Here is a 144,179-nt window from a genome sequence, read left to right as displayed (position 1 = left end):
CTGGGGATGAAGCTGATCCTGAGTCTGGAGGTGCGGGCGAAGAAGGCCTTGTATCGTCTGCCCGATGGTAGAAGTTCGAACAGACTGTTGCAGGGGTGTGAAGAGTCTTTGTGGATGCTGGTGGCTTTTCTGAGGCATCGTGTGTTGTAGATGCCCTCCAAGGCTGGTAGCTGTGTTCCGATGGTCCTCTGAGCTCTATGGACTACCCGCTGAAGAGCTTTACTCTCTGCCTCCGTGCAGCTGAGGTACCACACAGGGATGCCATGTGTTAGAATGCTCTCTATGGTGCAGCGGTAGAATGTCATCAGCAGCTGTTGGGGTAGATCAGACTTCTTCAGTGATCTTAGGTAGAACAGTCGTTGCTGTGCCTGCTTGACCAGCACTGCAGTGATATTGGACCATGTTAGGTCCTCCGAAATGTGAGTGCCCAGAAACTTGAAGCTGGACACTCTCTCCACACTGTCCCCATTGATAAAGATCGGGGCGTATTCCCCGCTGTGTGACCTACGGAAGTTGATGATCAGCTCCTTGGACTTGGTGGTATTTAGGGACCTTCTTCAGACTCTTGTTTCTACATCTGTACTATTCCACGTTCTAATCCTTGCAGTCGGGTCTGAAACTGGGTCTGGAAGGGAGGTATAGTGGAGTGGTGTTGATGTACTTCACAGTTAATGGAAATGGACAAGAGGGAATTGCCGACTCTCGGATTCAATAATTAGTTACGCCAAAGAACCAAGAGATGGCGCCAGAGACCAAAGGCAGACAGTGGAATGATCAAACCAAAGGCAGTCTGAGACAAAATGTGAGACAATGCAAGACAATTGCAGATGCTGATCTATACCAAAGATATGGCCCATATCCCTCTCCATCTTCCCTATCCGTGTACCTGTCCAAATGTCTTTTAATTGCTGTAATAGCACCTAAGGGGCGACATGGTAGCGCAGCGGTAGAGTTGCTGCTTTACAGCGAATGCAGCGAATGCAGCGCCGGAGACTCAGGTTCGATCCTGACTACGGGTGCTGCACTGTAAGGAGTTTGTACGTTCTCCCCGTGACCTGCGTGGGTTTTCTCCGAGATCTTCGGTTTCCTCCCACACTCCAAAGACGTACAGGTATGTAGGTTAATTGGCTGGGTAAATGTAAAAATTGTCCCTAGTGGGTGCAGGATAGTGTTAATGTACGGGGATCACTGGGCGGCACGGACTTGGAGGGCCGAAAAGGCCTGTTTCCGGCTGTATATATATGATATGATATGATACCTCAACTACCTCCTCTGGCATGTAGAAACAAAGAACTACTGACGCTGATTTATATCAAAGATTGACACAAAGTGCTGGGGTAATAACTCAGCGGGTCAGGCCGCATCTTTGGAGAAAAGGGAATGTTGATGTTTCGGGTCGGGACCTTTCTTCCCAGCTCTTCACCCCTTCCCAACCCCTCCTGTCAGTCTAAAGATGGGTCCTGACCCATGAAACGTCACCCATTCCTTCTCTCCAGAGATGCTGCTGAATTACTCCAGCATTTTGTGTCTTATCTTTTTCTCCAGCGATGCTACCTGACCCGACGAGGTGCTCCAGCACTTTGTTCCTATCTTTGCAGTCTGACACAAGCTCACTTTATTCACATGTCCTTGCTCCCCCCATATCTACCAGTTTCAAATGATCTAATCCTTTCATTTCGGCTGAATTGAATGGATATTTTCGGAACCTCCACGTCCAAAGTTGCCCGGGATACTGTACAGTTCTCCACAGTTATTGACTGAAATTATATATTACTATGGAAGCGATTTGGTTTTCGTTTAGTTTAGAGATACAGCATGGAAACAGACCATTCGGCCCACCGAGACCACGTGACCAGCGATCACCCATACAATCCCCCGCACACTAGTTCTATGTTATCCCATCCGACACACTGGGAGCAATTTACAGAAGCCAACTATCCTACAAACCTCTACTTTTAGGCTGAAGAAGGGCCTCGACTCGAAACGTCACCTATTCCTATTCTCCAGAGATGCTGCCTGCCCCGCTGTGTCTATCTTCGGCATAAACCAGCACCTGCGGTTCTTTCCTGCACATTTAAGCTACAAAACTGCCCACGTCTTTGGAACGTGGGGGGAAACCGGAGCACCCGGTGAAAACCTGCACGGTCACAGGGACATTGCACAAACTCCACACACAGACAGCACCAGAGGTCAGCATCAAACCCGGGTCTCTGGCGCTGTGAGGCAGCAGGTCGACTGCCAGCTGCACCACTGCAATGCCCTGCAGTTCTGCATCTTACCACCAGGTGGTGGCCGTAAGCTTAATATTGGTCACAGAATTGGTGAAATTATTCTTTGCTATAAATAATACATTTATTGGGATTCCAAGTTTACTCACTTACTTTGGGCTGAACTTATGGAGGTGTATAAGAACATGATAGTGGAATTAAGAACCAGAGAACATACTGTAAGTCTATGTAAGAAAATAACTGCAGATGCTGGTACAAATCGAAGGTATTTATTCACAAAATGCTGGAGTAACTCAGCAGGTCAGGCAGCATCTCAGGAGAGAAGGAATGGGTGACGTTTGGGGTCGAGACCCTTCTTCAAACATCTGAAGAAGGGTCTCGACCCAAAACGTCACCCATTCCTTCTCTCCTGAGATGCTGACTGACCTGCTGAGTTACTCCAGCATTTTGTGAATAAATACTGTAAGTTTATGGTGAGAGGTGAAAGATTTAAAAGGATCTCGAGAGGTAACATTTTCACACAGTCGGTGGTGGGTCTATGGAACGAGCTATCAGAGGAGGTAGTAGCGGCAGTAACTATAACAACATTAAAAGACATTTAGACGGGTACACGGGTAGGAAAGGTTTAGAGGGATTTGGGCTAAACGCAGGCAGGTGGGAGTAGTGTAGATGGGGCATCTTGGTTGGCACAGGTAAGTTGGACCAAAGGGCCTGTTTCTGTGCTGTATGACTCTAAGTGCTGGAGAAACTCAGTGGGCCAGGCAGCAACTGGGGAGGGAGTGGACAGACGATGTTTTGGGTCGGTGCCCTTCTTTTTCTCTATATTCTATCAAAGTGCGCGCAAATGGCAGTTCATTAAATAGAGAACCCAACCACCGAGATTTCATTGCTTTCATTCTTCAAGTAGCAACACAATAAATCAGGAGTGGAGACATTTGTGCAAGCAAGCACTTGCTAGGTCCAGCACAGGCCTCTCGTACATCTTCTCAGCGGGTCTTTGTGCTTACTCTCTGAGGTTATGTCATCAATTTTACAGGAGGAAGAAGGCTTATCAATCAACCTTCCTAATTAATTAATTTTCTGGCCCTAGGACCTGGCCTCGAGCTGTTTACTATTGAGTCCAAACCATTAATTAGAACTGAAGTGCAGATGTACACTTCACGCTGCCTCTGCAAGGCCACCAGCACAATCAAGGACCAGTCACGCCCTCTTCTCCCCTCTCCCATCAGCCAAGAGGTACAGAAGTGTGAAAACGCACACCTCCAGATTCAGGGACAGTTTCTTCAGTTGTCGTCTGTTTAGTTTAGTTTTTAGTTTTTAGTTTGGAGTTACAGCGTGGAAACAGGCCCTTCGGCCCACCTTGACCAAACCGACCAGCGATCCCCATATTCTGCATTCGAGGGACAATTTACAATCTGAAGCCAAATTAACCTACAAACCCGTGCGTCTTTGGAGAGTGGGAGGAAACCCGGAGCACCTGGAGAAAGCCCACGCGGTCACAGGGAGAACGTATGAACTCCATACAAACAGTAGTCATGATCGAACTCGGGTCTCTGGCGCTGTAAGGCAGCAACTCTACTGCTGGGCCACTGTCCATTCCATCCATTCCCTCCGCAGATGCTACCTGACTCACTGAGTTCCTCCAGCACTTTGCATTTTTTTAAGATTTTGCATCACTGTAACAAACATCTGATCTGTTTGGCCCCTGTTACCTTCCAAGAACTTTGTGTTTTGCCTGAACTTTAGCCGCCATGTTTCCTGATCAACTCGATTGTAATCATGTATCGATCGTCTTTCCGCTGGCAGGTTAGCATGCAAAAAAAGTTTTTCATTGCACCTCGATACACGTGGCATTAAACTAAACTCAAACTCAAACTTTATTAGCTGAAACCACTTTGGAGGCTGGAACTTGTGAAAGGTGCTGTCCAAATGCAGTTGCTTCATTTTCTCTTAAGTAAAGATTTTAAGCCGTGCTGACTGTAATGGACTGGAACATCATTGTGTTTCAATGGACAGGAAAGTTCATAAGTTGTAGGAGCAGAATTAGGCCATTCGGCCCATCAAGTCTGCACCGCCATTCAATCATGGCCGATCTATCGCTCCCTCTCAACCCCACTCTTCTGCCTTCTCCCCACAGCCCCTGACAATCTTACTAATCAAGAATCTATCAATCTCTGCCTTAAATATACCCATTGACGTGGCCCCCACGGCCTTCTGGGGCAACGAATTCCACAGATTCACCTCCCTCTGACTAAAGAAATTCCTCCTCATCTCCTTCCTAAAAGTACATCCTTTTATTCTAAGGCTGTGCCCTCTGGTCCTAGACTCTCCCACTAGTGGAAATATCCTCTCCACATCCACTCTATCCAGGCCTTTCACTATTGAGCAGTTATTCAGTGTTCTGACAAAATATTCACTGTTCAGTTTGCAAAGTTCCACCACATTTGGCCAGATCAGGTACAAAGGCAACAGGCCGAACCCAATGATGCCACATCCAACATGTGTACAATGTGTAAACCGATTGGCTCGTTGTGTGTCATGTGCGGTGATGTGACCCAACTTGGTTGCTATAGTAACAGGCATTCCGAGTACCTGCACCGATGTGGGGAACAATTGCCAGGACTCGAGGGCCTGAGCTACAGGGAGAGTTGCACAGGCCGGCAACTCTACTCCCTGGAGCGCAGGAGGATATGGGGTGATCTTATAGAGGTGTATAAGATCATGAGAGGAATAGATCGGGTAAACGCACAGAGTCTCTTGCCCAGAGTAGGGGAATCGAGAACCAGAGGGCATAGGTTTAAGGTGAGGGGGGGAAAGATTTAATAGGAACCTGAGGGGTAACTCAACTATCAGTTTAGTTTTAATTTAGAGATAAATTAAACATGGAAACAAGCCCTTCGGCCCACCGAGTCCATGCCAACCAGCGATCACCCCGTACATTAGTTCTATCCTACATGCTAGGGGCAATTTACAGAAGCCAATTAACCTACAAACCCGCACTTCTTTGGAATGTAGGGGGAAACCGGAGCACCCGGAGGAAACCCATGTGGACAACCGAGAGAACGTGCAAACTCTGTACAGACAGTGCCGGTAGTCAGGATCAAACCCATGTCACTGGTGCTGTGAGGCAGCTGTTCTACGTTTGCAACACTGTGCCAACCTGTGCCGACTTGTACACTCATGACTAACCAGTACCCAACTCTGAGTTGGTGCGACAGAAGGTAGACACAAAGAGCTGGAGTAACTCAACGGGTCAGGCCGCATCTCTGGAGAGAAGGAATGGGTGACATTTCGAGTTGAGATCCTTCTTCAGACGTCACCTATTCCTTTTCTCCAGTGATGCTGCCTGACCCGCTGAGTTACTCCAGGTCTTTGTGTCTACCTTTGATTTAAACCAGCATCTGCAGTTCCTTCCTGCACATTTTGTCTGAGTTGATGCAAATCTATTTCAGCACGTTATTAGATACGCTAAATAACAAGTGAATTACTTGCATCTTTAACTGAATGCTCACGATGTTGAACTCACGCTGGGTATGAACGAGCGATGCTGGGTATGAACGAGCGATGCTGGGTATGAACTAACGCCTGGCTTACGCCAGGTAGAGGCGGCCACGCACTATTTTCCGTTCACATTTTGCATCTCACTCTGACTGCAATGGGTCTGCGGGCTAGATTGTTTTCAATTGCTCATACAGTCTAGACGGAGAGGAAGGCAGAGGTAATTAGTTCGTAATGCGTTCGTCGCTGTTCTTTCCACAGACTGTGGGCTGCTGTGTTACAAACAGTTTGAGATTACGCCCCTGCCAAGTGTCCCGTTTGTCGCACTTCATGTCCCTGAGTCAGGGATGTGGGTTCAAGCCTGACACCAGTAAAGGTCTAGGCTGACGCCCCTGTGTGAGACAGTGCTTCCGGTGTGGTCTTTTGGTTGAGAAGTGGCAATGAGATCCTGCCCATTCTTCAGACTTTTGAGATACAGCGTGGAAACAGGCCCTTTGGCCCACCAAGTCCGTGCCGACCAGCGGTCACCCCGGAAACTAGCGCTATCCTACACACTGGGGATAATTTAAAATTTACAAACCTGTATTTCTTTGGAGTGTGGGAGGAAATTAGAGTATCCGGAGATAACCCACGCGGTCACAGGGAGAATGTACAAGCTCTGTACAGGCAGCACCCGTAGTCAGGATCGAACGTGGGTCTTCGGCACTGTAAGGCAGCAACTCTACTGCCGCGCCACTGTGTAGCCTCCATCTCTCAGAAGGATGGTGCTGTTTCAAAAGAGGGCAGAGAGTGAGACCTCAATGAACAATGAACATGGTTCAGCTGGGAAACAGGCCCTTTGGCCCACAATGTCTGTTGCCGAACATGATGCTAAGATAAACTAATCCCATCTGCCTGCATGTGATCCATACCCCTCCATTCCCTACGTAACATAAATGCCATCGTTCGTTCGATCAGCCGAGAAGGTTGTTGGCTGCAACGTTCCCCCCATCGACGAACTGTACACTGCAAGGGCCAGGAAGGGAGCGGGTAAGATCATCTCTGACCCCTCTCACCCTGGCCACAAACTCTTTGAAGCACTTCCCTCTGCAAGGCGACTCCGGACTGTCAAAGCAGCCACAGCCAGACATCAAAACAGCCAAAAGTCTGTAGCCTCCTTTTGCTCTGGTATTTGATTTCATTCTTCACATGTTTAAATTATAATGTTTTATTCTTAATTGTCTACTGTATATAGTGTTGCAACTCACGAGCAAGGCATCAAGGCAAATTCCTTGTATGTATACATACCTGGCTAATAAAATATATTCAATTTGATTCAATTCATTCATTAGTATAAGACAATAACTGCCGAGGCTGGTACAAATCGAAGGTATTTATTCACAAAATGCTGGAATAACTCAGCAGGTCAAAGGCTCGGCGATCGCTTCGCTCAACACCTGCGCTCGGTCCGCGTTGGCCAAACTGGTCTCCCGGTGGCCGAGCACTTCAACTCCCCCTCCCATTCCCAGTCTGACCTTTCTGTCATGGGCCTCCTCCAGTGCCATAGTGAGGCCCACCGGAAATTGGAGGAACAGCACCTCATATTTCGCCTGGGCAGCTTGCAGCCCAGTGGTATGAACATCGACTTCTCCCACTTTAGATAGTTCCTCTATCCCTCTCTTCCCCTCCCCTTCCCAGATCTCCCTCTATCTTCCTGTCTCCACCTATATCCTTCCTTTGTCCCGCCCCCCTGACATCAGTCTGAAGAAGGGTCTCGACCCGAAATGTCACCCATTCCTTCTCTCCTGAGATGCTGCCTGACCTGCTGAGTTACTCCAGCATTTTGTGAATAAATACCTTCAATTCATTCATTGTATCTGCCTCCACCGCCACCCCTGGCAGCGCATTCCAGATACCCACCACCCTCTGTGTGAAAAACCTGCCCCACACATCTCCTTTAAACTTTCCCCCTCCGACCTTAAAGTTATGCCCTCTCGTCTTTGATATGTCCACCCTGGGTTTAAAGGTTCTAACTCTCTATATTTTATATACATCTACTGGGTCTCTCCTCAACCTCCGGTGTTCCAGGGAAAACAATCCAAGTTTGTTCACCTTCTACTTGTAGCTAATAACCTCTAAATCCAGGCAGCATTCTGGTAAACCCCCATCTGCACCTGGGTTCGATACCTATCTCAGGTGTTGTCTGTGTGGAGTTTGCATGTTCTCCCTGTGACCTCGTGGGTTTCCTCCGGGTGCTTCGGTTTCCCCCCCACACCCCAAAGACGGGCGGGTTTGCAGGTAAATTGGCCAAACGCCCCTATTGTGTCGGGGGTGGATGAGAAAGTGGGATAATCTAGAACTAGTGTGAACCGGTGATCGGTGGTCGGCGAAGCATTGGTGGGCCCAAGGGCCTGTTTTCAAGCTAAAGCAATAAACTATCAATAGGCCCAATAAACCATACCAGAACACTAAAACTTTACCGAACAGTTTAAATGTTACTGGGCACAAAACAGGAAAGGTTAGCATGCAGGTGCAGCCACAAGTTAGAAAAGGAAGTAGTGCATTGACCTTCTTTCACTTGGTGTTGAAGTTTAAAAATAGAGACGCTATTTTTTAGGATGTTGCCGAGACCACACCTGGAGTACCGTGCACAGAACTGGCCCCCTTCAGAAAGAAAGGGTAGATAGGCATTGGAGGCAGTCCAGAAGAGGTTCAATTCACTCTAATTCCTGGGCTGGGCACCTTGTCCCATCATGAACGGCTAAAAAAGTAAGAAAATAACTGGAGATGCTGGTACAAATCGAAGGTATTTATTCACAAAATGCTGGAGTAACTCAGCAGGTCAGGCAGCATCTCAGGGGAGAAGGGATGGGTCTCCACCCGAAACGTCACCCATTCCTTCTCTCCTGCGATGCTGCCTGACCTGCTGAGTTACTCCAGCATTTTGTGGCTAAAAAAGTAAAAGACACTTGGACAGGCACATGGAGAGGAAAGGCTTAGAGGGACATGGGCCAAACGGAATTGGGACAAGCTTAGGTATTGCATTGTGGTCCGCATGGATAGTCGGGGCAATGCTTAATAAACATTTAGACAGGTACATGGATAGGACAGGTTTAGAGGGATCTGGGCCAAATGCAGGCAGGTGGGACTAGAGTGGACGGGGCAAGTTGGGCCGAAGGGCACGTACTGCATAGAAAGGACGTCCAAAATGTAAAGTAGGCACTCGGGGAGTCAATGAGGGCGCCTGTGCACTCGCTTCAGGCAGTGTTGCTTTGTTGAAAGCTAATGGATCCACTGCAGTTTATCAGCATGCTGCAATGCCCCGTCAATGCCTCTTTGTGCCTTCATTCACTGCCCGATTCACAAAGCCAGATACCGTTCATTCACAAAATGCAGCTCCCACAGTCCGAATGCAGCTCACTGAAGCGTGTCTCCTGACCGAAGTACCCTTGCAAAATTCTGACAGTGAATGATTCACAGAAATAGCACAATGCTTAGCTGGATCTGCAAATGATCAAACCCAGCACTCAAACGCAACGACTGTAAACATAGAAACATAGGTGCATAGAAACATAGAAACATAGTTCCCATTGGAACCCTCGAGCCAGCACCGATATGATAATATAATAGTGAATGATAATATTATCATGGCAGATCATCTAAAATCAGTGCCCCGTTCCTGCTTTTTCCCCCATATCACTTGATTTCTTTAGCACTAAGAGCTAAATATAATTGACTGAGGCAATCTTTGTACAAGAGAGGGAGGGAGGAGAGAGGGAGAGAGGAGGGAGGGAGGAGAGAGGGAGAGAGGAGAGAGGGAGAGAGGAGAGAGGAGAGAAGAGAGGGAGAGAGAGGAGAGAGGAAGAGAGGAAGAGAGGGAGAGAGGGAGAGAGAGGAGAGAGAGAGATAGGGAGAGAGGAAAGAAGGGGAGAGGAGAGGAGAGAGAGAGAGAGAGAGGAGAGAGAGACTGTTGCCTTGGAGGCTGGTTTCGCCCATCCAGTGACCCCCTTACTGCATTTTGCTTTATCATTCCTGTCAGGGCAGTCTCCATTATTGCATGTCAGTGAGGAGGGACCCCTTGCAGATATAACTCAGGGGTCATGGCATGTTTCATGTTGAATAGGATGAGCGAGTGAATGAGAGAGAGAGAGAGAAAGAGAACGAGAGAGTGAGAGGGAGGAGAGAGAGATAGAGAGGGAGAGGGAGAGAGGAGACGGGGAGAAGAGAGTGGGAGAGAGGAGGGAGAGGGAGGGGAGGGGAGGGGAAGAGAGGAGTGGGAGAGAGGAGTGGGTAAGAGGGAGATGGAGAGAGGGAGAGGGGGAGGAGAAGGGGTTGAGAGGGAGAGAGGAGGGGGGGAGAGAAAGAAAGAGAGAAAGAAAGCATTAGAGGAAAGGAGAGAGAGTGGGGGAGAGAGAGAGAGAGAGAGAGAGAGAGGGAGGAGGAGAAGGGGTTGAGAGGAGAGGGAGAGAGGAGGGGGAAAGAAAGAAAGAGAGAAAGAAAGCATGAGAGGAGAGAAGAAAGAGAAAAAGAGAGAGAGAGCGAGAGAGCGAGAGAGAGAGAGAGAGAGAGAGAGCGAGAGTGCGAGAGAGAGAGAGAGAGAGAGAGAGAAAGCGAGAGAGAGAGAGACAGGCAGAGCTCCTGCAAGCAGCCAATCATGGGCGGCATGCTTGTCCATTCATGTACAAGTGCCTGGGCGAGCAGTGAATGGCGAGAGGTTTAGCCGGCATCCATTCATGGCAGGAGCCCACACTGTCACGTGGGAGGCTTTCTTCTTTCCATGACAGCAAAGGCTAAACATGAACCGTGTTTGCAGCAAATACTAATTGCTTTCTTGCACTGTGTTTATTTAAGCACACGCGCAGGAAACAAAGCTCTCGCTGGCTCATTCATGCTTCCACCGAGGCCGGGCAACAGAGGTGCATGAATGGCAAGGCGCCAAAATGCGAGCAGCCCTTTGTTCCGTTAATGATGCAGCAGCGTTTGAGGTTTCTTTGCCACTTCCCCTGACCCGCCACAGAGCGTCTTATTCAATGCAGGAGCCGTGTCATTAAAATGTTCATCAGCAAATCGCAGCGGTTGCCAGGAAATACTGCCACAGCTTGAGTTTCGTTTATTGTCACGTACAAAAGCACGTATATTGTCATGGTGAAAAGCGGAAAGACAATAGAAAGACAATAGAAAGTTCGGCATGTCCCCAAAACTCTCAGCAATTTCTACAGATGCGCCCTAGAATGCATTTTATCAGGAATGGTTTGGGAACAGCTCCATCCAAGACTGCAAGAAATTGCAGAGAAAATGGACGCAGCCCAGACTATCACACAAACCAAACCTCCCTTCCATTGACTCCATCTACACTTCACGCTGCCTCAGCAAGGCCACCAGCATAATCAAGGACCAGTCTCACCCCCGGTCACTCCCTCTTCTCCCCTCTCCCATCAAGAGGTACAGAAGTGTGAAAATGCACACCTCCAGATTCAGGGACAATTTCTTCCCAGCTGTTAACAGGCAACTGAACCATCCTCTCAACAACTAGAGACCAGACCTGGGCAGCTACATACCTCACTGGAGACCCTCAGACTATCTTAAATGGGACTCTACCAGACTTTATCTTGCACTAAACGTTTTTCCCTTTATCATGTATCTGTACACTGTGGACAGCTCGATTGTAAATGTATGTAAATGTGAGTGTCCCCCTCACCCCCCCTCTCCCCTCACTGTCCGCGACCTTTTGGCTAAGATCAAGTGTAGTATCTGTTCTGGCACAATCTAATGTTCTTATAAGAACAGGATAAGTATAAGAGCAGTATTTGCATTGGGTCATCGACGAGGAGCGGAGGTCAGGAGCACGTGTCTGGTTTAGGGGTGGATCCATGCTGGTTGGGTAACCAACCTAACACCCTTATCCAGGTGGGATGGCAGCAGCAAGTGGAGCTGGAGGGCAGGGTATTCGGAATACCCTGCGAGTATCGGTGAAGGACCTCAAGGAGGGGAACCCTTTCTCAAGGGATCTCTTCATCAAGAAGGTGCTGCTGGAGGCCTGTGGATTCAAGGCCGGGGACATCTTCTGCCTCCAGGACTTCCCAGGTAACGGATATTTCGACGTTACCTTCCAGAACCCGACGGGATGGCAGAAGTTACTGCAGGACTTCCGGGAGAAGGGGGATGAAGCCCCACTGTCGCTCCTGAAGGTGCAGCCGCTCTTCACCCTCCCCACCCAGAGGGAACGAATGATCACGGTGCACATGTTCAACCCACATGTGCCCGTCGTGGATGTCCTCACCTTCCTTGCGCGCTACGTCGAAGGGGCCGGGAACTGCGTGGACATAAAGGACTTGTTCGGGATCTGGACGAGCAAGAGGCAGGTAAAGGTGAAGCTGAGGGTGGACGGGAAGGGATTCATCGTCCACCCTCCCTCGGTGTTCGCTATCGGAGGGAACCGGGGTTACACGACATACGCGGGGCAGCCCAGGGTGTGCAGGAAATGCAACAAACCTGGGCACGTGGCGGCAGAATGCAGGACAGTCGTCTGCAGAAACTGCAAGTTAGAAGGCCACGAGACAAGGGATTGTAAAGAGAGTAAGAGCTGCAACCTGTGTGGGGAGGCAGGCCACCTTTACAGGGCCTGCCCTAAAAGAGCTAGCACTTATGCACAGGCGATAAGAGGGGCCGCTGCCAGCACCCCCAGGGTGGACGAGACGCCTCCTACCACTGAAAAAGCCCAAAAAGGAAAGGAGAGCAAGGGCGATGACAACGCGACCACCAGGAGCCCCCAACCGCAGGACAGAGCCCCCCAGGCCCCTGCCCACGAGGGTGAGTCGATGGAAGAGGGGGAACAGGAAGAGGAGAAATGGAAGGTGGTACAGTCGAGGAAAACATTGAAGGCGGTGCGCACGGAGAAAAAGGCGGAGGGGGCAAGCAAGTCCCAAAAAAGAGTCCTCTCCCAGGACGAGGCCAGCAGCCTCTCCGCATCGGAGGATGAGACGACCGGGAAGAGCCGACAACGGAGGCAGAGGAAGAAAACGGAGGAGGAGGAAGGTAAGAGAAAGAACGTGTCTGTTGCCCCCCAGCCTCAGGAGACTGGGAGCAGTGCCAATGGGCCCCAGCCCCAGGAGACCGTGAGCGGCACAACGGCCAATGGGCCCCTGCTCCGGGAGACCATGAGCGGCACAACGGCAAATGGGCCCCTGCTCCGGGAGACCGGGAGCGGCACAACGGCCAATGGGCCCCAGCTCCGGGAGACCGGGAGCAGTGCAGTGGCCAATGGGCCCCAGCTCCAGGAAACTGGGAGCAGCGCAGTGGCCTCGCCAGAAAATACACCCTGTGCGGAGGAAGCCACCAACCTGTACCACTACCTGTGCGACAAAAATGTGCAGGAACTGAGCCAGATGATTGGCATGCGGGAGGATCGCCTGGGACAATAAAGGACAATGGAGCTGAAACTGGCATCCTTAAACGTGCGCAGTGTGAAGAGCACTGCGCGATGTGTATCCGCCTTGCAGTACCTGGCCAAGGTAAAGGCGGATGTGACTTTTTTACAGGAGTGCGGGCTGCCACACCTTCGCTGCTATCGGAGGTGGTCGCGATGGTGGCCCCACGGACTGTCGGTATGGTCGGGGGGAAATGATTGTCGTGCGTCCGGTCTGGGGATCTTGCTGCGGGGAGGGGGCTTCACCATCACTGAGGTAAGGGAGGTGGTGGGGGGTCGTCTCTTGGTGGTGGATGTAATGTACCGTGGTTCTCCGCTCCGGCTGATTAATGTGTATGCCTCACCCAGGTGGAGCGAGCGGGTGGCCGTCCTCCAGCAGCTCCCACCGCTGCTGGCCACGTCTAGACCGCTCGTTCTGGCCGGTGACTTCAACTGCATCATCGATGCGGCTGGACGATCCGGCAGTGCCAACCACAGACTGGACGGCACCTCCAAACTCCTGGTGGAAACGGTCAAAGATGCAAAGCTGCGCGACGCCTTCAGGGACCCTGCAGGCGGAGCCCAGCCACGGTTCACCTGGTCAGGACCGAACGGTTCAGCCCAGTCCCGGATAGACTTCCTCTTCACATCGAGGGCCGTCACGGTCAGACACACCGACCTCGCGCCGGTGTTCTTCTCTGACCACTGCCTCCTTCAGGCCACCTGTCACCTACAGGAGGACCGGAAGGCGGGCAGAGGGACGTGGAAGCTAAACGTGGAGCTGTTGACCCCGGAGAACGTTAAGGAGCTAAAGAGGGACTACGCATGTTGGAGAACTGTGAGGCCCCTCTTTGACTCCCAGACACTCTGGTGGGAGACAACAAAGGAGAACATCAAGAAGTTCTTCGTCTCCAAAGGTGTTCAGAGAGCAAGACAGGGTAAGAGGGAACTGTGTCAACTCCAGACAGATTTGCAGCAGCTACTCCTTCTGCAGAGGAGAGGGGTGGATGTGAGGGAGGAACTGAGAGAGTTGAAGGGCCGGCAAGCTCGGCTCTTTACCTCTGAATCCTCCAAGATCATCTTCCGGTCCAGGGTCCGCCATGTTGAGCAGGATGAGACGTGCTCACGTTACTTCTTCCATAAGGTTCACAGGGGGAGCTCTGTGATCAAAAGCCTTAGGGAGGAGGACGGCTCGGTAACATCCTCGCAGACAGACATGCTCAAGATCTGCAGATCCTTTTATAAGGATCTGTACGATGTAAAGACCACAGACAGCACCGCCTCCCAGAACTTCCTGTCCTCCATCACGGAAGTCTTGGACGACAGCAAGCGGGAGAGTCTGGACCAACCACTGACCCTGGAGGAGCTGACTGGCTCCATCCGTTCCTTTGACTCGAGTAAAACTCCCGGAGGCGATGGCTTACCGGCAGAGTTGTACTCGGCTCTGTGGGACTGGGTGGGCCCGGACCTGCTGGAAGTGTACAACGATATACTTCTAGCCGGCAGCATGTCAGACTCTATGAGGAAGGGCAACATCACCCTGATCTACAAGCAGAAGGGGGAGATGAATGACTTAAGGAATTGGAGACCCATCACATTGTTGAATGTAGACTACAAGATCCTGTCTAAGGCCATCGCCAACCGGGTCAAGTCTGCTCTGGGACAGGTGATCCACCCGGACCAAACCTGTGCTGTACCTGGCAGGAAAATCTCAGACAGCCTGGTGCTGCTGAGAGATACCATTGCCTACGTGCAGGACAGACGGGTGGATGCCTGCCTGGTCAGCTTGGACCAGGAGAAGGCCTTCGACAGGATATCGCACACGTACATGAGGGACGTGCTCTCCAAAATGGGCTTTGGGGAGGGAATCAGGAAGTGGATACAACTGCTCTACTCCGATATCTGTAGTGCAGTCCAAATTAATGGGTGGGAATCAGACAGCTTCCCCGTCAGGTCTGGAGTCAGGCAGGGTTGCCCTCTCTCCCCTGTCTTGTTCGTCTGTTGCATTGAACCCTTTGCCGAATCCATCAGGAAGGATGCGAGCATAAGAGGAGTGACATTGCCAGGCAGTGGGGGCACTCAGGTCAAGGCCTCCCTGTACATGGACGATGTCGCCGTCTTCTGCTCGGACCCAGGGTCGGTCCGCAGACTGATCAGCGTCTGCGACCAGTTTGAGTTGGCCACGGGGGCCAGGGTAAACCGCAGGAAGAGCGAGGCCATGCTCTTTGGCAACTGGCCCGACCGATCTTCCATCCCCTTCACCATCAAGCCTGACTTCCTGAAGGTGCTGGGGATCTGGTTCGGGAAGGCTGAGGCATGTAACAAAAATTGGCTGGAGCGGATAGCCAAGGTGGGGAAGAAGCTGGAGCTGTGGAAGCAGCGCTCCCTCTCCATCACGGGGAAAAACCTGGTCATCAGGTGTGAGGTGCTCTCGGGGCTGCTGTACTTGGCGCAAGTGTGGCCCGTCCCTCCCTCCTACGCCACGGGGATCACCCGGGCCGTTTTCCGTTTCATCTGGGGGTCGGCGATGGACCGGGTGCGACGAGCCACAATGCACAAGTCGGCAGACAACGGGAGTAAAGACGTGCCCAACGTCGCCCTCATTCTGATGGCCACTTTCGTGTGTGGCTGCATCAGGCGGAGCATAGAGCCAAGGCACGTGGGCACCAAATGCCACTACCTGCTGAGGTTCTACCTGTCCCCGGTGTTGCGAAGGATGGGCCTGGCGCAGATGCCACGCAATGTGCCAGTCAGCTGGACATTGCCGAACCATCTGTCGTTTGTGGACAGGTTCTTCCGGACCAACACCTTTGACCACAAGTCCATCGGGCAGTGGTCAGCACGGAACGTCTTGCAGGCACTGCAGGGGAATGACTCCATGGATCCTGTGGCGTGGTTCCCAGAACAGACAGCCCAGCTTGTCTGGCAAAATGCCTCATCGCCAGTACTCACCAACAAGCACCAAGACCTGGCTTGGCTGGCGGTGAGGGGAGCCCTCCCAGTCAGATCCTTCCTGCACCGCCGGAACCTCACTACCAGCGCACGCTGCCCTCGGGACGGCTGCTACGGAGAGGAGACGGTGGCCCACCTCTTCAAAGAGTGTGGATTTGCCAGGAGAGTCTGGAGAGGTCTGCAGGGGTCCCTGTCACGATTCATTCCGAGCAGCTCCGTCACAGAGGACTCTGTGCTCTACGGACTGTTCCCAGGGACGCATTCCGCGACTGACATCGAGTGCTGCTGGAAGGTCATCAACTCGGTGAAAGACGCTCTTTGGTCTGCCCGATCCTTGTTGACCTCCCAGCGGAGCGAGCTGTCCGTCAAGGAATGTTGCCGACTGGCCCGCTGCAGACTGCAGGAGTACGTGCTGAGGGACGCTCTGAAGCTCGGTGCAGCCAACGCCAAGGCCCTGTGGGGGAGGACCACAGTCTAGGGTCCTTCCGCTGCTGGACATGGGGGGGCAGGGTGTGGTGGAGAGAGACGCCCCTCTAAATAAGGGATACTGGGTAAATGTATGTAAATGTAAGTAAATGTCTAAGTAAATGCCTGTATTGAATGTGTAACCTCCGGAAATGTCGGATGGGTTTGTTAAAAAAAGATGTTTTGTAAATGATATTTATTACTTGAATAAAGTATTTTTTGATATTAAAAAAAAAAAAAAAAAAAAAAAAAAAAAAAAAAAAAAAGTATGTAAATGTAAGTAAATGTCTAAGTAAATGCCTGTATTGAATGTGTAACCTCCAGAAATGTCGGATGGGTTTGTTTAAAAAAGATGTTTTGTAAATGATATTTATTACTTGAATAAAGTATTTTTTGATATATAAAAAAATAAAAAATAAATAAAAATCATGTTTAGACTTTCCACTGACTAGTTAGCACGTGACACAAGCTTTCCACTGTATCTCAGTACATGTGACAATAAAAATAACTACACTAAACTAACCATCTGTATTTATTTACTTATTCATACCACAGGCTTGGCCAGCATCACAAACCCAATTGATCAAGTTATTGATTTGGTGCTGGAGGATTGGCATTTGTTCATTAAGGATGAAAGGGACGTACCAAGTAATTACTGGCTGCAAATAGACACAAAATGCTGGAGTAACTCAGCGGGCCGGGCAGCATCTCTGGAGAGAAGGAATGGGTGATGTTTCGGGTCGAGACCCTTCTTCAGACTGAAACTTCACCCATTCCTTCTCTCCAGAGATGCTGCCTGTCCTGCTGAGTTTCTCCAGCATTTTGTGGCTATCTTCGGTTTGAACCAGCATCTGCAGTTCCTTCCTACGCATAACTACTGTCTGGTCTGGTAACAACCATTGGTGGGGAAATTCTCGGAGTGAATTCTGAGGAACAATATTGTTCAACATTTAACAAGGTTTCGGACGAGTGAAGGAATTATCAGCATGGATCTGCAATGTGAAGGTTGTGTTTGCCTGTCTGGATTGAACTTTATGCATTTAGCAAGAGGTGTCATTGAGGATAAGACATTTAGTGTTAACACAGTGGCGAAGCGGTAGAGTTGCTGCCTTACAGGGACCCGGGTTCGATCCCGACTACGGGCGCTGTCTGTACAGTTTGTACGTTCTCCCTGTGACCGTGTGGGTTTTCTCCGAGATCTTCGGTTTTCTCCCACATTCCAAAGATGTACAGGTTTGTAGGTTAATTGGCTTGGTATAAAATTCTGTCTGTACAGAGTTTGAACGTTCTCCCTGTGACCGCTTTGGTTTCCTCCGGGTGCTCCGGTTTCCTCCCACACTCCAAAGGTGTACAGGTTTGTAGGTTAATTGGCTTTGGTAAAAAAATTGTAAATTGTCCCTAGTGTGTAGGATAGCGCTAGTGTACGTGGGTGGTCGCTGATCGGCGCAGACCCGTATTTAAGATCAAACCCAGGTCTTTGGCTCTGTTAATGCAGCAGTACGCCACTGTGCACGGTAGCGCAGCGGTAGAGTTGCTGCTTTACAGCGAATGCAGCGCCGGAGACTCAGGTTCGATCCTGACTACGGGTGCTGCACTGTAAGGAGTTTGTACGTTCTCCCCGTGACCTGCGTGGGTTTTCTCCGAGATCTTCGGTTTCCTCCCACACTCCAAAGACGTACAGGTATGTAGGTTAATTGGCTGGGTAAATGTAAAAATTGTCCCTAGTGGGTGTAGGATAGTGTTAATGTACGGGGATCGCTGGGCGGCACGGACTTGGAGGGCCGAAAAGGCCTGTTTCCGGCTGTATATATATGATATGATATGATAATAACATCTCATATGAAAGGGTGTTCCTTCTGTATCTCATGTGAAAGGGTGTTCCTTTTGTACTGTCCCGTGAAAATCAAATTAGATTCCACATCCAAATCTGTCCATTAACATTTGAAAACCTTCTGACTCGGGCGATAAACTCACTCAGTTGTTTATTCAATGATTCAAAGGTACTTTATTGCGACATGCATGAAGGTACAGTGAAATGCTTTGTTGTTGGGTACAACCTGGTAAAATCATACAGTAGACCTCACCTGGGCAGGGCACAAGAGTCGTGAATGATCACTGTCGTCTTCTCGGGATAAGGGAGTTTAAAAGTAGAGGCCAAAGATTTAAAAGTGCCTGAGGAACACTTTTTCATACAGAGGGTGGTGAGTATATGGAATGAGCTGCCAGAGGAAGCTGTAAAAGTGAGTACAATCACAACATTTAAAAGACATTTAGACAGGTATATGGATAGGAAAGGTTTAGATGAGTGGAGGGTTCTAGCCAAATCAAAGGTAAATGGGACTGACTCTGTTGAGTTGCTGCCTCACAGCGCCAGAGACCCCGGTTCGATCCTGACTACGGGTGCTGTCTGTACAGAGTGTGCACGTTCTTCCTGTGACTGCGTGGGTTTGCTCCGGGTTTCCTCCGGTTTCCTCCCACAATTCCAAAGACGTGCAGGTTTGTAGGTTAATAGGCTTCTGTAAATTGCCCCGAATGTGTGGGATAGAACTAGTGTACAGGCGATCATTGGTCAGCGTGGACTTGGTGGGCCGGTTTCTGTGCTTCATCTCTAATCTAAACTAAACATCTTTGGTCAGCATGCACTGAATGGGCCGAAGGGCCAGTTGCCATGCGATGTAACTCTATGACACTATGGCATCAGTGGCTTTGTACTGAGACACCATGGCGCTGTAATTTATTTTCCCCCTTGGTTAGATTCCAATCTTTTGTACTTTTTTTGTAATTCAAATGACAGGATTACTCCAATTCTGTCAGCTGCCTTTATAGTCATAATGCAGTACTAAAGCTCCCACGAGCAGCTGTGAAGATGTGAGTCAGACTATTGCAGAGAACAGCTGAGACGTGTGACAGATTGCAGGTGAAAGTCTATGTTCTGCTCTTCAAGATCCTTTAGCTGTAGTTTAGATTCAGACTAACCCCAGAGGAGTGATACACAACAGAGCATGCCCTACCTCATCTGTTTACCTTAGTTTACAGATACACCGAAGAAATAGGTCCTTCGGCCCACTGAGTCTGTGCCGACCAACGGTTAGATTGATAGATTCTTGATTAGTGTGAGTGTCAGGGGTTATGGGGGGAAGGCAGGAGAATGGGTTTGAGAGAGAAAGATAGATCAGCCGTGATTGAATGGCAGAATAGACTTGATGGGCCAAATTGCCTAATTCTGCTCCTATAACTTTTGAACTTATGAACCTGTACACTAATTATATCCTACACACAAGGGAAAATCTACAGCGGCCAATTAACCTACAAACCTGCAAATCTTTGGAGCGTGGGTGAAAAACCGGAGCTCCCAGAGAAAACCCACGCGATCACAGGGAGAACATAGAGACTCAGCACACAGACAGCGCCAGAAGTCAGGATCAAACCCAATTCTCTGGTGCTGTGAGGCAGCAACTCTATCGCTGCACCACTGTGCCGCATAATGTTTTCCCGACACAATATACACAGTCAGATCCCTGCTTCTCTCCTCCTTCATTACCCAATCAAAAAAGAGTCAGCAACAGGCGTTTATTCAAAGTGCTGCTTACGTAATTCAAAGTGCTGCATTTTGTTATAAAAATACATTTGACTCGGCGACCGTCTCGCCGAACACTTGCCCTCGGTCCGCCAAGGCCTACTGCATCTCCTGGTTGCCAACCATTTCAACTCCCCTTCCCGTTCCCACACTGACCGTTCTGTCCTGGGACTCCACCATTGCCAGAGTGAGGCCACACACAAACTGGAGGAACGGTACCTCATATTCCACTTGGGTAGCTTGGCGGCACGGTGGCGCAGCGGCAGAGTTGCTGCCTTACACCGAATGCCGCGCCGGAGACTCAGGTTCGATCCTGACTACGGGCGCCGTCTGTAAGGGAGTTTGTACGTTCTCCCCGTGACCTGCGTGGGTTTTCTCCGAGATCTTCGGTTTCCTCCCACACTCCAAAGACGTACAGGTATGTAGGTTAATTGGCTGGGCAAATGTAAAAATTGTCCCTAGTGGGTGTAGGGTAGTGTTAGTGTGCGGGGATCGCTGGGCGGCGCGGACCCGGTGGGCCGAAGGGCCTGTTTCTGCGCTGTATCTCTAAATCTAAAATTCAAAAAGCACAGGGGTACGAACATTGAATTCTCCAATCTTAGATTGTCCCTACTGCTCCCACCATCCCTTCTCCCCAACCCTGCTTCCTTCCGTCCATCCCACCTCCCCCATGCCTCACTTCCACTCGCACCCATTCCTTCCCTCTGCCTACGTTCCTTCCTCCAGCTTCACAATTCACAACTCTTCAATCCTATCTCACACCTTCTGTTTAAATCTCCGGCCTTTGTTCCAACCATCTGCCTATCAAAACCAACCACCTGTGTTCACCTATTACCTGCCACACTTTGTCCTGCCCCTCCTCTCTCACAGCTTTCTCCCCGCCCACCCCCCCCTCTTACAATCAGTCCGAAGAAGCATCATGTATAAGAAACATCACATATCCATGTCCTCCAGAGATGCTGCCTGACCCATTAATTTACTCCAGCACTTTGTGTCTTTTTTTTAGTAAAGGAACACCTTCTGAAGAAGGGTCTCGACCCGAAACATCACCTATTCCTTCTCTCCAGAGGTGCTGCCTGTCCCGCTGAGTTATTCCACCATTTTGTGTCCATCTGCAGTTCCTTGTTTCTACACTAAAACTCTAAATTCCCCAGTTACGATGAAGCCTTTGTCTTGAGACAGTAAAAAAAAAGACACAAAGTGCTGGCCTATGTTTTATTGCCAATCTCAAACTATGCTGTAAATGCTGGATACACTCAGCAGATCAGGCAGGCCTACACAGTACAGTACCGTAGTTTAATTTATTGTCTTGTGTACTAAAGTACAGTGAAGGGCTTTCATTGCGTGCTAACCAGTCACTGGAAAGACAATGCATGATTACAATTGAAGCAGTCCACCGATACATGATAATTGGAATAATAGGAATAACATTTCATGCAAGATCAAGTCCAGTAAGGTCTGATCAAAGATAGTCCGAGGGTCTCCAGTGAGGTAGATGGGAGGTCAGGACTGCTCTCTAGTTGTTGGTAGGATGGTTCAGTTGCCTTGTAACAGCTGGGAAGAAGCTGTCCCTGAATCTGGAGGTGTGCATTTTCAGAATTCTGTATCTCTTGCCTGATGGGAGAGGGGGGAATAGGGAATGACTGGGGTTAGACGTACTGGATTAAGCTGCTGGCTTTGGTGGAGAAAGGGGGTGTTAAAGGTTACTTAAAATTGGAGAATTCATTCTTCATACTGTTGGGTTAGACAATAGACAATAGGTGCAGGAGGAGGCCATTCGGCCCTTCGAGCCAGCACCGCCATTCAATGTGATCATGGCTGATCATTCTCAATCAGTACCCCGTTCCTGCCTTCTCCCCATACCCCCTGACTCCGCTATCCTTAAGAGCTCTATCCAGCTCTCTCTTGAATGCATTCATAGAATTGGCCTCCACTGCCTTCTGAGGCAGAGAATTCCACAGATTCACAACTCTCTGACTGAAAAAGTTTTTCCTCATCTCAGTTCTAAATGGCCTACCCCTTATTCTTAAAATGTAAGCTACCCAAGCGGAATATGAGGTGCTGTTCCTCCAGTTTGCGTGTAAACTAGTAAGTTATCTGAAGAAGGATCCCAACCCAAAATGTTGCATATCAATTTCCTCCACAGATACTGCATGGCCCGCTGAGTTGCTCCATCACTTTGCTAAATAAATTTGTGGGGTGATGGTGGGTGGGTGAATTCTAAATTCTCTTTGCTAAATCACCATTACTGTATTTTATATTAGAAACATATATATTTTCAGGATTGCTTATTTGGAATTTTTATTTGATTTTTTTGACATTTTCTGCAATTAGTTTGTGGTCTTTATGTTTTGAGAATTGTAGTGAAGTGTAGATGGGTCAGGCAGCATCTCAGGAAAGAAGGAATGGGTAACGTTTCGGGTCGAGTTACTCCAGCATTTTGTGAATAAATACCTTCGATTTGTACCAGCATCTGCAGTTATTTTCTTATACGAAGTGTAGATGGGAGTCAATGGAAGGGGAGGTCAGTCCTGTTTTTAACATGCTGTTGTTTTTGTTTACACAGATTTCCAGCATATGCAGTTCTTTTTTTCTCTTCTACGTGCCGCGTACAGAGCCGACTGCACAAGCAGTTTAAAAAAAAAACATGCCTTCTGATCCAAGACCTCCCACAATAATTAAAACACACGGGAAAGGTGCAAAGGATTTGGAGCGGAAGAGTTTTGCTCCCTGCTGACCTGGGCTGGACCATGTCGCAATTGCTTTGGTCACGTGGCCCTGATTGGATACTTTTTTTATCAATGAAGCCCCGGGTGTGCGTGAGGTTGCAGCGCCCCGGAGAACGCTGATTGGACAGTTCGCGCCCATTGATGAGGCTCGGTGTTGGCGGGAAGGAGTCACAAATACTATCCAGCAGTCCTTCCTAATGATGCATTAAAGAGCAATAATACAATTTCAAATATATATATTTTTAAAAGGGCAATGTCAATTCTGATCACAAATATAAACCAGTTGTATTTTTAAAAGAGGTGGAGAATGAATAAATTTCAGAAATCAGATTTTTTTTTTCCCCATTGGAGACACAGTGTTGGCCCTTCGGCCCATCTTCGCCACACCGACCAACATGCCCCAGCTACACTAGCCGGCGTTTTCCCACATCCCTGGAAACCTGTCCTATCCATTTACCTGTCTAATTGAGATTGTCCCCGCCTCAACTACCTCCCCAGACACCAATTCCTTCTCTCCTGAGATGCTGCCTGACCTGCTGAGTTACTCCAGCATTTTGTGAATAAATATCTTCGATTTGTACCAGCTTCTGCAGTTATTGTCTTATATTATACCTCCCCCGACAGCTCGTTCCATTTGTGTGAAAATGCTACCCCTTCAGATAAAATCTCCCCACCCCCTTCACCTTAAACCTATGCCCACTGGTTCTCCATTACCCTACTCAGGGCAAGAGACTCTGTGCGTCTAATGACCAAGTTAAAAATGCAGAAGAGCGGTTCTCGGTGAAGCATTGGTCCTGATACTCACAGCACGTATTCTGCCCAGCAACAACTGCGCTCTCGCTTTCTCAGCCATTCATAAACACCTCCCCGTCGCTCTGAATGAAACAATCTGCCTCAAAGGCAAGGTTGCCCGGGACTTACTACAGTACCCAGCATTTCCTAGGAGGCAGGAGAGACTCGTTCATAAATCCTACAATGCTTCACGTTGTTATCTTGCGTGGGCGATTCAGCTTAATTAGTGCACCCCGATCAAACGCGGTTGCCGTGCGGAAATTGCCAATATTTCACAAGCCTTATCCGCCGGGCGTTTTCCAGAAATAAATATTCCACGGTCGCAGCGAGCTGACAGCAAAAGTCACATCCTGGATTTTAATCAACTGGCTTCTGTGCAAAAATTCGTGCATGAGTCACACGCAAAATAAAAAACATATTCCTTTTGTATTCAGGGCTATTTTAAAGCAGCCCGTTGCTCTTCTGCACTCGCCAGTATTTTACTAGTTCAGCTCCATCTGCTTCTCACGATTTGATTGACTCGTTTTTGTTCGCCTGGTTGGTAATTGCCATCAGCGAAAACCATAATCCAAAGTGGGAAATAATTTAATGCTGTCATATGCATCATCATCCATAAAATTAATAGGAGCTTTGCTTTTTAAAACTTGTTTTTTTTCTCTTTAGGGCCCACCGCCATTTGCAGCGTTGGCCATAATTCTGCTGTGTAGCTTGACTTAGGGTGGTGCACATTAGAGTTGCTGCCTTACAGCGTTAGAAACACGGGTTCGATCCTGACTACGGGTACTGTCTGTATGGAGTTTGTACATTCTCCCTGTGACTGTATAGGTTTTCTCTGGGTGCTCGGGTTGCCCCCCACTCTCCATAGATGTAAGGGTTTGCAGGTTAATTGGCCTCGGTAAAATTGTACATTGGTGGGCGCCGGCTCGGTGGGCCACAGGGCCTATTTCCCCACTGTCTCTCCAAAGTCTAAATCAGTCCAGCTAGATTTTAGAGATACAGTGCGGAAACAGGCCCTTCGGCCCCCCCGAGTCCACGCCGACCAGTGATCATCCCGTACTATCCTACACACTAAGGACAATGTTCAAACAATTCTACCAAAGCCAATTAACCTACAAACCTGTACGTCTTTGGAATGTGGGAGGAAACCTCCCCACCCCCTTCACCTTAAACCTATGCCCACTGGTTCTCCATTAGCCTACTCAGGGCAAGGGTAGGATAATGAGTAGGGTAGGGTAACCTACGCACGAAGAACCACCGGGAGAAAACCCACGGTCACAGGGAGAACGAACAAACTCCGTACAGACAGCATCCGTGATCCTGATCGAATCCATGTCTCTGGTGCTGTGAGGTAGCAACTCCACCGCTGCGCCACTCACAAACTGTTGTGATGTCCATCGCAACTCAGGTGACCATTTATCTCGTGGAGTCAAGGGTATTCATCGCAAATAGGATCCCTTGTTATTGCCACAGAGTTAGGGTAGAGTTCATTATTGTCATGTGTACTGAGGTTCAATGAAAAGCTATCCAATCAGATCAGATATGCTATACATAAATACAATCAAGTCAAACTCAAGTGCAATAGGTAGAGCAAAGGGGAAGATGCAGAGTGCAGAATATAGTATTCGGCATTGTAGTGCATCAGGTACTTCGGCAAAGTCTGATGTCTTGGGTACATAGAACGAACTGCCAGTGGAGGTAACTGAGGCATAAACTATAACAACAGTTAAAATAAATTTGGACAGGTACATTGGTAGGAAAGGTTTGGAGGGATACGGGCCAAACATGGCCAGGTACGACTAGTGTAGATGCGGCATCTTGGTCAGCATGGGGAAGATGGGCCGAAGGGCCCGTCTCCGTGCTGTATGACTCTGTAAGCGACTGCTCCTTGCGCCTCTTTCCACCATTCTATAGGGTCATGGCTAAACACCAACTCTACTCCATCTGTCCACCTTAGCTTGTCCTAATCGCTCATGAGAAGAGCCATCTTCATGAACCACAGCAGACCTTCTGGTGGAAGTGCTCTCACAATGTTGCTGGATATGAAGGTCCAGAATTTCATCTCTGCAGAATTTCAGGACATTGTAAGTTTAGACGCTCCGTGAGCAGAGAGGAACCTACAAGTCAAGGTGCTCCAGCTCCCCTTGCTGTTCTTGATGATGGGGCTCATGAGTTTGGAACAGGCTAGTCTGTAGGAAGTTCTGCATGCACTCTCTACGTGGGGCACAAAAGCAGTCACACTATCCCAGTATTGGAGAAACTGCAGTTGCTGGAACCTGCCTCATTGCAGACTTCAATGTGGGAGGAAGCACCCGGAGAAAACCCATGTGGTCACGGGGAGAACATGCAAACTCCGCACAGTCAGCACCCATAGATGGGATTGAACCCGGCTCTCTAGCACTGTAAGGCTGCAGCTCTACCGCTGCACCACCATGCTGCCCCATTTTTGGAAACATCCTCTCCACATCCACTCTATCTATCTATCTAAACCACAAACTATGAACTTCTAGTTTGCACTGGAGGCCGCAAACTTTTACTTTGCATTAGTATTGTTTTTCTAATTTATTGAACTTTTTGTTTGTTGTGTTGTACATGGGTTATGCTGCTGCTAGTTAGATTTCCATTGTAGATAGACACAAAATGTCTGAGTAACTCAGCGGGGCAGGCAGCATCTCTGGAGGGAAGAAATGGGTGATGTTTCAGGTCGAGACGGGTGGGGTGTCGATCCGAAACGTCACCCATTCCTTCTCTCCAGAGATGCCGCCTGTCCCGCTGAGTTACTCCAGCATTTTGTGTCTACCTTATAGGATGGTTTCACTGGATAGCATGCAAACAAAAGCTTTTCACTGTATCTCAAAACATGTGACATTAGTAAACCATTATCAATGCCATTCATTTCAGTGAGTTCTGAAACCGACCACTCTCTGGATGAAAATGTTCCACTCAGCTGCCCTCTAATCTATCAACCAATTGCCTTACGTCCAAGATTTATAAGAATTGAAAGATTAGTATTACCCACAAGGTGGCAAATATTTCCATTCTTTGAGTCTGTTTGATGATATATATTTGACAAAACGCTGACACTGCACATCGTGTATGTGACAAATAAATTTGACTTGACTTGACTTGACTTGAAAAGACAATGTGTACACAGTCAGAACCTTTCTCCCAGGATGGAATTGCAAAGACAAGAGTACACAACTTTAAGGTGAGAGGGGCAAAGTTTATGGGAGATGTGCGGGGCAGGTTTTTCTACACAGAGTGTTGTGTGTGCCTGGAACACACTGCCAGGGGAGGTGGTGGAGGCAGATGCATAGGTGGCCTTTGGGCGGCACAGTGCTGCAGCGGTAGAATTGCTGCCTTACAGCGCCAGAGACCCGGGTTTGATCCTGACCACGGGTGCTGTCTGTACAGAGTTTGCACATTCTCCCTGTGACCGCGTGGGTTTTCTCCGGGTGCTCCAGTTTTCTCCCACACTCCAAAGACGTACAGTTTGTAGGTTAATTGGCTTTGTGCATATTGTAAATTGTCCCTAGTGCGTAGGATGATGCTAGTGTCTGGGGTTAATCATTGGTCATCGCAGACCTGGTGGGCCGAAGGGCCTGTTTCTGCTGTGGATCATTAAAGCCTGAAACCTAAAGTCTAGAGCCATTTGGATAGGCAGATGGATATGCAGGGAATGGAGGGAAACGAATCACATGCAGATAGAGGAGATTAGTTTAACTTGGCATTTTATTGGGGAAATAGACAATGTGGGTTGAAGGGCCTGTTCCTGTGCAGTATTGTACTGTGTGCTATGTGTAATGCACGAAGCATCAAAGACATTGTGGGCTGAAGGGATCTGTTCCTGCACCGTACTGTTCTATTAGATTGGAATCTCCGTACATGAATGTAGCTGAGAAATATGCACTCGTTTCACTGCACAAGAATAAATCGTGCGTTGGTGTTCAGTGTCAGTCACGATCCATTCTTTATTTATGGTGCAGCTTCAGTTTTGCGACCTTTCTATTTCCAGACAGTGAACAAAAAATAAATTGAATTCTGGCAGTGAGACAGTTACAGTAGGTGAGGGGGAGGAAAATGAATCTGTAGGCTGACTCATAACGCAACCAGAATGTGATCTCTGCTGCATTAGGTGACACCTTCGAGATGTGGATGAAAGGGAAGGTTTTAATTAGCTATGTAAATCTATGTTGATTGGCTGAACAGGCAAAGGAGTTTGATTTAATTCTGTGCTAATTTCTGCAGTTCAGTTCCGTTCCGTTCACCTGCTCTGGAATACACTCCCTATGAGATAACTTCTACACAGATGAGTCACGGGGATAACTGTGGGCTTTGCGATCTGCCACGTAAGATAACTTGGCTCGCCATCCTGAAGTCACCTACCTCCTGTCTATATGAGAGGAACCTGAAACGTCACCCATCCGTATTCTCCAGAGATGCTGCCTGACCAGTTGAATTACTCCAGCATGTCCATCCTCAAAAATATATGAACTGTTCATTCACCTTTTGATGGTGGTGGGATCATGCCCACGAACAAATTATCCGCTGTAGTGGGTGCGGTCACCGCGGTAATCATGCCAGACGCCAGGTGAGTAGTTAATATACTTTATTACCTAAGGCACCAAACACCGCACTCAAGAACTCGTGAGTCGACACACCCAAAACCTTTTATAGTCCCAGACCACCTGACCCAAGGGAACTGACCCAGGAAGTGACCTAATCCCTCCCGTCCACTGAGTGCCGAGTGGAATGACCAAGGGAGTGGCCTAGCCCCCGGGCGCCGCCACACCGCCCTGTTATCCCGACACATATCTCCGTCAACTCTCCTTTAGATCTTTTATTTTGTCCCATTAATTTAAATTATATGGTAATTTACGGTGATCAATGCAGGAGAGCGGGGGAGGGGGGGGAAACCAAGAGAGGGTAGAAGGCTGCACCAGAGACCCGGGTTCGATCCTGACCTCGGGTGCTGTCTGTGTGGAGTTTGTACTCTCTCCCTGGGCGGCACGGTGGCGCAGCGGTAGAGTTGCTGCCTTACAGCGAATGCAGCGCCGGAGACTCAGGTTCGATCCTGACTCCGGGCGCCGTCTGTAAGGAGTTTGTACGTTCTCCCCGTGACCTGCGTGGGTTTTCTCCGAGATCTTCGGTTTCCTCCCACACTCTAAAGACGTACAGGTTTGTAGGTTAATTGGCTGGGCAAATGTAAAAATTGTCCCTCGTGGGTGTAGGATAGTGTTAATGTGCGGGGATCGCTGGGCGGCGCGGACCCGGTGGGCCGAAGGGCCTGTTTCTGCGCTGTATCTCTAAATCTAAAAATCCCTGTTGTGAGTTCTCCTTGTGACAGCCCGTGTTCCCTCCCACATCCCCAAATCACGCACACTTCACTCTACCTTTTGTACTTGAGTTCACGAATCAAGGGTGTTTAATTGTCATATGTACCAAAACGGATCATTGAAATTCTTACTTGTCGGTCTGTAAGCACAGCAGGTCTGTAAGCACAGTACTCGATAGATAATATAATAAACAAAGATAAGAAAGGTTCAATAAATAAATAAATAAAACAATATTGTGCAAAAAGCACAACAAAGCCCGAAGTCTCTGGTGGGACTCAGGCAGTTGGTAGTTTATAGTATTGTTGGAGTTCGTAGTGTTTAATAGCCTGATGGTAATACGGAAGAAGCTGCTCCTGAACCTGGACGTTACAGTTTGCAGCCTCCTATATCTTCTGCCCGATGGCAGGGGTAAAGTGAGAGCGTGACCAGGTGACCAGGGTGGTGTGGGTCTCTGATGATACTGGCTGCCTTTTTTGACACAACACCTCCTATGGATCCCTTTGATGGTGGGGAGGTCAGGAGCCATGATGGACCAGGCGTGACTGTATCCATGTAGAATATGATTCGATTGAATAGCACGCAAACAACTATCCTCAGTGCACGTGAGAATAATAAGTTTAAACCTTAACTTAAAGTGTGTGGGGCGGCAGAGTTGCTGCCTTACAGCACCAGTGACCCAGGTTCGATCCTGGCTACAGGTGCTGTCCAAATGGAGTTTACACGTTCTCCCTGTGACCGCGTGGGTTTTCTCCGGGTGCTCCAGTTCCCTCCTACATCCCAAAGACATGTGGGTTAATTGGCTTCTGTACGTTACCACTAGTGTGTGTGGGATGCGAAACTCGCATAGCATAGACCAATGTACGGGCGATCGTTGATCAGCACGGACTCGGTGGGCCAAAGGGCCTGTTTCCACGCTGTATCTCCAAACTAAAACTAACCAATTAAACTAACCAAAAATCTGTACCAAATGGAATTTTTTTTTTAAAGAATAAGATCTTATAAGCTAGCTGTGATCATAAAGAAACGTGTATTACCTTTGGCACTGACTAGGTGAATTAACGTCTGCATTTATATAATGTGCCACATTAAACTACATTACAATTGCACTTTATAAAGCAAATCATTAGCTGTCAAGTGTCGGAAAGATCCTGAGTGACTTGGTCAGTCTCCACATAAATACAAGCACTTTCAGAAGCTTGATGTCTGACATAAAAGTTTGCTGATTAAAAACGAATTGCCAATTTCATGGAAGCTGTTTTCATAAATGCATCACTGTTTGTTGTACAAATCGCCCCCTACCCTATTCAGTGTTAGCTACACATGTACGATGTATAATGCCTGTAGGAACAGCACTTCACATGATCATTGTATCAAATTGCTTTATTGAATGAGGTATGACAATAGTTTTAGTACTGGCTATAAATAACAGACCTATTTACAACTCTTCTCTCCTAATAGAGTGATATCTAGCAAGAGTTATCAATAGCACAACGCATTAGATGTTGACATATATTGACATTTACTGAAAACACACATTGCTGTGGTAAATCTCTGTGAATGAAGACTCAATTGAAAGCGTATCAGAGATTTTCTGCACTGTGTTGTCAGTAGGTTTTGAGTTGTAGAGTTAGACAGTGGAAACAGGCCTTGAGGTCTAACTTGCCCATACTGTCCAACATGTCCCATCTACTCTACTCCCACCTGCCTGTATTTGACCCATATCCCTCTAAACCTGTCAAAATAGGCCCTCACCTCTCCTCCACCATTACACTGAGCACCGGCTCACCACAGGGCTGTGTGTTGAGCCCCATCCTTTACTCCCTCTACACTCACGATTGCGCCCCCACCCATCCCACCAACACCATCATCAAGTTCGCGGATGACACGACTGTGGTTGGACTCATCTCAGGAGGAGATGAGACAGCCTACAGGGATGAAATCCAAAGGCTGGCAGCATGGTGTTCAGTGAACAATCTTGTCCTGAACTCCTCCAAAACAAAGGAACTTATAATAGACTTCAGGAAAACCAGTGCAGAATACGACCCACTCTACATCAATGGGGTCTGTGTGGAAAGGGTACCCGCTTTCAGGTTCCTGGGTACGCACATCGCAGAGGATCTTACCTGGTCTACCAACACCATCACCACAGTGAAGAAGGCACAGCAGAGACTCCACTTCCTGAGGATCCTCAGGAAAACCAACCTGCAGGAGAAGCTCATGATGTCCTTCTATCGCTGCTCCATCGAGAGTGTGCTGGCATACTGTATAACCACATGGTATGCCAGCTGCTCAGAAAAGGACAGGAAGGCCCTTCAGAGGGTCATCACGACGGCCCAGAAGATCATCGGCTGCTCACTGCCCTCCCTGGAGCACCTGTTCAGCCTACGCTGCCTCAGTAGAGCAGGCAAAATAATAAAAGATCCATCCCACCCCGGCCACCGTCTGTTTGTTCATCTGCCCTCTGGTCGACGTTTCAGGTCGATCAAATCCCGAACAAACAGACTTAAGAACAGTTTTTACCCCAGGGCCATACGAGAACTGAACACTACCTTCTGCACTAGGCAACACTGTTAAAACTTTTGTACTTAATATAATTGTATTTATTTGTTTTTGCATTTATTGCATATATGTTTTTACGCACCGTCAGGATTGGCTATTTTTTAATTTCGTTGTACTCGTTGCAATGACAATAAATGAATATTATTATTATCAATGTATGTTTCGAAAATGTTTCTTAAATGTTGCGATAATACCTGCCTCAGCCACCTCCTCTGGCAGCTCGCTCCATACACCCACCACTCTTTGTGTGGAAAAAGTTACCCCTCAGGTTCCTATTAAATCTTCCCCCCCACCCCCCTCACCTTAAACCTATGTCTTCTGGTTCTTCATTCCCCTACTCTCGGCAAGAGACTGTGCATCTACCCGATCTATTCCTCTCATGATTTTGTGCACCTCTATAAGATCACCCCTCATCCTCCTCGCTCCAAGGAATAAAGTCCTACCCTACTCAACCTCTCCCTGTAGCTCAGGCCCTCGAGTCCTGGCAACATCCTTGTAAATCTTCTCTGCGCCCTTTGCAGCTTAACAACATCTTTCCTATAACATGGTGCCAGAGCTGAACACAATACTCTAAATGCGGCCTCACCAACGTCTTACAGTATACGACTGCAACGTAACCTCCCAACTTCTATATTCAATACTCTGACTGATGAAGGCTGTTGAGGGTTAAACAAAGGTTTTTGAGAGATGAGGAACACAGGACATCGAGAACACAGCACAGGAACAGGCCCTTCAGCCATGCCGAACATGATACCTGCAGACCGATGCAAGGTCCTGAACTGAAATGAAGCCTATCCTTGTTCTCCAGAGACACTGCCTGACATGTTGAGTTACTCCAGCACTGTGTTTTGCTCAGGATTCCAGCAACTGCAGTTACTTGTGTCTGCAAAGTTATTCCAATCTCCTCTGCCTGCCTGTGATCTAATTCTCTTCATTCACTGCATATCTCAAATTCTCGATGGCTCAATTGTAACCATGTATTGTCTTTCTGCTGGCTGGTTAGCACGCAACAAAAGCTTTTCACTGTACCTCGGTACACATGACGAGAAACTAAACTCAAGCTCAATTCTCTTTCAGCTTTAAGAGTTTTGTCTGCCAACTCAATCGGTGAAGTGAAGGGAGGAAAATTTTAGTTTTACTTTTGGCTCTTAGTGACCTCAGCATCGTCCAACACACTCCACAGCCAGCGTATTTTTAAAAGTGTGGTCACTGTTGTAGGCGAGTGAACGCAGTGAATTTGGAAATGGTAGGACCTCACAAACCTGTGGACGCAACCCAGACCATCACGCAAACCAACCTCCCTTCCATCGACTCCTCAGCAAGGCCACCAGCATAATCAAAGACCAGTTTCTCCCTGGTCACTCCTCCCCTCTCCCATCAGGCAAGAGATACACGCACGTGTGTGAAAACGCACACCTCCAGATTCAGGGACAGTTTCTTCCCAGCTGTTATCAGACAACTGAACCATCCTACCACCAACTAGAGAGTGGTCCTGACCTCCCATCTACCTCATTGGAGGGACTCCAGGGACTACTATTAATCAGACTTTACTGGAATTTATCTTGCACTAAACATTATTCCCTTCATTCTGTAACTGTGCACTGTGGACAGCTTGATTGTAATCATGTATAGTCTTTTCACTGACTGGATAACACACAACACAAAAGATTTTTGCTGTACCTCGGTACACGGGACAGTCATAAACTAAACTTAAACCTCAATGCAACAAAAAACAGAGAGCTTGTGATGTTGATTGAGAGTCACACAGAGGATAATCCTGGTGTTCTTCTTCCAAAATGTGCCAAAAATGTGTCTTGGTTGAGCAACTCATCTGGAAAGTGGTGTTTGGGTTGGACAGGCTAAGACTTTATTCTTTGGAGTGCAGGAGGCTGAGGGGTGGTCTAATAAAGATGTTTCTTCTGATAAGTGAAGCTAACGCTAGAGCCCATAGTCTCAGAATAAAGAGTGATTTAGCACAGGGGAGGAACACCCTCAGAGGTCTATGAATCCTAGGCATTCTCATTCTCAAGCCCATTCTTGCCCCTCCTTCAACCTATACCGCAGCACAGTGGTGCGGCAGTAGAGTTGCTGCCTCACAGTGCCAGAGACCCTGGTTTGATCCTGACTACGGGTGCCGTCTGTGCAGTGTTTGCACGTTCTCCCTGTGACCGCGTGGGTTTCTCCGGGTGCTCCGGTTTCTTCCCACACTCCAAAGACGTGCAGGTGTGCAGGTTATTTGTCTTCGGTAAAATTGTCCCAAGTGGGGTAGGATAGAACTAGTGAATGGGTGATTGCTGGTTGGCATGGACTCAGTGGGCCAAAGGGCCTGTTTCCACGCAGTACCTCTAACATCTACAGCCTAAGTTTAAAACTATATGCAGTACGCCATTCATGGTCTCACCAACACCCCTTAATGTTGAATCAAGATTGCTTCCGTCTACCCTCCACGCAATGAAGACTAATGTTTCATTTGCCATTTTAATTACTTGCAAACAAGAACACATAGTTCTACCTACACACCAACGCATACTGCTTAATTAATACTCTGCTTATTTATATTTCCTATTACAGCATAATCTCTCACATTTCCCCTCGTAATACACGATTTGAAATCTTTCTGCCCACTCATTTGAATGTAATGCTTCCTTTTGCAAGCATTCTGCATTCCTTTTGCAACTTACGTTCCCACCAAAAGGTGCGCACCAACTCAGCAGGTGAGGCAGCATCTCTGGAGAACGTGGATTGGTGACATTTCGGATTGGGACCCTTGGGTCACCTATCTCCTTACAATCTCCTTGTATATTTTTGCAGGCTTATACACACCATATTTTTCCTTCTTTGTCTGATCATCTTTGACTGTTTCTGAAGCTTTGAATTATCAAACTATTCCTGTTCTTTGCAATCTTCCTTTAATTTTTAATCTACCTTAACTTCCTAAATTTCATAGATGAATCACTTTTCCAGTGTTGTATGTTTCTCAGTACTAAGTGTACTCTTAAAGATCTACCTTATCAACTATCAATATAGTGATACAGTAGATATGAATGAATGATTGAATGAATGCTATTTCATTATCACATGTAACATGCCACAGTGAAATTCTTTGTTTTGGGCACCACACACACGTATGTAAAGAGTTGCCACGTAACGGGCGCCAACAAAGTAACAACGTGTTCAATGTAGTCTCAATGGTCACTCTTTGTTCTCACCGCCCTCCCTCCCACGCCGGGACCCTTTGTTCTCTCGACAGCACTTCCTCCACCGACCTCCAGCACCCTAATAACTGTTTTACCTAATCTACATTAAGCAACCCATCTCTCAATTGATGTGCAAATAAATAGAGGCACCCCACCCCCACCCCCCAGGGCATGAAGGGTGGAGGTGGCCGGGCGAGGAGAGGGACAACGGTCGGTCGGAGACGACAGCTGCAACGGGCCTTTACGGCCGGCTGTAGCTGGGACTGTGGAAATGGTGCCACAACCTGGCGACTCTTCTACATGGACTCAGTCGGCTGTTTCTACACATTCTGAACTTAATCTGGGATTGCACCTATTTACGGCAATAAACTTACTGACCTGCCCGCAACAGAGAATTCCACTGTAAACGGACACAAAACGTTGGTGTAACTCAGCGGGACAGGCAGAATCTCTGGAGAGATGGAATGGGTGACGTTTCGGCTCGAGACCCTTCTTCAGACTAGTTCGAAGAAGGGCCTCGACCCAAAAGGTCACCCATTCCCTCTCTCCAGAGATGCTGCCTGTCCTGCTGAGTTACTCCAACGTTTTGTACCTATTTTCAGTTTAAGCCAGCATCTGCAGTTCCTTCCAATACAAATAAATTTACTGTACCTTGGTACACGTGATAATAAAAGAACCATTGAACCATTGAAATGTCTTTAATTAAATTTAGGATTTATTTTTGGATTAAACCTTGTCAATCTCAAAGTGAGTGCAAAACTCTGACACGTTATGATCATGTTTCCCACAAATGACACTAAACTAATAATCACTTCTGATCTAAACTACATAATCAGATGTAAAATGATTGAGTTGGGTGCACAATGTTTGAACTAGTGAACCATTTTGACGAATTCTAGCATTATCGAGGGATGGTTGGGTTCTTTCCCAGTGATAATCCATCATTGTGCCTTCACTGTCTTTCAATAGCCAGTGTTTCACACACTTGTAGGGCTCGACATCCACCAGAGTGTGGAAAAGATCGTGCAGGAATCACCCTGTGTTAATGAGTCAAGGGTTCCCACGGGTAATGGAGTTCCTCAGATGTGCGACAAACCGCCAAATGGAAGCATTTGGAGCCGATCCTCATTAAACCAATAAAACACCCCTTGAATTCATAGCACCTGGAGAAATCCAGGCTTCTCCAAATGGCACCAGAAGCTACCATGCTTATCTAAGATGTAACTATGGTGCTTATGTAGAGTGAAACTTGTACTGAACTCTGTACAAAAGTGAATTTCAATGTACCTCGGTACATGTGACAGTAAAGTATCATTGAACCATTTGGGCCGGCCCAGTGGCCCAGCGGCCCAGCGGCCCAGCGGTCACGTGTACCGAGATACAGTAGAAAGATTTTCTTTGCTTACTATCCAATCATTGAAACAAATAACCCTATACATGAATACAATCAGGTCATACATAAGTACAACAGGAAGAGGGAAGAGAAAAATACCAGAGAGCAGAATATAATTCGCAGCATGGTAGCATAATGCTTCCAGAGAATGGTTCCAGTGTACAAAATCATGAGAGGAAAAGATCAGGTAAATGCACAGAGTCTTTTGCCCAGAGTTGGGGAATCAAGAACCAGAGGACATAGGTTTAAGGTGAGCAGGGAAAGATTTAATGGGAATCTGAGGGGTAACTTTTTCACACAAAGGGTGATGGGTGTATGGAATGAGCTGCCGGAGGAGGTAGTTGAGGCAGGTACTATCGCAATGTTTAAGAAACAGTTAAGCAGGTACATGGCTAGGACAGGTTTAGAGGGATATGGGCCAAACGCAGGCAGGTGGGACAAGTGTAGATGGGAATGTTGACCGGTGTGGGCAAGTTGGGCCGAAAGGCTTGTTTCCATCCTGGGAGATATGAGGTTGGGTCGCCTGGGCAAGGGTGTCTAATGTTGTGAGGCCCGAAACACCCGATGACCCCAGGTCACATCACTGAGGATGCGTCCCAGCGCATCCAGAACATGTACCTTTCACATTGAAGTCTGGCTCAGCCAGTGGCACCTCGGAATAGACTGGGTGACAACCAAGAATAGTTTGGTGACTACCGGAGAGACAGTTGACGGCACGGAAAGACGGCACCCGGGACTGGATGGGTTGGCACCCCAGTCTGTGTCTTTCGTGAGAAAGAAACCCAATAAGCTACGGAAAGGCCTAATGCCATCAGGCAAGAATGAAATGCTCGGAGAAGGAGAAAGAGGTGCAGCGCTCCTGGTGAGACGCAGGAGGAGCCCGGCCAGGACTTACCCCATAGAGCCCAGTCCCTCCACGCACCAGAGTCCCCAACCCCTGCGGAGCAGTGATTAAGAGGGCTGATCCGTGGGCAGTTGCTGCTGGGACGCAAGTCGGGGCCTGATCAACCCCGGTTGGGTCGCCTGGGCGAGGGTGTCTGATGTTGTGAGACACGAAACACCTCATGACCCCAGGTCACATCACTGAGGATGCGTCCCAGCGCATCCAGAAGATGTATCTTTCACAGTGAACAAAATCATGAGAGGAATAGATCGGGTAAATGCACAGAGTCTTTTGCCCAGAGTGGGGGAATCAAGAACCAGAGGACATTGGTTTAAGGTGAGCAGGGAAAGATTTAATAGGAATCTGAGGGGTAACTTTATCGCACAAAGGGTGATGGGTGTATGGATCAAGCTGCTGGAGGAGGTAGTTGAGGCAGGGACTATCGCAGTGTTTAAGAAACAGTTAAACAGATACATGGCTAGGACAGGTTTAGAGGGATATGGGCCAAACGCAGGCAAGCGGGACAAGTGTAGATGGGAATGTTGACCGGTGTGGGCAAGTTGGGCCGAAAGGCCTGTTTCCATCCTGGGAGATGTGAGGTTTTGGAAGGAAATGTGGACCTTTTGTTTCTCCATTTTTTTTAACCTTTTAATCGATATCATGTTTAGAACATTTTAATGCAAATTTAATTTCTTCCCAGACTAACTGTGTTAAAAAGCATACCAGAAGTGGTGTGGCACGGTGGTGCAATGGTAGAGTTGCTGCCTTACAGCACCAGAGACCTGGATTTGATCCTGACTACGGGTGCTGTCCGTACAGAGTCTGCACGTTCTTCCTGTGACTGCGTGGGCTTTCTCCGGATAGTCTTGTTGCTTCAGTTTCTTCCCACATTCCAAAGACCTGGAGGTTTGGCTTCGGTAAAGGTTGTAAATTGCCTGTAATGTGTAGGATAGTAGCAGTGTACGAGGTGTCGGCAAGGACTCAGTGGGAGGAAGGGCCTGTTTCCATGCTGCGTATCTAAATTAAACCTTCTACAGTTGTACAGGGCCCTAGTGAGACCGCACCTGGAGTACTGTGTGCAGTTTTGGTCTCCAAATTTGAGGAAGGATATTCTTGCTATTGAGGGCGTGCAGCGTAGGTTCACTAGGTTAATTCCCGGAATGGCGGGACTGTCATATGTTGAAAGACTGGAGCGACTAGGCTTGTATACACTGGAATTTAGAAGGATGAGAGGGGATCTTATTGAAACGTATAAGATTATTAAGGGGTTGGACACGTTAGAGGCAGGAAACATGTTCCCAATGTTGGGGGAGTCCAGAACAAGGGGCCACAGTTTAAGAATAAGGGGTAGGCCATTTAGAACGGAGATGAGGAAAAATCTTTTCAGTCAGAGAGTTGTGAATCTGTGGAATTCTCTGCCTCAGAAGGCAGTGGAGGCCAATTCTCTGAATGCATTCAAGAGAGAGCTAGATAGAGCTCTTAAGGATAGCGGAGTCAGGGGGTATGGGGAGAAGGCAGGAATGGGGTACTGATTGAGAATGATCAGCCATGATCACATTGAATGGCGGTGCTGGCTCGAAGGGCCGAATAGCCTACTCCTGCACCTATTGTCTATTGTCTATTGTCTATTATATTGACAGTACATGAGAGAGATAAAAAAGAGAGGCCACAGATGTAATTAACCCATCCACTTTACACATATGACAATTTAAGCTAAACATTTTTTTTCTGGGCATCAATAATAACATATTGTTTTATGCCATGCCAAGATCGGAAATGACTTACTATTTTGGTGAGGTTTCAAAAAAATCTCCTTTCATTTCGTTACTGATTTCTTCCTGTCACTGTTTATTCATCTCACAGACCCTTGCTCTGCAATAGCACCCTCAAGTCAATATAAGCTTGTGGTTAACACCGCACTGCAATCCCAGCAGGACACTGGTGGGCGAAATGACGGATGAAAGCTTGAGGTTAATTCCGTGGATGTATTCGGAACGTTGATTAATGCACAAAGTATTTCAGACTCATGTGATGGTTTCACGACTTTCCAGGTTTGCCCCGGGATGATGCATCACCTGCTAATTGTGCCATCTCTGGAATGTCATCACACATGCAGAACATCAATGTTCAGTGAGCAATGACATCCCACGAGGGTCCTTGATGTCTAACAATAAACCATGACTTCCAGAGTGGCACCATCTACCACGGTGAATCAGAGGGAACAGTTGTGTCATTGTTAATCCTCAGATTTATCTCTCTGTTAAGTTTATTAGCAGCTTATTATCTGAGCTGTAGGGAGAGGTCGGGCAGGCTAGGACTCTATTCCTTGGATAAATGCCTAGAATTTTTTTACCCAGAGTAGGGGAATCAATAACCAGAAGATAAGGGTTTAAGATGAGAGAGGAAAGATTTAATAGAAATCTGAGGGGCAACTTTTTAACACAGAGGGTGGTGGGTATATGGAACGAGCTGCCAGAGGAGGTAGTTGAACCAGGTACAATAACATTTAAAAGCTATTTGAACAGGTACATGGATAGGAAAGGTGTAGAAGGATATGGGTAAAATGCAGACGGGTTGGACTAGTGTAGATGGGGCATCTTGGTGGGCCTCTGGCATGTCATCTTTCTCCCCATGTTCTCCAGAAAGATTTGGGTTGCACGGTGATGCAGCGGTAGAGTTGCTGCCTTACAGTGTCAGAGATCCGTGTTCCATCCTGACTACGGGTGCTGCCTGCACGGAACTTTCGCAATCTCCCTGTGACCACGTGGGTTTTCTCCTGGTGCGTCGGTTTCCTCCCACACTCCAAACTAAACCAAACGTAGATTGGACATTCGTTTCATTGAACACCTTCACTCAGTCCACCTGGGCCAACGTGATCTCCCAGTTGCTAAACACCTTAACTCCCCTTCCCATTCCCATACTGAACTTTCTGTCTTGGGCCTCCTCCATTGACAGAGTGAGGCCAAATGCTAATTGGAGCAACGCCACCTCATATTTTATTTGGGCAGCTAATAACCAATGTATGAACATTGATTTCTCTAACTTCAAGTAACCCTTGCATCCCCTCTCTCTCTGTCACTCCCCGCCCTAGTTGCTGTACAGGTTTCACTGTTGTCCTGGTGAATTGCAAGCTTGTGTAACACGTTTTCACCTAGCCCACAGCTAACAATGGCCTATTTCCTTTGTCAGCGTTACTTTTTTTGCATATCTTTCATTCATTTGTTCTATATCTCCCTATATCACAGTCTATATCTCTCATTTCCCTTTTAGAAACATAGATAGAAACATAGAAAATAGGTGCAGGAGGAGGCCATTCGGCCCTTCGAGCCAGCACCGCCATTCATTGTGATCATGGCTGATCGTCCACAATCAATAACCCGTGCCTGCCTTCTCCCCATATCCCTTGAATCCACTAGCTCCTAGAGCTTCTGACTCTCAGACTGAAGATGGGTCTCGATCCGAAACATCACCTAGTCCTTCTCTCCAGATTTCTCCTTACATGGATTGGAAAGGTTTCGAGGGATGTGAGCCAAACACGGGCAGGTGGGACTAGTGTAGATGGAGCACCTTGGTCGGCATGGGGATGTTGGGCCGAAGGGCCTGTTTCCATGCTGTGTGAGTCTGTGACCCTATCTATGATGCTATAAGTTAGAGGGATATAATTGACACCCGCCGTAACATATGACACCAAGACTGAACAGAAGAAGAGTTAGAAAGAAGAAAGAACAAAAGAACAAAGTCCTGCCGGAGGTCAGCGGGTCAGGCAGCATCTCTGGAGGGATAGGACAGGTTCTGTTCCAGATCGGGAAAGGACATAATGTGCTGGAGTAGGTCAGCCGGTCAGGCAGCATCTCTGAAGAACAGGGACACGTGACGTTTCGGGTCGGGACCCTCCTTCAGACTGATTGTGGTGGCGGCAGTGGGAAGAAAGCTGGAGAGAGGTGGGGTGGGATAAAGCTTGGCAAGTCAGAGGAATAGATTGGTTAGAGCCTCTTCTCCAGAGTAGGGGAATCAAGAACCAGAGGACACAGGTTTAAGGTGAGGGGGAAAGGTTTAATAGGATCCTGAGGGGTAACTTTTTCACACAAAGTGTGGAGGGTGTATGGAACAAGCTGCCGGAGGAGGTAGTAGAGGCAGGTACTGTTGCGACGTTTATGAAACATTTAGACAGATACATGGATAGGAAAGGTTTAGAGGGATATGAGCCGAATGCAAGCAGGTGGAACTAGTGTAGATGGGACGTTGGTCAGTGTGGGTATGTTGGGCTGAAGGGACCTGTCTTCAAGCAGCATGACTCTGTGGCTCTATGGGTTATACAACGGAAATAGGATTGAATAAACGTAATGTTCTCCATTCCAGAAATGTCAACCCTCAAAGCTTCACAAATGGCACAGATCTTGCTGAGAGGAGCTTTGAAATCCATGGGTGTCCTATCCTGAAGCATTAAAAGTCTCTTGCTGTGAAGGTCATTATTTCAGGCGCCCGTGTCATTGTGACCATTTGCCATGTCAGGGACTTCTTCTCATTAAGACTTGAAGCCTCGTTGAATTTACGGATGCAAGCTGGATCATTAGTGGTTCAGTTTGAAACTACTGGTATCCTTTGGCTGGAAACCACAGGGAGTGGATTCAGTGGGGAGAAAGGGGGGAAAGGGTTTGGCATTCACCTCAGGTGACATCAACAGGATCTGAGGCTGTCCAAGTGTTTCAAATGTCAAGGAAGTTCTTATAGTGTAAATGTGACGCTGTTCTGTTTTATTTTAAGTCGGATTTACTCACAAAGGCAGCCAGCATCACCAGAGACCCTCACCACCCAGGCCACGCTCTCGTTTCACTCCTGCCCTCAAAAAGAAGGTACAGGAACCAGTAACGTCCAGGTTCAGGAACAACTTAATCCCTACAGCCATCAGGCTATTAAACACTACAACCTGTGATTAACCTCCGAAGTACATAGACTTGGGGGCATTATATCTGTCTTTGCGCTGTTAATGTTTGTTTATTTGCTTGTTCGTTCTCTCTCGCTGCTCTGGAAGGTTATACAGCATGGATCCGGGGAGAACTAGCCGACTGGAGAGAAAATTGACTTTTAGACCTTAGACAGGGCCTTCGGCCCATCGAACATTGTGCCAGCCAGCGATCGCCCTGCACACTTGCTGGTTGTTCGGCCCATCGAACATTATGCCAGCCAGCGATCGCCCTGCACACTTGCTGGTTGTTCGGCCCATCGAACATTATGCCAGCCAGCGATCGCCCTGCACACTTGCACCATCCTACACACTAGGGACCATTTACAATTTCACCGAAGCCAATTAACCTTTGGTGTGCTGGAGGAAACCGGAGCACCCGGAGAAGACCCACAAGGTCACAGGGAGAACGTACAAGCTCCGTACGGACAGCACCCGTAGTCAGAATTGAACCCGGGTCTCTGGCGCTGCGAGGCAGCAACTCTACCCTTGCACCACTGTGCCACCCTGGTGAGTATTTGTACTGAGCTGCCAGAGGAGGTAGTTGAGGCAGATATTACAACAACATTTAAAAAGGCAAAAAAAGCTCTGGCGCTGTAAGGCAGCAACTCTACCCCTGCGCCACTGTGCCGCCCACGCTTGACGTTATTGACTCTTGAATATATTACTTTAAAAACACCCATGGCAAGGGCTGAGAGTCAAAGAAAGCCTTACTCTTATTAACCAAATTTCACAGACACATCATTTGTTGTTGAGCAAACTAAGTGTTTTTAACATCATGGAGACACATCCTTCCTGCCCCTCTCTCTTTCCTCTCCCCCACCCCCCCCCCCCCCCCCCAACCCCATTGCAAGCACATTTCTCCCACTATCCCACCCCTCCTTCCCCCTCTATGTAACTCAGGGTAGAAGCCAATATTCACACAGCAAGATCCAACAGACAGCAAAACCCGATGGTGCATGCATTAATAAAGCTGCAAGTTGCTGGGCAGTTTTACAGTGGATTGCTGACTGATATTGGGCCCTACATACAATACAATACAATACAATACAATACAATACAATACAATATATCTTTATTGTCATTGTACAGGGGTACAACGAGATTGGGAATGCGCCTGTGATGGCTATTACAATCGGAGGCAGTGTTGCAGTAGTAATTACGTTTTAATGTCCGCTTAATTGAAATGAAAATAATTTTCTAAGAGCCATCAATTCAATCAGTCCAGATGAAGTCATTGTGGATAATATTTACTGGGACATGGGTTCGAAAAGATTTTCAAAGTTGCTTCAGAATGCGAGTACAATATTAATTCCTTTTTAGTTTTAGACCAGTGTTAGATTTTACACTGAGGTGTTCCATCAAAGGTAAACACCAGATGTGATTTGAGACTTGACAGTAAAAATCGTTGATGCCTCCTTACATGCACCTAAGAACTTGACAGCCCCTTCCAATGTTCTCGACAAGACTTCACAAGACTTCACATTTATAATCAAACATTACGCATCCTAAAACAATGCTCCCCACGCGCTTGGAAGGAGCGTTCAGAGATGTGCTTTGTTGCAGTAGTTAGCTGTGGCTTACTGAGTAACACGTTCATGCAGTGTCATGGGGTGCTGGGGTTTAAATTCAGCCCCAGAAACTTAGATTAAAACAAACCTGGGCTTCAATGTGCAGGAAGGAACTGCCAACCGAAGATAGATCCATAATGCTGGAGTCACTCAGCAGGCCAGGCAGCAGACATACACAGAAAGCTGGAGTAACTCAGCTGGACAGGATGTGTAGGAAGGAACTGCCGATGCTGGTTTAAACCGAAGATGGGCACAAAAAGCTGGTCAGGCAGCATCTCTGGAGAAAAGAAAGGTCTCGACCCGAAACCATCTTTAATTTGACATCAATGTTATATGTTGCACTAAACGTTATTCACTTTGTCCTGTGACTGTACTCTATGGACGGCTCGATTGTAATCATGTACTAGACCAAGTGGACCCGTTGGGCCCAAACCTCTCCTGCAGCACCCTCTCCTCTCCCTCCCCCTCCCCCCTCCCCACTCCCCTCCTCCCCCTCCACTCTCATTGCCCCCTTCCCCTCCCCTCCCCCTCCCTTCTCCCCTCCCCGCTCCCCTCCCCCTCCCCCTCCCTCCCCCCTCTCCCCCCTCCCCCTCCCCTCCCCCCTTCCCCTCCCCCTCAACCCCCCTCATTGAAGCTAGAGGAAAGAATGTAGGTGGAAGGAGAGGGAGTGGGGAGAAATAGGTACAAGTCCAGGTGAGGCACAGGAGAAGGAGGGGGTAAAGGGAAAGGTTCAGGAGGGGAGATGAAGGGGCAGGGTTTGGTAGTTACCTAAAATTGGAGAAATTAATGTTCATACCGTTGGGTTTAGTTTAGAGATACAGCATGGAAACAGAACCTTCAGCCCACTGAATCCAGGCCAAACTGTGATCCCCATACAGTAGCACTATCCTACATACTAGGAACAATTTACAATTTTCACCAAAACCAATTAACCTACAAATCTGGAGTGTGGGAGGAAACTGAAGCAACCCTAGAAAACATTGAATGGCGGTGCTGGTTCGAAGGGCTGAATGGCCTATTCCTGCACCTATTGTCTATTGTCTAAAACCGCGAGCACCCATAGTCAGGATCGAACCCGGGTCTCTGGCGTTGTAAGGCAGCGGCTCCACTGCTGTGCCACAGGGCAACGCTAGGGGTTGTAAGCTGCCCAAGCAAAATATGAGGTGCTGTTCCTCCAGTTTGCGTGTGGCCTCACTCTGGCAGTGGAGGAGGCCCAGGACAGAAAGGTCAGTGTGGGAATGGGAAGGGGAGTTGAGATGGCTGGCAACCGGGTGATCCGGTAGGCCTTGGCGGACCGAGCACAAGTGATGTAGGGAGAGAGTATCACCCTGTTGATAGTGCGTTCTTGAGAATGAAGTGTTAAATGGAAGCTACAAACATCTCTTCTCCCAGATGGTATTTTTGGTTTACTGCAGACTTTGCGATCTTGAACCACAGAAGGAACTGCAACTATACATTTCTTATATATAGCCTCGAAGGCACAGGAACTTTAACAATCTGTTTCATGAGAGGTTGACGTGCTGGCAATGTACAAAGAGGGAAGTGTGATCAACTTGTAGGAAATGACATGAGTTAACTTTCTCAAATTAGAATAAGCCAAACAGTCTTTTTCACCAGAATGTGCTGTAACTGTTGTGAGGCACATTTTACAAATGTGGTTTAGAAAATAATTCTCATTCTCATTTTCCAATTGCTCACCAATATTGCCTCCTGTTAGTTATAGTTTAGAGATACAGCGTGGAACCACCTCCTCAGTTGGATCACAGAGTCCCCGCTGACCTGCGATCACCCCGTACACTAGCATTATCCTACACACTAGGGACAATTTACATTCTTTTTTAACCAAAGCTAAATTAACCTACAAACCTGTACATCATTAGAGTGTGGGAGGAAACCAAAGCACACGGAGAAAAACCTCGCGGTCACAGGGAGAACGTGCAAACTCCGCACAGACAGCACCCATAGTCAGGATCGAACCCTTGCCTCTGGCACTGTGAGGCAGCAGCTCTATCGCTGCGCCCCTGGTTGAACAATATTCGACTTTAAATTGTTGTTGTTGTCTCATGACCTGGTGCCAAGACAACAACCTTTCCCTCCCATGTCAGCAAGACAAAGGAGATTGTGATCGACTTCAGGAAGCGAAGTGGTACACATACCCCGATGTACATTGACGGCGCCAAGGTAGAGATGGTTGAAAGCTTCAAGTTCTTAGGAATAAATATCACCAGCAATTTGCCCTGGGCCAGCCATATTAAAGCAATTGGCCTAGAAAGCACACCAACGCCTCTACTTCTTTAGAAGGCTGAGGACGTTAGGCATATCCCCAGCAACCCTCACCAACTTCTACAGATGCGCCGTGGAAAGCATTTTATCGGGATGCATCACAGCATGGTACAACAGTGCACCCCTAGTCAGGATCGAACCCGGGTCTCCGGCGCTGTGAGGCAGCAACGCTAACGCTGTGCCACCGTGCCGCCCTTCAGACTAAGTTTCATCCAGCACAGTTCAGAAGCACGGCATTGGGTCTCATTCAAGGGAAAGGAAGAGTTTTTTTGCATCAGTAGTGTCTGTTTGACAGTGAGTTCTTTGATAACATTCCACCAGTATTTTAGCGCTTTAAGAACACTTCCCAGTGAGGTTTGATATGAATTATTATCCTCCACTTCTGTAAAATACTACGTAAAATAAACTAATGTTTTGACATCGAAACAATTTGTCTGCAAAGTGGGATTATTTTTCGATATGCCAACTGTTTTGTGGAAGCTTATTTTTAAACTTTAGTTTTCAAATGGCTTATTTAGAGTGTGAATTAGATTCATTAGAGCTGGAAGTCATCAGTACTTGTGAAAAGAACTTACAAGCAAACTGCTCCAGCAGCTTAAAATAAAAAGATGCCCTCTGCAACATGACAATTTGGATATCCTGCATTATCTAACCCCACAGCAAAGAAACAGCAGATAGATACAAAAAGCTGGAGCAACTGAGAGGGACAGGCAGCATCACTGGATGGAAGGAATGGGTGAGGTTTCGGGTCGAGACCCTTCTTCAGACTGAAGAAGGTTTCTTTCCAGACAAAGAAACGGCAGTAGTTTGTACAGCAGTAATATTCCCTCTTCTCCCCTCTCCCATCGGGCAAGAGGTACAGAAGTGTGAAAACACACACTTCCAGATTCATGGGACAGTTTCTTCACAGCTGTTATCAGGCAACTGAATGGTCCTCTCATCAGCTAGAGAGTGGTCTGCAACTTCCCATCTACCTCATTGAACTTTCTTTAATCGGACTTTATCTTGAACTAAATATTACGCCATTTATCAATTATCTGTGCATTGTGGACGACTTGATCGTAAGCATATATAATCTTTATTTGACTGGCTAGCATGCAAACTAAAGCTTTCCACTGTACCGCGGTACATGTGACAATAGTAAACTAAACTACACTAAAATAAACTAAACCAAACTAAAGTAAAATAAAATAAAATAAAATAAAATAAATTAGACTGGACTAAACTAAACTATCAGTCTGCAGAAGGGTCCCAGCCCAACGTGTCACCTGTTCATTCCCTCTGTCGATGCCGCCCTGATCCGTTGAGTTCCTCCAGCACTTTATAAAGGGTCTGAGTATATGAGAAAATAACAGATGCTAACACATAAATCTGTCTCGGAAAATATTGCTACAATCAGGAAATTATTCACATTCTTGAGTGGCGCAGCAGTAGAGTTGCTGTCTTGCGGCGCCAAAGACAAAGGTTCGATCCTGACTATGGGTGCTGTCTGTACGCAGTTTGTACGTTCTCCCCCTGACAGCGTGGGTTTTCCTGGGGTGCTCCAGTTGACTCCCACACTCCAGGTTTGTAGGTTAAATTGGCTTGGGCAAAAATTGTAAATTGTCCCCAGTGTGTGCAGGATAGTGCTCGTGTGCGGGGCGATCACTGGTTGGCATTGACTTGGTGGGCTGAAGGGCCTGTTTCTGCACTGTATCTCTAAACCACACTAAACTAAACTACACTCTTTATCCATTCAATTTCCAGCCAAAAGTGAATGATTTAACTTAACTAAAATGAGTGTAGAAAGATTAACTCAACCCACAGCCTTGGCTAAGCGTTCACTCTCTTTTAGGTTTGTTTACACGGATGACTCATGCATTGTGTTTCTTGGATGGCATCGTGTTCGAGAGCTATTTTAGTTTCCCAGTGTTAGTCATTTGACACTTTAGAGTCAGCCTACGAGTGTGTACATTCTGTCAATGCATTAGAATTCTTCCTGCATAACACTTTAAGCCAAGTTGAAATCCAAGCGTTCAATGTTTGAATGTGGAAAGGATGTTTTCACTAGTGGGAGAGTCTAGTACCAGTGGGTGCAGCCTCATTATAAAAGGACGCACCTTCAAATCGAAGGTTCAAAATGGAGGTGAGGATGAATTTCTTTAGTCAGAGCGTGGTTAATCTGTGGAATTCATTGCCACAGATGGCTGTGGAGGCAACGTCAATGTTTTTAAGGCAGAGATTGATATGTTCTTGATTAAGAAGGCCGTGAAGGGTTATGGGGAGAAGGCAGGAGAGGGAAAGATAGATCAGGCATGATTGAATGGCAGAGTAGACTCAATGAGCTGAATGGCCTTATTCTGCTCCTATATCTGATGGTCTTATGGTCTTGTGTTAGAGAGTAAGGTAGTTGGGTTTAATAAGTGGAAGGGAAATCCTCCTTAAAAGGAACAAAAGGAACAATAGAGCCGCTGCCTCACAGCGCCAGAGACCCGGGTTCGATCCTGACCTCGGGTGCTGTCTGTGTGGAGTTTGCATGTTCTCCCTGTGACCGTGTGGGTTTCCCTCAGGTGCCTTGGTTTATTTCCAAGTCCCAAAGACGTGGAGGTTTGCAAGTTAATTGGCCTCTGTAAATTGCCGGGTAGTGTGTAGGAAGCAGGTGTGTAGGGATGAGAAATCGAAGCATCCAGGGAAAACCACGCGGTCATGGAGCGAAACATACAAACTCTGCACAGACAGCACCCTTAGTCGGGATTGAACCCGGGTCTCTGGCGCTGTAAAGTAGCAACTCTACCGCTGTGCCACCATGCCACCCCTTACTGTTCTTTGTTCTATGTTCTAAAACTAGCCCAGAATGCAAACTTGGTCGGTAGGGACAATGTTGTGCCAGTCAGAAGAAGGGTCTTGACCCGAAACGTCACCCATTCCTTTTCTCCAGAGATGCCGCCTGGCCCGCTGAGTTACTCCAGCACTTTGTGTCCATCTTTGGGCCATCAGACTTGTTTTCAGGTGGTGTAGCTCTATGACTATCACTAGATGACCCAGTGATGCTACGCCGGCCTATCTGGGACATGTGGTTTACTGCCCCCCTGGGCCAGAGGATATGATGAGAGACAAGTGGAAAAAGGTCTGGAGACGGACCATTAAAAAGGCGTTTGAACTTTGGGACGGATTCGGATATGTGAAGGTTATTAAAGTGGAAAATGGCCCCGTGTTACTCATTAACACTTAACTGTTTGCTTTAGTTCACTGGGCAACCAACCCTGTGTGGCGCCTGACTATTTGAAGAGCTAGACAAATAGAAAAATATTTGACAGTTACGTTTGAAGCCAAGCTGTTTAGGACTTTGTATGTTAATTAAATTTCTGCTGACATGGCAGAGGAAGGAATTATTTTAGCCTGAGTTGCCACACTAAGTGTCAAGGTGCAGAGTGAAGGATTTATTCCAAACCGTTACGAATACAGCTCTTGCCTCATGGTACTGTGTAACTATCTGGTGCCGTCTGCACTGGGTTCAGGGTTGCTCCAAAATGCCTCGTGGCATGTCAAAGAGGATCTGACATGGGCAACGCACGCACATTGCCGCACTGGTGGGTAAGGCAAAGCAGCGCCTTTACCACCTTAGACAGCTGAGGAAATTCAGAGTGTCTCTGAGGATCCTTCATTGCTTCTACTCTGGGGCTGTAGAGAGCATCCTGTCCGGCAACATTACAGTCTGGTTTGGGAACAGTTCTGCCCAGGACAGGATGGCCCTGCAGAGAGTAGTGCGTTCGGCAGAACGCACCATGGGAACTACACTAGCCCCCCTGCAGGACCTATACATCAGGAGGTGCAGATCGAGAGCAAGCAAGATTATGAGGGACCCCTGCCACCCCAGCAACGGACTGTTCCAGATGCTACGGTCAGGCAAACGCCTCCGCTGTCACGTTGTGAAAACGGAGAGGATGAGACGGAGTTTCTTCCCACAGGCCATCAGGACTGTTAACTTTTATAACTCCAGGGACTAAATTTTGTCTTCTCTGTATTAACTGTATTAACTTTATTTATATGCTGTAACTGTAATTCTTTTTTGTGCACAATCCGCAGGCATTGCCACTTTCATTTCACTGCACATCGTGTATGTGTATGTGACAAATAAACTTGACTTGACTTGACTTGTGACGGGAAAATGATCACCTTTACTCTCAGAGATTTTGAATTGCAATAGACAATGGAACTCTTGATACCAAGATGTAGAAACACAGAACTGCGGATGCTGGTTTACAGCGAAGATAGACACAAAGTGCTGGAGTAACTCGGCAGGTCAGGCAGCATCTCTGGAGAGAAAGCAAGGGTGACGTTCTCCTGCAGACGAAGAGCTCCCGACCCGAAACGTCACCCATCCTTTTTCTCCAGAGATGCTGCCTGGCCCGTTGAGTTGCTTCAGCATTTTGTGTCTATCCTGATACAGGGAACAGCATTCATTTCGTAGAAATAAAGAACTGCAGATGCTGGCCAATACACCTGCCTCACAACTTGGTTTGGGAACAGCTCCATCCAAGACCGCCAGAAATTGCAGAGAAATGAGGACACAGCCCAGATCATCACGCAAACCAACCTCCCGTCCATTGACTCCATCTACGCTTCACGCTGCCTCGGCAAGGCCACCAGCGTAAGCCAGGACCAGTCTCACCTCAGTCACTCCCTCTTCTCCCCTCTCCCATCTGACTTGGCCTCCACGGCCGCCTGTGGCAATGAATTCCACAGTTTCACCACCATCTGGCTAAAGAAATCCATTGGTATCCCCTTTCTAAAGGTATGTCCTTTTATTCTAAGGCTATGGGTCCTAGACTCTCCCACAAGTGCCTGTACAAACAAGGCTGGACTACAATAATGGAGAAGACTTGCATTTCTATTATGACTTCCACAAATTCAGGGCACCCCAATTAAGTGCTTCACAAGTGCAGGCAATGTTAAGCTGTAGGTACTGGGGCACCCAATACTACATAATGTCAATGATGTGGTCAGGATGAAGTGGTGACTTTGGGCCTACATTTCGAATGGTTCCCAAGCATGAAAACAGGCCTTTCGGCCCATCGAGTCCACGCCAACCGCCGATCACCTGCTAGGGGATGAAATATGTTGTTCATTGATTGAATTGAACTGAATTCATTTAATTGAAAGATCCAGCATGGAATCAGGCCCTTCAGCCCACTGAATCCATGGCGACCAGTGATCACCCATTCACACCAGTTCTATGTTATCCCACTTTCTCATCTACTTCCTACACACCAGGGTCAATTTACAGAGAGCCAATCAACCTGTAATCCCGCACGTCTTTGGGATGTGGGAGGAAACTGGAGCACCCGGAGAAAACCCCACATGGTCTCAGGGAGAACGTGCAAACCCCACACACAGACAGCAGCTGAAGTCAGTATCGAACCCGGGTCTCTGGCGCTGTGAGGCAGCGGCACTGCCCGCTGCGTTACTGTGCCGCGCTCATTTGCAGTCTTTCTCCATTTGGATAATAATCCACCTGTTGATTCCTCTCACCGAGCTGCTCGAGCTGACCCTTTCCCTCATTAAAGTCCGGTTGCCCATTCGTCCACCCTGCCTTTAACCTGTAGATAGACACAAAATGCTGGAGTAACTCAGCTGGACACGCAGCTTGTAACCTTTAACCTGTGACATCACTGTGGTACACCCTCCTGATCACAGGACTGTGGAGAAATCGAGGCGTAGTGAAGACCACAATTTAGATCAGCCGAGATCTTACCGGTTTACTCCAAAGGTTGAACATCCTACAGGTTTCACTTGGACAGGTTACAAACCAGTGGCACCAATATTGATTTCTCTAACTTCAAGTAACCCTTGCATTCCCTCTCCCTCCGTCCCTCCCCCACCCTAGTCATCCTACTAGTTTCATTGTTGTCCGGCTTAGTTTCACTGTTTGTATCCACTCGTTTCCATCTTTTCCACAGCCAACAATGGACCATTGTGGGCTCCACCTTTCCTTGATCATCGTTGCTGGCTTTGATTTGTTCTTTTCATACCTTTCATTCATTCGTTCTTTGTACCTTGCCATCGCCCCAGAATAAAAGGACGTACCTTTAGAATGGAGATGAGGAGGAATTTCTGTCATCAGAGGGTGGTGTATCTGTGGAATTCATTGCCACAGAAGGCTGTGGAGGCCAAGCCAATGGATATTTTTAAGGTGGAGATTGATATATTCTTGATTAGTATTATTCTTATTGGGTGTCAGGGGTTATGGAAAGAAGAGGTTTGAGAGGGAAAGATAGATCAGCCGTGTGTGAATGGCGGAGTAGACTTGATGGGCCGAATAACTTGTGAACTTGTGAACCTTTTCACATCTCTAGTTTCCCTCGTCCCTGAGTCTCATTCTGAGGAAGGGTCTCGACCCGAAACATCACCTATTCCTTCTATCCAGAGATGCTGCCTGACCCGCAGAGTTACTCCAGCGTTTTGCGCCTATCTTTCGCCTATAATGAAATTCGTAAATGCTCTGTCTTCCGCTCATTTACTCTAACAATATCCCTTTGCCACTTTCTGCTCTCTGCACTCACTCTTTGTATCATCTCCTTGATCTAAGCTAATGACAAGCACAGTGAAAAACCTTGGCTCCAGTACAGTTCCCTGGGGCGTGTGGAGTCACATCTGGAGCATCCAGTCTGCAGAGCAACTCCCTGTGTTGTTATTGCCACTCAGAGAAGATGACCCTCTCCCCTGTTAAGGTCAGGGGTGAGCGCGGAGACTGGGACCACCCCAGAGTAAAGTTCCCAACAGATTCCGAGACCAAACTATTTCCCCCCCCCCCCCCCCCCCCCCTTCTTAACAAAGAGCTTTTATTACACATTCACAGTTTACAAAGTACTGCATTAATCAAAACAGCTATTCAGGCAGTTTGCAAAACATCAACCATCAAGTGGCAACATTGTCAGAACCGAACCTTTTCTTTTCCTCAACAAGGAGCTTTTATTCAAATAATCACAGTTACACGTACTGGAAAGATCAAGAGCGTTTTATGGTCATATGTCCCAAACAGAACAATTACATTCTTCTTGCAGCAGCAGATTATGTAAACATCGTCTCTGTAAACAGATATAATAAAGATGAGAACAAAACTTCAGTATATACTGAACTTTCTTTTCTTCTTTATTATATTGTTTACATACTATGTGGAATACATATATATATATATAAAGTTCAGAGCCGTGTCCATGGGGAATCTGGAGGCCTTCCGTGAACGCCGGTCACCATGGGGGGGCTGAGTATATATATATATATATAGGTGTGTGTGTGTGTGTGTGTGTGTGTGTGTGTGTGTGTGTGTGTGTGTGTGTGTGTGTGTGTGTGTGTGTGTGTGTATATATATATATATATATATATATACGGTATATACACTGAACTTTTTCGACATGAAACGTCACCCATTCCTTCTCTCCAGAGATGCTGTCTGTCCCGCTGAGTTACTCCAGCATTTTGTGTCTACCTTCCGTTTAAGTCAGCATCTGCAGTTCCTTCCTACACACACACACACACACATATATATATACATACATATACATATACACATACATATACATATACACATACATATACATATGCATATACATACACATACACACACACACACACACACCTATATATATATATATATATATACTCAGCCCCCCATGGTGACCGGCGTTCACGGAAGGCCTCCAGATTCCCCATGGACACGGCATGTTCCCTCCCCAGGGATCCACGGGCACGGACGTAGGGCCGGAAGAGGTGCCCTCTGCCCGCTGCCTGGACCCGTGAATGGCTATCTTTGCCATGCCCAAGGAGCAAACCGATCACCCCCCACCGCCACAGACCGACCCTCCCCCCCTCCGTCCCGGGTGACTAAAGATCAGGAGCGTGGGCCTGTGATGCAGCCAAACCAGCCCGAACCTCAGCATCAGTCACTCGTTTCTTAGCAGGCAAGTAATTCCTAAAGGTGCAGGTTGCTGTGTTTTCTGGCTGCCTGTTCACGCTGCACATTATGCTGATGATTTGCACAGACGTTAAATATTTGCACTGGCTAATCACTTATTTACTTGCCACTGGGTCCCTTTGGAAGGGAAATGAAACCTGTGATTCGAGGAGGGACTGTTGGCAATAATTTGGCTGTTGCGAAACTTTCTGAGTTCCTTGTCATGTTGTCCAGAGACTAGGGCAGTGTTATTGTAACCTGTCAGCAGGCAGGAAGTGCAGGGGATGGGGGAGTATTGCCTGTGTACGGTCTGCGTAATCTCACACCCTGCTGATTGTAGCAAATCAGTGGTCTAAGCCAGTGTGACTCCTGATATTGTCAGAGACAGGCTAGCCATATACCTTTCATCTTGTTTTTTTGTAAAAATAAACTTTATTCATAATAAAAAATATATATAAAACAAAAACCATGAAAAACTCATCGCGTCTGTTTATTCAATAGTGTCATACTCAGTAGTGTTTGGATTTTAGTTTAGTTTAGCTTAGCTTAGTATAGAGATACAGCGTGGAAACAGACCATTCGGCCCATCGAGCCCATGCCAACCCTCCATTAGTAATGATGTCAGGGGTTAGTTATGTGGAGAAGGCAGGAGAATGGGGTTGAGAGGGAAAGATCGATCAGCCATGACTGAATGGCGGAATAGACTCAATGGGCCGAATGGCCTAATTCTGCTCCAATAACTTATGAACATGATTAGCCTTTCACATTAGTTCTATCCTGCACACTGGGGACAATTTATGGAAGCTAATTAACCTACAAAGCTGCACATCTTTGGAATGTAGGAGGAAACCGGAGCGCCTGGAGAAAACCCACGGGGTCACAGTGAGTCTGTAGAAGGGTCTCGACCTGAAATGTCACCCATTCCCTCACTCCAGAGATGCTGCCTGCCCTGCTGAGTTACTTCAGCATTTTGTGTCCATCTTCATGGTAGATCCTGGTGGTGAGAATGTAGGGATAAATAAAATGCTAGAGTGTAGCTTCAGTTTAAATTGCAGCTTGATGGCTGGCACAGGTTCGATGGGCCAAAGGGCCTGTTTCTGTGCTGTCTGACTCTCTGATTCTCTATTGTCGATCTACATTGACAGTACAGCACTGGAAGTTCCCTGCAGTCTACCCAGGAAGCCAGCCCCATGGTTGACAAGGCCTCCTCTGAGGCATCTGGCGACACTATTTTTAGAGTTCAGCAGGGGAGCCAAGAGATAAAAGCCTCTTGCAATGTAGCATTTAGCTGATAGCGAGCACTGATTCTTTTGTTGAAACCCAAGCACTCAGCCCCTCTCGCGCTGTGATCAGACACGGTTAGAGGAGTTATTTCTATTATGTTCTCCAGCTGAGAGCTGTGTATCTAAGGAAGGGCGATACCAACTCAAGCCATTAACAAATCACTCCATAGGTGGCACGGTGGCGCAGCGGTAGAGTTGCTGCCTTACAGCGCCAGAGACCCGTGTTCGATCCTGACTACGGGTGCTGTCTGCACGGAGCTTGTACATTCTCCCTGTGGGTTTTCTCCGGGTACTCCGGTTTCCTCCCACACTCCAAAGATGTACAGGTCTGTAGGTTAATTGGCTTGGTGAAAATTGTAAATTGTCCCTAGTGTGTGTAGGATAGTGTTTTTTAAAATGTATAGTGCCTTTCAGAATCTCAGCTCATTTCAAACCCCTCCACAGCCAATTAAACATCTTGTAGGATATTAGTTTTGTTTAGTTTAGTTTATTATTGTCACATGTACCTAGCTACAATGAAAAGCTTTCGTTTGCGTGCTATCCAGTCAGAGAAAAGACTATACATGAACGCAAAAAACTGTCCATAGCACACAGATAAAGGACAGAGGGTACAACATTCAGTCCAAGATATAACATTGAAGTCCAATAAAGTTCAATTAAAGATAGTTCATAAGTTTCCAATGAGGTAGATGGGAGGTCAGGACCACACTCTAGCTGATGAGAGGACGGTTCAGTTATCTGATAACAGCTGGAGAATTGGCTCCATTTTCCATAGAATCATTGTAATCTTCATGGGAATTTTTTGTTACAGTCAAATGATTTTCATTCATTGAAGCCCATATCAAGTATTGCCTTGAGCTTTATAGACAATAGACAATAGACAATAGGTGCAGGAGGAGGCCATCCGGCCCTTCGAGCCAGCACCGCCATTCAATGTGATCATGGCTGATCATTCTCAATCAGTACCCCGTTCCTGCCTTCTCCCCATAACCCCTGACTCCGCTATCCTTAAGAGCTCTATCCAGCTCTCTCTTGAATGCATTCAGAGAATTGGCCTCCGCTGCCTTCTGAGGCAGAGAATCACAGATTCACATTCTCTCTGACTGGAAAAGTTTTTCCTCATCTCAGTTCTAAATGGCCTACCGATAATTCTTAAACTGTGGCCCCTGGTTCTGGAATTATGCCTCCACTGCCTTCTGGTATTATGTCCGTTTTTGGTCTTCAGCAGGGAAGAGTGCGGATGGAGAAACACGAGGACTTATCCCATTTGGTTTGTAGAAATATATAACAAGGATTTGTGGGCCTTTTTGTGAAATATTACATTTGAGCACTTCATCGCTGCCATTTCATACCAGTTCAGGTGAGTAGAAATGGCAAGCAAGCTGTTTCAGATTTCACATTTCCAATACTAAATATATCATTTTCCTAAATTAGTTGTTAAATCATTTTTATTTTGTAATTAAGTACAATAGACAATAGACAATAGACAATAGGTGCAGGAGTAGGCCATTCAGCCCTTCGAGCCAGCACCGCCATTCAATGCGATCATGGCTGATCACTCTCAATCAGTACCCCGTTCCTGCCTTCTCCCCATACCCCCTCACTCCGCTATCCTTAAGAGCTCTATCCAGCTCTCTCTTGAAAGCATCCAACGAACTGGCCTCCACTGCCTTCTGAGGCAGAGAATTCCACACCTTCACCACCCTCTGACTGAAAAAGTTCTTCCTCATCTCCGTTCTAAATGGCCTACCCCTTATTCTTAAACTGTGGCCCCTTGTTCTGGACTCCCCCAACATTGGGAACATGTTTCCTGCCTCTAATGTGTCCAATCCCCTAATTATCTTATATGTTTCAATAAGATCCCCCCTCATCCTTCTAAATTCCAGTGTATACAAGCCCAATCGCTCCAGCCTTTAGACTGTAGAGATACAGTGCAGGAACAGGCCCTTCAGCCCACCGAGTCCACGTCAGCCCGTAAACTAGCACTATCCTCCACATTAGGGATAATTTACAATTTTTTTACCGAAGCCGATTAGCCTACTAAACTGTAGTGTGGGAGGAAACCGGTGCACCTGGAGAAAACCCACATGGTCACGGGGAGAACGTGCAAACTCCGTGCAGACGGCACCCGTAGTTAGGATTGTGCCCGGGTCTCTGGCGACTCTACCGCTGCGCCACTGTGCCACTCTGATCACTTCATTTCAATAAGGATGCACTAAAGAAAGGTACTGACCTGAAACATCGCCTGTCCATTCCCTCCACTGATGCTGCATGACTCACTGAGTTCCTCCAACACTTTGCATTTAGATCAAGAGTCCAGCACCTGCAGTTCCTTGTGTCTCCACGATGCGTTGGCCTGGGTTTGTAGTGTGGGATGGTGTAAACCTTTCAGAATGTACCAGGGACTGAAGCATTAAGTGTGAGAGCAGGTTACACAAACCAGACGTGTGTTTCCTGGGCTGTGGAAGATTATGGGTAATCTAAATGAGATGTTTACGCGATTGAAGGATTTCAAGTGTTGATGGAGATTAACTACATCCGCTGGCGGGTGAGTTCAGAGTGAAAGGACATTACCTTAAGACTGGAATCAGGCTATTCAAGGATGATGTAGATCTAAGCAAATGGGCTGCACGGTGGCGCAGCGGTAGAGTTGCTGCCTTGCAGAGCCAGAGACCCGGGTTCGACCCTGACTACAGGTGCTGTCTGTATGGAGTTTGCACGTTCTCCCTGTGACCTGCGTGGGTTTTCTCCGGGTGCTCCGGTTTTCTCCTACACTCCAAAGACGTACAGGTTTGTAGGCTAATTGGCCTGGTAAAATTGTAAATTGTCCCAAGATAGTGTTAGTGTGTGGGGATCACTGGTCGGCGGAGATTTGGTGGCCTGTTTCTGCACTATAGCACTAAACTAAACTAAACTAAACTGCAGATGCTGGTTTACAAACATAAGAAACAAAGTGCTGGAGTAACTCAGCGGGTCCGGCAGGATCTCGGGAGAACATGGTGACATTTCAGCTGGGGACCCACTTTTAGTTTAGTTGAGTTTAGTTTAGAGCTACAGTGCGGAAGCAGGCCCTTCGGCCCACCGAGTCCACACCAACCATCAATCACCTGTTCACACCAGCTCTATGTCATCCCTCTTTCTCATCCACTCCCTACACACTAGGGGTCAATTTACAGAGGGACAATTAACCTACAAACCCACACATCTTTGGGATGTGGGAGGAAACAGGAGCACCCGGAGGAAACCCACGTGGTCACAGAGACGAAATGCAAACTCCACACAGACAGCAGTCGTAGTCAGGATCTAGCATATGTCTCTGGCGCTGTGAGGCAGCAACTCTACCTTTTCTCTTCAGACTCATAGGTGACATTTTAGTCTGAAGGAGGGACCTGAAGCGCCACCTATCCATGTGCTCCAGTTACTGCCTGAGTTACTCCAGCACTTTGTTCATGAGTTCTCGGAGCAGAATTAGGCCATTCGGCCCATCAAGTCTACTCCGCCATTCAATCATGGCTGATCGATCTATCTCTCCCTCTCAACACCAATCTCCTGCCTTCTCTCCATAACCCCTGACACCCATATTAATCAAGAATCTATCAATATCTGCTTTAAAAATATCCATTGACGGCCTCCACAGCCTTCTGTGCCAAAGAATTCCACAGATTCACCACCCTCTGGATAAATAAATTCCTCCTCTTCTCCTTCCTAAAGGAACGTCCTTTTATTCTGAGGTTGTGCCCTCTGATCCGAGACTCTCCCACTAGTAGAACCATCCTCTCCACTTCCACTCTATCCAAGCCTTTCACTATTTGGCACCTTTCAATGAGGCCCCCCTTCATCCTTCTAAACTCCAATGAGTACAGACCCAGTGTCAACAAACGCTCAACATATGTTAACCCAATCATTCCTGGGATCATTCTCGTAAACCTCCTCTGGATCCTCTCCAATGCCAGCACATCCTTCCTCAGACATGGGGCCCCAATGCCTCCCACAATACTCTAAATGCGATCTGACCCGCACCTTATAAAGCCTCAGCATATCATCCCTGATTTATATTCTACTCCTCTCGAAATATATGCTGGCATTGTGTTTGCTTTCCTTACTACCGATTCGACTTGCAAATTAACTTTTTAGGAATAGAGCACCAGCACTCCCAAGTCCCTTTGCACCTCCGATTTCTGATTCCTCTCCCCATTTGGAAAACACTGTCCTTTTTAAATTCAAGGGTGCTGTCAGGAAGTACTTCTTCACAGAAAGGGCAGTGAATCTCTCCTCAAAATGCCGTTGCTACAGCAAAGGGAGTTAACTCAGAAGCATTTATGGGCAGCACTATATCGCCCCAGTAAATGATTGTAAACATTGATAGATTCATTCCCAGTCTGAAGAAGGGTCTCGACCCGAAACGTCATCCATTCCTTCAGTCTGAAGAAGAGTCTCGACCCGAAACGTCACCCATTCCTTCAGTCTGAAGAAGGGTCTCAACCCGAATCGTCACCCATTCCTTCTCTCTGGAGACCTGCTGAGTTACTCCGGCATTTTTTGTGTCTATCTTTGATAGATTCACACAATGTGGGAAGAGACCCTTCTTGCCAATATGTGACAATGTGCTGCACTGGATCGTTTCCCTGCAATCTCCCCAGCAATCATAGGAAATGCGGGATTAGGCGGGATTATGATTTTGAGGCGTTCGGTGGCAATCCTGCATGGCAGCTTCATACCATTGGCCAAACACCAAATTTCGGAACCAGTGGGCCTGCTGGGACTGAACAGGTTTACTGGGGTTTTTTCCAAAAGTAAACTGTGTTCAGATTTAAAGGAACAGAGCAAAACCTCTTCCCACATTCCCAGCATTTACCCATTCATTGGCGTTACATTCGGTAGAGTTCGCCAACTATTCTGATACCCAGCACCCTTGCCACTCCTGTGGCCCCTGGGGTGATCTCCCTTCCCTTGTTTGAGGGGCGTCTCCACCACATTCTGCCCCTCAATGTCCAGCAGCGGAAGGACCCTAGACTGTGGTCCTCCCCCGCAGAGCCTTGGCGTGCATTCTGGAGCGGGCCAGTCGGCAACATGCCCCGACGGACATCCCGCTCTGCTGGGAGACCAACAGGTTTCGGGAAGACCAAAGAGCTTCTTTTACAGTGACGTGAAGGAAAAATCTGCTGCCTCACAACTCTGGTGACTCAGGGATGATCCTGGCCAGAAATCACAGCTTTAAATGCAGCAGCCCAAAAGTCCGTCGTAGATTGACACAAAATGCTGGAGTAACTCAGCAGGACAGGCAGCATCACTGGATAGAAGGAGTGGGTGACGTTTCAGGTGGAGACCCTTCTTCATATCTCACTTGTCCCGAGCATTATTTACATTGAACAAAGGAGGAACTTGCTTTATCTCAAGGAATCCCATTGAATGGATTAAGAAGTAGATTAAATGAATGAGGTAAGACAGAACAGGACACAGTTCCTTTCAAATGAGATTGTTGAGTGGTGACCAAATGAAGGATTTAAAATTAAAAGCAGAGAAAATCAATGGTTCAAAGGTGCTTTTATTGTCACATGTGCAAAGTGCTAACGGAGTGAAATTCTTTTTCATACAAACAGTCCAGTAGAGTACTGCCATACTCCTGATCCTCGATTAGTAAGTGTACAGAAACAGTCTACTGGGCCCGCATGCAAGAAGCGTCATGTTTTGGTGCCATTTTCAAAGTCCGCGCGCTCTAGTTCTCACGAGCAGAGCCAGTTCCAGGTGAGCCCCAGGCTGCTGCAGGGCCTCTAGGTAGCCATCGCCTACCTTGGACGCCACGTCCCTCCCCTCGCCCGTCCACCTTTGTTCACCGGGGGGGTGCCACCCACAGCCGACCTCGCCGGCACGGTCGGCCAGACCCCGGTTGTCTCTTCCCTCCTACCGGCCTCACCCCTCACCCATCACGCCCAACATCACCACCGGCTCCATCCCCCCCCCCCCCCCCCCCCCCCCCGTTCTCCTCCACTTTCCACTCTTGGTGAATCCAAAACTAGGAAGTGTAATTATAAACCAACCCTTGGTTAAAAATCAACGAGTGATTCAGAAGAAATGAACGTAAAGTAATTAAGAGACTAACTCACTCACCCCCCCCCCCCAAACTGCTCCCCTTTCTCTCTCCCCTGTGTCACAACCCTCAAATTGGTGTGAGCCAGGAAGAAGTCAGCTGGCTTGGTGAATTAGTGCCAACTCTTTGGGAACATTACCCAATCAACCACAGTCCTCTACTTTTTCATCCCGACCTGTGACAATCTCCCTTTGTATAAGAAGATAACTGCAGATGCTGGTACAAACCGAAGGTATTTATTCACAAAATGCTGGAGTAACTCGGCAGGTCAGGCAGCATCTCGGGAGAGAAGGAATGGGTGACGTTTCGGGTTGAGACCCTTCTTCAGACTGATGAAGAATCTCCCATTGTACTGTCTCCCATTGTACTGTCCGTATGGAGTTTGGAACTTCTCCCTGTGACCACGTGGGTTTTCTCCGGGTGCTCCGGTTTCCCCCCACACTCCAAAGACAATACGATACGACAGAACTTTATATTTTCCCAGCAGGGAAATTGATCTGCCAACAGTCATAAAACACAAGACACATGAAATTAAAGTGACGAATGGAAAGGATTGGGGATGTGCAAAGACTTGAAGGTGTGTAGGTTAAATGGCTTTGGTAAAATTGTGAATTAGACAATAGACAATAGGTGCAGGAGTAGGCCATTCAGCCCTTCGAGCCAGCACCGCCATTCAATGCGATCATGGCTGATCACTCTCAATCAGTACCCCGTTCCTGCCTTCTCCCCATACCCCCTCACTCCGCTATCCTTAAGAGCTCTATCCAGCTCTCTCTTGAAAGCATCCAACGAACTGGCCTCCACTGCCTTCTGAGGCAGAGAATTCCATACCTTCACCACTCTCTGACTGAAAAAGTTCTTCCTCATCTCCGTTCTAAATGGCCTACCCCTTATTCTTAAACTGTGGCCCCTTGTTCTGGACTCCCCCAACATTGGGAACATGTTTCCTGCCTCTAATGTGTCCAATCCCCTAATTATCTTATATGTTTCAATAAGATCCCTAGTGTGTAGGAATGTGCTAGTGTACTGGGTGATCGCTGGTTGGCGTGGACTCGGTGGGCTGAAGGGCTTGTTTTCACATTGTATCTCAGTCCAAAGTCTGAAGTCACTTAGTAATAGCAACAACTTTCCTTCATTAAAAAATAGGACAACATAAAGTCTCCAGTGAAGGCAGCCACACCCCGGGGCACAGGGGAAAAGGTCTGTTTCCTTGCATTGAAAGTGAGAGCTAATGTCGGAGTAACATTGCTGAGTCTGGGCACTTGTCCAGAGGATTAGACCCAGGGCAAAACAATTACAATTTTCACCTTCCAACCCTGCAGTGCCTTACATCAGAAAGTTCCTTGGAGCTCTGGGGAATCTAAATGATGCTTATATTAAAACGGAGCTTCCAGCCCAGTGTCTTAGCACAGAGATAGATAGAGACATGAAATCGTACCATATGGATTCGGCCCAACTTGTTCATGCTGACTACGGTGTCCCACTAGGGCCATCTTGGACGGCACGGTGGCACAACAACAGAGCTGATGCTTCACAGCACCAGAGACCAGGTTCGATCCTGACTACACGGAGTTTGTACGTTCTCCCCGTGACCGCGTGGGTTTTCTCCGAATGCTCTGGTTTCCTCCCACATCCCAAAGATGTGTGGGTTTGTAGGTTAATTGGCTTCAGAAAAAAAAATTGTAAATTGTCCCTGGTGTGCAGGATAGTGTTAGTGTGTGGGGATCGCTGGTCGGCGCAGACACGGTGGGCCGAAGGAACTGTTTCTGTGCGGTGTCTCTAAACTCTCCCACTTGTTATCCCATTTTCTCATCCACACCCTACATACTAGAGGGATTTATTGAAATATACAGCAGGGAAGCAGGCCCCTTCGGCCCATCGAGACCTCGCCAACCATCGATCACCCGTTCACATTAGTTCCGTGTTATCCCACTTTCCCATCCACGCCAGGGATAATTTTGCAGAGGGCCAATTAACTTACAAACCCACCACCTTTGGGATGTGGGAGGAAACCAGAGCACCTGGAGGAAACCCACGCGGTCGCTGGGAGAACTTGCAAACTCCCCACAGACAGCACCCTGGATCAGGATCGAACCCAGCTGTAAATTGGCAGAGCTGGTAAATGTTCCATCTAAGATGTTTTAATAAAGGAATTGAGGAAAACGGAACTGCAGATGCTGGAATCGTGGACAAAACACAAGGTAGGAACTCAGCGGGACAGGCAGCATCTGTGGAGGGAATGATCAGGTGCCATTTTGAGTTGAACCTGGGTCTCTGGCGCTCTGAGGCAGCAGCTCTACCAGCTGCACCACTGTGCCGCCCACTGTGGTGTTCTTGTACACCACTTCACAGATGCCCCCTCCACCAATATGGAGCACTATAGTGCATTTTGTTTCATCGCTAGTTGGGAATATTGCATTCATTTTCCAAATTGGTTTTAAAATGTTATCCATTAAATGACCTGTCAGTAATGATTAGCGCTCTGCCATTTTGTAATGACTGATGGCCTCGTATAACCTCTGCAGCTTTGGCAGCTCAAAGTGGAGACAGCCTCCATTTGCCCACCACTTACAAAGTTATGGGTTGATGGAGCCAGGCTCTTGTACGCGGTCGACCTCGGGCTAAAGTCAGTCTGGCTACACCCTTGGTGTCTGAAGCTGTAACTCTTGAAACTACCGGACAACAAACGGCAATTAAGGACGGGTTCACTCACCCTCTCCTCCGGCCTGCAAAGTCATTAAACAGCTTGGAGCAATTGGGGAATGGGCTTTAATGGTTTTGAGGCAGTTAACTAGAGAATTAGAGTGGGTAGGGGTGGGGGAAAGGGCATCGGTGGGTCAGAAGCAATTGAATAGCAGCGGCTAAGGAGCAGTGAGATTGAAGGGGCATTTTCAGGATAATCATTTAAGGTTGTCAGTTTGAAGTATTCGGCGTAATTTGTCACTTTATAATGATTGCAGTCTGCCTCCATCCTTAAAAGCCCTCTTCAGACAAGACTGCCCTCTGTTTCACACTTTGAACAGTCACTGAATGGGAGAGAAATAGTCTGAGGCCTCTTTGGTCGGCCTGAAACTTGTTGACCTCCCAGCGGAGTGAGATGTCCGTGGGGGAATGTTGCCGACTGGCCCGCTCCGGACTGCGGGAGTACGTGCTGAGGGATGCACTGACGCTCGGTGCAGCCAACGCCAGGGCTCTGTGGGGGAGGACCACAGACTAGGGTTCTTCCGCTGCTGGACATTGGGGGGCAGGGTGTGGTGGGGGACCCCCCTCAAACAAGGGAAGGGATATCACCCCAGCGAGCCACATCAGTGGCAAGGGTGCCGGGTATAATGATATTTCTGTGAGCCCTACAAAATACAACGCTAATGAATGTATGTATAGCCGCATTGTTCTGAATAAAGTTTAGTTTAATGTAGTTTAGTTTACAGTTGCAGCACAGAAGCAGGCCATTCGGCCCACCGAGCCCGTGCCGACCAGCGATCTCCGCACACTAACACTATCCTACATGCACTAGGGACAATTTACAATTTACAATTTTACTGAGCCAATTAACCTACAAACTTGCACGTTTTTGGAGTGTGGGAGAAAACCGGAGCACCCGGGGAAAACCCACGCAGTCAGGGGGAGAACGTGCAAACTCCTTACAGACAGCACCCATTGTCAGGATCGAACCAGGGTCTTTGGAGCTGTAAGGCAGCAATTTTACCACTGCCCCACCGTGCCGCTCTGATTATTTTGCTGAAAAATTAATAAATAGTCTGAGACCTTTGGAAGGAACGACACCCGAGAGTTACCATAAATACACTGTAAGATGTCACAGCTTCAGCATGTAGATGGAATCAAGGACGGGTTTTCAGTACACGCTGTTGCCAGTGTGGGTCTTCTTTCTTTTGCAAAAGTACACTGCGCATACTCACACAAAGGCAGTTCCAAAACACAAGCATGACAAGACAGGGAAAAGGCCTTCACAGCAAAGTTCTGGGTAAAACACAGATAGGTGCTGTCGATGCAACGGTCAACACAAAGCAAATAAGTGCCAGTTCAAGGATTCTGCGTGCTACAACTGTCAAAGGAAAGGCCATATTGCATCAGCATGTTGAGCACCATCACAGGACAAAGCAAAACAAAAGGCTCGACAAAACCAAATGCAAGGGATTCACAACCTCGAAGAACAGTCAGAGAGTAATGAACTTGGAGTGTACGGCATCTATACTACAAACGGTGGGTCTGGGAAAGGAAGACTTTCAGACAAAGGTCAAAGTGAACAATTAATACATTACTATGTGTATTGATACTGCTGCTGATTGCACAATTATAAGCAAAAACACCCATGAATCCAAGTTTAGCAATATGCCTATCACAGAAACAAACGTTCAGCTGAAAACATACTCTGGAGAAGTATTGGAGACGTGTAAAGAGATAGTTTGCGATGTACACCACAAAGGCAAGACTTTGAAGTTGCCAATAGTTGTCGTGAGGTATGTCGATAGGCCAACGTTGATGGGCAAAGATTGTCTCCACTTACTGAAACTGGAATGGAAATCTGCATTCCAAGTCGAAGTGCAAACACAACTGGATCAGTGGTTGCAGAAACATCCTGCTATGTTCAATGACAGCTACGATGGCATAAAGGGTGAGCAAGTACACATCAGGGTTTGACCCGGTGTGGAACCTGTCCACTGTAGACTGCGACCAGTACCATATTCGCTGAAAAGTAAAGTGGAAGCTGAAATCAAAAAGTTGGAACAAAACGGTGTACTGGTTAAATCAGATTGCAGTGATTGGGCTACTCCAATAGTAGTGGTTGGGCTACTCCAATAGTAGTGGTTCGGAAAGCAGACAACACTGAGATTGTGTGGAGACTACAAAGTGACCATCAACCAGGCAGTAGATGATGAACAGTATCCACTACCAACCTCACAAGATTTATACGCTGAATTTGCTGGTTCCAAGGTATTCTCTAAGCTAGATCTGTCACATGCATATGCTCAGCTAAATGGTGATCGTAAGAGCCAGCAGTACCTCACGATAAACGCACACACGGGGCTGTATTCCTGCACAAAACTACCCTCTGGTGTGAAGTCAGCACCAAAAAATTTCCAAGCTACAATGTGGAAGATTCTGCCAGGAACATCACATTGTTTGATCAATCAAGATGACTTGCTGATTGCAACTGTTACTGAGGACGAGAATCTGGAGAAACTCAGTGAAACGGCTTGATGATCACAATATAAAGTTGAAAAGAAGCAAATGTGCATTCTTACAGACCGAAGTAGTGCATCTTGGTTTGAAAGTGGATCAACATGGACTACAAGCTGTGAAGGAAAAGCAAACGCACCAACACCACAGAATGTGTCTCAACTCCGCTCCTTCCTGGGTATGGTACAGTATTACTCGCGCTCCTTACCCGGGTTAGCAAGAAAGCTAGCTCCCCTTCACAAGTTGTTGAACAAGGATAAAAAAAGGGAATGGTCCAAAGAGCAACAAAATGCTTATGATGCATGTAGGAAGAGCTTGAGCAGTGATGCATTACTTGTTTACTACGATGCAAATCGCGAGTTATAGTTAGCTTGTGATGCGTCTAGTTGTGGGGCAGGAGCTGCGTTTTCACATGTAATGGAACATGGACAAGAGAAGCCTATTAAGCATTTGCATCGCGCACACTCACCAAGAGTGAGCGTAATGATGCACAAATCGAGAAAGAAGCCCTTTGGTGTCATTTTTGGGATCAAGAAATTCCATCAGTATCTGTTGGGCAGGAAATTCCCCCTGGTTACTGATCATAAGCCACTTCTCGCTTTTCATGGTCCTCGGTCAGCAATACCTACAATGGCAGCCGCGAGGATGCAGCGCTGGGCAGTTCTCCCGTCACAGTGTGACTACAGCACTGAGTACCGCAGCTCTCCTGTCACAGTGTGACTACAGCACTGAGTACCGCAGCTCAAAAGAAAACGCTACCACTGATGCATTGTCGCGTTTGCCTCGTGAAGAATCAGATGTGGGCACTGAACGAGCGATCTACGTCACAGAAGCAGTGGACAATGACTTTCCGGTCACAGCAGCTGAAATTGCAAACTCGCACATATTCATGAGACGGATAAGATATAGAATATAATCACGTAACACAAATCATACTCAGTTCTTAAAGTTACAGTTACCATTCCATACACCACATACACGATGAGAGATTGTTACGGATCAGGGGGAAAAGACATTTTGGGACATTTTGAGATTATGAAAAGCACCACAAAATGTAAATGATTTCCCCTGTTTCTCATTGATGTGTATGACTGCATATGCGTGCACATTTCGAGAATCAATTCGAAAGAATAACTTCAAACCTGGGCGACCATGTGCTGGCGTAGGTCAGTGGGTCGGGCAGCATGGAGAGGTGATGTTTCTGGTTGTGGCCAGGTCTCTATCCAGGGGCCAGCGACAGCACGGTGGAGCAGCGGTAGAGTTGCCGCCTTACAGCACTGCCGCCAGAGACCAGGGTACGATCCTGACTACGGGTGCTGTCTGTAGGGAGTTTGCACGATCTCCGTGGGTTTCCCCTGGGTGCTCCAGTTTCCTGCCAAAGAAGTACAGGCTTGTAGGTTAATTGGCCTTGGTAAAGATTGTAAAGTGCTCCTAGTGTGTAAGATGGTGCTAGTGCAATGGGGTGACCGCCGGTCGGCACGGACCCGGTGAGCCGAAGGGCCTGTTTCCACACTGTATCTCTAAACTGAAGTACACTCTGCGGAGATGCTGCTTGATTCTCTGAGTTACTCCAGCACTTAGTGCCCATTTTTGTATTAACAGGCAACTGCAGGTCCTTGTTTCCACTTGGGCTTCAAATTGGGCTCTGTTTAATCTCTAACTTTAATCACTCTAATTTCTGCACTGCCATCAGCTGCCAAAGGCTTAATTTCTGCAATTTCCTCTCTAAACCTTCACGGTTCTCTTTCCCCTGTTAAGATTCCTCTTAAAACCTACCACTCACACTAAGCTGCCGGCCAGTTGGTCTAATATCTTGTCATGTGGCACGCCATCAAAGTTTCTTTCATATAACTCCCGTGACAAGCCTTGGAATCCTTTTGCTTGACTTAAAGGTGCGATATAAATGCAGAACGTTGTGTTACGGAGCGCAATGTGTTAACCCATGTAAAGGGACCTCCCTTGTTCTCCTGTTACCTGAAGGACCATCTTCTCTATTTCAAGAATGTAATTGAAAATGCCAACGCAGATACTTTTACACAAGTGTAAACAGCAGGAAATCACACTTTGGGTGGATTGTTAGAGCTTGTTAGCAGCACAGTGACGCAGCGGTAGAGTTGCTGCCTCACAGCGCCAGAGACCCGGGTTCGATCCTGACTAAGGGTGCTGTCTGTACGGAGTTTGCACGTTCTCCTTGTGACCGCATGGGTTTTCTCTGGGTGCTCCGGTTTCCTCCCACACTCCAAAGCCGTGCAGGTTTGTAGGTTAATTGGCTTTGGTAATAATTGTAAATTGTCCCTCGTGTGCAGGATAGTGCTAGTGTACAGGGTGATCACTGGTCAGCACGGATTCAGTGGAACTAAAGACCTGTTTACGTGCTTTATCTCTAAAGTAAACTAAACTCGCAGAGTGGCGGTGGTATATTAGAAGAGCTGAATGTGTTTATTGTGGCCTGTCCCTTTAAGGTTACTGCATTAAACTGGATGAAGGCATTTCATAAAGTGCTGATGTCATGTCATTGGAAACCTGTAGACACTTGTAAGTCTGAACCTCCAGATCAACCAGTGGCCTTGTTTAACCGCTGGTGGATGATGCATGGGTGTGATGAATGCACCGGAGAGCTAAGACCTTAAAGTACAGAGAGATGGCATCATATACTCATCATACATTGGCTTTTGTTGGTTAGTTTACATCCTGTGTTTGTGCATGTGTCTCATGACCACGAGTGCCAAGGTGTATACTTGTGTCTCAGTCAGTCTCTTTTTGTGCATCTATGTGTGTTTGTATTTGTGCGTGTAATGAAGATAGACACAAAATGCTGGAATAATTCAGCGGGCCAGGCAGCATCTCTGGAGAAAAACAATAGGTGACTTTTTGGGTCAGAATCTTTCTTCAGACTGAAAGTAGAGGGAGGGGGCAAAAAATGTGTGTATTGTCCGTGTATCTATGTGTGCGTTTATGTGTATGTGTGTGTGTTTATGTGTATATGTGTGTGTGTGTGAGTGAAGGAGTGTGTCTGTGTGTGTCTATGTGTGCATGTGTCTCTGTGTGTCCATGTATCTGTGTGTGTGTATATCTCAGTGTGACTTTGTGTGTGGGGTGTGTGTGCCTCTGTGTGTAAGTGTGTATGTCTGCATGTGGGGTGTGTGTGCCCGTGTGTATGTGTCTGTGTGCGCGTGCCTCTGTGTGTATGTATGTGGGGTGTGTGTACCTATGTGTAACTGTGTATGTGTCTGTATGTGGGGTGTGTGTGTCTGTATGTACGTGTGTCTGCCTCTGTGTGTAAGTGTGTATGTATCTGTTTGTGGGGTGTGTGTGTGCGCATGTGTCTGTATATGGGGTGTGTCTGTGTGCGTATGTGGGGTGTGTCTGTGTAATTGTGTATGTATGTGGGATGTGTGTGTCTGTGTGTACATGTGTCTGTATGTAGGGTGTGTCTGTGTGTATGTGCCTGTATGTGGGGTGTGTGCGTGTGTTTGTCTGTATGTGGGGTGTGTGTTTGTGTAATTGTGTATGTGTCTGTATGTGGGTGTGTCTGTGTGTGTCTGTGTGTGTATGTGGGTGTGTCTGTGTATATGTCTGTATGTGGGGTGTGTGCGTATATGTGTGTGTGTATGTGGGGTGTGTCTGTGTGTGTATGTGTCTGCATGTGGGATGTGTGTCTGTGTGCATGTGTGTGTATGTGGGGTGTGCGTGTGTGTATGTATGTGGGGTGTGTGTCTGCATGTGGGGTGTGTGTCTGTGTAATTGTGTATGTGTCGGTATGTGGGGTGTGTGTCTGTATGTGGGGTGTGTGTCTGTATGTGGGGTGTGTGTCTATGTGGGGTGTGTGTCTGTATGTGGGGTGTGTGTCTGTATGTGGGGTGTGTGTCTGCATGTGGGGTGTGTGTCTGTGTAATTGTGTATGTGTCGGTATGTGGGGTGTGTGTCTGTATGTGGGGTGTGTGTCTGTATGTGGGGTGTGTGTCTGTGTGTGTTGGTATATCTGCAAGCATTTGTGCGCGTGGCCACATGACTGTGTTGGTCTGTGTATTGGCGTGTTTGCATATGTCTATCATCTGGTCATATGCCTATCATCATGTGTCAACTGGTGCAAGGACTGCGTGTGTGCATGTGCGAATATGCATGCACGAGTCTCCATTTGTGAGCATGCACGTGTGTGAGTCGGCATGCACGACTGCAGGCTTAAATGAGTTACCGTACAGATTCAGCCCAACTTGTCCGTGCTGACGACAACGTCCCACTAGGGGCATCTTGGATGACACGGTGGCGCAGCAACAGAGTTGATGCCTCACAGCGGCAGAGACAGAGACCCAGGTTCAATCCTGACGACGTGTACTGTCTGTGTGGAGTTTGTACGTTCTCCCCATGACTGCATGAGTTTTCTCCGGGTGCTCCAGCTTCGTCCCACACCCCAAAGACGTGCAGGTTTGTAGGTTAAATGGCCTCTGCAAATTGTCCCTAGTGTGTAGGATACAGCTAGTGCATGGGCAGTCGCTGGTTGGCAGATTTGGTGGGACAAAGGGCCAGTTTCCAATCTATATCTAAACTAAACTACAAAAGAGCGGCGAGACAAATTGGATGGACTGGAGGATTATATTCAGTGCTGTACAGTTCTCCGACTCTGCCTGACGTTTAGTTTTATTGTCACGGTGAAGATCTTTTTCTCGTGTGCTATCCAGTCAGCGGAAAGACTGTACATGATTGCAATCGAGCCGTCCAGTGTACAGATATAGGTTAATGGGAATAACGTTTAGTGTGTGGCGGCTCCCAAGGGTCGGGCCATACCACTACCGACCCCTCGGCACGGGAATGGACCAGTCCAGGGGGGGCGGTCCGGTACTAGAGATATAAGGACAAGGTTTTGGGCGCGAAGCCATTCCGGCAGACTCGACCCGTCTGATAACCGACTATTAAAACCTTAACGCCCCCAAAATACCTGGCTCCTTGCCTTTATTTCGGGCCTCTACCGACACGCCACAAGTGCAGGATAAAGTCCGCTGTGAGAATCTTGGTCGTCGTCTCGTCTCACCCAGGCCCTTGTCTTCCTCTTTCATTTGCAATCCCTAGTTTAAAAATAGGAGCCACTTCCTCAAACAGGGGCCTGCACAAGAACGTGTGGCAGTGGAAGCTGACACATGCCACATCGTACGAGCCAGCCCACATCCACTTCCCCAAACCCGTCACGGAGGTTTTAGGCAAGACGTGCTTTCTGAAACAAGTTGCCAGTTACTGCTGATAGACACAAAGTGCTGGAGTAACTCAGTGTGTCAGGCAGCATCTCTGGAGAACATGGATAGGTGATGTTTTGGGTCGGGACCCTTCTTCAGACTTTACTGTTACTGCTGTTAGTTTCTAACCATTGATGCTTCCTTATACTTGTGCAATTTCACATATTCCTGGAGATACATCAATAGTTATACAGTACAGAAACAGGCCCTTTGGCCCAACCTGCCCATATCGACCAAGATGCCCCATCCAAGCTGCTTGCATTTGGCCCACATTCCTCTAAACATTTCCTATCCATGCATCTGCCCTGGACCACAGTCTAGGGTCCTTCAGCTGCTGGACATTGAGTGCATTGGGGACACCCCTCTCACAAGGGAAGGGATTTCACCCCAAGGGGGCCACATGAGGGGGTCCTCAACGCTGGTGCTCCAGAGAAGGCCGTTTCCTCAGCCCCCCCCTTCTTTACTCCTTGCACACCCACGACTGTGCAGCCATGTACAAATCTAATTCAATTTACAAATTCGCAGACGGCACCACCTTTGTGGGCCGGATATCAAATAATGATGAGATGGAATACAGGAAACCTCATGACCTGGTGTCGGAACAACCACCTTTTTTTTTTCAATGTCAGCAAGACACAGAAGATAGTGATCGACCTCAGGAAGCAAAGCAGCACACATACCCCAGTTTACATTGACCCTTTTCAGTCTGTTTTAAAAAAATAAAATTGGATATAGAGTTGGGGGGTAGGGCGACGTACGGCTGGAACAGGGACAGTCTGAAGGATTCAAACCCAAAATGTCACCTTTCCCTTTTCTCCAGAGATGGTGCCTGGTCTGCTGAGTTGCTTCAACATTTTGTGTCCAACTTGGTTTAAGCATAGTTGTGAACCCTACTGAATATGTCACTAAAGAATGTATAGACACGGAGAACGTCTGAAGAGTTTTTCCACTGTTCTTGTTTTGTATATTTTTTTTATTCTGAATAAAGTTTAGTTTTGGGATTTTAAAAAAAAAAAAGAGTCTTTTAAATGCTGTTGTACTGCCTCAACTACCTCCTCTGCAGCTCGCTCCATACACCCACCATGTATATCCCTGGAGACAGCTCATCAAATAATGGCCAAGACTGGTGTGAGTTTCTATATAGGCAAAATAGTTATTTATTAATAACTTAGTATAATAATACAATCATTCTTAGAATAAATCCCCATTTCACATTAAGCCTCTCGACAATGAAATAGGTGACAGTTTCTCATTGGCTACCGAACTACAGCAAGTGCATTGTGTACATACAGTATTGGCTTTCCAGTTTTAAATACAGACTCAAGGAAAAAAAATCCATTGCATTCACGATTAATTTCCCTGAACAGTCTGCACAGAGGTAACGCACTGTATGACTTGCGCATTGTCCAAGTTACAAATTAAAATCCCAAGTAATACTCTGCCCTCACCCCCGTAACCAAAGAACAGTCTATTCATTCGGAAGCAAGAAAACACCAACACTATGTACACACACACACACACACACACACACACACACACACACACACACACACACACACACACATAACCAAGGCCCTCAGTTTAGAATAGACAAAATATAAGGGGCTTAAATCAAGATGCAGCTTTAAATTACACTCTCACGTAGATAGATAGAGCAATATCAATGCAGAACAGTCATAAAGAAAATGTTTTTTTGGCATATACTGTCCTAGTGATCAGTCAAAACATAACATTGGTATACATAGTTACACACTTCGGTGTTCCAGTCCACTAGTCAGCATGTGAAATGGATTCAATTCAACCAGATACCTCACAAGGAAGGAAGTCTCTCTAATAACACTCCATCCTAAATCAGAACTGCAGCCGACATTCGGTTGCGAAACTGGATTTGTATACAGACAATATATACAGAAACATGCTGTGAGATACTCGATAGGGTCACGAGTACACAAAGAAAAACAAAGAGTGTGGCCAGTTTCAGAACTCCCCAAAAGCTTTTAAAAAAAAAACTTTTATCCTACCAGCTTGAATCAACAAAGCCTTCACTGAAGACATATATCTAGCTGTGGGTAGGACGGGAGAAGAGGGCAGGGGTCAGGGCCACAAGGGCGACACCTGACTTGCCCTTTTGTCCTCTCGTAAGACTGCAAAGCTTTCAGCCACTGCACTTTTTCAACCAACTTTGTGAACCATCGGCGGCCTCAAAGTCAAATGTCTCTTTCACAACAGGCCATTTGGTCAAGATCAGTTGGTCTTTTCCAGAGCCAGTCAGATCCCTTCATGTGTCAGTGATCTGACCTTTAAAAATTTCCCTGCCCGGTTTCACCCAGGGGCGTTTAGCTGCTGGGTCAAGTGGATTGCAGTGCGTCAAGCTGGAAGACATTGTGGTTGGTGGGAGTGCTGAAGTAGAGGGGCTGAGCGGTCATCCGGTTGTCACAGGGGCTGCTGAGGCCCAGGGTTCGTTCAAAGTCCAGCAGCTGCCCCATGAAGTTGAAGTTGGGGGAGATGTTGGACTTCTTCATCTTCACGATGTCATAGGCGTCGTTCATGGACAGGTTGAGCTTCTGCATCAGGTAAGCCACGGTTACGGTGACCGAGCGGCTGATGCCAGCCAGGCAGTGCACCAACACTCCGCAGCTCTGGTTACGAGCTTCATCTGAGGAAGAAGAATCAACGAGAAACACAAAGGCAAGGTCAGTGGCAGTCACAGCATAGACCACCCCGACGGGTCCAACAAAGCTCAAAGACCTTCACTTCATTAGACGTTATACTTCAAAGATACCGCGCGGATACAGGCCCTTCAGCCCATCGAGTAGGTGCCAACCAGCGATCAAACCTTGTACACTAACACCATCCTACACACTCGGGGCAATTTACAGAAGCCAATTAACCCTCAAACCTGAACGTCTTGAGTGTGGGAGGAAACCGGAGCACCCGGAACAAACCCCACATGGTCACATGGAGAACGTACAAACTCCGTACAGGCAGCAACTGCAGACAGGTTAGAACCTGGGTCTTTAGCGCTGTAGGCCAGTGGCACTACTGCTACGTCACTGTACCACCCGTGCAAAACTAATCACGTTAATGATTATGATAACGCGACACAGTGGCGCAGCGGGTAGAGCCATTGCCTCAGCACCCCAGAGGCCCAGGCTCGATCTCGGCCTGGAGTGCTGGCTATGTGCGGAGTTTGCACATTTTCCCTGTGCCAACGGGGTTTCCACCAAGCACTCTGGTTTCTTTCCACGTCCAATAGACGTCCCGATCCCGAAAAGTCACCTATCTATTTTCTCCAGAGATGCTGCCTGACCCACTGAGTTACTCCAGCATTTTGTGTCTATCCGCAAAAAAAGATCATATATGATTACAATCAAGCTGCCCACAGGGTACAGAAACAGGATAAAGGGAGAAAGGTTTAGAGCAATATAAAGACCAATCAAGTCCAATGAAAGATTATCTGAGGGTCTGCAATGAGGTGGTTGTAACTCTGGATTTTAGCCCACCAACAGCATAATTTATGGGTTTGAAGACGGGTCATCTCTTCCTTTTCTCCAGAGAAGCTTCCGGACTCCAGCACTTTGTGTCTATCTTCGGCATAATTTACGTTCAGATTGGTTAGGAAAAGTCTTGCGAAAATAAAATAATTTCAGAAACAGTGAAATGTGAAGAAGCACTGCTTTGGAAAGCCAGTGACTGCAAAGGTCGCACTGCCGCTTTGAAAAATGTGTGTGGAATCCTCTTGCGGTTTTGTGTGGGTTAAGGCCGACAAAAAAAAAAAAGTGCATTTATTTTCTACTGCTCAGATGTCTGTGCGCGAGCCTTTCAATAGAAAGTTTGCAAGATGGCAGTGAATGTCTTCTGTGTCGAGCCTCTCTGGCTCTCGAGTTTATTAACTTATTCTCCCAACAGTTGTGCCTGTCCTCACAATAGAGGCATTCAGACGCTCCAGGAGAAAGGGAGTCACAGGGGACAAGGCCCATTAACAGGAACAGGATGTCAACATTGCCTGAAAATGGTTTCCTTTGTCGGAGGAAATGCATTACAATGCCTTTAGATTAGTTTCTCTGTGGCTTCGAGCCGAAATTCCTTCCGCCCTGACTCAAATTAGCCCTAAACGGCAGGACGCGCCTCGGGGATTGTAATTACATTGGTTCTGGTTAAAACTATAACTATGCTGTCTGCACATTAAACTGCGGAGATCCTTTTAGAATTTGTTTAATGCTATCGATTGCAAACCATTTGGTCTGCCAGCCATATTTTTGTAAAACAAAATTGCTCAAGAACTCACCATTCAAATTGGGTGGCACTGTGGTAAGGGTTTGATCCCGACTATGGGTTATGACCGTGCAGAGGCTGTACATTCTCCCCGTGACCTGCGTGGGTTTTCCCTCGGGTTCTCTGGTTTCCTCCCACACTCCCAAAGATTTACAGGTTCGTAGCTTAATTGGCTTCGGTAAGATTGTAAATTGTCCCTAGTGTGCCAGGGATCGCTGGTCTGCCAGGACTTGGTGGGCCGAAGGGCCTGCTTCCTTGCTGTACATCTAAACTAAACACTCAGAACATGGTACATCTGAGCTGTGAAATTAAACGCAAGCTCATTTATTTTCTGGCCTGGTATATGCCACTGTGGATGATATATTTTTATGTCTGAAAATTGGGTCACAATAACCGAAGATATCACTGAGATATATTGATATATTAAAACGCAAGTTTTAAGTTGTGGGCCAAGTTTCAAGTTTATGTGGTGACCACCACAGTAGCACACAGTGGAGTCTTTAGTATCTCCCAAGTCCACAAATATGGACGGCACAGTGGTGCAGCGGTAGAGTTGCTGCCTCACAGCGCCAGAGACCTGTGTTCGATCCTGACTACGGGTGTTGTCTGTACGGAGTTTGTACACTCTCCCCGTGATCTGCGTGGGTTTTCCTCGCAGTGGATGCTCCAGTTTCCTCCCACACCCCAAAGACGTGCGGGTTTGTAGGTCAATTGGCTTCGGTAAAAATAAAGGTAAATTGTCCCTAGTTTGGGATAATGCCAGAGCACAGGGTGACCGCTGGGGTCAGCACAGCTCGGTGGGCTAAAGGGCCTGTTTCCGCGCTGTATCTCTAAACTAAACTAAGGTCCCACAGTTTGTGCAGATACACTCAAGGGATGTCCAGTCACTGCATGCCAAATGGGAACATTTCGACACAACATAAAGGATATGCTACACCCTTCCCAGAATCCGGTACAAGCTTATTCCAATTTCCCTTTTCTTTAGTAATGACAAAAGTTGTGGAAAATCAAACGTGTTTTGCTTGGGTTAGCAAAGGGTCACTTGTTCTTATTGCAAACTGTGAATTGTTGTCAATTGTTAGTATGGCCCAACAATATCAACATCTAAGTTGGACATAAAAAGCTGGAGTAACTCAGCGGGTCAGGCAGCATCTCTGGAGAAAAAGGTGATGTTTTGGGGTCGAGACCCTTCTTCAGACTGAGAGTCAGGAGAGAGGGAAGCGAGTTATACAAACAGTGAAACTCAACAGGATGGCAGTGAAACTAGCCGACGACTAGGGTGGGAAAAGAAAGAGAGGGGGAATGCAAGGGTTATTTGAAGTTAGAGAAATCAATATTGTACTTCTGAGGTTGTAAGCTGTCCAAGCAAAAAAATGAGGTGCTGTTCCTCCAATTTGCATTTGGCCTCACTCTAACAGCGGAGGAGGCCCAGGACAGAAAGGTCAGCATGCAATTTGATTTATTCACAAAATGCTGGAGTAACTCAGCAGGTCAGGCAGCATCTCGGGAGAGAAGGAATGGGTGACGTTTCCGGTCGAGACCCTGCTTCAGACTGATGTCTTCACATCAGTCTGAAGAATGGTCTCGACCCGAAACGTCACCCATTCCTTCTCTCCCGAGATGCTGCCTGACCTACTGAGTTACTCCAGCATTTTGTGAATAAATCGATTTGTACCAGCATCTGCAGTTATTTTCTTAAGGTCAGCATGCAAACGGGAAGGCGAGTTAAAGCTTCTGGCAACTGGGAGATCGCCTAGTTACATCTACATGTATCCACTGTACAAGCTCCAAACACTGCGACCCTATTGCTGTACCGAAATTAAATTATAAACCATCCTTAAACAAAATGAAAATCAAAACAAAATTTGCTGATGCTGTATATCTTAAGTAAGAACACTAAACGGTGAAAACATATAGCAGGCCAGGCGTTATCAGTGGAAAAAGAAACAGGGTCCAGACTCGAAACATTGGCTCTCTGTGTTCTCCAGAGATGCTGCCAGACTCGCCGAGTTACTCCAGCATTTTGTGTCTATCTTCGGTGCAAACTACCATTGCAGTCCCTTCCCACGCATACAACATTGACAACCGCGGAAAAAGCAACTGGTTGGAGAGATTTCTAACAGGATTTCTTACCTATGAAGGCAATTGCTTCTGGGAAGAATTGGGCCAGGTTCTGACTCCAGTGGTCTGAGATGGGGATTTGTTTGTATTTAAATTCACCTGCGTTCTCAAACAGGTTGGGAAGGTTGGGGGTGACGTTGAGGATATACTTGATCCCGTGTTCCTCCAGAGCATCGAGGTTGGTAGAGTCCTTGGCACAGCCCAGGTACAGATAGGGCAAGATCTCGACCGGGAAGGGAGGCTGGTGATTGTTGGACAGAGGACTGCCCTCGCACTCGGTGGCGCTGCTCGGCGCGTCCGACTCGATGTCGGAGGAGTCGGAGCTGATGCGGAGGCCGCCGAGGCCTAGGACGGGCACGGTGGGGGAGATACTGCAACACAGGCTCTCCAGGTTGGTCTCACAATGTGCTGGATACTCCGCCTGGAACTTACTGAATCCACCTGTGGACACAAACAACACATAGCAACAGCCGCGTTACAACCAGCCCACTGCCTTAGAACTGCTCAGCAGAGAATGCACGGCACACACACACATTTGAGGCCATTCGCCCCATTTCTGCCACACTAGCCCCTTCATGTTCCATTTTCTGATGTTTTCTTTACCATATGTATCCAATAATTAAGCACTTTGAGGCCATTTGTCCTCTACCTGACATAGTAGCCCCGTCCACTTGCGAATGTCTTCTTTACAATAGGTATTCTATAATCAAGCACTCCGAGGCAATCCACCCTCTTCCTGCCATACTAGCCCCCTCCACTCTCCACGTGATAATGTATCCAGTGTAGACCGGATTTGGAAAATGGCAGCAAACATGTCACCTCTTGCATGCGGGCTCAGTAGACTATTGCTGTACACTTGCTAATCGGGGTGGTATGGTGATACTCTACTGGACTGTAAGAAATTAATTTCACTGTGCGTTTCCACACCACACATGTGACAATAAAGCACCATTGATGAACCATTGAATGTGAAGCACTGCGGCCATTCGCCCTCGTCCTACTGGAATAGCCCCTTCCACTCTCCACTTGATAGTGCTTTATTTACAATATGTATCCAATTCCCTGTTAAAAAGTTGCTGTGCCCTTTAAAAAAAACCAAAAAACAATCAAAGCTCTACTAATTTGTAGAAACAATCTACTCCCTCCCCTCCCTCCAGTACATTTTATTGCCTTGTATGTCACATGGACAATAGGTTCAGGAGTAGGCCATTCGGCCCTTCGAGCCATCACCATCATTCCTGCCTTCTCCCCATCCATACCCCTTGATTCCGCTACCTCTGAGCCCCATCTAACTCTCAATACACCAAAAAAATCCCGTTTCGGGGAATTAATACACAATTTCATCTATTTGGGGCAAGGACATAATCAGGATTTGCATGTTACAGTAAACACAGATTCACTCACAACTTGTAAAGTGCGTTAATCTACAAGGTCGTCAAGTGCCTGGAAAATTAGCCCAAATTTCTCTCTTTTGAGAGGGCCAAGTTTTCAGAGCTCAAAACGGCTATAATGGTTCTATTTTTTAAAATAAATAGCATTCTCTTTTTTTCAGCTATTAAATAAAGCAAAATTATATTCCAGCGTACGGTTGGTGCAGAGGAGGTTTTTTTTACCTTCCAAGCAGAACACTTTGCAACCTTCGTCCCTTAACTTTCTCAGTAGGAGGCCGAGCACGGAGGTGGTGTAGAGGTTTTCGTTCCACTCGGCCGAGCTCTCGTCGTACAGGAGAATGATGTCGGTCTTGCAGCGGCGAGCGAAGCGTTCCTTGTCTTCGTGGTTGGAGATGAGGGACTTGACGGGGAAGTTCCCCTTCCTCAGCCTTCTCAGCATCAGGCCCGGGATGGCCACGCTGATGGCCGCTTCGATGTGAGAGGATTCGTACAGCTCATGGGCACGGCAGTCCATCAGCAGTAGGCTATCGCTGCCCCGCACCAGCTGGTCGTGGAGCCAGCCAGCCGCCTTGCAGATCGCCATTTCCGGGCAGCAGGGAAATTTCTCTAACATGGGGGCAGAAATCACTGAACGACCATCAGCTGAAACAAAACAGCCGCCGCCAACCTGTCGACTTTTATCAATGGGATATAACTGGACACCTCCCCTACCACCCAAAAAAAATCTCCCTCCCCACTTTGTAAATAAAACCTAAATTGTAAAATGTTCCCACTTTGCAAACGAAACCCTAAATTGCTAAAAATGAGTCCAATTCCCTATTTTGCAAATAAACCCAAAATTGTAAAGAAAAATTCTACTTTGCAAATTAAAACAACGAAAAAAAGGTTAAATCAATTTTTCAGCTGCACAAAAAATCGTCTTTAAAATAATTGCGAAATGAGTCCAATTCACTACTTTGCAAATAAGACCTAAATTGCAAAAAAAAGATGTTCTGCTTCAAAGCAAAGAAAATTTAATTATCAGCTGGACAAAAATCGTCCTTAAAAAATAATTGCAGAATTAGTCTGCTTCCCTACTTTGCAAATGAAACCTAAATTGTAGAAATGTTCTACTTAAAAGCAAATTGATTTTCAGCTGCAAAAAAAAAAATCGCCTTTAAAAGAAAATTGTATTTCCCTCAAGAAAGAGCGAAAGGCGGGTTGCATCTGTGGGCTGCGAGATGTGAATGGTGGGGCGCTGCTGGCTGCCTGTGTTTTTGTCAATGACCCTGGCTGGCGCCTCTCCGCCCGGCCCAGCCCCGCCCCCCCCACAGCAGCCGCGCCGCGCCGCCTCGCCCCGCCCACCGCAGATGGATACACTGCAGCGGCCAATCAGCCCTCCCCTTGTCCTCTGTCGTCACCGCGTTGCCGGGGCGACGACCCGGATTGGAGTGTGTGTATGCAAACGAGCTGTGGAAATGCCATTCACAAAGGAGAGAGAGAGAGAGAGAGAGAGAGGGAGGGAGGGAGGGAGAGAGAGGAGGGAGGGAGAGAGAGGGAGGGAGGGAGAGAGAGGGAGGGAGGGGGAGAGAGAGAGAGAGGGGGAGAGAGAGAGGGATGGGGGAGTGAGAGAGAGGGAGGGAGGGAGGGAGGGAGGGAGAGGGAGGGAGGAGGGAGGGGGGAGAGGAGGGGGGAGAGGGAGGGAGGGGGGGGGGAGAGGGAGGGAGGGTGGGGGAGAGGGAGGGAGGGAGGGAGGGGGAGGGGGAGAGAGAGGGAGGGAGGGAGGGGGAGAGAGAGGGAGGGAGGGGGTGGGGGAGGGAGAGGATTTGTTTTCCCTAATCGGATGCTGGCATTTCCGCTCTCTCGGTCCCCTGCTCTCAAAAAGCCCCGCTCACTCAGGTGGGGAGGGTACGGAGGTGAGAGAGAGAGAGAGAGAGAGAGAGAGAGAGGGAGGGCAAAAGAGGGAGCAAAAATGTAGACAACATTTAAGCAAAATGTTCAACTTTCTATCCTTGTGCGAAATGCTGTCCCCTTTATCTGTTCACTGTTGACAAGATTCTTGTCAAGTGAGGGTGTCCAGGGTTATGGGGAGAAGGCAAGGGAATGGGGTAGAGAGGGAGAGATAGACCAGCCATTATTGAATGGTGGGGTGGACTCGATGGGCCGAATGGCCTAATTCTTTTGTAGGGTTTATGAATTTATGGGCGGCTTGATTTCATTCATGTAGGGGGAAAAAAGAACTGCAGGTGCTGGTTAATGCAGAAAAAGAGAGTGCAGGAGTAACTCAGCGGGTCAGGCAGCATCCCTGGAAGGAAAGGATAAGTGATGTTTCAGGTCGGGACCCTTTTTCAGACCGTGTTTTCTTTGTTTCTTCAGACTGTTTCTACAAGGGACTGCGGATGCTGGTCCACACACAAAAGAACTCAACGTGCTGGAGTAACTCACCGGGTCAGGCAGCATCTCTGGAGAAGGGTCCCGACCCGAAACGTCACCCATTCCTTCTCTCCAGAGATGCTGCCTGACCTGCTGAGTTACTCCAGCATTTAGTGAATAAGTACCTTCGATTTGTACCAGCATCTGCAGTTATTTTCTTATATCTCTGGAGAAGGGTCTGGACCCGAAACGTCACCTATGTTCTCCAGAGATGCTGCCTGACCTGCTGAGTTATTCCATCACTTTGTGCCCTTTTGATTGTATTCATGTATAGTCTTTTATTTGACCGTATAGCGCGCAAACAAAAGATTTTCACTGTACCTCGGTACATGTGACAATAATGAACAGAACTAAAAAAATATATAAATTAGCACATTGATTTAAAAAAATCTCATTCAATTACTCTAATGATACAAATAACATCGTATCTCACCCGGGGGGGGGGACTTCCTCGCTGTTAATTACATAACTGCGGACTTCACGATCATGATCAATGCAGATTAATTGACGGCGGTTAAGAGCTTTAGCCCACGGTGGTGCCTGCGATACTGTTTTGACAGGAAACGCCAGCGCGCTTCCTTCTCCTGAATGCACACGGCGTCCTTTTTTTGAATGGGGATCTTTAAAAAAAACCCATTGAAGGATTTCGCTGCATTGGGCTCCCGTTGCACCGACCCCTCCCCCACACATGTATAAACCACTATTTATATTCCAAAATGCGAGAATCTTATTATTTATAAACGTAGCCCTAAATATTTGGAAAATGAACCTTCATTGTTTTTTATACGCCCGGGAGGTGATGTTTATAGTTCTCCATTTCATTGTTAAGAGTTCGATTCGATTCCAAAGGCGGAATATAATCGAAAAAACACGCCGATTCAGTTTTTAAATCGCTGCTGTGGGATGCATTGAAACTGTTTTCGTGCATTAAACGTTGGTGTAAAAATATATTTGAGACACACTGAATTGTCATACATGAAGTGTCATTCGGACCTGCTAATCACTTTAGTGCAGCGAGCGTGTGGGGGCTGGAGGAATACGCACTGGTTTTCTAGGTAGGTTCTTGACCAGAACGAAGTTTTCTTTTCCAAATGCAATTTTTAAAATATCTTATATTTAACAATGACCATGCACGGCGCTTTAAAAAAAAATGACATTAAAGGGAGTTGTTGGACGGTATCATATTTCCTGATCCTTGCGGTGAAATTCTCAGCGTAATTCTGAATGACAAGCTTGTTTTGTCTGGTTTATTGGCGTTGTGTGGAAAGCAAGTGGTTCCCCTTGCGTCCCTTGTATCCGACAGCCTTTAGTCCACATAACCCGAGATATGTTACAAGCAAATAACAATTAATCGTGGACTCTAAATAAAACCCTTAGAAATGTTGGGACCTCCGAGTGACAGTAGCTTGATATATTTTTCTCCATTGTGAGGAATCCTAGCAAATCCGTGGATTCTCAGCGTCTGTGTGTGCGTGTGTGTATGTGCATGTGTGTGTGCATGTGTGTGCGTGTGCATGTGTGTGTGTATGTGCGTGTGTGTGTGTGTGTGTGTGTGTGCGTGCGTGTGCATGTGTGTGTGTATGTGCGTGTGTATGTGTGTGTGTGTGTGTGTGCATGCGTGTGCATGTGTGTCTGTGTGTGTGGTTCCGTGTGGCATGTAATGGTGTAGTATTATATTATTAACTCAGAGGTTAAAAAAACATAAAGAATAATCCCAACGATAATCCTCTACTGAAACTAGGAAGATTTATTTTACTCGTCCTTATCAAGTCAGTTGGAAATACACATCTTCGCGACTTGAAGAAAAGGCAGCAATTACATTGGCATTTTAAGATATTCGGGAAGACATTATCAATGGGTTGTGATAAATGGAAGCTTCAGACAGCTTCTTGGTCTCAGTGGAGTTGGAGGGTGTGGCTTCACAGGGATGGGATTACAGCAAGGAAGTTAAGGCCGGATGCCTACGCGATCTCCCGGTTGCCAAACATTTGAACTCCCCTTTCCCATTCCCACACTGACCTTTCTGTCCTGGGCCTCCTCCGCTGTCAGAGTGAGTGAGGCCACACGCGAATTGGAGGAACAGCACCTCATATTTCACTTGGGCAGCTTACAACCCAGCGGTTGAATTATCTCATTTTAAGTAACGCCTGCATTCCCTCTCTCCACCCCCTCCTCCACCGCCAACGTCCTACTAGTTCCACTGTTCGCATCATTGTATCCCTTCGTTATCACCTCTTTCGCAGACAACAATAGACCATTATGGGCTCCACCTTTCCTTGGTCATCGGTGCCCGGCTCTGATTTTTTCTGAATCTTTTCCTACCTCTAGTTTCCCTCTTCCCTGTCTCTCAGTTGGAAAAAAGGTTTCGATCCGAAACGTCACCCATTCCCTTTCTCCACAGATGCTGCGTTACTCCAGCATTTTGTGTCTATCTTCGGTGTAAACCAGCATCTGCAGCTCCTTCCTACACATATTGTTTGCACCAACTTTTAGTCGGTTTGATTCTGGGCAACTGTAACTTTTCGCTTTCTGTCACCTTACAGTTTAGAATTCAATTGCACACAGATTGAGTGAGTGTGTGAGTGAGTGTGTGTGTGTGAGTGAGTGTGTGTGTGTGTGTGTGTGAGTGAGTGTGTGTGTGTGAGTGAGAGTAAGTGTGTGCGTGAGTGAGTGTGTGTGTGTGAGAGTGAGTGTGTGTGAGTGTGAGTGTGTGTGTGAGAGAGTGAGTGTGTGTGAGTGAGTGTGTGAGAGAGTGAGTGTGTGTGTGTGAGTGAGTGTGTGTGTGTGTGAATGAGTGTGTGTGTGTGTGAGTGAAAGTGTGTGTGCGTGAGTGTGTGTGTGCGAGTGTGTGTGTGTGTGAGTGAGTGTGTGTGTGTGAGTGTGTGTGTGTGTGTGAGTGAGTGTGTATCCGGTGTAGCAGATCTTAATTTTGCATCTGTAACCTCGCAATACTAACTAATATTGTCCGAGGAAATGCCTCGCCAGAGCCAGTTCCGTAGGATACATGTCCACGTCTGTAAGTTTAACCTCAATTTAATGCAGGCAAGTGGGACTAGGGTAGCCGGGACATTGTTGGCCGGTATGGGCGAGTTGGGCCGAAGGGCCTGTTTCCACACTGCATCACTCTATGATTGCATAATTATACAACAACCGGCGAACATCCAATGCTTCCCATCTGGGACACAGTGTATCGCTGTTAACGTATAGTTCTAGGAAACTCGTTTGTTGTGTACATTTGTTTTCAGTTCGCTTAATGCTGTTGAATCCTGCAGCAGATCTAATCGAAGGCTGGGACAAAATGGACTCTGATCGCACACTAGTTAGTTTTACCAAATTGTCTTTTCATCTTCGATATCCAAAGGCTCTCGTCAAAACTCTATTAAAGCGAACAACACACGTTCGATTGGAGATGGAGTTCTTGATTCCAAGCGAGAGCCCATGTTTCCACAAACTCGATACTAGCTCCGAGGGAGAACTATTTTACTTTGGGAGGATAAGGTTGGGTTTTCTTTAACGAACACACAAGCTGCGCCACTCCCCGCTGCGGGGTGTGGTTCAATGAGGTAAGGAAGCAGAGAGAGGGAAAGACAAGGGACCTCATCATTCGACTGGGTAGAAACAAAGAAGTGCAGATGCTGGTTTAAGCCGAAGCAAGAAGCAAAGTGCTGGAGTAACTCAGCGGGTCAGACAGCAGCATCTCCGGAGAAAGTGGGTGGGTGACGTTTCGGATCAGAACCATTGCTTCCAAGAGTCAGGATTGTGTTAGGGGGAGGGATCTGTGTGTAAAGACGTTCAAACGAAACTTCTCAGGGAATCATCTTTCAGGCGGATTAAAGCACAGGAAGTTCAACCTGTGCGTCCTGTCGCGTCCCTGGAGGTGTTTGTATTTACGCCCAGCAAAACAATCGGCAATTTCTTCTGTGGATGCAACGAACTGGGGGCGACACAGTGGCGCAGTGGCTGCCTGACAGCTCCAGACACCCGGGTTCGATCCTGACGACGGGTGCTGTCTGCACGGAGTTTGTACGTTCTCCCTGTGACCGCGTGGGTTTTCTTCGGGAGTCTCCTCCTCCGTGTCTCCCAAAGATTTTCGGGTTTGTAAGTTAATTGACTTCGGAAAATGCCCCCCAGCGTTTTGGGCGATCGATGGTCGGCGTGGACTCGGTGGGCCAAAGGGCCTATTTCCACACTATCACTAAAGTAAATAGAAAATAAGGTACTGTCGCAACGTTTAAGAAACATTTAGACAGGTACATGGATAGGACAGATTTAGAGAGGGTATAAATGGGCCAATCGCAGGCAGGTGGGGCTAGTGTAGATGGGGCATGTTGACCGGTGTGGGCAAATTGGGCCGAATGGCTCGCTTCTACGCTGTAAGATTCTATGACTCTACTAATCTCAGCTCCACAACTCTGGGGCAGAGAAATCCAAGGATTTATTCTCCCTCACAGGAAGACATTTCTGTGTACCTCAGTTTTTAATAATGCCCCCTTTATCTTGAAACTATGAACCCCATGTTCAAGGTTCCTTCACTGGAGAAGACATATCCACCCACCCTTCACTGGTGAAAACATGTCCACCTAGACATGCTCCCTTAGTCAAGTCAAGTCAACTTTATTTGTCACATGCATACACAAGATGTGCAGTGAAATGAAAGTGTCCTTACACCTCTCAGTAAGATCAACCAGTGGATGAAATGCCATGTGCAGGAAGGAACTGCAGATGCTGGTTTATACCAAAGATAGTCACAGAATGCTGGAGAAACTCAGCGGGTCAGGCAGCATCCCCGCAGAACATGGACAGGTGATGTGTTGGATCGGAACCCTTCCGCAGACTGAAAGTGGAGGGGGGGGGATGGAATAAACTGGAGGTGAAGAAAGGCCGGAACAAATCAGGCCGACAACAGATTGTGGGTGGATCCCATAATGGCCGATTGTTGGGTGGGCAAGTTGTGATAACAAGAGGGATGCAAGGATGGGACCAGTGGTAATGGTAAGGGTGGGGAGAGGGGAGAGCAGTTTAGTTTAGTTTACAGATACAGCGTGGAAACAGACTCTTCGGCTCACCGAGGCCACACCGACCATCGACCACCTGTTCACACTAGTCCCATGTTATCCCACTTTCTCATCCACTTCCTGCACTCTAAGGAAAATTTACAGAAGCCAATTAACCTACAAACCCGCACATCTATGGGATGTGAGGGGGGGGGGGGGGGGGGAGCGGAGAACCCAGAGGAAACACATGCGGTCACAGGGTGAACGTGCAAACTCCGCACAGACAGCACTCAAGGTCAGGATCGAACCCTGGTCTCTGGCGTCATGAGGCAGCAGCTCCACCAGCTTCACCACCGTGCTGCCCTGATGCTGAAACTATGCCCTGCCTTTGGCAGCTCTAGATTTGACCATTCCAGTGTTCCCCCAATTGGCTCTTATGATTTTCATTCAATAAATATTCAACATGACCCAGGATGCAGCCATTCAACCCATCTAGTTGGTGTTGGTTCTCAGAACATTTGCATTCATACGATCAGACTGGAGTAGAGAGTTCCAGGGTTTTACTGCTTTTGCAGGAGGAGGTTCCTGAGCACCTCAATATCCAGCCTGGAATCATGTTATTATGTCCCCACCTTCAAGACTCCCACGAGTGGAAACATCAGTCTCGACCCAAAATGTCACCCATTCCTTCTCTCCAGAGATGCTGCCTGTCCCGCTGAGTTACGCCAGCTTATTGTGTCTATCTTCAATAGCTAGGGGACACAAGGAACCGCAGATGCAGGTTTACAAAAAACAAAGTGCTGGAGAAACTCAGCGGATCAGGCAGTATTTGTGGAGGGAATGGACTGACCATGTTTTGATTCAGGTAGTATAAGAAAATAACTGCAGATGCTGGTACAAATCGAAGGTATTTATTCACAAAATGCTGGAGTAACTCAGCAGGTCAGGCAGCATCTCGGGAGAGAAGGAATGGGTGACGTTTCGGGTCGAGACGCTTCTTCAGGCTGATGTCAGGGGGGCGGGACAAAGGAAGGATATAGGTGGAGACAGGAAGATAGAGGGAGATCTGGGAAGGAGGAGGGGAAGAGAGGGACAGAAGAACTATCTAAAGTTGGAGAAGTCGATGTTCATACAACTGGGCTGCAGGCTGCCCAGGCGAAATATGAGGTGCTGTTCCTCCAATTTCTGGTGGGCCTCACTATGGCACAGGAGGAGGCCCATGACAGAAGGGTCAGACTGGGAATCGGAGGGGGAGTTGAAGTGCTCGGCCACCGGGAGACCAGTTTGGCCAACACGGACCGAGCGCAGGTGTTGAGCGAAGCGATCACTGAGCCTGCGCTTGGTTTCGCCGATGTAAATAAGTTGACATCTGGAGCAGCGGATGCAATAGATGAGGTTGGAGGAGGTGCAGGTGAACCTCTGTCTCACCTGGAAAGACTTTTGATTCATGATCCTTCTTCAGACTCTGGTATAAACCAGCATCTGCACAAGAACCAGAGCGCATTAATTTAAATGGGACTATCTTAGAGGGTTGGCATGGATGAGATGGGCCGAAGGGTCTGTTTCCGTGCTGCATGACTTCATGACTCGAAATGTTTCATCCCCATTTTCCACCCCAACCTGCATTAAGTTCAAGTGCCGTGTTTGCAAATGCACCATAGAACAGGCGGGAGAGACTGAGGGAAAGGTTTGAATTAAATTGTTCAACTGCAATCAGGAAACAGAAAACAGGTTCTGCTGATCAAAGAGCTGGGAAACCATTGTTGGTGAAATAACCACAGAATATTTTGGATTCCTGACAAGATGAAGGAGATAGAGAAAGGTTCTTCCATTCACATAGAGCACTCGCTTTGAAGAGTCCCAGGTACCCTTTGATGTTGTGCCTCTCCTGTTTAAATGAAAGCAGGGTTATATTCTTTGAGGTATACATCGACCTCAGGTCCATTGTACTTGGGAATTTTTCACTGAGTACCGGAACATGCTGCCAGAGGAGGTGGTGGAATCAGATACAATCATCTTGTTTAAGGGGCGTTTGTGTTGCAACATAAATAGACAAGGTACAGTCTAGTTTACTTCAGTGTGGAAAAAGGCCCTTCAGCCCGCCGAGTCCACGCCCGACTATCAATCGCCCGCACACTAGATCCTATGTTATCCCACTTTCCCATCCACCCTCTACACACTAGGGGCAATTTCCAGAAGCCAATTAATCTACAAACCCACACGTCTTTGGTATGTGGCGGGGGAAACCAAGTAAACACCCGGAGAAAACCCACGCAGTCACGGAGAATGTACAAACTCCGTACAGACAGCGCCCGAGGTCAGGATCGAACCCAGATCTCTGGCGCTGTAAGGCAGCAACTCTACTGCTGCGCCAATGTAGGCAAATGTAGTTGGTGTAAATGGGCTAAATGGTTGGCATGGGCTTGGTGGGCTGAAGGGAAACGGGCCCCTCGGCACACCGAGTCTGTGCCGATCAGCGGTCCCAATACACTAACACTATCCTACACATTAGGGACAATTTACAATTTTATCAAGCCAATTAGCCCTCAAACTTGTACGTCATTGTAGTACATCGGGAGCAAACCAGAGTACCTGGAGAGAAAAAACCCATGCAGGTCACAGGGAGAACGTACAAACTCCAGACAGGCAGCAGCCTTAGTCAGGATCAGATTTACTTTGTTATTGATTGATGAACCAGTCTGTGTGCAGATAATTGTTACATTTACCTGTGCCATAAAAAAGTGACCATACATCAAGAGGTAATTCCTCACTACAGAACTTATGAGGAAAGAATTACAGGACACTGTATGAATTTAAATTATTTTTCTCTAAGTCTGCCTACTTTAACTCAATGGTGAGACTGCCCTCATATCAATTACATGCCCCAGTTCCACGCAGTGCTCTTGCCTGTCTTCCTGTGCACACCTTAAACATTCCATCACTGCCGCACCCTGCCTTGTGTGTGTCCTTTTACGGAGTGCAGTAGGTTTGTACAACTCGGACAGCACCTCGCAAACCCGCAGTCATGGCATCTCAAGGACAACGGGGCAGCAAGCACTCCTGAATGCCTGAATCTCCAGCATGGAGGGGGTGAAGGTGGGACACAGTGGGGGGGGGGGGGGGGGGGGAGGGGGCGACGAGGACGAAGGGGGGGGGGGGGCCCGGCAGAGGGGCTGCCGAAAATGAAGGGGGGGGCCTGTTGGGGGGCCGCCGAGAACAAAGGGGGGACTTGGCGGAGGGGCCACCTGTGGCCATGTATGGCAACAGGTCTGGATGGCAGCATCGAGCAGCAGATAAATCTGTTCGATGAACCTTCTGTAACTTTGTCGGCGCCAGATATGTGACGACTTTTTGTTGTACTGTACGAATAGTGAAAGGCTTGGATGGAGTGGATGTGGAGAGGATGTTTCCACTAGCTGGAATCTAGGACCAGAGGGCACAGCCTCAGAATAAAAAGAAGTACCTTCAGAAAGGCGATGAGGAGGAATTTCTTTACTAAGAGGGTGGTGAATCTGTGGGATTCATTGCCACAGACGGCTGTGGAGGCCGTCATTGGGTATTTTTATGACACAGATTGACAGACTTTTACTTTAGTAAAGGTATCAGGCGTTATGTGGAGAAGGCAGGGGAACAAAGTTGAGAGAGAAAGATAGATCAGCCATGAATGAATGGCAGAGAAGACTTGATGGGCTGAATGGCCTAATTTGGTCCAAGAACTTATGAACTATTTTACCGGATAATATGCAAAACAATGCATTTAACTGTACCTGGGTACATGTGACAATAAAGTATCATTGAATCTTTGAATCCACAGGCGGCACGGTGGCACAGCGGTAGAGTTGCTGCCTTACAGCGAATGCAGCGCCGGAGACTCAGGTTCGATCCTGACTACGGGCGCCATCTGTACGGAGTTTGTATGTTCTCCCCGTGACCTGCGTGGGTTTTCTCCGAGATCTTCGGTTTCCTCCCACACTCCAAAGACGTACAGGTATGTAGGTTAATTGGCTGGGCAAATGTTTAAAAAAATGGTCCCTTGTGGGTGTAGTAGTGTTAATGTGCGGGGATCGCTGGGCAGCGCGGACCCGGTGGGCCGAAGGGCCTGTTTCTGCGCTGTATCTCTAAATCTAAATCCTGACCTCGGATCATATTGGTGTTGCTGCATCAATATGCTGACACTCCACAGCCGACAAGGTGCTAACTTCACCTAAAGAACTGCAGCGGGTTAAAGGAAAGTTGCAGGAGGATGATAGAATCTGGATGACAATTAAACTAATACCTCTGCAACCGCAGGAGATACACCACCTGTCCTTATACCTCCTCCAGGGACCCCGACAGTCTTTTCATGTGTGACAGAGGATCACGTGCACCTCCTCTAACTTCATCTACTCATCCGGTGTTCCCGAGGTGGGCTCCTGTCCATCAGCAAGACCAAGCGTAGACTCGGCGACCGTTTCGCCGAACACTTGCGCTCGGTCCGTCAAGGCCCAGTGGATCTCCCGGTTGCTAAACATTTTAACTCCCATTCCCATATTGACCTTTCTTTCCTGGGCCTCCTCATTTGTCAGAGTGAGGCCACACGCAAATTGGGAGGAATAGCACCTCATATTTCGCTTGGGCAGCTTACAATCTAGTGGTATGAACGTTGAATTCAGTGTGATCAGCCATGATCACATTGAATGGCGGTGCTGGCTCGAAGGGCCGAATGGCCTACTGCTGCGCCTATTGTCTATTGTGAAGAAGAGTCCCGACCCGAAACATCACTGACCCTTTTTCTCCAGAGATGCTACCTGACCCACTGAGTTACTCCAGCATTTTGCATCTGTCAACTTCAAAAGATGTTTTGGATAAATTTATCATTGAAAAGTATACTTTAGGTCCAATGGAACTACACAAAAATCAACGGACCTCAATTTATTACTTCGGAGCACTAATTATGATCAGATTTTATGCATCCTTTAAGACCAGAAACTTCGAACCAATAATGTGCAAGCTAAGCTTCCGTGTTAATGAATAGCAGTGAGTTTTATTCACGGCTCCCTAGCCTGGTCATGAGTTCAGATTGTCACATGAAGTCATTGGACTATCAGTCTGAGTTCAAGATGTGGTGGAAGTGTGCGCCTTAACAACAGCTACTTTCCACTCTAAATAAATTTAGAAAAGGCCCCACTAACATTACTGGTCCACCACTGATTTTCCAGCACCCCTTGGTTCCAGAGCCTTGCTGGATTATCAGTTTTGCTTGACCAACAGAGACCACATAATAATAGGTATTCAACGATGCACCTCTGACCCAATAATTATAACCCTTCCATGTCTCTAAAGCACCATGGACTGCTCCAAACTTAAATAATTAACAATTAACAAAGAAGTAACCAATTAACTCTTTCAATATGCAGGCACACGTCCTGAAAGAGCGCACACCACACGCAATGCTCTCATAATGTTGTCCAGATTAGAGGAGGTGCCGGACCAACTGTAGTCAGAAAATCAGTGATGGACTGTAGTTTACTTTAGTTTCATTTTAGTTAAGTTTAGTTTATTGTCACATGTACCGAGGTTTTGTTATGTGCTAACCAGTCAGCGGACACACGACACATGGTTACATGCATACTGTTGTTAGAGCGGACGTTTAAAAGACTGGAGCGATTAAAATGAATGATTGCAGATCCGCTTCTGGGACCAGCGCCCAGAGTCGCCTGGATTGGGCGCCGTCTCTGCAGATAGACACAAACTGCTGGAGTAACTCAGCGGGACAGGCAGCATCTCTGGAGAGAAGGAATGGGTGATGGGTTATGGGTGAACATCACCCATTCCTTCTCTCCAGAGATGCTGCCTGAGCCGCTGAGTTACTCCAGCATTTTGTGTTTCCCTTCTTCGGAATGTTCTCTGAAGAATTGGATGACTTTCTTCAGAATTCCTAATGTTCCTAGTATTAATTGGGCCTTTCCTGAATTTCAACGGGTGAAGTTTTAGTTTAGAGATACAGCATGGAAGCAGGTTCTTCGGCCCACTGAGTCCACGCCGACCATCGATCGATCACTCCTTCACACTAGTTTTATGTTATCCCACTTTCTCATCCACTTCCTACCGACTAGGGGACAAATGACAGTGTTCAATTAAACTACAACACACGCACGTTTTTGAGATGTGGGAGGAAACAGGAGCACCCGGAGGAAACCCACGCGGTAGCAGGGTGGATATGCAAACTCCACACAGAGAGTACCAGAGGGTCTCTGGCGTTGTGAGGCAGCGGCTCTACCAGCTGCACCACTGTGCAGCCATGACCTCCAAAGATGATTTGCAACCATAGGATGCTCGATGTGTCCCCTTGGTTAACAGTGTAGTCACTTGTGTGACAGAGGGGTGTGGATTTGAGAAAATCTCTCCACAAAAATCTCTCCATGAGTGTGGTGGACTGTAGTTGACAGTGCAGTGCCCAGTTGGGGTACTAGATGTCAAATGAGTTTAAAACAAATGCTAAGGATCCGGTGGAACAATTTCATGTTCAGAGGTCTCATTTTAACATTCCGTCTTGAACTAAATACAATTTAAATGTCACAAACCAGCCTCCCATTCCCCCAATGGCTCCATCTACACTCCACGCTTCTACGGGAAAGCAGCCAACATAATCAAGGACCATTTTCACCCTGGTCATTCCCTCTTCTCCCCTCTCCCGTCAGGCAGAAGATACAAAAGTTTGAAAGCAAGTACCACAAAATTCAAGAGCAGCTTATTCCCCGCTGTTATCAGATTAATGAAAATTTCTCCCATAAACTATGTTACAGTCCTAATCTTCCAATCTACCTCATTGCGGCCTTAGAACTTTTTAAATGTGTATTTTCTCTGAAACCGTAATGCAACAATGCTTAGTTTAGTTCAGAGATACAGCGTGGAAACAGGCCCTTCAGCACACCGAGTCCGCACCGACCAACTATCACCCGTACAGTTTACACAATAGGGACAATTTACAAAAGCCAATTATCCTACAAACCTGCACGTCTTTGGAATGTGTGAGGAAACGGGAGCACCTGGAGAAAACCCACACGGTCACAGGGAGAACGTGCAAACTCCACACAGACAGCATCTGAGGTCAGAAACAAATCCAGGTCTCTGGCGCTGTTGGGCAGTGGCTCTACCAGCTGTGCCACTGTAACGCCGGCTAAGACAGGAAATTAAATTAATTGAACTCTCTATCCCATTTTCCCAATCCACAATTCTGCAATTTCCTGGACCACTTCTTTCAGTGGGTGGAAATGCACAAGCTGGGGAAAGGAAATTCCTGCCCTTCGTGTTCTAACACGCAGAGATGGGTTTAGAAACAAAATGTCACCCATTCCTTTTCTCCAGAGATGCTGTCTGACCCGCTGAGTTACTCCAGCATTTTGTGTCTATCATGGGTTTAGAAAGCTGATGGGTTCGAGCCCGCATTACAGTCAGGCATCAAACGAGTGTGCACATTACAGGAGTTTAAGTTTTCTGGGTCTTGACATTACAAATTAGATTTGACATTACAACATCAGCACATTTACTGGGTCAATATACTGGGACGTTTTAGTTATGGATTGCAATGCTTGATGCAAAACTAGGAATTGTAAAATTATTTCCCTAGACTCCTTTTACTGCCGTTATCATATCAGTGTTGACTTGTTGCAAGCATTATTTGCATTTGTGTGTCAATTTTTCCATTGTAACATGACATGGGGAATTACTGTTGAAGCAGATTGTGGTTTATACAGTTAACGATCAGAGCACGTTAGGACAGTGGCTACTGAGAACCAACACCCAAACCGTTCACTCACCTCCTCCTGCTGAGAGCAGCTAATTGTTTTAGCTATTTTCTGAATTTTGTTTCAGATTTTCAACTTCTGCCCCTATCTTGGCAGCTGTGTTCAGTAAAACCCATTTGTGTGAAATAGAACATAAACCAGTACTGGCCCTTTGGCCCACAATGTCTGTACCGAACATGATGCCAAGGCTAACTCTTATCTGCCTGTACATGATCCAAATATCTGTGTGTCTATCTGGGGCAGCACAGTGGAGCAGCGGTAGAGTTGCTGCCTTACAGCGTCAGAGACCCAGGTTTAATTCTAACTATGGGTGCTGTCTGCACGGAGTAGTTACGTTCTCCTTGTGACCGCATGGGTTTTCTCCAGGTACTCCGATTCCCTCTCACACTCCAAAGACGTGCAGGTTTATAGGTTAATTACTCCTAGTGTGTAGGATGCAAAAATGTGATAACATAGAACTAGTGTACAGGTGATTGATGGTTGGCGTGGATTCGGTGAGCCGAAGGGCTTGTTTCCACGCTGTATCTCTAAAACGAAAGCCAATGTGTTCTTTCTTTCCCCATTGCTCTACAATAAGATAAGTAATTAATCATCATTTGTTTTCGCTGAGGGATAACAGTTGCCAAGCACATTTGCAATCACTCTGAGGCAGCAGATGAATCGCCAGATATCTGAAGAAGGGGCCCGACCTGAAACGTCGCCCATCCTTTTTCTCGAGATGCTGCCTGACTCCAGCACTTTGTGTCTATCTTCAATATATACCAGCATCGGCAACTCCTTTCTACGCATATCTAACATCTGGGATGTTAGACTGGACTTCTGTGTACTGATGATCAGAGTATGACAGGAACTCACAATCTTTAGCCTCGAGAATAAAAAAAAGTGCAATGCAACCAATGAACTTATGCCAATTAACAGCAATTCAAACACCAGTGAAAAATTCCCCCAAAAAACCTCTGCTTCTCTGGAAATTTATTTCACGATAGCACATTTTTATTATAAAAGTCGCATAAAAAGGAAGTGTTTTACGGAAACACCACTAGCTTATGACACTTAATACAAAATCTTTCATTAATTTGAATCTTACAAATCAATACATAAAATTTCAGTGAATATTTCAAGTAGTTGAGTAGAAACACATGGAAAATTATTTACACTCAGGTGCACTTTAGATTTCTCCTTGATTATGTGCATCAGAATATAGTCTTGTGTGCATCATATGAGGCAAAGAAGTCTTGTACCCTCCATATGGAGGAGGTGATCAGTACTGAGAAGGAAAAGTCATGATTGAGAAGCACTCAAGTCTCCAATTCACTCCATATATTCCGTTTAAATCAAAGTTACGAAGCATTATGTTCACAGATATCAAACAGGATAATCAATTAGTATAAAGATTTGGTAAAAGCTGTTTCAGTGCCAGGATCCAAATCACCCACGTGGAATCCACATAAGTATGGAAAACCTACCTTGATGTTGAAGTCTTACTTAAAATAGAAAATCAGGCTTAAATAGATGCGGCTCAAAATGTAGATGGCTTGAAACTTTGTACTTTAACTATGGTGGCCTTTCTTGCAGCGTAGTCTTTTGGTTATCTAGACACTCCTGGAGTTTGTCTTCAGTCAATGTTAGACGCTGTTCTAAGATCGATACAGTCTGGAAACAAAGTGTAATAATTAATTATTTGCACAGTTTAGCGTAGAAGAGGATAAGGGATAGAGTGGTGCCTACTTTGGGTGCGAGAAAGGCAGGGAATTTATATCATCCAATTTTAGAAGTAATTTATTCAGAGTTTAGATTTTAGAGATACACCACGGAAACAGGCCCTTCGGCACACCGAGTCCGCTCTGACCAGCGATCACCCCGTACACTAGCACTATCCTATATACTTTACAATTTTACCAAAGCCAATTAACATAAAAATCTATATGTCTTTGGAGTTTCGGAGGAAACTGGAGCACCCGGAAAAACCCCACACGGTCACAGGGAGAACGTACAAACTCTGTACAAACAGCACCCGTGGTCAGGCAATGCAGCAACTCTATTGCTGCGCCACTGTGCTGCCCGAGTTCCTCAAGTGCTTACGTAAAGATGAAAACAAAATCCGTGTAACAAGAGACCTTGAGCCAAACACAAAGTGCTGGAGGAACTCAGTGGGTCAGGCAGCATCTGTAGAGGGAGATGGACAGCACAGATGCTGTCTGACCTGCTGAGGTGCTCCGGCACTTTGTGTTTTGCTCAGGATTCCAGCCACTGCAGTTCTGTGTGTCACTGTATAACAATGGAACATTCTTAATTAGATTTTCACCGTAACTTATTTTAGTCCCTTTATTGAAATGCGTCTTCGGGGACCAGGGAGTTTAAATTCAAGACAGATTAATGAAATGAAAGTTACTGCCGTTAAAAATGCACCAGATTGTAGAGACGACAAGATCAAAGAAAGAGAGGGGTAAGAGTTACGAAGCATAATGAAAGCTAGCATGCAGTACAACTTCATGGATAGATCAGTGGCAGCAGGATACACTGAGATGTGGCGTCACCACTACCTTCACAATCATCCTCACCAACCAGAGTTTTTGGAAATTCAGCTGTGTTCTAGCTTGCCGTATCCCATCCATTTATCACTCCTATGTGTCATACGGTCATACAGCACAAAATCAGGCCCTTCGGCCCAATTTCCCCACGCCGACGAGGCTGAGCAAGACTGGTCCCTTCTATTGGGTGGTTACATTTTAGAGATACAGCGTGCAAACAGATCCTTGCCCCCCCCCCCCCCCCCTACAAGTGCGCGCCGACCAATGATCACACTCGCACTATCCTATACATTAGGGACAATTTAACCAAAGCCAATTAATGTAAAGACCTGTAGTTCTTTGGAGTTTAAGAGGAAACTGGAGCATCCGTAGAAAACCCACGTGGTCACGAGGAGAACAGACAAACGAGAAGGTACAGACAGCACTCGTAGTCAAGATCAAACCCGGGTCTCTGCCTCTGTAAGGCAGCCACTCTACTGTTGCGCCACCGTCCATGCCGCCCAATGGCTCAGTGGAAGTTTTCTTAACTTTCCCTTTCCAAATACCATGGAATATTCCCTATGTCAACACATGCCTTAATAAGGTCATAGGAGCAGAATTAGGCCATTCAGCCCATTAAGTCTACTCCGTCATTCAATCATTGCTGACCTATCTTTCCTTCCTAACCCCATTCTTCTGCCTTCTCCCCACAACCCCTGACACCCATACTAATCAAGAATCTATCTATCTCTGCCTTAAAAATATCCATAGACGGCTTCCACAGCCTTCTGTGGCAAAGAATTCCACAGATTAACCACCCTCAGACTAAAGAAATCCCTCCTCAACTCCTTCCTAAAGGAACGTCCTTTAACTCTGAGGCTATGACCTCTAGTCATAGACTCTCCCACTAGTGGAAAAATCCTCTCCACATCCACTCTATCCAAGCCTTTCACTATTCGGTACGTTTCAATGAGGTCACCCCTCCTCCCCCCCCCCCCCCCCATTCTTCTAAACTCAATAAGCTTAATATTCGGCAATATGTTTTGCCACAAAGGTTTCTCAGTCATACCTTGGTGGTCTAATTAAGCATTTAATGAAAGCCAGGAATCTTGAGATCATAGGTAAAATTGGCAATTTGATTGGAGCTACATTCTAATTACCAGTGCTGACAAGTTCAGGAATCCTTGAACAAGGCATGCTGGTTATTTCATTGTCACTCCATTGGTTCTCTTGACCTGAGTAATGTGGACAAAATATTGCAGCTGCCTCTTCATGGCTTGACTCAATAACTCGAAAGGAAAGTTAAAGCCACAGTATTGTGTTCTGACCAGGAGTGTTTTCAGCAGCGTTGTGAGCGTATACTCTGAGAAATAAACCCTGCAACGTAATAGTCCTAAAATCTTTGACAGATGTTGAACACTAGATAGTCCAAGTACAGCCACCTACTTTGTCTTTAAAGCAGATAAAAGTTTCAATGAGTCAGCGGCAAAGGATATTTCATTCAATCCTAGGTTGCCACACCCACACGTCCTGCCTCTTTGATGCAAGTTAATGCTTCCCACTCCTCTCTCTCAACAGAAGAGAAAGAATGAAATTGTCTCCCTTCAAATGTTGATTTAATTCTCTTATGCAAGTTATTATTGAAGCTGCTTTCATCACTCTTTCAGGCAGAGTATTCATCTTGCTGTGTAAAAACAAATGTTTCCTTATGCTGGCTTTGACTCTTTTATGAATTACCTTCATGTTATCCTCTCTGATGATCGAGTTTCCTGTCGATTGGAATAGTTTCTCTCTTTTTCTCCATCTGAACCATTTGTGATTTTTAAACTCCTTCATCCAGTTTTCACCTGCTCTTTTTCACTCCAGGTAATTTAACTCCTAAATAATTTAACTCATTCAAACCTGGTCCACCAGAGAAGACCTATTCTACAAACCCTTAAAGTATTGTTTGGCATCTTTCCAAAAATTAAATGCTGAAAACTAAATATAACAATCTAGATTTCAACTGAATGGGGAAAAAATAGTGCCTTGTATTATAATGCTATTTCTTTGTTTTATTTTAGTTAGTAGATATGCAAGACATTGGTGAGACCAAACTTGGTGTGTTGTGCACAATTCTGATCACCTAGCTACAGGAAGGATGTCATTCAGATGGAAAGGGCGCAGAAATGATTTACCAGGGTGATCAGTTTTAGTTTAGTTTATTGTCACCGAGACAATTGTAGTGATAAGTTTTTTGTTGCGTGTTATCCAGTCAGCAGAAAGGCTATGATTACAATCGAGCCGCCCACAGTGTACAGATACAGGATAAAGGGAATAACGTATTGTGCAAGATAAAGTCCAGTAAAGTTCGATTAAAGATAGTCTGAGCATCTCTGATGAGGTATATGGAAGCTCAAGACTTCTCTCGCGTTGTTGATGGGATTAGCTGCTACAGTTACACTGACCACCAGAATTTTTGATAAGTTCCTCTGAAATACATTTAAGGAACAAAAACCAGAGCAGTGGAAGAACTATATCAGGAAGGAACTGCAGACGGAGGTTTATACCAAAGATAGACACAAAGAGCTGTAGTAACTCAGCGGGTCAGGCAGCATCCCTGGAGAAAAGGAATAGGTAGACACAAAATGCTGGAGTAACTCAGCGGGTCAGGCAGCATATCGGGAGAGAAGGAATGGGTGACGTTTCGGGTCGAGACCCTTCTTCAGAGTGATGTCAGGGGATGGGGCGGAACAAAAATAAAATATAGTCGGAGACAGGAAGACTAGTGGGAGAACTGGGAAAGGGGAAGGGATAGAGAGGGAAAGCAGGGACTATCTGAAGTTAGAGAAGCCAGAACAACACAGGGCCAGCAACAGATGACTTCAACTAATGACAGGGCCTACTAGTTCCACTGTTCGCATCCTAGTATCCCTGTCATTAGCACACCTTCCCCCCCCCGCCAACAATGGGGCGTTATGGACTCCACCCTTCCTGAGGGCCGGCCCTGTTTTATTCTGGTCTTTTCCCATCTCTAGTTCCCCCCCCCCCCCCCCCCACCCCGGTCTGTCTTTCAGTCTGAAGAAGGGTGACCCGAAATGTCACCTATTCCTTTGCTCCAGAGATGCTGCCTGACCCACTGAGTTACTCCAGCACTTTGTGTCTATCTAATGTTCCTTATGCTTTACTAATCACATCTTTGGTGGGAGGAAAAAAATCCATCTAACTTGTGCAATGGTACAACAGAAGCTGGAAACCACACACTTGAATTTTCACGATGATATTTTCTGATGTGTACAAGATTAGAATGTGGTCAGTTTTACTCATCACCAATCCTGAGGGAATGCCCAAGATGTTTAGAGATATAGAGGAGAATCTTTTCTTTTCCTTCTGCAATTTTGATTGAAACTTTGACCCACTGCCAATTTTCCACTGATCTTGAAACCAACTAGCAAGTTATCCAGATTTCCGTAGGTAGTTTGTAAAACACATCAATAAGATCACATGAAAACTTAATGGTAGGCCAAGCCATATTTGCCTACTTTGTTAAACTCCATTAATTTCAATAAAAGCCACACTGTTGCAACTATTGCTGGAAGAATAGTTTTTTTATAGGCAGACTAAATCCATTTTAGCTCTGGAATTTCACTACTGTCAATATTGCCATAGTTAGCGAGAAGAGGGATACACACACAGCACTGAAACAGCCCAATTTTACACTAATCATATCATATCATATATATACAGCCGGAAACAGGCCTTTTCGGCCCTCCAAGTCCGTGCCGTCCAGCGATCCCCTTACATTAACACTATCCTACACCCACTAGGGACAATTTTTACATTTACCCAGCCAATTAACCTACATACCTGTACGTCTTTGGAGTGTGGGAGGAAACCGAAGATCTCGGAGAAAACCCACGCAGGTCACGGGGAGAACGTACAAACTCCTTACAGTTTAACCCACTTTATTCTCCTCACCTTCCCACAATTTTACAGTAACTCTGCTCAATTGGCACGATCTGAAAGAGCTACACAATTAACATCCTTTCTGTTACCTCAGCAACTTGTCCATTCAAAATTATTCCTCCAAGAATGTTGTGAGTAAAACATCAATACCCCGCACCACGTCTGAACGGCTGACTGTTTCTCACAGATGCAGCTTAACTAAATTTAAATTTACAGTATGGAAGCAGACCCTTTGGCCCATCGAATCCATGCCGACCATTCTACGTTATCCTACTTTCGTTTCCACTCCCTATATGCTAGGGGCAATTTTAACAGAGACCAATTAACGTTACGTTTAGTTTAGATTTAGATACAGCGTGGAAACAGGCCCTTCGGCCCACCGAGTCTACGCCGACCAGTGATCCCTGCACATTAACACTATCCTACACACACCAGGGACAATGTTTACATTAACCAAGCCAACTAACCTACAAATCTGTACATCTTGGGAGTGTGGGAGGAAACCGAAGATCTCGGGGAAAACCCACGCAGGTCATGGGGAGAACCTACAAACTCTGTACAGACAGCACCCATAATCGGGATCAAACCCGGGCAAGTGCTATAAGGAAGCAACTCCACCACTGTGCCACCCACTCTTTGAGATGTAGGTGGAAATCGGAGCACCGGGAAGAAACCCACACGGTCACAGGGAGAACGTGCAAACTCCACACAGACAGCACCTGAGATCACGGTCGAACCCGGGTCTCTGACGCTGTGACAGCACCTACCTGCTGCACCACTGTGTTGACCTGCTGAATAATTCCTGCAGTTTGTGTTTTAGATTCAAACACTTTCCCTATTTTTGGGTGATTTTGCCTTTATGTTACTGATTTACCATGGAATGTAATCAGACTTGTTAAAACAGCGATTTCAAGTAGTTAAATTTATTTGAATTTTTGTGGAATAAATATTCGCTGCTAGACTGGGAAAGCTCCAGTGATTTTCTTCAAATAGTAGATACGTCAAAAACAGTAGCAGTTATAACTACATCGCTACACGTTCTTTGTATTTATTCTGAAGAAAATGTAATTAGCAATGGTAACGTGCTAGACAACATTTTGGTTTACAGATCTGCACCTACCACTGAAGGAATGGCCTTGCCAATTATCGGGTTTTTAGATGCAATAGGAAATTCCCAAAGGAAACTTCCTCACCAATTATCCTCTTTAACCATGGGAAAAAAATCACCTACTTCATTCCCTAGCCAGCCTCTGCGAATCCCTTCCACTTTCTCTGAAGATCTACGCTGCTGGATTCATTTATCAACCCTCCTTTTTCTTTTGCAAAGTCACAAACGAAAAATCTGTCGCAAATACCTGCTGCTGCTGAAAATCCGAAAGAAAAAACATGAAACTTTTAGCAGGACTCGCAGGTTTGAGTCTGAAGGAGAGTTCTGACCCAAACTGTCACCTGTCCATTCCTTCCACAGATGCTGCCTGACCCGCTGAGTTCCTCCAGCACTTTAGCTTCAGAATTGAGGGACAAAGGTTTAGGGGTAACATGAGGGGGAACTTCTTTACTCAGAGGGTTGTGGCTGTATGGAATGGGCTTCCGGTGGAAGTGGTGGAGGCTGGCTCGATTTTATTATTTAAGAGTAAATTGGATAGGTATATGGATAGGAGGGGATTGGAGGGTTATGGTCTGAGTGCAGGTAGATGAGACTAGGTCAGGGAGAATGGTCGGCGTGGACTGGTAGGGCCGGACAGGCCTGTTTCCATGCTGTAGTTGTTATATGTTATATGTTATATGTTTGTGTGTTGCTAAGCATTTCAGGATCTGCAGTTTTTTGCGTAACAATCAAACCTTCTCAAGGAGGTATTGAAGTGTGAAAACGCACACCTCCAGATTCAGGGACAGTATCTTCCCAGTTGTTATCAGGCAACTGAACCATCCTACCAACAACTAGAGAGCAGTCCTGAGCTACTATCTACCTCAATGTAGACCCTCGGGCTATCTTTAATTGGACATTACTGGAGTTGATCTTGCACCAAACATTATTCCCTTTATCATGTATCTGTATACTGTGGATGGCTCGATTGTAATCATGTATAGTCTTTCCGCTGACTGGCTAACACATAACAAAAGCTTTTCACTGTACCTCAGTGTCTTAATAAACTCAACTAATTAAAATTTGGATTTTCACCTAAACTTATTTTAGTCCCTTTATTGTAATGCATCTTCAGGGACCAGGGAGTCTAAATTTAAACCAGGTTAATCAAATGAAAGTTTATGGCATTAAAAATACCGTTAGATTATAGAGTCAAGAAGGGAGGGAACAGAGAGGTGTAAAAGTTTGATCTTGTATTTTCACCAACAATTCTCTTCTCATACCACTACTGTGGGTTATCCAACACCTGCCCTAATAACTTTTCCTTTCCCACATCCAGAGACTCAAATAGACCTTGCAGGTGAAATGGTATTTCATTTACAATTCTTCCAAACTAGTATGCTGTAATCAATACTCGCTCTGTGGTGTCCTTTGCATTGGAAGACCCAGCACAGATGAGGTGACTGCTTTGTTTAGTACCTGCAATCAGTCTGCACGAGCAACCCCGAGCTTACTGTTGACTGTCCCTGATGAAAGTACCATGGACATAAGAGGCTGAGTGGCAGTAGGGGCAGTAGAGAGCATATTGACTGGTTGCATCATGACTTGGTTCGGCAACTCAAATGCCCAGGAACGAAGAAGATTGCAAAAGGTGGTGAACACTGCCCAGTCCATCACGGGTACTGACCTCCCCACCATTGAAGGGATCTACAAGAGTTGCTGCCTCAAAAAGGAAGCCAGCATCATCAGAGACCCACATCACTCTGTCCATGCTCTCATTTCACTCCCACCATCAGGAAGCAGATATAGGAGCCTGAAAACTGTAACGTCCAGGTTCAGGAGCAGCTTCCTCCCGACAGCCATCAGACTATTAAACACCACAATCTTCAAGGTGTTTACAGATTACTATGTTTACTTATCTGTTGTGCTGCTGCAAGTAAGAATGTCATTACTCTGTTTTGTGGCATTTGACAATAAACTCTATTGCACTCTTGAATAGCAGTAATTTATTTCTTAGGGTAGGGAAGAAGGAAGTGGTAAACGTGGATACAATTACGACATTTAAAAGGCCCTTGAATAGGAAAGATGTGTCGGGATCTGAGTGAGGTGCAGACCGACTGGCCTGATTCTATGCTGGATAGCTCTATGACTATACGGGCTACCGTGACAACTTGCGGTCGTGCTGATATTCTCTCTGTTCTCTCCAGCTTTCCTACTTCCACAGCACGGAACACATTTGTTTTTTCACTTTTCCAGCACTAATGAAGAGTCCTTAACTCTGTTCCCCTCCCCACAGACATGGCTTGACCTGCTGATTGCTTCCAGTACTTTCATTTTTTGTGTCTCGTGCAGGCATGTGTTTTCCATTGTGTGTCCACTACATCCCGTGGTAGAACGCTGCTTTTATATGCCGCTGGATGGACTTTCCCTACTTTTACACATGTCTGTGCAGCCAGTGAAAAATTCAGACTATTTCCAACTCTCAAAGTTCTCCTACTAACTTCATGAACAAGTCGACATGGTGAACTCTTGAAGGCTGTGCAAAAATATTGCTCTATGGCTGTTCTGCTACAATTCCATCAGATGCAATGTGAAATCAGTTCAAATGGGAATGGGGAGGGCTCCTATAGAATACACGGGATGAGGAGAGGAGTCGGGTGGATGGGACGGGTAGAAGGGGGAATGGGGGGGATGTGGAGAAATAGAAGAGGGGATAGAGGGATTGGATGGAAAGGGAGGGGGAAGTGAAAGGGGTCGATTTAGCAAAGGGAATTTGCGTACACATTTTATCAGAATGCATCATCACAGCATGGTTTGGGAACAGTTCCATCCAAGACCACAAAGGAATTGCAGAAAATCACACAAACTAACCTCCCTTCCATTGATTCCATCTTCACCTCCCACTGCCTCGCCTCTAGCATTATCAAGGACAAGTCTCAGGCTGGTCACTCCCTCTTCTCCCATCAGGCAAGAGGTACAAAGGTTTGAAAACGCACACCTCCAGATTTAGGGACAGTTTCTACCCAGCCATTATCAGACAACTGAACCGTCTTCTCACCAGCTAGAGTGGTCCTAACCTTCCATCTACCTCATTGGAGACCTTTGAACGATCGTTAATCGGACTTTACCTTTGCAGTAAACTTTATATCCATTGTCCTGTATGTGTACACTGTGGACGGCTTGATTGTAATCATGTATAGTCTTTCTGCTGAATGGATAGCATGTAACAAAAGCTTTTCAGTGTTCCTTGGTACACATGACAACAATAATCTAAATTAAATTCATTCATTCACTCATTCGAAAAGGGAAACGGTTGTCATTTGAAGAAAGTTTAATCTAGCATGTCCCTTGCTGTCAGTAATTGCACATATCCAGGAAATCATAATTCCCAGTTGGCAACAAATCAGGAGAGTAGTCTGGAGGTGCTGGTCCAGGAAAAGGACGGCAGAGATCAAATTCCAGCATGGTAATTTGCAACATGGGTCTACAAAAAATTGTGGGATTGTTTAGTTTAATTGATACAGCATAGAAACAGGCCCTCAGGAGAACATGGAAAGGTGACATCTCAGCTATCCATCTATTGAAGGGTCCCGATCCAAAACATCACCAATCCTTGTTCTCCTGAGATGCTGCCTGACCCTCTGAGTTACTCCAGCACTTTGTCTTCTTTCATCAATTCCATGTATCTCCTCATCAATATCCCCATTACTGAATATCAAATCATTGCTTCTATCCTCCACAAAAGAACAACAGCTGGCAAGGGTGCAGAGAAGATTTACAAGGATGTTGCTTGGACCCGAGGGCCTGAGGTATAAGGAGAGGTTGAGCAGGCTGAGACTCTATTCCTTGGAGTGCAGGAGGATGAGGGGTGATATTATAAAGGTGTATAAGATAATTAAAGGAATAGACAGGGTAAATGCTCAGAGTAGGGAAATCAAGAACCAGAGGACACAGGTTTAAAGGTGAGAGGAGAGGGGAGGGAGATTTAATAGTAACCTGAGGGGCAACTGTTTTTACACATTGGGTGATGGAACCATTTGCTGGAGGAGGTAGTTGAGGCAGGTACTATGACAACATTTGCAAAACATTTGAATAGGTACATGGATAGGATAGGTTTAGACGGAGATGGGCTAAACGCAGGCAGGTGGGATTAGTGTAGATGGGGCATGTTGGTTGGTGTGAGCAAGCTGGGCCGAAGTTTAGAAGGGCCTGTTTCCATGCCCCATGACTATGATTCGATGAACTTGAACAATTAAGCATCAAAACTCATCCAAAAATACAACATGCAAATATTAGACATTTTCCAACTAGTCCGAAGTTGACTTTTTCAACAGTACATTGACTCACCTGGGTTAAAATGTCCAGCTGGTCTACAATGTGCCCCAATGTTCGGGTGAGTTCTGATGGGACATCTATGTTGTTCCCCTGAGAGTGGCTTGCAGATTCACTGTTAGCAGGGCGCACTCTTTGCGAGTTAGCTGGAATCAAAGGAGGATCAATAGATCTGTACACCTGGTCCGTTGAAAGTGAGCTCCAGTTTGTTTCCACTGGTCTTGACTGCGATGAGTTGATAGGGGGAAAAGACAAGGAAAACGTCATTCCTACACTGCAGTGTGATGTACGCCAAGGCATTTGTCTTCTTGTATGGATGTCCACATTTAAACCACATCAAACAATTTTCGCAACTGAGTGAAATGTGACGAAGGAGGAAACTGAGCAACAAAGCTCAGTGTGCAAAGAAAACTTTGTAGCTTTAGTTTAGTGATACAACGCGGAGACAGGTCCTTCGGCCCACCGAGTCCGCACCGACCAATCATCATCCCGTATACTAACACTATCCTACACAAACTAGGAGCAATTTACAATTTTTACTGAAGCGAATTAAGCTACAATAAAGTAATTTGGAGTGTGGGAGGAAACAGGAGCATCTGTAGAAAACCCATGCTGGTTTAATAGCAAAGGGCAGCAAAGTTTGCAAACCTCTTTGGCAGATTGAGTCCTTCCGTTCCATTCCCTGAAAAGCTCCTGAAAAATTCTACTTACATTTGCAACATATCTGTGTCTCATCCAGTGGATAAGTTTAAAAAGAGATCTGTTTATTGCATAAAAACTATCTGGTGTACAAGGTTTCTTTGTACTTAAAGTAGGCAAGTTGCAGGAGCCAGTTTTAGGGATGAGACAATCTGGGGAAGGAATTACTGAGCCTCTGTTCATGATCTGACTGATGTTATGTTTATTCTATTTGAGTGTTTAATAATGTGACAAGAATAGAATTTATACCAGGCAGAAAGAAACTTAATATCCACAGCCAACAAAAAATGGGCAGCACAGTGGGGCAGTGGTAGAGCTGCTGCCTTAAAGGCCAGCTACCTGGGTTTGATCCTATCTACGGGTGCTGTCTGTACGGAGTTTGTACGTTCTCCCTGTGACCGTGTGGGTTTTCCCCGGTTGCTCCGGTTTCCTCCCACACTCCAAAGATGTGCAAGTTGTAGGTTAATTGGCTTCTGTAAAATTGTAAATTGTCCCAATTGTGTGTAGGATAGTGTCACTGTGTGGGGATCACTGGTTAGCGGGGACTCGGTGGGCCAAGGGGCCTGTTTCCGTGCTATATCTCTAAACTAAACTAACAAAAAATGTAAACTCTACACAGACAGCACCTGAGATCAGGATTAAACCCAGGTGTCTGACGCAGTGAGGCAACAGCTCGACTGGCTTTTTACTTTATTTTGTTACTGTAGAGATACTGCACCGAAACAGGCCTTTCAGCCCACCGAGTTCATGCTGACCAGTACACAAGCATTATCCTGCACACAAGAGACAATTTGCAATTTTACCTACAATTTAATCTACACTCCTGCACGTCTTTGGAGTGTGGGAGGAAACCGGAGCACCCGGAGAAAACCCATGTAGTCACAGAGAGAACGTACAAACTCTGCACAGACAGCACCTGTAGTCAGAATCGAACCTGGGTCTCTTGCGCTGTAAGGCACCAGTGCTGTGCCACTGTGCCGTCCTGAAAAAAAAATTCAGCTCCATAAAATTCAATTTATATTTGCAACACATTTGTATCTCATTCTATGACTAGGTTTAAAAAGAGATCTGTTTATTGCATAAAAACTATCTGGTGTACAAGGACCAGATGAGCCAGTGACATGCGCCACTGTGTCGCCCATGCTGGCCTTTGGATCAAAATGCCCAGGAATACATACTGTAGAGAGAGCATACTGTAAACAGTTCACTCCAGGTTAAAAATTGGATTGATATTTCTGCTTATTTCAAATTCCCGTATCAGTGTCATATTACAATATGTGAATGAATATCTCACAGAAATGTCCCGGTAAAGATGTTCTAAAATAATTTGGAAGGTTATTAAAGCCTCCTATGAAGTACCAACTCTGTGGCAAATAAATCGGGGTGGCATGATGGCGCAGCGGTAGAGTTTCTGCCTTACAGCGCCAGAGACCTGGGTTAGATCCCAACTATGTCTGTAAGGAGTTTGTATGTGCTCTCCGTGACCTGCGTGGGTTTTCCCCGGGATCTCCAGTTTCCTCCCACACTACGTAGACATACAGGTGTGTAGGCTAGTTAACTCGGTAAAATTGTAAATTGTCCCTAGTGTGTGTAGGATAGTGTTAGTGTGTGGGGATTGCTGGTTGGCACGGACCCGGTGGGCCGAAGGGCCTGTTTCCGCACTATATCTCTAAACTAAACAAAAAATAATGTGGAGGTATTCCTTTAATGCTAAGAAAGCTAAGGCACATAACTAAGCCAAACACAGTCATAGCTGGTAGACTTTGTGGGATTGCTTGCGAGTCAGAAAAAGAGAAAAACAAGACACAAAGCATGCTTGATGTATCAACACAGGAAGCTATTACCACAGTATTACCAGCCGGATGTCATGCAGGAAATTAAACTGGTAGCTTCTGTAAATATGATATCACAGTGATCTCTCAGTAATTGATTAATATTGTTTCCTGTCAGGCATAAAGGATGAATCTCACTGTGTGGTAGTGACACAGTAACTTGTGCTTTTGAAACAATAATTAAGCATCATCCATTCTACACAGTTCAGCAGCCAGGCAATAAACCAGGACAACACAAAAGGAGATTTTATTCAGGAAAATGCTCTTGGCACATTAGACTTTGCAATTTTATTAGAAATTCTCTTTCAGTTTTAATAGTGATGCTGATGTTCCCAGTGATAGACACAAAGTGCTACAGTAACTCAGCTGGTCAGGCAGCGTCTCCAGAGAAAAAAGGAGGGTAATGTTTTGGGTCGGGGCCCTTCTTCAGGCTGAAAGTAGGGAGTGGGGGAGGGAGGTGAAGAACTGGAGGTGTGAAAAGACCAGGACCAATCAGGGCCAGCCACAAATGAGGTTGCTTGGTAGGTCCATTGTTGGCGAGGGAAGGTGTGATCTCAGGAGAAACAATGTGGAGAAATGTAGAACTGGTAACACGACTAGGGTGGTGGAAGGGGGCAAAGAGGGAGGGGAGAAGGGAGGGTAAGATGAAGTTACTTAAAATCAGGGAATTCATACTGCTAGGTTGTAAGCTACTCAAGAGAAATGCTATGAAATAACATTGGCTGACTTTTCACTCAAAGTCATTTTCTTGCACTAGCTCTGCAACCCAATAGCTCCATCTACACTTCACGCTGCCTTGGCAAGGCCATCAGCAGAATCAAGGACAAGTCGCGCCATGGCCACCCCCTCTTCTCCCCTCTCGCATCAGGCAAAAGCTATAGAATTGTGAAAACGTACACTCCAGATTCAGACAATTTCTTCCTCGGGCAACTAAACCATCCTACCAACAACTAGAGAACAACCCTGAACTGATTGGAGTCATGTATTACCTATCAGCTGACTGGCTAGCATGCAACAAAAGCTTTTCAAGTGACAATAAACTAAATTCAAACTCAAACCTTAATATCCCAAAATGATTCTTTATTATGAGCCTCCACAGTTTTCTGTGGTAGTGAATTCTAAAAATCTACTACCTCTGAGTGATAAAAACTTCATATTTTGTGACATAATGGTAAAGTTGCTGCCTTACAGTGCCAGCGACCTGGGTTCAATCCTGACCATGGGAGCTGTAGAGAGTTTGTACATTCTCCCAGTGAAGGCGTGGGCTTTCTCTGGCTGCTCCGGTTTCCTCCCACACTCTAAAGACATGCAGGTTTGTAGGTTAATTGGCTTTGATAAAATTGTCCTTAGTGTGAGGGATAGTGTTCGTGTATCGGGTGATGTTAGTCGGCATGGACTCTGTGGGCCGAAGGGCCTGTTTCCATACTGTATCTCGAAAGTAAAGTTTAAAGTGTCAAGGTCTACAGGATGAGACTTGAGAGATGGGTTTCAGCCGGATAGCCCTTTTTCAGCTCGCATGGCCTGAATAATTTCCTTCTAGATCTTAAATTTCTCTGATTGTACACATATAAATAGAAAGGGTGAGGATTAAGAGCCAGGAAAAACCATCACCTGTCAAAAGAAATCTCAATGTTCAAAAAATTATCCAGTTAAGAAGCAGCGGAAATTATAGTTCTTGTCTGAAATATGTTCTCACAGTACCAACAAAATAGTGGCCTTTCTCTCATTATGATCACTTGTTGCAAATAAATTAAACATTCATTAAATGCACAGAATTGTGCTGACCCTTTAACAAAAAAAAAAGGTTGATGAATAAGTTAATTTACAATTAGTGCAGAAAGTTTTGCTTTACCTTCGAAGAACCCGCAGGAAGAAATCATTGCCCAAGAAAGCAGATATTGTTGCAGTTTTTTTTAGTCTTTAATCTGAAAGAACAACCAAGCCAAAGTATCTCACACTAAAGTGGCAAGATTAAGACCCTACTTTCAGTGTAAAATGAAAGATGTCAAAGGTGAGAATCACCCCAGTTGGAAACACTCGAGCAGAAACTGACACTAAAAATAACGGCACAGGAAGGATGGGAGATGCACGTTCAGAAATTGCAGAAATTCTTATCGAGCCAAAAGTAGACAGAAATAGTAAGGGGCAGTATACTTCATGAGTGGAACATCTGAGAAATGCATGGAAATATTGCAGCAGTCCTTGAAAAGTCAGTTTGGCACTTTTCTATAATTACCTGTACACCGAATATGTTTCCCTCCTTCAAGCTAATGATTTAAAATTTACTTTTTAATAATCCTTTTCCGAATGGCTAGAGACTGTAAACCTTATATTCCTACTCTGATCAAACAAAACCATTCACTTGATTCAACTTCCCTGTGCCATTAAATATAATTAAAATCAAGAAGGTAGGCTTGAGTTTTAATATTCTGTATAGTTATATGAAAGGTTTCAAAAAGGTAGATTAAAAACTACCTTTTGAAATAGTTGACATCTCTTTCAAAATGCGAGTCTGTATGCAAATAATTTAATCATTCAATGATTTAGTGTAAACCTGGTAATTAATCCTTGGTATGTAACACAGCAGTACCATTCCACCAAAATAATAACAAAATTCACTATTCAGAGGGCAATTTTTTTTTTTTACCACTACTTTTAATATTTAAGAAACACTTGGACAGGTACATGGATAGGGCAGGTTTAGAGGGATATGGCCAAACCTGGGCAGGTAAGACCAGTGTAGATGGGACATGTTGGTCGGCGTGGGCAAATTGGGCCGAAGGGCCTGTTTCCCTGCTGTACGACTCAACGACACTACATGAGGGTCCAAATAAACATCCAAAAAGTAGTGGTAGCTTTGTGAATCTAATGACACACACACAAAAAAAAGCTGCCCAATGATGTGCTGAACAACTGTTAGGTGTTAACTTTAGTAGCTTCTGAAAAACTCTTAAAAACCAGTTGTCATGGAAATGGTATTTAAGATTAGTAAATCATCTTTTATGTCATCAGGAAGCTCATTATAGGCTAAGCAGACCAAGTGACAAAAACACACTGCTGTCAGCACCATATAGATACCATTTCCTGTGTGGAAAGTCCGCAGCCGCATACCTTGGGGTACATTTCTCCCAAAAGGAAGTCACTTTTAAAACAGGAAGAGAGGAAGGAACAGTTGCCGCAGAATGTGTAGCTGAAGACTTATTGCGCATTCTTCGAATGCCTCACATCAGCTATGGGGAGAAGTGACACTGACTGGGTATCTCGAGGTCGAATAAGTTGCTATTATAGATTCTAATGAAGGCTATTTGTGATTACTCAGAGCCGAGGTCAGGGGTAGCTGGTACCTAAAGGAAATGAAGGAGCCAAAATACATTTCAGCAACTTGATCTGTGCTTGGTTTTTCCACATAGCAAGAGAAATCCGTGCAATAACTGCAGGCATCAGAATTAAGTGTTTCCCCTCCCCCACTGAAATTAGTGCACAAGAGACCTGCAAATAATGATACTCTTGAAAGAAATGTTACATCTGCATTAACAGAAAAAACTGGAGAACTTCAAGTTAAGGTTTCAGGACACACGAGAATGTAAATTACAGAAGAACAATATTAAAAAAAAACAAGGGAAAGCTCACACATACAAACTGAATGACTTGCAAAGTGGTGATGCTGAATTTAACATCAAAGTATGATGTGCAGACCACTTGAAGAATGCTGTATATTTAAATGGAAATATCAGAAATTTCTTGACATTTTTTCCATTAAAAAATCCCTTCTACTTATCATTCACCTGAGAGAATATGCAGTAAACCCTTGCTATAACCGAGCATAGATTAGACACAAAATGCTGGAGTAACTCAGCGGGTCAGGCAGCATCTCTGGACAGAAGGAATCGGTGATGTTTTGGGTCGAGACCCTTCTTCAGTTTAGTTTAGCTTATCATCATGTGTATCGAGGACCAGTAAAAAGCTTTTCTTGTGTGCTAACCAGTCAATGAAAAGACTATACATGAATACAAACAAGCCCTCTACAGTGTGCAGATCCATAATAAAGGGAATATAGTTTAGTTCAAGATAAAGTCCAGTAAAGATTGTCTGTGGGTCTCCAATGAAATAGATAGTAATTCAGGATCACTGTCTAGTTGTTGATAGGATGGTTCAGTTGCCTGATAAAGGCTGGGAAGAAACTGTCCCTGAATCTGGAGGTGTGCGTATTCATACTTCTGTACCTCTTTAATGACTGGAGAGAGAAGAGGGAATGACCGGGGTGAGACTTGGTTATGCTGGTGGCCTTGCCGAGGCAGCGTGAAGTATAGATGGAGTCAATGGAAGAGAGGTTGGTTTGTAGGATTGCCTGGGCTGCGTCCACAATTCTCAGCGACCATGCAGGGACTGGTGTCTGTTCTTGCCGATTGTCCACTATAATTGAGTAAGGAGCTAAATATGAACTAGTTTAACCGAAGGCTGGGTAGGAAGAAGCGTGGTGTCGGGGGGTTAAATCAATGGGAATTCATAGGCTGGGGAGCCACCGGCCACACACGCAGTGCACTACAGATGGACTCGGTACTCATGCCACCTTCATGCTGCTCACTCTTTCTGCTCCACAATCAGAAGCATGCCTTGTGGCGCCAGCTCATTTGGGTAACCTGGCGGAAATAGAGGTCGGAGCAACAAAAGCCCCGGGACCTCACTTTGACGCAGCCGCTGCAAACCCTACCCAATGCAATGCTCTTCACAAGCATTTTACTGATCGCTCTCTCCCCGCCACCGCCTTTCCGCTGCCCACACTGCATTGCCCTCTAATCACCACCATGAATGGACGCCTTGGTCTGCTATAACTTAAATCCATTATAAAAGGGTTTATAATAACTGTACAAACTGCATTCTACAAACCTGGTCCATTCTCTGACAATAGACACAAAATGCTGGAGTAACTCAGTGGGTCAGGCAACATCTGTGGAGAAAAAGAATGGGTGACGTTCGGGTTGAAACCCTTCTTCAGACTGAAAGTAGAGGTGGGGTGGTGGGTGGGCGATGAGGAGGAGAAAAGGCCAGAACAAATTAGGGCCGGCAACTGTTGGCCTGTGGAAGGGTGGAGCCCATAATAGCCCATTGTTGGCTGGAGAAGGTACGATAACCAGAGGGATACAAGGATGTGAACAATGGAACTGGTAGGACTAGGAAATGCAGGAGTTACTTGAATTTGAGTAAAATCGACTTTCATACTGCTGACCTACTGAGTTACTCCAACATTTTGTGTCCATCTTCAGCATAACCAGCATCTGCAGTTCCTTCCTATCCAATGTTGCTCAAGGGCATAAGCTTCAGGTGAAGGGGTGGAGGGGGAGGATTTATGAGGGAATTCTGGGCAACTCTTTCACTCAGATGGTAGTCCACATCTGGAATAAGCTTCCAGAGTGGAAGTTTTAGAAGTGGATACAATTATGACTTTCAAAAGATATTTGGACAGATATATAGATAGAGGAAGTGTAGGAAAAAAACTGCTGGCTTAAATCGAAGGTAGACACAAAATGCTGGAGTAACTCAGCGGGTCAGGCAGCATCTCGGGAGAGAAGGAATGAGTGACGTTTCGGGTCGAGACTGAAGAAGGGTCTCGACCCGAAACGTCAGCCATTCCTTCTCTCCCTGTCTACCATAGATAGAGGAATCTGGTTTAGAGCAAATGTAGACAAATTGGACTAGCACAGATTGACAACTTGGTTGGAATGGACATGGGTCTCTTTCCATACTGTATAGTTTTACAACTCTATGAAGTATGTGCTGGAATATTAAAGCCCACAATTACAATGTTCTGCATTAATACCAGTCATTTCTTGGCTTACGCTCTTTAATTGTAATAGTCCCAAACTGCTACTGTTCTCAGGTGCCTTCATTTCAGAGAACCCCTCACGGATTGCGCATCCTCTTTCCTGCAGGGCCGTGCTCAATGCCCTACAGATCACAGCTGGCATATCTAAAGGTCTACTGACAATATGGGATCCTCTGGCCAGGTGGATTCTGCAGCTAAGGCGGTGGCTGTGGTTATCTTAAATTACACAATCAAGGCTTTGAGCACAGTTGGCCATGGCTGATGATTGCTACGACAGCCGACTGCTAGGGACTGGTGATTGCCATTGTTATGAGAATCAAGAAATTAACAGTTAAGTACTGACGTTTTACCAAGTTAATCTCCCCAGATGCACCGATGAGTGAAATGTTGGCAGAGTAATCTATGCCCTTTTTACCCCCAATGTTGGCAAAATATTCATTATTAAGCTCAAGTTCGCCTTAAAATACTTAATTCCAATAGGGAAACCATATTTATCATGTTCACTTCAATTGTTTGGGATATGAGACAAACGCAGGCAGGTGGGGTTAGTATAGATGATCGGCATAGACAGGTTGGGCCAAAGGGCCTGTTTCCGTGCTATGACCCTCTCTATGACTCCATGAATGGTCAAGTGATTCAGCATGCAGGAGCAGATGAAATAAATCACCCAAGAGACTAGGAAATAGTAAAGTTGTTGATAATTATTGCTCAATTTCTGCATAGTAAGAGCGTTCATGATTAGTAAGTGGTAGTTTATTTTGCAAGATCATCTCTACCTGAAATATAGGATAAATCCCATGATAGATCAACTCTTTTCAACTTTATTCATACACTGTGCAACCCCACACTCCCATGGTCCTGATGCTTATTCTCCACAGGACTTCCCTGATATATAGTGATGTTCCTCCCGGTGTGAAAGATCAATAATTCAATTTCACAAGTTCTAGGAGCAGAATTAGGCTGTTCGGTTCATCTAGTCTACTCCACCATGGCAGATCTATCTTTCTCTCTCAACCCCATTCTTCTGCCTTTACCCCAGAAGAGAGGTTTGTCCTGCATAGCATTTTCAAGATTTTCTGTTTTTTTAATCATGAAGCTGCTCTAAGGCAGATGTATACAAATAATTAATAGGTCTACAACAAAAAGTTAGTGTCAGTAATGGTGACACAAAACTAACTGATTGTCATAAAATCCACCCAAATCAGTGATCTCCATCCATGAAGGAAATCCGCTATTCTTACCTGGTCTGACCAATCCAGATCCCAGTTGGAATCCAGATCCCAAACAATGTCCTCTGATGTGGTGTATCAAGCCACTCAATTCGGGGGCAATGAAAGATGGGAAATATTTTTTGATGCTGCCAGAAACACCCACATCCAGTGTACGGATTAAATAAAACTGAATTTGAACAGCATATGGTCGCCAGAATATAAAAATGGACAAAGAACTGACAGGATGGAAATTAATAAATATTTAATAGCACTTTTTAACTACCAAGTGAAACTCTAGTTTTTTTTTTAATCATCACTGGCTTACATATGCCTCATAACCCACAATAGAAAGTCAATTTTAAACCAGAACACCATAACATTTTAATGTTCATTTTCGAATCCCACCAAACCTTACAAGAAAGCAACAATTTGAGGAAAATTTCAGATTTTGGAAATCAGTTTTAGCAAGCAGCTACCTTCACGGGTGGAGTTTCATTATGAAGCACACTTTAATTTACTCCAATAATAAACTGTAAACAACACTGGCAAGGCACCCCAGGTTGCTTCATTTAATACAACAAAAATCCATGTGGCATATTTCCAAAAGGTCACCAGTCTCCCCCCCATTGGTCCTGTGGATTCCCATGTGAACAGATTTTTACTGGGACTCAAGGGAAATTTTTATTCGGGACTCTTCCTCAGACATCTCGAAACGTCAACTCCAAGTTCTCCAGAGATGCAGCCTGACCTGCTGAGTTACACCAGCACTTTGTGTCTTTAGACTTTACTTTAGACATACAGCGCGGAAACAGGCCCTTCGGCCCTCCGATTCCACGCGATCAGCGATCACCCCGTACACTAACACTATCCTACACACTAGGGACAATTTACAATTTTTTACCGAAGCCAGTTAACCTGGGTATGTCTTTGAGGTGTGGGAGGAATCTGGAGTACCCAGAAAAAACCTACACTTGTACACAGGGAGAATGTACAAACTCTGTACAGACTGCACCTGTAGTCAGGATCAAACCCGAGTCTTTCTTTGGTATAAACCAGCATCTGCATTTCCTTGTTATTGCAAATCTTTATTCTATCAGTTTGGATTTGAACTTAACTTTCCAATAGTAAAAATAATCAACATGCTAGTTTCTTTCCCCAATTTAATCAGATCTTTGAGCTCAGAAATACATTTAGTTTTGGACAAACGACCAAATATATTGGTTCATGATGGATTGGGTATCTGCTGGAAGATACGCCATCAACTATTAAACTGTGGTGCAATGCAGAATGAAAGAACTGTAAGTATTGTAGGCTCAATAAGTATTTGCATTACATTAAAAGCATTTTCCTTTAACTTGATTTGTTTCTTTAACTACACATGGTCAGGGTGGTTGCAGTAAATGTTGGATAGAGCAATTTTTTCCCAACAATAAATAGTTTGCACTTTTGGATATCATATCCCTTAATTGTTTGTTGTTAAACATTATCTTGTTCAATGGTAAAATGCTGTAAATAGGTTTGCACAATATTGAGCAGGAAGTTACATGTTACAGTCCCTGTTCTGTAATTTTAATGAAACTGCAAATAAGCTTACTGCTCTGTTATATGGATATCTAACCAGCTGCTGGAGATTAAGATATTATCTGAATTTTATAAAATTAAGTCAAGCAAGAAGCAATGAAAACTTCAAAGCATAAAGTTACAGACATTTGTTAAACGGAAAATTCTAACCACAGTAAATGGTTGAGTCTGTAATCTAATGGCACCATCTAAAGGACGAGGACAAAATTACAAAATAGGCTTGAACAAATGAATTTGATTAGGAGCAGACAAAATGTGTAGGAAGGAACTGTAGATGCTGGTTTATACTGAAGATAGACACACAAAGTGCTGGAGTAACTCAGGGGGTCAGGCAACATCTCTGAAGAAAACAGATGGGTGACGTTGAAGAAGGGTTCTGGTCTGAACCGTCACCCATTCTTTTTCTCCAGGAATGCTGCCTGATCCGCTGAGTTACTCCAGCACTTTGTATCTATCTTGAGTTTGCTCGGTCCTCCCTCAGAGAAAGAGTAGTTAAGCTGTATTTTCAGGACTCCACTTAAGATTGAACAATTACATCCTGAAGCATATCCTATGTTAAAAAAAATGATAATTATTAATCCGTTTCTAAAGTGTTTAATGGTTAAAAACAAATGTTGATTAAGTGAAAGTCACAGCATGGAAATAGGCCCTTCAGCCCACCGAGTCCACGCTCTATATGATCCCACTATCTCATCCACTCCCTACAAACTGGGGGCAATTTACAGAAGCCAGTTAACCGACGAACCCGCACGTCTTTGGGATGTGGGAGGAAACCAGTGCCCTCCTACGCAGTCATAGCGAGAACTTGCAAGGTCAGGATCGAGCATCCCCGAGGTCAGGATGGAACCCAGGTCTCTGACGCTGTGAGGCAACAGCTCTACCAGCTGCGCAACTGTAAAATCACACAGCTGGTAGGTGTTCCATGCAAGATGTTTTAATAAAAGAATTGAGATGCAAGGAACTGCAGATGCTGCAATCTTGAGCAAAACACAGTGAAAACTCAGCGGTGAAGGCAGCATCCATGAAGGGAATTGATAGGTGACATTGTGGGTCGAGAGCCTTCTTCAGACTAATGAAATATCACCTATCCATTCCCATAGCAGGTGCCATCTGATCTGCTGAGTTCCTCCAGCACTCTGTGTGTTGTTTACAATAATTAATTGGTCAGAGGATGTATTTTTGCCTTCAAATGCAAAGGTTTGAAAGAATGCTGAATTGTACCAAAGTATATAATTAACCTGCCAAAAATACAACCTGTAACAAAATCTTCATCTGCCAGTCAGTGCTGTACCCCTCAGAAATGGCCCTGCAGCCCACAATATCACCATCTACACAAATCTCAATTGCCCGCATTAGAACCATATTCTTCTTTGCCTTGCTTATTTAACTGCTTGTCTCAATGTCCTTATACATATTAAACGCACTTGGTACCTCATCTCCTCTGGTAGCGAGTATGATATCAACAGTGGCCTCGCATTTACTTTATACATTCTACCTCATGGATAGGTGACATTGCAGAAGAACTAGAAATGCTGCCTGACCCCTGAGTTACTCCAGCACTTTAATGCCTTCTTGTGATATATTTCCTTGTGCCTAGTTTATGCCTGGCTCAACCACTGCACTACCAGACTGCAGTCCATAACAACCTACTTCAGACAGGTCTCTGGCCAGGGATATCCATCTACCTTTCTGCCATGTGCATTGGTATAGATGCTTTATAAAACATGATTAATGTTTCTAAACATGTGCAAAGTTCTGCACTTGGCCTTTGATGGAAGCTTTAGTATTGTTGATTTTGGAATCTACTTGTTACAAATTCTTGCTATTGAGGGCATGCAGCGTAGGTTTACTAGGTTAATTCCCGGAATGGCGGGACTGTCATATGTTGAAAGACGGGAGCGACTAGGCTTGTATACACTGGAATTTAGAAGGATGAGAGGGGATCTTATCGAAACGTATAAGATTATTAAGGGGTTGGACACGTTAGAGGCAGGAAACATGTTCCCAATGTTGGGGGAGTCCAGAACAAGGGGCCACAGTTTAAGAATAAGGGGTAGGCCATTTAGAATGGAGATGAGGAAAAACCGTTTCAGTCAGAGAGTTGTGAATCTGTGGAATTCTCTGCCTCAGAGGGCAGTGGAGGCCAATTCTCTGAATGCATTCAAGAGAGAGCTAGATAGAGCTCTTAAGGATAGCGGAGTCAGGGGGTATGGGGAGAAGGCAGGAACGGGGTACTGATTGAGAATGATCAGCCATGATCAAATTGAATAGCGGTGCTGGCTCGAAGGGCCGAATGGCCTACTCCTGCACCTATTGTCTATAAATACACCAGCAGTCATAATCTGTAGCTTTTTACAAGATGGCAAGCATATTTCAATTAGATGGAGTTGAATGTATTGTAAAAATTCCAGTGCATATGTTGGACTCTTCAGGTGACACATGCAATGATACAAGTGATCTCTTGACTCTTGTGGCACTGTGTAAAATTTATGGATCTGATATTTTTTTCCACTGAGATGCCAGAAGTAATATTTTTATGCTAAACATTAGATTGGGAACATTTTCTTAAACCTTAACCGTAGCACTTTCCAGACAACAATTAGATCTGGTTTTATCTTTTCAGAAATTTTATCTCCAGGAACACAATGACTGCCGAGACTTTTAAATAGAAAATTACAAATACTATGAATAGTGAAGCCTAACTTATTGAACAGATGGATTCACCAGCTCTTTTTCGAGCCCACATGTCACAAACTCTGCCCCACAAAAATACTTTGTAATGGAATTGGATACCATATTGAATCAGAATCACAAGGATTCTATTGCTCTCGTCCCTCTTTTGCAGGTCTCTGTGTAAGCTTGTCCTTAATATTGCCTTTGGAAGCTCAAAGCTGCTTTTAGTTTTCTAGCAGTCGAGAACATTTGTCTAAGACAAAACTGTTAAATCAATGGAACGTTGTTGTACTGCCCAAAAGCTCAAATGCATTGACTGTGTCTCTGAAAATATATAGACCACCTTTGGACATAATCATCTGAGAAGGCTCAAATAACTGACAAATCAATAAAAAGTAATCGTTAGATGGAATATTTTACCAAAAATGTAAACCTATGCTTATGTAACAGAACTTGGACTCCCATTTAGACAGTCATACAGCATGGAAACCGTCCCTTATGCCCAACTTGCGCACGCCGACCAACATGCCCCATCTACACTCGTCCTACCTGCCCATGATTGGCCCATAACCATCTAAACCATCCTACTTCAACTACCTCCTCCAACAGCTCATTCCATATACTTACCACCCTTTGTGTAAAAAAGTTACCCCTCAGGTTCCTATTGGATTTTCCCCCCTTCACCTTAATCCCATGCCCTCTGGTTCGTGATTCCACTTCTCTGGGCAAAAGACTCCGAGCATTTACCCGATTTATTCCTCTCATGATTTTGTACACCTCTATAAGATCACCCCTCATCCCTCCAAGGAATAATATTCTAGCCTGATCAACCTCTCCCTGCAGCTCATGCCCCACAAGTTCTGGCAATATCCTTGTAAATCTTCTCTGCACTCTTTCCAGCTCAATTATATCCTTCTATAGCAAGGTGAGCCAAATGGGACCAGCTTGGCGGCGGCGCTGCCATAGCAGCTGCGGCTTACCTGCGGCCAATTGGTTTTGTGTTTTTGTTGTTTTTTTGTCTTAATTGTAGTTGTGATGTCGTGTTTTTGTGTTTGTGTACTATGTGTGTATGTGGGGGGGAGGGGGGGAACTGTAAAATTGTAAATATGTGTCCCTTCCGAACGGAGACCCGACCTTTGTTTTCTGGGTGGTGTCTCCGTTCCTGCTGCGGCCTACCATCGGCCCAACTCCTGGAGTTGGCGGCCTCCAGGGCTCTGGTTCGCAGAGCCCGCGGATCGGACTTACCGTCAGCGGAGCCGGCCGTCTTCGGAGGCTACGGGAGCGGCTGCGACTCGCCTTAGGCTCGGGCCGCGTGGATGCCGACATCGGGAGCTCCGGCAGCGGCAGCGTGTTCGCCCGCCCCGGGTCTCGGACATTTCACCGTCCGGCGCGGCCTAAAATAGGCCGCGGGATTTTTCTCTGCTGGGCGGGGGCTTCAATGTCGGGAGCCACGACCGCCCCGACGTGCAGCAACAGCGGCAGCGTGTTCGCCCGCCCCGGATCGGACTTATCATCAGCGGAGCCGGCCGTCTTCGGAGGCTGCGGGAGCGGCTGCGACTCGCCTTAGGCTCGGCCCGCTGCGGACCGTCCGGCGCGGCCTGCAACCACAACAGCCTGACCGCGGGAGAAGACGGCAGGAGAAGGGAAAGACATTGTGGCCTTCCATCACAGTGAGGAGAGGACTGGAGGAGACTCACTGTGATGGATGTTTCTTTGATGGATGTTTCTTTTTTTGTGTGTTTTTGGGGTTGTGTAATTTTAATGCCTATTTAGTGCTTTTATTGTTGGACTGTGGATGACTGAATTTCGTCCAATTTGGATGACAAATAAAGCTATCTTGAATCTTGAAAACCTAGTGTCTGAAAATAGACAGACCACCTTTGGACAAATTCATCTGAGTCTTTAAGAAAAGGCTAAAAAAACTGACTGAAAGCAATAAAAATGAATATTTTACTAAAAATGTAAACATCTGTTTATGTAACAGTTAAATCTGGACTTCTATTTCTCACCTCCGAAATGAATACATTAAAAGGTTCACATGTGGAATCACATACTCACCTGGTGATTAGAGACAAAGCCTGCTCCAACGTCCATCACCAGAGGATCGGGAGTCTGCATGTCAGCCACATCAGTCCTGGGATTGATCTGTCCAGTTGAATATACCAAAATTGGCAACAACACTCCAGTTACAGAAGATTCGCCAGAATGTCAAAAACAAACAAAACAAAGTTTGCAAGTATGGTTGCTTTTAGAACATAGAAAAATACAGTACAGGGACAGGCCCATGGGCACACAATGTCTATGGTGAATTTTATGCCAAGATAAACCAATCTGTACATGATCCATAACACTCCGATCCCTACAGAAATCTTTACATGAACTCTACTACTGAGATCTCTCGCAACGTATATTAGCTATTTTGATTGTCTTATGTATGTTACTGAGTATAAGAATAATAATTGAAAGTGTAGGTTCTTGACTGGTATTTGTTGTTATTGATTCAATGGATGGCATCTATAGAGTCATACAGCACAGAAACAGGCCCTTCGGCCTAGCTTGCCCATGCTGAGCAAAATGCCCAATCTATGCTAGTCCCACTTGGCAGTGTTTGGCCCATATTCCTCCAAACCTTTTCTTTCCATGACCCTGTCCAAATTTCATTTAAATGTTATAGTATCTGCCTCAACTACATCCTCTGGCAGCTCATTCCATATACCCACTACCCTATCTGTGAAAAAGTTGCCGTTCAAGTTCCTAATAAATCTTTCCCCTCTCACCTTAAATCTATGTCCTCTGGTTCTTGATTCCTCCACTCTGGGTAAAAGATTCTGTACATTCACCCTATCTATTTCCCCCCTTATTTTATACATCTTTATAAGATTACCCCTCGGCCTCCTGCACTCCAAGGAATAAAATCCTAGCTTACCCAATCTCTCCCTATAGCTCAGACACTCAAGTTCTGGGAATATAAATCTTCTCTGCACTCTTTCCAGCTTAATTACATACTTCCAATAGCATGGTGAACAAAACTGAATATAGCACTTCAAATGTGGCCTCACCAACATCTTGTACAACTGTAACCTAACGTCCCAACTTCCATACTCAGTATCCTGACTGATGAAGGCTCGAGACACCAAAAACCTTCTTGACTATCCTATCTCCGTATGATGCCACCTTCAGAGAACTATGTACTCCTAGATCCCTCTGGTCGAAAACACTCCCAGGACCCTACCATTCATTGTGAAGGTACTTTCTTACAGCTTGGCTGTCTGGTTTAAACATATCTCACTCCATATTTCATGGGTGTGAAATAGGGAGTCTGAGCAAGTTGTAGAGGTGGGTACAATGGAAACGCTTAAAAGAAATTTAGGCAGGTATGTGGAAGGAAAGGTTTAAAGGGATACTAGACCAAGTAGACCCGTTGGGCCCAAACCTCTCCTGCATTGGTTCAGCACCCTCTCCTCCCCCCTCCCTCCCACTCCATCCCCCTCAACCCCCCTTATCCTCCCTCCTCCCCTCCCAGGAGATAGATTTAAACTTTAAAATGTGAATAACTTAAAAAATATAACAGCAATTTCAATGAAACTTCTTCCATTAGCTCCAAAGGGACGACGGTGAGTAAGATGGGCCTAAAATTGTTGCACTATCGTGTACCGTTTTGGCTGTAGTTCAGGAACACACAAACAAACAAGAGTTTTAGTATATAGATGAGTCACACACAGGCAAATGGGACTAGATTGGTTATAAAACGTGATCGGCATGGACGAATTGGGCTGAAGGATCTGTTTATGTGTTGTGTACGAAGGATCTGTAGATGCTGGTTTTATACCAAAGGTAGACATAAAATGCTGGAGCAACTCAGTGGGTCAGGCAGCATCTCTGTAGAAATGAAATAGGTGATGCTTCAGGTCGGAAACATTCTTCAGACTGGAGAAGGGTTCCGACCCAAAGCTTCATCTATTCCTTTGCTCCAGAGATGCTGTTTAACCCACTCAGTTACTCCAGCATTTTATGTCTCTTCTGTTTCTGTATGACTCTACGAGTGTCGATGCACAGTATTTCAGAAAAACAATGCCTGCATTAATAAGCTTCATACAGTTTTATTTATTTGAATGTCCCTCTGTGACTGACAATATTAGATAATCACCTGTATAGTTTGAGATCTGGAAGAATGCCGGTGAGGAATTCTTGGGTGAATGTCAGTAATGTGAGGAGGTGGATCAGGATTTGTTCTCACAATATTGCGTTTCAAAACTTCATTGTAAGGAATACTATCAAAATGTGTCTTCCATACCAATACCTGCAAAACAAAGGATTTGCTGGCAGAATGTAATGCAAACAACAACTGGTTTAAAGTTTAGGAAAAGAAAACAAATCAGAAAATTAAATAAGGAGAAAGTAATGAGAAGACATTGGAGAATGCTAAGAAATCATGGAATTACAAGTGGGTACAGATGTTTGTGACATTAAGATATTGTGCAAGTAGCTTGAACTGAACTTTGACTAACTCTGAAGAGTGACAAAAACAAAGAAGAAATCAATAACCAAAATGTGTGTATGTGCATTTGGATGATACTGGAAATAAATTGTGCGTACAATTTAATTACAAACTTAACCACATGAAGGTAGAAGTTTAAACAGTATTTTAACTAATCTTCAGTTAGTTCCTGTCTGCACATCAAAATCTACTCTCACAAATTCAGAATTCTACATCTTGGTGTGGTCAATGAACCTGCAGATCCTTCCCCCATTTTAGACCTCTCCGCATCCTGCCTTAATATTTATTTAGTGCATTGAACAAGAGATTTCATTTGCTTTAGATTTCCCACAACTCATAGATAATTTAATTTATGTACTCAAAATAATTTATGTATACAGTTGTATTTCAAGAGTTTGCACTCATTGGAATGTTCTGCCCTCTGCTGGTAGAGCCACCCATTGCAGAAAATGCCACTTTTAATAGCAAATCGAAAAAGTTAGCTAATCTTTTTTTGGCAGATTGTATCTTTCCGTTCCCTCCACCCTAATAAGAAAGCAATCTTTTGCGTTCGTGTTCTATGTCTGTATGAAACTTGAGAGTCTTCAAGGTACAACACAAATCTTTATTACAGTAACTCAATGCTGGCAACAAGACAATTAAAATGGCTGCAACCCCACAATCTGACGTCACACTCCACACTGTGTACAGCCAAGATAACTATGTACAAAAACATCTCCCTTTGTCCTGTGCAGCGCCACCTGCTGCACGGGAGGAGCAACGGGTCCTCCCACCCCACACAGTCCATCAAACAATCTGGCTCACTTTAGGGATACAGTGCGGAAACAGGCCCTTTGGCCCACTGGGATTGCGCCAACCAGTGATTATCCTACAACTGGGGACAATTTATATTTTACTGAAGCCAATTAATCTACAAACGTGTACGCCTAGGGAGGAAGCCAGAGCACCCAGAGAAACCCCATGTGGTCGCAGGGAGAATGTACAAACTCCATCCAGTCGGCACCCATAGTCAGGATCGAACTTGGGTCACTGGTGCTGTAAGGCACCCACTCTACCCCTGCGCCACTGTGCCACCCTTTTGTAACATTTTGAAATGATAAAGTCAGCTGTGAGCAACAATTTTAGTAAACTTGTCATATGGTTCAGAAAATGCGACAACTAAAGACTGTGACACTCTTCTTGCTCCCTGAACAGCTAAAGAAATATTGTTGAACCATGTTCCCTGTAGGAATGCAACAAATGAGGCCCACAGTAAAGTCCTGCAACTAGCTTTGAAGTAAGCTATCAGATTTGGTTTAATCAAGAGTAATTGTTACAAGTACTATGGATTTCAGAGTTGAGGGCAAAATTCTTCACTGGTCACAGCTGGAGCTGCTACCATGAAATTAGTGTTGTGATGAAGGGTCTCCAACTTGAAATGCTCACCCTGTTTCTAATCCCTCAGATACAGCCTGACTTGCTGAGTACTTCTAGTAATTTCTCTTCTTGATTTAGATTTCCAGCGACTGAAGTTTATTTGATTTTCATGTAATTGGTGTGTGTTTTGTACTGCTTAGTCAACTAATGATTCAATTTACAATGTTATCACAGAGTCCTTGAACATTTCATTTTGTTGGACACACAGCATGGAAACAGCCCTTTGCATCTGTGCTAACATCAAGCTACCAATTTAAACTAATCCTACACTAATCCTAGTGTAGGAAAGAACTGCAGATGCTGGTTTAAGTCAAAGGTAGACACAAAATGCTGGAGTAACTCAGCGGGGCAGGCATCATTTCTGGAGAGAAAGAGATGTTGCCTGCCCCATTGAGTTTCTCCAGCATTTTTTGTCTACCTACACTAATCGTATTTCATTCTGCCCACGTTTCATTCAACTCCCTCCTAGATTCTACCACTCACTTACATATTAGAAAACTTACAGAGGGCAATTAAACTATTAATCTGAGCCGGGTGTAGAATGGAAGTCGAGCACTAGAAGAAAACCCACGTGGTCACAGAGAGAATGTGATTAAACCAAACTTCCTAAATGACGACTGAGGTCAGAATTAAACCTGGGTTTCGGGAGCTGTGAAGTAGCAGCTCTGACTTGCTGGGTCACTGGGGCCTCATGAAATACCATTTGGAAAAAATAAATGCATTTAATTCAATGGACACAAACAGCTCTGAGAACCGAACACATAAGTTTCTAACTATGACAGCGTGTTAGTTTAGTTTGGTTTATTGTCAAGTGTACAGAGGTATAGTGAAAAGCTGTTTTGTTGCGTTCTATCCAGTCAGCTTTACAAGCAGACATTGTGAAATGCTGACAGACCTAGGCTAATTCCTGTTTGGGATTTCTTGCTGAGAACCACTCGATTTTCCATCAACCGGTTTAAATGGATGGGAAAGTCAGTGTCTAACTGATCAGCAACAAACCTCATTAACCATCACTCAGCGTGAGAAAGGAAAGGAAGTAAAGTAAATGTGCACAGGAAATGAAAGGCCTATATAAGATAATTATAATACTTCTGAAATAAGGGTAATTATTAATTACAGGAAACAAAGTGTCAAACCTGTGCATCACTTCCACCAGAAGCAAAATATTCGCCTTGCCTAGAAAATGTCACTGCAATTACAGGACCCTACAAAAAAAAAAATCTTTGTTAGGATGAATGCACAATTTGCAAATAAGTCTACTCTTTGGACTTTATTTTAGACTAGAGATATAGCGCGGAAACAGGCCCTTTGAGTCCGTGCCGACCAGCGATCACCCCACACACCAGTTTTATCCTACACACTAGGGACGATTTACAATTTTAACGAAGCCAACTATAAACCTGTACATCTTTGGAATGTCGGAGGAAACGAGAGCACCCAGAGAAAACCCACGTGGTCAAGGGGAGAACATTCAAACTCTGTAAAGGGTTTGTAATCAGGGTCAAACCTGGGTCTCTGGTGCTGCAAGGCAACAACTCTACTGCTGTGCCACTGTTATCTCTCTTGTTATGAATGCCATATGCATTAAGATAGAGCAATTCATTTTATCCAATAGTTCTATTCTATTTTCAGGGGGACTTTTACACTTTTTCAGTCCGTTCGTTCCTGATGCACTTCCTTATATCTTTGCAATCCCTGATAAAATCACTTAAGTCACAACACCCCATATGAATGCCCTTGTCCTAATTCCTGACATCCTCCTGACTGGATGCCTCTCAATTGTCTCCCACATGTGATCTATTGTTTCCCTCTATGGATTTCTGTGCATATAACATTCATTGTGCACAAAGGCATGAACAACTTTCTTAATACAGGAGCCAGGCATAAAAGTCCACCGGCCCTCCACACAAGGTGCCCACTAATGTGCAGAATAATGTTTAAATTTGCACTTCTTACAAATTCTACACAATATTCTTGTAACTGCAAGACACAACCTTTCCAATGATTAAAGATTCATACAATATATGACCGAGTTTGATTTAACAGTTAACACAATTAAGTTGAAACGAAATAAGCAACACATTGCTTAGAAACGAAAAAACTGCAATAGGTCATTTAAAAAGGTTGCATCTTTAAATGTATCTTTATTTTTACCTGGTGTCCATGGAGTGTGTAAAATAGTCGTCCTTCCAATAAATCCATGATCTTGAGAGTACAGTCACTGGATGCAGTAATAAGGTAGTTACCAGAAGGATGAAAAGATAAGCAGTTCACTGAAGCACTGTGGACTGTTTGGAAAAGTGATGGTCAGTATAATTGTTTTGATGAACTTTCTGAATAAGTCAATGGCTACAATTTTATTCAATACATCTGCCCCCTCAATATCTTTTAGCACATATTTCTCTATTTGTCCCAGGCTGCTTTTCATTTACCGACATCTTTAATATACTTGTGCAACCAGATGCATTACTAGATGCACAGTATCCAGTAGCAGCCCTTCTAACCCCTATTGTAAAATGCAATTGCAAAAAATGGCAGTAGTTAGCTTTTATACATATACTTAATGATTCATTAATTACTCTTTAATACAAAATCCAAAAGAATGCCGTTTTGTTTTTACTTGGCACATTACTTAATGATGCAATTATCTTTTAAAAGATTTTTAATTCCTTTGGAATCTCAAAGATCTCTTATTTCTCAATATAAGAGCACATTTGAGCTATTTTTAATGTTCAACAACAGGAGCAATGTACTATTGACCAAATTATTCATTTTAATATAGTACATTCACTGATGCTACAACATAAAACTTTGCCATAAAACCTTGAAAGTTAGGCCAAAACAATCATGATAATCTGTCTCCCCTTCTTTCAGACTTATCCCTTCCATCTGCTTTTTCCATTCCCTGCCTCACATGCAGACATCCATCCTTCTTGTCACTTCTGCTGGTATTCTTCCCCATCTCCCCATCGCATTATTCACTTTACAAAAACACTCATACAAACTATAAATAGTAGTAGTTTGCCCCACCAGTAGCCCTTGGAAGGCCTAGGTAGAATGTATGTGCAGAGGATGTACAGGGAGTAAAGATGCTGGACAGAAGAAAATAGTGTTAAAACAAATAATATAACAAAATGAAAGGAAACTGGCAAAAAAAAGATCCTGAAAACTTCTCAATTGAAATCTGACTTAGATTTGATCAGTACGGGTGCTGCACTGTAAGGAGTTTGTACGTTCTCCCCGTGACCTGCGTGGGTTTTCTCCGAGATCTTCGGTTTCCTCCCACACTCCAAAGACATACAGGTATGTAGGTTAATTGGCTGGGTAAATGTTAAAAAAATTGTCCCTAGTGGGTGTAGGATAGTGTTAATGTACGGGGATCGCTGGGCGGCGCGGACTTGGTGGGCCGAAATGATGATATGATGATAAAGGATATGAAACTGATTTCTAATTGCATACATTCATCATTTTATTAACACCTCTGCAACAAAGCACTCAGAACTGTATTTTGAACCCAGATGCAAACAATTTAGTCTCAAATGCTACAAACATAAGACATTCATATTTTTTAAATATTCACATAAAGGTTAGACTTACATGCTGTAAAAATCAATTAATTACCTTTATAGTGTTGTAGAAGTTTGCTTATCCGGATATCCCAAAGTTGCACAGTATTATCAGTTCCTGCTGAAGCTACACATGTGCCACTGGGGTTAAAGTCCACAAAGTTTGCAAACCTAGGTTAGAATAGCACATTTTAGAATATTAATAAACAGGCAAGCATAATGCAAGAGTTTGGCTCCTTACTAGCAGTATCAAAATATTGCAAGTATTATGGATGGACAGTTAGATATTATCATGTTGGAAGTGTTACCAATGACAATATGGAATAAAAAGCATTTTATGAAATATCAGTACTTTAATCTGGAGTCCAAAATGTACATATAATTCTCCATCATACTTGGATCAACTGCAAAGATCATAAATAGGTCCAATTACCTGGTTTTGCTCAGTTACAACAATGGTTTGATGAGAAAATAGGTACAAAATGCTGGAGTAACTCAACGGGTCAGGCAGCATCTCTGGAGAAAAGTAATAGGTGACATTTCGAGTTGGAACTTTTCCGACCGGAAATGTCACCTATTCTTTTTCTCCAGAGATGTTGCCTGACCTGCTGAGGTACTCCAGCATTTTGTGTCTATCTTCGGCAAAAAACAGCATCTAACGTTCCTTCCTACACAGTGGTTTAACGAGCAAAGCAAGGCAAGCAACTGAACATTAAAATCAGACCCCATACCTGAGGACATTTGCAAGTAATGCCATGAGATATCCAATGCATCTCTCAAAACTAAACCATACTGAAATATTTGGGTATAAAAGAATATAAACATACCCTCCATGACTTGTGAAAGTATTGATACATTCTCTGCTCACTGTGTCCCAGATCTTAATAGTTCTGTCATCACTACAGGAAACTATAAGCCTTCCATCTGGAGAGAACCTGCTCAAAATAATGCATTTGATATACAATCAGAATTGTATTGTTTAAAAAATGTACAGTAACTTCAACACTTGAATACCACTAAATGTGGGTCTCTTTAGACAATTAGACATTTGACAACATTTGCTTGCAAGAATTGCTAGTGCAACGGCACATTGGTAGAATAGCTGCCTAACAGCGCCAGAGCCCCAGGTTCAACCCCAACTACAGGTGCTATCTGTATGGATTTTATACGTCCGCTTGGGTTTTCTCTGGGAGCTTCAGTTTCCTTCCACACTCCAAAAACATGCAGATTTGTAGGTTAATTGGCTTCTGTAAATTGTCCCTAGTATGTAGGATAGTGCTAGTGCACACTGGTGATCACTGGTTGGTGCGGACTTGGCGGGCTGAAGGGCCTCTTTCCATGCGGTATCTCTAAAGTCTAAAGAATGTTAACTCCTCACCACTGAAATTTTGAATAAAATTGTTGCACCAAGTTTGTATAGCAAAAATAATAAAAATATAAAACTTGAAGTGCATAACAGTTCAGCAGAACGATTTACTGGAGAATAGAGCAATGACTTTATAAACCTCCATAACGTTGCACCTGGAAATTCAAACATCTACATCTTCAGGTGCCCCACTGGCAATTCTACTTGCTACATTCTTGAAGAACTTTATGTTCAGTTAACCTCCTAGTTAAAAATAATAACAAAACAAATGCACAATTTTCATACCAGTTAGTAACATGCTAGATTCTTGTTTAGGAAATAGAATAACTAAAATATCATGAAGGGAAGAAAAATTTGACACAACTCCGTAAACATTAAGGACATTGTATTGCACACTTAGTTGAGCATTTCTACTGCACATTCTAGCAGATATTAGTGGATAATTAAATATTCAAAATTCTAAATCTGCATTTTAATAAGTTCACAAATGGCACAAGTAGCAATTTTGCACTTTGAAACAAAACAGTTTGCCTGTGTCATCCTCAAACAACATGCACATTATATGGAAATCTTCCAAATTGTATACTGATTTGGTCATGCAACCACTACAGAAAAAAAAGGCAGAAAGGAAAGCAAACACAGCTCCACCCCCAATTTACCGGCATCTGGTGGTCCGGCATCTCCTTTAATCCAGACAAAATTATGAGAGCGCACTTAAAATCCCCCCCCCACCCGGAAGTCCCCCGAAAATGTGGTGCAGAGGCTGGGTGAGGCGGCCAATCTCAACCTCATTGGGACTTCTGTGGTCGATTGGCGGGTTGAATTTGCCCCCTGCGGCTGAGGCTCGAGAACTCGGGACAACCAGCGCAGACAGATCTGTTACCATAGCCGACCACCGACGCCGACTTTGCTGGCCGGCATCTCGGGCCCTTGGCACCCTAGGCGACCCGTTCTGACTCCTCTTGGTCGTCTTGATCTCTGTTGGTCTGGCAAAATGGATAAACCAGAAATGCTCTGGTACAAAGGGTTGTCGGAAAATCGGTGGTGGACCTGTACCAAACTAGGTTATAAACAGTTTCCAATATTGTCCATGTAAAGCTCACTAGGTCAGCCATTATTTGACAGAAACGTACCTTGCACATCGCACCCAGTTATTGTGCTCTTTAAAGGACAACAAAAACCGCTGCTGATGAGCATTCCACACCTTTACTGATTTGTCATCAGCTGCTGTAACCAGGAAATTCCCATCGCTGGAAAAGTTCACACTGCGAACTGTGGCACTGTGGGCTGTGAATGCAGTTGATGAACCTTTACTAAACAAAAGATACCAAAATCACTTCAGTGTCGATGAACCCGATAATGTAGGAAAGTAAAAAACGCCTACAATTTGGGTAAATGTCAAGTCAATGACTAAAACCTAAAAAAAAAGAAAACAGCTGCTATTATACTTAAGGAAATTACTACTATTACTTCAATGTATTATTTTCATATTCAAAACAATTATGTACAATGTGGATAAATATTTTCACAATAAAATAACATTTTGTACCTTTCATAACTAGATGAAGGTTCATGATCATAGCAGTTAGAATACTTATATGACAATCTATCTTTCTTTCAACTCTTATAATGTAATAAGTATCAGGAATATAGAGAGATGAGTACTAACTTGTACTGATGTGAAAACTTAACAATAGTCACAAGGAACGGCAGATACAGACAATAAGTATCTGGCAGTAATGATGTGGGGGGGGGGGGGGCGGTGTTGGGTAAGGGGAATCTATCCACTGACTGCACTGATACCACGCATAAAATAATGGCAACTCTAATAACATTCAATAAGTTAAATGCCATAAAGGATGAAGCATTACCTTCACTCTCATTTAAAAATTCAATCCCTCCACACAGTGTCTGCACTTTGTACTGTCTACTAATGCAAGAATATTGGGCACCACTGCTACAGCGTTTCCCAAAAACAAAACTTCTACCACCAAGAAGGAGAAGGGTACCAGGCACAGAGCAACATTAGCACTTACAAGTTCCCCTTTAATCCACATACCATCTACCTTCTTGCAATATCTGAAAAATAAGCCTTCCTCATAAGGTAATCTGTTCAACCTAGGACCACCCATCTTCAACCTCTTCCGTCAGAAGATCATGAAGGCCGATGAGTGCATCTGATTCAAATTAATTGTTATATTTTCCAAGATGAAGAGAGTCCTTGCAATAGAACTGAAGGATTTCAAAGGTGCCACTTTTGAGGGTAATAAAGAAGTTGCAATAAATGCCATCTTGTCAGCAATGTCTACATTCTATAAAAACGAATTAAAGTGCAAATAAGAGTTAAGCAAAGTGAGAAATAAAGCCTGAGAGAGAAGGAACACCAAGCAATGCCTTGAGATCCACTCTTTTGAAAGTTAAAAAATTCTTACATTCGACTTTACAGTAATTCAGTTTAGAATTGTTACCTATAACTTGCCATGAACAATACCTGGGGAAATCTGCTATTTATATCTAATAAAAATAACTATAACCTAAAATGCATTTGTACCACATTATTAAATTAAAGGATCAGTAATCCTACTCACATATTTGGAGTCCAGAGTCTAACAGTCTTATCTCGTGAAGCAGATGCCACCAGGTGACCTGACGGAGAGAACTGGACGCACATCACAACATCCTTGTGTCCTGTAAATCGGTAGGCTCGAGTTTGAGGTTTCAAATTCCATATCATAAGGTGCTTATCAAATGAGGTAGTTGCTTTAGAAAAATATTTTTTTAAATCAGTATTAGAAGAGCAAAAACTTAAGAAACTTCAAATGTGAAATAAGAAAATGCTGGAAGTACCTTGCAGGTCAGGCAACATCCTCAGACAAACAAACAGTTAAACAATTCAGATCAAATCTTTTCATCAGATTGTTCTGTTTAAAGGTCATCAAGCTTAAATGTTAACTGTTTCACTCTCCACAGATGCTGCCTGATCTGCTGAGTTGTTCCAACACGTTCTTTTTTACAAGATTAGTATTTCATGTTTTTTGATATGGCTCCTTATAATCAATCACAGTTTCAGCCAAGCAAATTTGAGCATTTCGTTATTGTAGGAGATAATTTATGCTGACTTTTATCTGATTGCAAAAAAAATCCTCACTAATCCTGTTCAGAATACTACAACAGTATGCCCACTTCCTCTAAAGAAGGATTGAGCAAACATATGACTAGACTAGTACAGTCCCATACCAGTCTAGTTCACAGAGAGATGACCACGAAAAGACATGCAGTAGATTAAACATCTATTTAAACTAAGTTGGAAAAAAGTCATTTGGGTGGAATATACTGATGAAAATAGGTGAAAAATGCTTGCGGAGAAATTTGTATGTTATATCCTTTACACATAATGAAGTTGTTTTTTCAATGCAGAAAAATGTACAAAAAACCCTTGAAAATGGCAGAAAAATATGAAAAGGAAATGGTACAAAGAAAATCTCTGGCACCTCTTTTGTATATTTTACGGACGAGTGAATCACTTTGATTGCTTAATACAATAGATCACAAATATTTTAAAAGGCTATTCAAGTCCTCCAGTTAATAAGTCTTACAATTTATTCCTCCATTTATTATATTAATTACAGAAAGTATGATGATTCCCAGCAAGACATGATACTCGTTTGATAAATATTTTCCTTGGCCTTATTCTGCAAAACACCCAAAAGCTCGACAATATTGTATTTTGCCCGATCATATGCTACATCAGATTAACTCAAAAATTTTCAGGCTTAAGGTAGGTGTTATCATAATTTCATTATAGATCGTGCCATTTATTTAAAGGTAATTTTTAATTTGGTATGCACAATGGCATAATACATAATAGTGACTACATATCAAAAAAATGTTTTGGGTTCTTAACATCCCAACAGTGCAACATCCTAAGATTGTGAAAGGCACAAATATGTTCCTCTCTTACCTTTTCTACAATAATTGATTTAGAGACAAATTTAAGGTTAACTGGAGTGCTGAAGGATATGAGAGGCGTTGTTTAATGTATTATACAAATTAGAATGAGCAGACACTTGGGCAAATGCAGAAATTGATCAGAGAAAGCCAGCACAGATTTGTGAAAGGCCGATAGAGCTTTCTCATTAAATAAGAGGTATGTGTGGAACTTAAAAAGGCTTTTAGCAAAATGCCACATAACAGGTTTACAATTAAGATGGAAGCCCACATGGTAAAAGAGATTGCAACAGCATGGATAGAGAATTGGACAGGGAACGGGAAATATATAGAGATTTTTGGAGAAACAAGGAACCGCATAAGCTGGTTTATAAAAAAGACACAAAGTGCTGGAGTAACTCAGCAGGTCAGGCAACATCTCTGGAGAACGTGGATAGGTGACATTTCTAGTTGTGACCCTTCTTTAGACTGATTTTATTTGGACTGGGAGAAACGTACAATGAAGTGTCTCAGGAATCAATACAAGAAGTCACTGCTTCTCTTGATATACATTAATAACATGGATTTGACTGTAGAGAGCACCTTTCCCAAATCTGCAGATGACTAAAACTTATATGTATAGTGAACAGTTAAAAAAGTTAAGGAGATGTGCACAGTTTAGTGAAATAGGCAGATAAAATGTAATCCTGATAAAAGCAAATTGAGTGCACAGAACGATTTGGAGATATATATGCAGTTAACTAACCCCTGAGAAGTTAGCAGTGAGTCTTTGCTGTTCTTCCAATGAGGTTATTCCCACAATTCATGGGAGAAGAAGAAAGTCCAAGATTTAGAACTGGCACCAATGAAGGAACCGGGAATGATGTGCAATTGCGATTCCCAGAACAAATCCATCCTATGTTAAAGCATCTCTTAAATCTAGTTGCAAGCATTAGTGGATCGTGAAGGAAATTGGAGTAGATTAAACTCTATGACGCTAGACACAAAATACTGGAGTAACTCAGCCAGACAGGCAGCATCTCTGGAGAGAAGGAGTGGATGACGTTTCAGTCTGAAGAAGGGTTTTGACCCAAAACTTCACCCATTCCTTCTCACCAGAGATGCTGCCTGTCCTGCTAAGTTACTCCAACATTTTGTGTCTACCTTCGATTTAAACCAGCATCTGCAGTTCTTTTCTACACAAAAACTGTATGAAGCAGCAGCTTGACCAATAGGTGGAGCAGTTCTCTCAATGTATGCAGATACAGAGTGCTGGAGTGTCTGTGGTTTAGGCAGCATCTCAGGAGAACATAGATAGGTGATGTTTTGACCCAAAACCACCATCTGCAGTTCCTTGTTTCTACTCCCAACGTATGTATTGATCTCCAGGTCTTTTCCAGAATTGATTGTGCAAGGACCACATATTCTTTTTTCAGGTATCAGATTATCTTTTTCTCTACCTTGCCATTGCCATTTGGTATGATTTCTCTCTCAGTATTTTATGCCTCACTACCAAAACCATCCTCAAGATCTTGGTCTTTAAACTATGTTTTCAACTCATCCTGCAATGTAACCACTCGCTGAAGTATTTTCTATGAGCAGTAGCCAAATAATAAAACGTTCAGGGAAACAAAAAAAGCAAATTACATTAACATTTTGTGATTCATTTCTTGTTATGCACTGTTATCCATTACTTTGTTGGCAACCATTCTAATAATGTACTATTTTTTTTTAAATTTAAAAACAATATGCTCCATTTACTATTGCTCTTTGACAGACCATTAAAAATGGAATACAATTACGTTTATTAACCATTAATTTTTAATTTTCATCAGTATATACATGTATTTGCTTTGCTGACTAAGATTCAATGCCACTAGTACATAATTGCAATTAGATTACTAATAATTGCTTAGGAGGCTGAAGTTAGGAGGGGTGATCAAAAGTCTGATTTTAAAATTGGGGCAAGGCAGAAGGGAAGAGAAGCAACACAATAGCAATAGAGAGTAACAGGGCAGAGAGTAACTTCCTCGCACTACTTGGATTTGCATGGCAATCTCACACTATTCTGCTGTTTTGCACTATTTCATTTAGTGATGTTTTTATCATTACTGTTTTTATATTGTTTACTCTGTGTGCTTCATGCAAACTAGGAATTTCATTGCATACTTCACTGTGAAACATATTGAAGTTATAGAAAATGTTCAAAAGTGTTTGACAGTATATAGCAACGTTAAATAAAATAAGCATTTAAACTACTTCTCATTTAGAATTGTCAGGGTAATGAAGGCTGAGGTTAGGAGGGTGATCATAAGTCTGATTTAAAAGCTGGGGTAAGGCAGAAGAGAAGAAGCAACATAATAGTCAAATGTTGATAAACGTAGCTCAATTTCTAATTGTTATGTATACCAGCACCTTTGTCCACAAAACAAAAGATTACTGGGCAATGCAATGTACAAAAACAATAAAAATCATTGATATGGTATACAACATTTGAATACAGAGGAGACATGGGTGGGGGGTAACAATTTTTTTTCCTGTGCTTAAATTTCACAACAATCAAGGAAACAAAGAAAGCAAACAAACAACCATCAGTAGGTTTCACAGTGAAGTATGCAATGAAATTTCAAATATAAAGCAAAATGTCCAATACTTACTTACCCAGTTGTTTGTTGTTTGGATTAAAATCAACACTTGTAACTACATCTTTATGACCTTTAAAGTTGTGCTCTAAGCTTGGATCATCCTAGGATATTAAAACACAAATATGTTGCCTTATTCAATTATCAATTTTCATGCTCATCATCAGTTGGTTGGCTATCTATTGTACCCAGAGACAATATTTTTAATAAAATTCAACCCAAAGCAAAATAGGAACAAAGTGGCAAGGACATTAGATGTATTAGTCAGTGTGTGTGGGAGGAGAGCACCATCATCCAGGGACCATAACCTGCTCATAGGTTCACCCACACCTCTTCATTAGTAATTGGTGCTCTTGGTGCTGCCTCCTGTACATTGGTGAAACCAAGCATAGCCTAGGCAACCATTTTGCCTAGATGCCAAGTAGATGTGAATGGAGTACAGCATTGTACAATCTTTAGTAAATATCACACTTCTGTTCTTATGATGGAAAGATGTAATTACTGAAGAAGGCAAAGAGTGCTTGTCCCAAGAGACTGCCTGAGAAACTCCAGCAGTTGCTTAAGGCTAAGATGATTGATCCAACAACTAAACCATCTGCCAATCAAACCCCACTCACCTGTACTAATCTATGAATTGTCAGGTCATGCCCCGCCCACCCCAGTCTGACGAAGGGTCCAGACCTAAAATGAAATCTGCCCAGATGCGGGCTGACTTGCTGTTCCTCCAGCCCTTTGGGTTTTGCTCAAGGTTTCAGCACCTGCCGTTCCGTATATCTCCAAATAAATAATCTTTGTGTAAAATATGAACATCTGAAGGTTTATTTTTATGCATAATAACCAGTACTTATATTCTACAAACATTAACACAATATCAACACAACAGATGGGAAATTAAATAAACTTGAAAAGATAGTAATCAGTAATTATTATGCCATGGCCACTCTATTGTGGCTTAAAATCCCTTTGGATTGTTGCCTCAAATTTGGATGCTTTTTAAAATGACTAAGCAAACCATTCAAGGGAGATCATGGAGGATTGATAATTGCTGTCCTTGCCAGTAGAATTTATATCCCAAGAAATACTAAATACTTTGAATTCAGAGGTACAATGTAGGATATTTGATCATAAAGTTCAATGGCTGAGCTTTAAGGACTTGACCTCAAGGGTATCAATGAATCTATTCGATTCCTGTCACCTTTGTGCATCCAACATGAAGAGCGAACTTCATGAATAGTCTCCTGACCAATAACATTATTGACATCTATATGGAGCAATCCACTAATAACAGAGTGCTTAAGTTACAGGATCAGTACGCAGACAATGAACCAAACAAACAAGCTGGACTATTTAAATTATATAACTATTGACCCAAAACATTAACTGTTTCTCTTCCAGCTGCATGACCAGTTGTGAGTTCCTAGCATTTTCCTTTTCATTTCATATTTCCAAAATTAGCATTATTAAATTTTTAATTAAAAAAAGTTAACAACCAACTTGTTGCAAAAATAAATCTGGTTGATAATCTACGGAGGAAATCTGCCATCTTCCCCCATGTCCTGACTCAACAACGCAGGCAATGACCCTGCTTTGAAATGGCCCCGCAAAACCAAGCTCCAAATGTTAATCAAACTTTTTATTGATCGTGCAGACATCTATCTTGCGCGAATGTATGCTGGAGATATCAATGAGGAATTGAATGTAGATTTGAGAAAGGCTCAGGTGGAAAAAAACCGACAAGGCTGAAGGAAAGGCAGCAAAGCAGTGGGCCAGTCGCGGTTCGATGGGCAGAATGGCCGCATTTTTTTTGCTGTCATGTAGGCTCCGATCCTGAATGTTCAGTTTTGTTCATCCTTACCAGGGCACAGGCCATGTCACTGAAAGGACGCGGTTAGGTTGAGAGTGAGTTTTATAAATCCTCAGCCCGTCTTGAACTCGGGGTGCCAGCCGCTCTCCTTCACCCCCTCCGCCGAGCGCCCGCCATCTTGGTGAGGACTTGTCCCATCGGCGGCCTGTGCGCACGCGCAAGTCTGACCCTCCGACAGCGTGAGCGACCGCCGCTCGGATTCAAACCGTGGAGTCGTTGGGCGGGCGGCTGCACGCTTGCGCACTGGCTCCCGGCGCAGGACAACCCGCGGAAAGTCGTCGAGGTCCCTCGTCAAACATTCGCAGGGGGAGCTTTGCAAACAAAAGGATGGGTTCAGCAAACCAGCCATCGTCGGAGAGAAGGGGCTGTTGCCTGACAAAACAGCAAACACAATTAAAATAACTTCTAGGAAGTAAATCCGCAGAGATGCGGGACATCATCGACCACAGACCCCAGTTCGATAGAGCACCTTCCCGCTCGCAGGGACCGCTGGGATGTGACGTCCGCCATTGACTCTCGACCGGCACATTACTGGAAGACTGGAAACATTGAAATAAAAAAAATACGACGACATCAATTTCACCGTCGGTGTTGCAAGTTTATTTCCCGATGCGTTTTAAACTGGAGGACATATTTGAACGATTAAAAAAAAAACCATCTCTTTAATAATTCTGAGGGTGGACTCGCCCCGAAATGCCACTCATTCCTCTCCAGAGATGCTGCCTGTCCCGCTGAGTTACCCCAGCATGTTGCGTCTACTTTAATACGAGGCGCGGCCCTATCCCCGTTGGTAAGCGGAAATTGTTTTCTCGCATGTGAAAATTGATTCCTGGCATGTTTAGAGACAGAAAAATGTTCCAAACAATCAGCAATAACCATTGCCGGTTTCAGTTCCGAGGTCCATTTTCAGAACCGAGAAGACATGTTTAGTTTCATAGGAGGGGGAAGGGGGGAGGGGTTGGGGGGCGAATGGACATTGATTTCTTATTGGCACAAGGAACTGCAGTTGCTGGTTTACAAAAAAAAGACAAAGTGCTGGAGTAACTCAGCTAGGATCAGGCGTCAAACGTGAACTGTGAACGATTAGCAACGGGAATCGAGCAGGTCTTGGCAAGTGTTCGGCAAAACGGTCGCCTAGTCAACGCTTTCTCTCGCCGATGTAAAAGCCGCCACATCGGGAGCGCTTGTGATAATTTTGTTTTGCTTGCTGTCCACTATCAAATCGGTCAGAAGTACAACACATTGTACAAAAAGAGGAAACACAGAAGAGGAACATCTAGGATGAGACTAAATGAGTTAACGTAGAAGTTAGAATCTGAAGGGGCCCGATCTGGAATTCGCATAGACATGTTCTCCAGAAATGTGTGACGACCCGCTGAGTTATTCCAGCACTCAATGTCATTAGTTCAAGATTCCAGCATCCGCAGATTATTTTTTTGGTGTAGTGTAATGCTAATAAGGATGTGGTAGTCTGGCGTGCTGACCTCTACCGCACCGAGGCCAGACGACAACTATCAGACACCTCTTCCTACCTATCCCTGGACCATGACCCCACCGATAAACACCAGACCTTCATCAGCAGCACCATCACCGACCTCACCAACTCCTGCGATCTACCCCTCAGTGCCTCCAATCTCATAGTTCCCCAGCCCCGCACGGCCCGATTCTACCTCCTACCCAAAATCCACAAACACAATTGTCCCGGCAGACCCATTGTCTCTGCCTGCTCATGCCCCACCGAACTTATTTCTACCTACCTCGACTCCATCCTATCCCCCCTGGTTAAATCCCTCCCCACCTATGTCCAAGACACCTCACACGCTCTCCATCTCCTGGATAACTTCCGGTTCCCAGGCCCCCACTCCCTCATTTTCACCATGGATGTCCAGTCACTCTACACTTCCATCCCCCACAAGGATGGTCTCGAAGCCCTCCGTTTCTTCCTCGACCGTAGAACCAGCCAATCCCCATCGACCAACACTCTCCTCCGCCTAGCAGAGCTGGTTCTTACCCTCAACAACTTCTCCTTTGACTCCTCCCACTTCCTCCAAACCAGAGGCGTAGCTATGGGCACTCGCATGGGCCCTAGCTACGCCTGCCTCTTTGTCGGGTACGTCGAACAATCCCTGTTCCAGACGTACACTGGCCCCATCCCCGAACTCTACCTCCGCTACATCGACGACTGCATTGGTGCTACCTCTTGCACCCATGCAGAACTCACTGACTTCATACACTTCACCTCCAATTTCCATCCTGCCCTTAAATATACCTGGACTATCTCTGACATCTCCCTCCCGTTTCTGGACCTCACCATCTCCATCACAGGAGAAAAACTAGTGACGGACATTTTCTACAAGCCCACCGACTCGCACAGCTATCTGGACTACACTTCTTCCCACCCGGTCCCCTGCAAAAAGTCTATCCCCTACTCCCAATTCCTCCGTCTACGCCGCATCTGCGCCCGGGATGAGGTGTTTCAGACTAGGGCTTCCGAGATGGCCTCGTTTTTCAGAAAACGGGGCTTCCCCTCCTCCATTATAGATGAGGCTCTCACTAGGGTCTCTTCTACATCCCGCAGCTCCGCTCTTGCTCCCCCTCCCCCCACTCGCAACAAGGACAGGATCCCCCTCGTTCTCACCTTCCACCCCACCAGCCAGCGGATCCAACATATCATCCACCAACATTTCCGTCACCTACAACAGGACCCCACCACTGGCCATATCTTCCCATCCCCTCCCCTCTCTGCGTTCCGCAGAGACCGTTCCCTCCGCAACTCCCTGGTCCACTCGTCCCTTCCTACCCAAACCACCTTAACCCCGGGCACTTTCCCTTGCAACCGCACGAGATGCAACACCTGTCCCTTCACCTCCCCCCTCAACTCCATCAAAGGACCCAAACAGTCTTTCCAGGTGAGACAGAGGTTCACCTGCACCTCCTCCAACCTCATCTATTGCATCCGCTGTTCTAGATGTCAACTTATTTATATCGGCGAAACCAAGCGCAGGCTCGGCGATCGCTTCGCTGAACACCTGCGCTCAGTCCGCATTAACGCAACTGATCTCCCGGTGGCCCAGCACTTTAACTCCCCCTCCCATTCCCAGTCTGACCTCTCTGTCATGGGCCTCCTCCAGTGCCATAGTGAGGCCCGCCGGAAATTGGAGGAGCAGCACCTCATATTTCGCCTGGGCAGTTTGCGGCCCGGTGGTATGAACGTCGACTTCTCCAACTTCAGATAGCTCCTCTGTCCCTCCCTTCCCCTCCTCCTTCCCAGATCTCCCTCTATCTTCCTGTCTCCACCTATATCCTTCCTTTGTCCCACCCCCGACATCAGTCTGAAGAAGGGTCTCGACCCGAAACGTCACCCATTCCTTCTCTCCCGAGATGCTGCCTGACCTGCTGAGGTACTCCAGCATTTTGTGAATAAATCAGGATGTTGGATGTGTTTTGCTGTGCAAAAAAAAATTAAGTTAAAGTTGACAACGGGCAGAATGCTGATACAGATAGTTACCGAAAATTGGAAAACTTGATATGAAATTAAATACACCCGAAGGGAAGATAAGGGGCTGTTCTTTCTCACAAGCGCAAGAAGTTGTAGTGGTAAGGAATAGGGCGATCGCATGGCAGGCGAGGTCGCGATCCGGAGTGAGGGGGTATGGGGAGAAGGCAGGAACGGGATACTGATTGAGAGTGATCAGCCATGATCGCATTGAATGGCGGTGCTGGCTCGAAGGGCTGATTGGCCTACTCCTGCACCTATTGTCTATTGTCTATCCGTACTGTTGCCACGCAACGCCTACTGGAGGGCACGCCGTGCACTGCAGGTAAGCGCTTACTAGTGACGGATATTTACCATAAACCCACTGACTCGCACAGCTATCTGGACTACACTTCTTCCCACCCGGTCCCCTGCAAAAAGTCTATCCCCTACTCCCAATTCCTCCGTCTACGCCGCATCTGCGCCCGGGATTAGGTGTTTCACACTAGGGCTTCAGAGATGTCCTCGTTCTTCAGGAAACGGAGCTTCCCCTCCTCCATTATAGATGAGGCTCTCACTAGGGTCTCTTCTACATCCCGCAGCTCCGCTCTTGCTCCCCCTCCCCCCACTTGCAACAAGGACAGAATCCCCCTCGTTCTCACCTTCCACCCCACCAGCCAGCGGATCCAACAAATCATCCACCAACATTTCCGTCACCTACAACGGAACCCCACCACTGGCCATATCTTCCCAACCCCTCCCCTCTCTGCGTTCCGCAGAGACCGTTCCCTCCGTAACTCGATGGTCCACTCGTCCCTTCCTACCCAAACCACCCCATCCCCGGGCACTTTCCCCTGTAACCGCACGAGATGCAACACCTGTCCCTTTACCTCCCCCCTCAACTCCATCCAAGGACCCAAAGTCTTTCCAGGTGAGACAAAAGGTTCACCTGCACCTCCTCCAACCTCATCTATTGCATCCGCTGCTCCAGATGTCAACTTATTTACATCGGCGAAACCAAGCGCAGGCTCGGCGATCTCTTCGCTCAACACCTGCGCTCGGTCCGCATTAACCAAACTGATCTCCCGGTGGGCGAGCACTTCAACTCCCCCTCCCATTCCCAGTCTGACCTTTCTGTCATGGGCCTCCTCCAGTGCCATAGTGAGGCCCACCGGAAATTGGAGGTATTTGGCTCATATTTCGCCTGGGCAGT

At 45.6% G+C, this 144,179-nt stretch overlaps 2 protein-coding genes across 8 annotated transcripts; both read right to left on the bottom strand.

The window, feature by feature from the left end:
* Positions 1 to 72,676: 72,676 nt before the first annotated feature.
* dusp6 (dual specificity phosphatase 6) lies at positions 72,677 to 83,820 on the bottom strand. 3 transcript variants are annotated; one of them, XM_078417212.1, is made up of 4 exons: positions 83,757 to 83,820; positions 79,548 to 79,931; positions 77,947 to 78,375; positions 72,677 to 74,194 (listed from the first exon to the last, which is right to left on the bottom strand). In XM_078417212.1, exons 2-4 carry the CDS (start codon positions 79,906 to 79,908, stop codon positions 73,887 to 73,889), a joined length of 1,098 nt encoding a protein of 365 aa, XP_078273338.1. In that variant the 5' UTR covers positions 79,909 to 79,931; positions 83,757 to 83,820; the 3' UTR covers positions 72,677 to 73,886. The 3 variants fall into 3 exon arrangements, with proteins under 3 accessions (XP_078273338.1, XP_078273337.1, XP_078273335.1); XM_078417211.1 differs by lacking the exon at positions 83,757 to 83,820 and adding an exon at positions 82,171 to 82,283; XM_078417209.1 differs by lacking the exon at positions 83,757 to 83,820 and having other exon boundaries at positions 79,548 to 80,617.
* Positions 83,821 to 85,869: 2,049 nt separating this feature from the next.
* poc1b (POC1 centriolar protein B) lies at positions 85,870 to 139,617 on the bottom strand. Of its 5 annotated transcripts, XR_013548619.1 has the most exons (13): positions 139,483 to 139,617; positions 137,647 to 137,731; positions 133,647 to 133,818; positions 132,192 to 132,371; positions 130,520 to 130,627; positions 129,748 to 129,863; positions 128,281 to 128,414; positions 127,263 to 127,331; positions 124,360 to 124,512; positions 122,271 to 122,357; positions 106,408 to 106,617; positions 95,985 to 96,171; positions 85,870 to 85,932 (listed from the first exon to the last, which is right to left on the bottom strand). XR_013548619.1 is itself a non-coding variant. In XM_078416597.1 (12 exons), exons 1-12 carry the CDS (start codon positions 139,495 to 139,497, stop codon positions 96,073 to 96,075), a joined length of 1,428 nt encoding a protein of 475 aa, XP_078272723.1. In that variant the 5' UTR covers positions 139,498 to 139,617; the 3' UTR covers positions 95,533 to 96,072. The 5 variants fall into 5 exon arrangements, 3 of the variants coding, with proteins under 3 accessions (XP_078272723.1, XP_078272725.1, XP_078272726.1); XR_013548620.1 differs by lacking the exon at positions 85,870 to 85,932 and having other exon boundaries at positions 95,533 to 96,171; positions 106,408 to 106,538; XM_078416597.1 differs by lacking the exon at positions 85,870 to 85,932 and having other exon boundaries at positions 95,533 to 96,171.
* Positions 139,618 to 144,179: the final 4,562 nt, after the last annotated feature.

Source organism: Rhinoraja longicauda, chromosome 20 (assembly GCF_053455715.1).
Source record: "Rhinoraja longicauda isolate Sanriku21f chromosome 20, sRhiLon1.1, whole genome shotgun sequence".
NCBI classification, from domain to species: Eukaryota; Metazoa; Chordata; class Chondrichthyes; order Rajiformes; family Arhynchobatidae; genus Rhinoraja; species Rhinoraja longicauda.
Note: the sequence above shows the minus strand (reverse complement) of the source record. Positions and strands in the feature narration are given on the sequence as shown.

What these genes read in the sequence shown, in the direction of transcription:
- dusp6 (XM_078417209.1), bottom strand. Translation starts at nt 79,938, where the DNA reads ATGTTAGAGAAATTTCCCTGCTGCCCGGAAATGGCGATCTGCAAGGCG. An exon ending in CAAAGTGTTCTGCTTGGAAG is followed by an intron (nt 78,376 to 79,547) that starts GTAAAAAAAACC and finishes TTGTGTCCACAG; the next exon opens with GTGGATTCAGTAAGTTCCAG. An exon ending in AGAAGCAATTGCCTTCATAG is followed by an intron (nt 74,195 to 77,946) that starts GTAAGAAATCCT and finishes CTTCTTCCTCAG; the next exon opens with ATGAAGCTCGTAACCAGAGC.
- poc1b (XM_078416597.1), bottom strand. An exon ending in TCCAAACAACAAACAACTGG is followed by an intron (nt 133,819 to 137,646) that starts GTAAGTAAGTAT and finishes ATTTTTCTAAAG; the next exon opens with CAACTACCTCATTTGATAAG. An exon ending in ACTTCTACAACACTATAAAG is followed by an intron (nt 128,415 to 129,747) that starts GTAATTAATTGA and finishes TTTTCCAAACAG; the next exon opens with TCCACAGTGCTTCAGTGAAC.